At 43.5% G+C, this 116,742-nt stretch overlaps 1 protein-coding gene and 1 non-coding gene across 2 annotated transcripts; one reads left to right on the forward strand and one right to left on the reverse strand.

The window, feature by feature from the left end:
- The first annotated feature begins 41,533 nt into the window (after positions 1 to 41,533).
- Virma (vir like m6A methyltransferase associated) lies at positions 41,534 to 113,564 on the forward strand. Its single transcript, XM_041657198.1, has 24 exons — positions 41,534 to 41,616; positions 51,486 to 51,601; positions 57,089 to 57,175; positions 67,692 to 67,740; positions 70,080 to 70,248; positions 71,600 to 71,722; positions 72,695 to 72,967; positions 77,729 to 78,869; positions 84,055 to 84,543; positions 86,305 to 86,459; positions 87,860 to 87,942; positions 91,504 to 91,597; positions 91,740 to 92,284; positions 92,774 to 93,009; positions 93,629 to 93,881; positions 96,358 to 96,575; positions 98,708 to 98,840; positions 102,121 to 102,273; positions 102,739 to 102,899; positions 104,302 to 104,398; positions 107,470 to 107,636; positions 108,221 to 108,552; positions 111,037 to 111,180; positions 113,236 to 113,564. The coding sequence occupies exons 1-24, from the start codon at positions 41,554 to 41,556 to the stop codon at positions 113,385 to 113,387; spliced, it is 5,433 nt and encodes a 1,810-aa protein (XP_041513132.1). The 5' UTR covers positions 41,534 to 41,553; the 3' UTR covers positions 113,388 to 113,564.
- Positions 95,754 to 95,878, reverse strand: LOC121452025. Its single transcript, XR_005974767.1, has one exon. It is a non-coding gene; the product is annotated as a U6atac minor spliceosomal RNA (small nuclear RNA).
- Positions 113,565 to 116,742: the final 3,178 nt, after the last annotated feature.

Genomic DNA, 116,742 nt, shown 5'->3' on the forward strand with positions numbered 1-116,742 from the left:
AACACAAAATGTTTGTTTTCTAATATCAGGCGATCTGATTTTGTGACAGCTTCCCCTTTCCTTGCGACTATTTCAAATCACCTCTTTCCATACCTTTGCTGGACGCACGAAAAGAACCACTCTCCTTTTTCAGCAAGGTTCTGCCAGATCCCTCCTTCCCTCCTGACTCTGCCCAATCTTGATTAGCCAGCTCCACTCTCGCTGTTGATCACGGGTCGTGCACGCTTCTGATTACACTGGGCTGTACAGACTTGAGTTCATAGCACATGCTTCCCCAGAAAAATACACATCTTTCAGGAAGGGTCTGAATGAAGTGGAACTCCAGGTTCTGTTCTGTTTTTAACCCAGATTACCCAGGATTACAGCGTTCTTTGCTAGGAAGTCACGTTTTCTTAGACTCAGACAAAACCAAAAGTGACTTCAGACAGAATCATGGCTCTTCTTATGTAGGTGAGTGCTGTGGGCTGTCCACCAGAGCAGACTGCTGGGATGTGGGTTTAAGCCAATTAAAAGTCTTTATCAGCTGGCCAGCAACTGCACTGAGTGTTCAGGAATCTAACTGTTGTTTTTTTTTTTTTTTTTTGTTTTTTGTTTTTTTTTTTTTGTTTTTCGAGACAGGGTTTCTCTGTGGTTTTGGAGCCTGTCCTGGAACTAGCTCTTGTAGACCAGGCTGGTCTCAAACTCACAGAGATCCGCCTGCCTCTGCCTCCCGAGTGCTGGGATTAAAGGCGTGCGCCACCACCGCCCGGCTCTAACTGTTGTTTTAATTCAGAAAAGGAAACTTTTTTTTTTTTTTTGGAGACATGGTTTCTCTGTATAGCCCTGGTTATCCTGGAACTCACTCTGTAGACCAGGCTGGCCTCAATTAGAGATTTGCCTGCTTTTGCCTCTCAAGTGCTGGGATTAAGGCGTGCACCACTACCGCCCAGCTAAAAACAGAAACTTTAATACCTCCAGGTCCTGATCAAACTATCTACTTAGTTTGGAAAGCATCAGAAGAGGCGCATTTAGTCAAACTATTGGTTAATGCCCAGGTAGTCTCAGGGGCTCAGTAATATTACTATTATCCAGATGAACTAACTCATAGGTAGAATAGCAGACAAAAGAAAAGGAATAAAGGAAGCACCAAGGTTAAAGGTTTTAGATATTAGACAAGTTTTAGCCCCTTATAAGCCCTCTAAAGTTAATTTGGATCGTTCCTAGTAATAATCAGATTTGTCAGTCAATGGGCTGACAATATTAGTTCCTAGCCCTTTATAGTACAGGGGCCAGGTGTCCAAGCATAGCCAGCAGTCCTGGCTGATTTTTGGGTGGGAATGATTAACTCTCTCCCCAGGGTCCCTTCCTGTGGCATAGTTTCTGATTCCCTGGGTTTTCCCTGTTTCCCAAAGGACAGAATCCTTTAAAAGAAATTTTCAGGAAACCGCAGTTTTACAACCCCAGCTATTCCAATGAAAACTTCCCTTCTTTCTGGTTTCTTTCTGGTAACTAGGGTCCCCAGCCACAGGGCATGCATAGAGTTGTAAACTCTATTCCTATCTCAAAAGATAAACTCTAATACAACCAGACACTTAAAGTGGGCATCAGTGAGCAGAGGTCAAGATGAATATGGGTTTGGTCTGTAGTCACATTAGCTAATAACTTCCCCACATCTGTCTCCTTAGCTCCCACGTCCCACTGAGGCAATAGGGGTTGGACCATAGCCCTGTATTTGTACCAAACACAAGTCTCAGGATAGGGTAGAGAAGCAGAGAGGGAAGGGGTCTGTGGGTCCAAAGGAACCTTCATTTCAATAGCTCATAGTTTGGAGACGGCCCATTTGACAGCTTCTGTGGCTTCCCACTTTCTTTACCTTGGTATGGTAGACACTACCTTCACAGCTACAGAATGGAGATGATTAGCATGTAGAGTCCTTTCCAAGTTGGTTTTAGTGCCCCTGTGGCCCACTGGACTGGAACAAGGGGAAACTGCCGGGGTACTCAGGTCTGCTGGGTCTCTCGGACAGCCCAATGAACAGCCTGTATGGAGGACATGAGGGCCCATAGTGACTGCAGAAAGGAATGGAGAGAGAGCTCTGCCAACTGCTGCTCTCTGAGCCTGGGAAGCAGTGGGGGAGGGCATCCAAACAACATCACATAGGGAGAAAAATCCCTCCTGATGTGGAGTGCAGCTGGCCTGAAATGACGCCAAAGGAAGGGGGTCCAACACCCTTGGCTGGACTCTTTAGTGAGCGTTTTGGTGGTTTCCTCTGAAGTCCTGTTCATTCTTTCTGCCTGCCCAGAACTCTGAGGTCTCTTTGCAAAATGCAGTTTTCAATCTATATCTAAAGCTTTTGCTGTTAATTGGGATATTTTGGCTAATGAAAGCCAGGCCACTGTTGGACCCTGTCTTAGGGTTTCTGTCACTGTGAAGAAACACCATGACCGTGGCAACTCTTTAAGGAAAACATTTAATTGGATGCCTTATGGCGCAAAGGTTCAGTCCATTATCATCATGGTGGGACATGACTGTATGCAGGCAGACATGGTGCTGGAGAGGTCGCTGAGAGTTCTACATCCTGTGACAGGAAGTGGTCTAAACACTGGGCATAGCTTGAGCATATATGAGATTTCAAAGCTCGCCTCCACAGTGACACACTTCCTCCAACAAGCCCATGCCCACTCTAATAGAAGTCACACCTGCTGAGAGTGCCCTTCCTTTGGAGTCTGTTTTCTTTCAAACCACCACAGACCCCATTGCGAGCAGAAGGCCAAACCAGGGAACCAGTTCCTGAAGGAGCTTTTTAGCTACAATTCGAGGGTTTCAGTCAGGGTACGGAAACTTCTACCCACCTGGGAAAGGTATCTATAACAACTAAAAGATACTTTTAACCTTCCTTAGCAGGCTGGATCTCAGTGAAGTCCATTTTCCCAGAGTTTGCCAGGGCATTGATCTCTCATTTGAACCCCTTCCTGGGTGAGGGCTCTCTTACCCAGATTCACTTGAATACAAACCTGGCATCTGGCTGAGACATCCTGCACTAGGCTGCCCAGTCTAGGTATAAGATACCTTGGTCTGACTAACTTAGAAGGTTTGTGGACCCCAGATGAAGGTCAGTTACCAGGGCCCAGCGTCTCAAGGTCGGGTCTCTGGGATCTCAGGACTTCCAGAAGTGTTGTGGGGTATTCATCAGAGAAGACTGCTCAGAAATGGGTTTAAGCCGATAGAAAGTCTTTATTAGCTAGCCAGCAACTACACTGGGTGTTCAGGATCTCAGTGTAGCCCCGAGCCTTTCTCAAGATAAGTTTTTAAACACAAAAAACCATGTTTTGGGTTGACATACTTCAGTAAACAAGAGTGGTTAGCCAGAAGCAGAACTGCAGAAGCCAAAAAGCAAAGTTAGTCCATCTCAAGACTTTCTTAGAACTGTGGACATTGATGGTTAGGTCTTTATTTTAGTTTTGGCAGGCAGTGTGGTCTATTGCTGAGTTTTACAGCTTGAACGCATTTCCATCATGGAGTCAGTCAGGCTAACGTCTGAATAGCTTGGCTGTCTCGGAACTCACTCTGTAGACCAGGCTGATCTAAAACTCGGAGACCTGCTTGCCTCTGCCTCTAAAGTGCCGGGATTAAAGTGTGCACCACCACCGTCTAGCTGTTTTTCCTCTTTTCTTACTTAAAAAAAAATTAAAATAACAAAAAAAGAGTTCTTGCCTCTGTGTGTGTGTGTGTGTGTGTGTGTGTGCGTGTGTGTGCGCGCGCTGTCTTCAGAGTCCAGAAGAGGGAGCTGCAGGCTGTTGTGAGCAGACCAGTGTAGGTGCTGGGAACTGAACCTGCCTGGCTCCTCTGTTATGCAGCCAGTGCTCTTAACCTCTGAGCCACCTCTCTCTCCTGCTCCTATCTCAATACTGTCCCCAGTCAATATGTGAGCACAGGAGTCATGGAAAACGCAGAGAGGATGCGTCAGAATAGCTGACTCAGGCATGTGAAAATGTTGCCATGTTCAGTGGAGTTTAGGTCATCCTGGCTTTCAAGATGGGAGCATTTTTGGAACTTTTTCTGGGTAATAAATTGTCTTTAATTATATCTCCTAGGATAAGACTTAGACATGCCCACTTTCCAGCCTGCCCAGAATACGTGAGTCAGTATGGGGGTTGTAAAGTTCAGATCCTATCGTCCTCTGTCACACTCAGAGGTGACACATAATGCAGCCTGCAAGACCCAGGCGCCAGGGACACAACCTGACTCGTTCATTATTTTAATGGAAGTTTTTATTGAGATAATTATGGATTCGTGCAAAGTTCTCAGCAATTACACTGAGAAATTCTTTGCATCCTTCATCTAGTTTTCCCAAACAGTAGCATTTTCATAACCAGGTTACTGGGAAGATGCACTATTCAAAGCTACCCAGGTTTTTTTTGTTATGTTTTTTTATTTTTTGAGACAGGGTTTCTCCATGTAGCCCTGGCTGTCCTGAAACTCACTCTGTAGACCAAGCTGGCCTTGAACTCTTTGGGATCTCCTGCTTCTGCCTCCTGAGTGCTAGGACTAAAGGCGTGCACCACCACTGCCCCGCTGAAAGTTCCCCAGTTTTACTTGTGTGAGTGTTTAGATCTGCACACTATGGTCCCATGGGAAGGTCCGTGAACTCTAGATACCGAACAGTTCCATCAGCATCCTTCACACTGTCCTAAAGTAAACACACCACATCCCCTGCATCACCTCTTCCCGTGGTACCCAGCCCTTGACAACCACTGTTGCCAGTTCTAAAATGTAGATTTTTTTTTTCTTCCTGAGACAGGGTTTTTCCATGTATCCCTGGCTGTCCTCGAACTTGCTCTATAGATCAGACTAAACTCGAACTCAGAGATTCACCTATCTCTGACTCCCAAATGCTGGAATTAAAGGTGAGCCTCACCACTGCCTGACTAGAGTATGTAGACTTTTTGGCACAGGTACTCAGCTCCCTGGAGAATCATCCAAACTGCTCGCTCCCTGCTGTGGCAGAGTTCAGTTGTCAACATCTGTGCTTTCCCATGTGAAGAAATGGCTCTCATAACCCACCCAAGCCTCCATTTGTGAATCTGTATTTTATTTAACTAGTATTAAATGGTAGGAAGTGGATAATAGCATTGTTTCAGCGATGATATAAAAATCGAGTGAGCCGGGTGTGGTGCTGCATGCCTACCTGTCTGTAACGCCACCGAACTCAGGAGACCAAGGCAAGAGCATGGAGAATTCTAGTCCAACTACTTAGAGAGATTGTTTGCAAGGAGCGACAACAAAACTCTCTGCGATAGTTCACACCTATGATCCCAGTACTCGGGAAACTGAGATAAAAGGATTGCTGACTGCCACAAGGTTGAGGTCAGCCTGGGCTACAAAGAGTTCCAGACCAGCCTGGGCTACAAAGTGAGTACTAGTTTAAAACACGAAACAGCCAATCACAAGAACAAAAACCATAACAGACCAGATCAAATGAGATAAGCCCGCCCAGCGTGCTAACGAGGGTGTTACTTCAAACACTCAAGGGACCTGTCTTTCCTGTTCTCCTCTCCCAGGTCTGTCAAACTGCTCCTCTTCGGGAATAGTTTTCTGATCTCAAGAGGGAATGAGACTCTTGGGCCTCCTTTGAGGAAATGGCTTTCCTGAGCATGGAGTCAGGAGACAGGATAAAATGTGGTGAAAATATGAAGGCTCTTTCTGGTTATTCTCCAAACTGTCGTGGTGCAGAGTCCTGACAGTGTCTGTGCAATGTGCACGGACAGCAAAACTTTACGACCAGCCAGTTTCTCAGTTCAGTAAAGAAAATGCCCCCTAATTGTGGGCACGGTGCCTCTGCACTGCCACAAACCACACGAGAGTGAGAAAGGAAAGAGTTAATTGAGGGCAAGCTGGTTCTGAGTTTTCCTTGAAACACTGAGTTCGGCTTCTGTAGAGCTCATTGGAGACCAGTGATTGCCAGACCTAAAGGTTGAAGAAAACATTTGGGGAGACCAACCTAAAATCTGAGTCTTCTACCTACGTACTTCTCCCCATCACAGCAGAGGGGCGGGGCTGCAGTGGGAATCCTCCTGCCCAGCATTCTGCTCTATTTAGCTAAATTACAGCTGTCTCGGGATTCCAGTACAGATGCAAATGTTCTCTCTTATTCAACAGAAAGGGATGGGACTAAAACGTGTGCTTGTGATGTGTGTGATATGTGTATTTGTGTGTGCATATGTGTGATGTGTGTGACATGTTTTCTATGTGGGTGTATTGTGCAATATGTGTATGTATGTGATATGTATGCATATGCGATATGTGTGTGATATGTGTAAGTGCATAATGCATATGATATGTGTGTTGTACATGTGTGATATGTGCCTATGTATGTAATGTGTGTGATGATATGTATATGTGTGTGCATGTGTGCAGTATGTGTACGTGTGTGATGTGTGCATGTGTGTGCATGTGTGTAATATGTATGCATGTGTGTGTGATGTGTGTGTGCATGTGTCCTTTTACTTTTATTACATTTATTTATTATTTGGGTGTTGGGGCTGTGTGGAAGTCTGAGGACAACTTGAAGGACATAGTTCTCCTTTTCTACCTGGTCCTGAGGATCGAAGGAACTCAAGTGATCAGGATTGCCCCTGGGCACCCTTTCACCCACCCAATGTGATTTTCGTTTTGTTTAACTTCCTTGAAAGATTATGGTAGTCAACCAAGTTGGGACTCTCTCCTACTTAGGATATGTCTCCGGTTCTTGGATTGGTTTGGTCTGACATCTCTTGAGTAGTCCCCTCTTGAGAGCTCCTGTAAGCTCTCTTTCACAAAAGCGTTCCTCTTAGGGTTGGGATGTAATCAGAACACCCCCAGGTCATTGTAATGCCCTTGCCAAGGGAAGCTCCCCATTCTGTAACATGTATGAGAACCTCAGTTTGTTCCCAGTACCAGGAAAAAACTAGTTTTGTTCTTTGAGACAGGGTTTCTCTGTGTAGCCTTGGCTGTTCTGGAACTCACTCTGTAGAACAGGCTAGCCTTGAACTCAGGGATCTGCCTGCCTCTGCCTTCCGAGTGCTGGGACTAAAGGCGTGCGCCACCACTGCCAGCTTGTTTCTTCTCTTGTGAGCAGTGCTGGGGATGGAAGGCAGAGGCTCGTGGATGGCACACAAGCCCTCTATCACTGAGCCACACTTCAGCCCTGAAAAGAATCTGCAGGTTGCAGGGAGCTCAGCTTCCTCACACTCTGTGGAATTATGTTTGTTCCTGGTCACTGTCACATTCTCGTTCTGACAGTTTTGAAGTCATTGACCGACAGAATCATTTGGTACAGTGGGCCACTCTTCTTGGCCTGAGATATTCCAAATGCCCTTTCTTTGAGGGTAGTGTCTTGGAATGCTCAAATTATTCTTTCTCTGGCTCTCCTCCCTCCTTCCCCCCCTGAGTCCTTTGTCCAGAATCTCTGGTTGGACGCTTTTTTGTTTGTTTTCAATTTAAAGGGAGTGTGGGTCATGCTGGTGTCATGACATGCATGTGGAGGTCAAAGGTCAAATTTGGGGAGTTGTTTCTCTCTTTGTGCAACATGGGTCCTGAGGGCTAAACCAGGAATCATCTCTCCATTTCTAGGCGCTCCCCCCCTCCCCCCTCCCCCCCCTTCCCCCCCCCCCCCCTGCCTTGTCTACACTCTGTCCTTAGGTAAATTCCACTGAAGTATTTGACTTTAAATAAGTGGTAGTCTCCAGAGTTGCCTGCGTGGGTTTTACTAGGTGTGCAGAACTCTCTCCCCACCCCACCTCAGCCACAGCAGCAGCCTGACTTTGCCATCTCTTCTCATCTAACACAGTCAGCTGTAACACCCTCTGTGCAGCTGGAGAAACTTCTAGCAATCTTCTGCACTCAGTCTTATTTCCCCACCCACTTGTCAGACTTTTCCCTGTCTGTCTGCTTCTTCCCTAATCCCTGGTGACAGCAGCTTGCGTTCACTCTGGTCACTGCTCCTAAGTAGTCACTGCCTCCATAGTTCAACTCAGACCTAGAAATGGAGCCCAAAGCCACCTGCCCCTGCCAGGCAAGTGCTCTGTTGCTGAGTCTCACCCATTCTGCCTCTGTTCTTGTCGTCTTCTTCTCCCCATCCCCCTCCCTCCTGCCCCATTTCTTTGAAACAGGGACTCTCTAGGTGGCCCTGGCTGTCCTGGAACTCTCTTATGCAGCCCAGGCTGGCCTTGAACTAACAGAGAACAGCCTACCTCTGCCTCCCTAATGCTGGGATTAAAGGTATGCGCCACTATGCCCAGCTTCCATTCTTGTCTCCTTAGAGTTAATATTTCACTGATCACTATTGGTTGTTATTTACTAAGTTATTGTGTATGTGTATATATGTGTGTGTGTGTGCCTGTGTGTGTTTGTGTGTGTATGTGTATGTGTGTATGTGTGTGTGCTTGTGTGTGTGTTTGTGTGTGTTTGTGTGTGTATGTGTATGTGCATGTGTGTTTGTGTGTATGTGTATGTATGTATATGTGTGTATATGTGTATGTCGGTGTGTGTGTCTCTGTGTATGTATGTATGTGTGGCTGTATATATGTGTGTGTAAAGGTCAGAGGAAAATCTGTGGGGGTCAGTTATCTTTCACCATCTGGATCCCAGTATTGAACTCAGATCATCAAACTTGGCAGCAAGGACCCTCACCCACGGAGCCATCTCACCAGTCCTGCTTTGTATTTTTACACAGGTTGCTTTATATAGCCTTGGCTGGCCTGGAACTTGCCATGGTCCTCCTGCCTCGGCTTCCTGAGTGCTGGGATCACAGGCATGAGACACCATACATACCAGGTCCACTGAACTCTATTACAAATGTGGGGGGGGGGGAGAATTTAGGCGTCAGGGATTAATTCTTGCCTATGTTTGAGACTGAATTTGATCCCAATACTAAATAAAAGAAAGGTAAATTTAAACCAATGTCCTGATTAAAATCCTCTACTGATTTTGTTTTGTGATAAGAATAAAACCCAGCCCCTTATTTCAGAGCCTACAATGTCTAATAGTAAATAATAAAGCCCTAAATATGCACAGAGATTTTCTGCAAGGTTTTCCCCACACGTCTTTGCACCTTGAGCTCCTTAGCATTTAGCCTTGGCTCAAACGTTATACTGGAGAGATGGATGCCTTTGCCACCACGTGTTCCGAGGGACTCCCCAACCTGCACAGCCTTCCTTACTCCTTTCTGCTCTCTCTCCATATACTTGTCCACTGTTTATGATCCAGATAACCTAAATGGTACTCTAGCTCCATAAGTCATGAGCTCAATTAACCTTTCATCCCACCCCCAAAGTGACGGAACTCACTTTGAGACACGGGATCAGGTCAGGTAGTCTAGGCTGACCTCAAATGCTGACATAGCCTAGAAGGACCTGAAGTCTTTTACCAAGAGCTAGAATTACAGGTTTAAACTGGCATACTTACCTGGCTAAAAGTCCTTCCTTTTTTTTTTTTTTTTTAATGGTGCTGGGGCTCAATCCTCCACATGCTAGCCAAGTATTCTACCACAAAGCTACATTCTCTGCCCCTTTTAAAATTTTTCATTTTGAGACTGGATCTCAGTAAGTTTCGAAGGCTGGCTTTCAACTCACACTATAGACCATGTAAACCTTGAACTAATGACCCTCCTGCCTCAGTTTTCTGACTAGCTGGGGATTCCTGTCCTATGCAATCAGGCTTGGTTTCAATTAAGATTTCTTTTTCTAAATTAAAACCTTTTTGCACTGTATGTGTTCTTTGCGCACGATAGTGCCAATTAATGTTTCTTTTTGAGGGGGTTTCGAGATAGGGTTTCTCTGTGATTAATGTTTCTTAATTAGTAATCCACACCGTATATTAGATGACTGGCAGGTACTCAGGGGACTCTGTCTTTTTGGGGCATTGATTTGGAACTCAGGTCAGAGGTCTAAGATCAGCAGGCTGGTGAGATTTTAATTACCAGCTTACCGACTGAGGAGAATCTCTTCACTCCCCAGAAAAGTCATCCCTTGCGTTTTACAGGCCACCCCCACACTCTGTCTGTACTTGCTTCTGGATCCCCTCCAACTTTCCTGGGAGTTTCCCTCGGAAAACTTTCTTCCCTAGGAGGACTCCCCACCCCCACCCCCACCTCTGAACAGAAGTCTGAGTTTCCAGGCTCAGAGATGTCTCCTTTGTGGCAGCCACACCTTCGACAGTCTCATTTGAGGTGATGCCAGGACCCGGGGGTCACCCTCTGTTCCATCAGCAGTTGTTAGATGCCACCTCAGCAGTGCGTTCCTGGTCCGGCCACACCCCGGTCCCACCCACCCAGGGCTCTGCTCTGCCCTTGTTTCCTGTACCTTTTCTGGCTTGCACCTTGCCTTTTTTAAAGCTGGGTTTGTGTCTAGTTTGGCTTCCAGCTTCTTCGGGGCCGGGACCATTTCGCCATTACCAGTGCTGCAATTCTGCCCTCTAGTAGCTGAAATTGGAAGCACACGCGTGTCCCTGGAAAGACTGTCCTCCCTTCCTCAAACTGCCCTCCTGGTGGGCTATCCTTTGAAGAAGGTGAAAGGCGCTCTACTGTCTCTCTGCTTAAAGGGTCCGACCCCGCTCTCTCTGTGGCACCATGAAGGCCATTTCACACTGTCTCCTGTCTCCTGGCTACGTCCCCCACGCTTGTATTCTCCACAGCCCCTAGGGCGGGGCTGGGAATGGTACTTCTAATGGTAGAGTTTACACGGAATCCATTCCACAGAAACTGGGATGTATAATATAAACCTGTGGGAACGGCTGCTTCACCTTTTTCATAATAAAAACTTTGTATCCGCTGGACAGTGGTGGTGCACGCCTTTGATCCCAGCACTTGGGAGGCAGAGGCAGGCGGATCTCTGTGAGTTCGAGACCAGCCTGGTCTACAGAGTGAGTTCCAGGAGAGTCAGGGCTACAGAAAAACCCAGGATAGTCAGAGCTACAGAAAAACCGTGTCTGGAAAAAACAACCAACCAATCAACCAACCAAACAAACAAACAAGAACTTTGTATCATTTATTGTTCCGTTCATAAGCAAGACATTATGAAGCTACCCAGTAACTACATGTGCTGGGCAATCTTCGCTGTCAACTTGACTGGATTTAGAATCAATTAGGAGATACACTTTCCTCCGTGTGAGCATTTAACTGAGGATGAAATATCAACCTTGCATGTAGCTGCCTTTATCCCGTAAACTCTCCTCTTAACACTGCTTTCATTGTGTCCCATAAATTTGGGTATGTGGTCATTTTCATTATTGGTGATCCAGGTGAGCATTGTTTGATTCCTATGTGTTTGTGGACTTACTGAAATCAGTGTTGCTATTGAATTCTAGTTTTAAGTCATAGAGATCCGATAAGATGCATGGGGTTATTCCAATTTTTTTTTGTATCCGTTGAGGTTTGCTTTGTTACTTAGTGTGTAGTTAATTCTTGAGAAGTTTCCACCAGGTGCTGAGAAGAAGGTATATTCTTTTATGTTTGGATGGAATGTTCTATAGATGTCTGTTAAGACCATTGGAGTCATAACATCAATTACTTCCCTTATTTCTCTGTCTGGCAGACATGCCCAGTGGTGAGAGTTGGGTGTTGACGTTCCCCCACTAGTAGTCTGTGGGGTTTAGATTTTTGGTTGTAGCCGGGCGATGGTGGCGCACGCCTTTAATCCCAGCACTTGGGAGGCAGAGGCAGGTGGATCTCTGTGAATTCGAGACCAGCCTGGTCTACAGAGCTAGTTCCAGGACAGGCTCCAAAGCCACAGAGAAACCCTGTCTCGAAAAACCAAAAAAAAAAAAAAAAATAGATTTTTGGTTGTGAGCCTAGCCTTTAACGGCTGAGCCATCACTCTTGCCCATGTCTGTGGGGTTTAATGTGTGAATTAAGCTTTAGAAGTATTTCTTTTACATGTGAGGGTGCCCTTGTATTTGGGGCAGAGATGTTTGGTATTTAGGTGAAAATCAAAATCTATGTTTCTGGCTTGGTTTGATGGCCCAGCCGGTAAGGACATCGGTGCTGAGCCTGACAACTTGAGCTGGAACCTGAGACCCATCGGTAGAAGAGGAGAATGGGCTATAAGTTGCCCTTTGACCTCTGCATGTGCATGGCGGCCTGTGCACTCCCTCAAATAAATGTATAAAAGTTAAAAACAAAGCCAGCCATGGTGTCACACGCCTTTCATTCCAGCACTTGGGAGGCAGAGGCAGTCAGATCTCCATGAGGTCAGCCTGGTCTACAGAGCGAGTTCCAGGCCAGAAGGCTATAGAGCAGTGTTCTCAACCTTTCTAATGCTGTGACCTTTTAATACAGTTCCTTAAAACTGTTTTTGTTGCTACCTCATAACTGTAATTTTGCTAGTGTTATGAATCATAATATAAACATCTGGTTTTTCTTATGGGTCTTAGGCAACCGCTCTGCAAGGGTTTCTCAAGCCCCAAAGGGGCCACAACCCAAAGGTTGAGAGATGTTGCTATATAGTGAGACCTCGTCTCAGAATACTAAGTAAAAACAAAAATTATGTTCCTAATTTTAAAAGAGTTTGAACAGAGATACAATGTGTGGGTGAATAATGATCCCAGAAGTCATTTTTTTTTTTTTTTTGGTTTTGGCTTTTTATTTTATTTTGTTATTTTGAGACAGGGTTTCTCTGTATAGCCATGGCTGTCCTGGAACTTGCTCTGTAGACCAGGCTGGTCTAAAACTCAGAGATCCACCTGCCTCGGCCTCCTGACTGCTGGAATTAAAGATGTGTGCCACCATGCCCAGCAAAGCCATGGGCTATTAAACAAAAATCCGAGTGTCAGGTATGGTACACCTCTTTAATAGTTGATACCCAAGAAGACCCCAGAGGTTTCCCCCAAAACACTGCCCTTGGCTGGATGCTAAGACTCCATAGATGAAGCCTCCATGCACCTGCTTGTTGAGCACAGAGGAATCACATTGGAACTGAGCTGCAAGCTTCTTCCTAGCTGACTAGCCTTCATAGGAGTTGCTGGAGAAGGAACATATGCAATGGTCTTTCTTAACTTTGGATCTTGCATGCTGCAATCCCAGCTTGCTAGGTAAGAGGTGTGTTCTGGTATAATAGTGGTATGATTATTATGGGTGTGGCCAACTGATTTTTGATTGAATCTGAGGCCCCATCTTCAGGAGGGGGTTATGCCCAGTAGTTCTGTGGATCTGTAGGTTAAAAGGTCCAGGGGTGAGCCTACCTTTTCATTTTACAAAATGGGCATATTGCCCAAAAGTAGACTGGTGTCCTCAGACTTGGTCAAAGATGCTTCTCTCTGTGTCGAATGGCAGGTCAGTGCTGAGAGAGGTGGATGGCCGTTGTGCTGAGAACAGTGACTGACTATTGAGGGCCTGCATTGTGGCACCCGTATCACCCAATCCAAGGCTGAGGGAGCCTCTTAGAAAAGACGGTGAAAAACAGTGTATGATTAGGAGGATGGGGAGGAGGTTTGTGAAATGCTTTTTCATGGGCACAACAAGGCCATGTTCCTCATGAACTTGCAGTAGCTGGTGTTGCATGCATAGTGCCTGCCCAAGGCTGAACCTGTAAACATTCAGTCATGGACGGGAACAGTTCATGCTGCCCAGTCTCATCCAGAGGAGCTACTGGCTTCTGAGGGCTGCTGGGAAAGAAAGCAATTGTCTTCAGTGATGTGATTATCCATGAGGGGTCGAGCTCCACACCCATCCTCGCTGGAGAGGCCCTGGTTAAACCCAGTTGGTCACAAAACAAAAGTGTAAAGATAAGAACAAGGGTGGGGCTGGAGAGATGGCTCAGTGGTTAAGAACACTTGCTGCTCTTCCAGAAGACCCGGGTTCAGTTCCCAGCACCCACATGGCAGTTCACAACTGTCTGTCACTCCAGTTTCATGGCATAACACCAATGGGGGGGGGGGGAAAGAAAATGGTCTGGGACTTGAGGGGATGGTGGTATGTAGTGGGGATAGGGAGAAGGTAAAAGAACGGGTGTGTGTGGCCTGAATCTATCACATACTTGTACAAAATTGCTAAAGAATAAATAGATTCTTTAAAAGCTCCATGTTTCTAAGAACCTTGAACCTCTGAGGTCCAAATGGTCCTGTCCTTTCACCAGGCTTCACTGTTCGAGAGCGTGCACGCGGGGTACAGCGGCCATCGAGAGCGTGCACGCGGGGTACAGCGGCCATCGAGAGCGTGCACGCGGGGTACAGCGGCCGTCGAGAGCGTGCACGCGGGGTACAGCGGTCGTCGAGAGCGTGCACGCGGGGTACAGCGGCCGTCGAGAGCGTGCACGCGGGGTACAGCGGTCGTCGAGAGCGTGCACGCGGGGTACAGCGGTCGTCGAGAGCGTGCACGCGGGGTACAGCGGCCATCGAGAGCGTGCACGCGGGGTACAGCGGCCGTCGAGAGCGAGCACGCGGGGTACAGCGGCCATCGAGAGTGTGCACGCGGGGTACAGCGGCCATCGAGAGCGTGCACGCGGGGTACAGCGGCCATCGAGAGTGTGCACGCGGGATACAGAGGTCATCGAGAGCGTGCACGCGGGGTACAGCGGCCATCGAGAGCATGCACACTGGCTGTTTACAGGGGAAATGACATGCAAAGCCTCCCCTTCCATGAATGACTCTACTAAGCACCCACACCTCAGCTGCCCCAGAACCCAATTCTTCCCGCCAGCCCATATTTTAATTTTCATAGATACTCAAACTGTATCATCTTAAAAAATATTTTTGTTTGCATATGAAGGATTTGCCTACATGTGTGTATGTGTGCATCTCATGCATGCCTGGTGCCCCTGGATGCCAGCAAAGGGCATTAGATCCCCAGGAACTGGAGATATTTGGTTGTGAGCCAACATGTGTGGCTCGGTCCTCTGGAGAGCAACATGTACTCATAATGTCTGCACCAGCTTTCAGCCTCGCAAACCACATGCTTTTAAGTATACAATTTATTTATTTATTTATTATGTATACAATATTCTGTCTGTGTGTATGCCTGCAGTCCAGAAGACCCCATTACAGATGGTTATGAGCCACCATGTGGTTGCTGGGATTTGAACTCAGGACCTTTGGAAGAGCAGGCAATGCTCTTAACCGCTGAGCCATCTCTCCAGCTCCCCAATTTGGTTTGTTTTCAAATGTGGGTGGTCTTCTGTAGTCAAAACCACTTCGGCCCTGATGTGAGGTGAGAGGCACAGGCTCTGAACTGTGAGACTGGCCACACTAGTCTCCTCCTCGTCTGCATTCTCTCGAGGTTTCACCTCCGGCCAGACCTGTCATTACTGGGCACGGTGACTCTGAAGTACAAGCTCCTGAGCGTATTCTGAAGGTACCACATTATCTTTCCCAGCCCTGATCCTTGCCCGCCTGCCTTATCATCGTCATTACCAATCCCCTAGTGATTTCTGACCGTAGAGCATGCTACTGTCTCCTCAGTTCTCACAGCCAGTGGGTCCTAAGCCTGTGATTATCTTTTAATATCTCTGGAATCAGTCTTCCCCTTTCTGTGTTGATAGTTATGGTTTCTCATCTAAGGGGAGTGTGTGTGTGTGTGTATGAGTGTGTGTGTGTAAAACTCAGGACTTGCACATGCTAGATAAACAATCTACTACAGAGGTATTTCCTCAGGCATGATGATGATGAAGCCATCCTAGCACAAGGGAGGCTGAGGCAGAAAGATCACTATGAGCTGGAAGTCAGCAAAATCTATATTTAGCAAAAAAAAAAAAAATCACTTTCAAAATGAAAAAAGGAGGGAGGACGAGAAGAATATGAAATTTTAACATTTGGGACTGGGCATGGTGGCACATTCTTTTAATCCTAGCACTCAGGAGGCAGAGGCAGGCAGACCTTTGTGAGTCTGAGGACAGCCTGGGCTACATAGCAAGTTCTAGGCCAGTCAGGGCTTACATGTTAAGGCCCTGTCTAAAAAGAAAATAAGAAAATCTAGTATTTGGGTGCAGAGTTACTGGGGTGATCGGTCAACGGGTAAAGTGCTGGTGACACAAACCTGAAGGACCACGTGGAAAAAGGCCGGTGTCGTGGTCTGTGCATGTGGTCCTAGTGCCAGGCTCAGGGTCAGACACAGTTCCAGGGCTCACTGACCGACCAGCCCAGTCTACTTGATCAAATTGAGGATCGAGAGAGACCCTGTCTCAAAAAAACTCTAGGTAGACAGTCCCTGTGCAATGGCACCCAAAGTTACCCTCTGGGCTCCACAGGCAACTGCATGAGCACATCACACACACACACACACACACACACACACACACACACACACTAAAAAATCAAACCTAACAATTCTAACAAAAGGAAAGGAAAAAGGAAATAGAAATGGAAAGGGTTTTTTTTTTACTTAAAAAGTGAAAGTGTGCTGCTATTCCATGAAAGGCCTTCTGGGTAGGCTAACACTTGAGACACACTCCCTGGCATCCCCTGCTTATGCACACCCAGACAAGCATTTTCAGAAGCTGGTGCAAGACCTTCACTGTGGATACCTGGATGGTTTATGCATGTGTTATGCTTATAAAGATTTCAGAAATTACTTACAGCAGAGTAGGCATTAGCAGAGTAATAAAACAAACAAACAAAAATGAAAACAAGAAAGTCCAAACTGTGAAAGGGTTCCTCCCAGATATGTTTGCAATGTTCAAATCAAAGGCTTGAGGTTGCTCCTCTACACTCCTAAGCCACCAAACTGGCTTTTCTGGTGGCTTTGTTTGGGTGAGTGACAGTTGTTGATCCATCGGGTTAGGCAGACTCTGCTTTTGGGTTTTTGGGATCTAGGCTCTATTCTTTAACTCTTTAACCACCCAGCCAGGCTTAGCTCAGTGTCCTCCGGGCTCTATGCCCTGCAGGGTCTCTCTGGTATCTCTCTCTGCCCTCACCTGCCATGTTTTCCCAGCAGAATTCTGTGCCCGTTTCCGTAGGTGGGATATTAATGAGTGTAACAATTTTTTTTTTTTTTTTGAGGCAGTGTTTCTCTGTGTAGCCCTGGCTGTCCTGGAACTCACTCTGTAGACCAGGCTGGCCTCAAATCCACAGATTCACCTGCCTTTGCTGCCTCCCAAGGGTTGGGATTAAAGGTGTGCGCCACTACTGCCCTGCTTGAGTGTGACAAATCTTAATACATAAGTGTAATTGTTCGTTGACAATTTACTTTTTAAGGATACACAGGACACAGAAAATATTCCTGATAGTCATATGGTAGAAACAGTCTATTTCTAAAAGACTTACTTATTATTCATTCTCTATTTGTGTGTGTGCATGTGGCTGTGTTGTGCATGTGTGTTGTGCCTCTGCCTCCCAAGTGCTGGGATTAAAAACACCGCCAATGCTGCCTGGCATCAGAAGTCAGTTCTTTCCTTCCACTTTTAGGCACCGTCTCTCTCTGGTTGCTGAGCAGGACACTCCAGGCTACCGGGCCCTCACGCTTCGCCCTAGGAGTTATGGCACCATATCTATAGCTGTATATAGGTTCTGGGCAATCAAACACAGGTCCTGAGGCTTGCATGGCAAATGCTTCCACCCCGAGTTGTTTACTCAGTCTCCAGTATGTTTACGTACAGAGGACTGGATGGATGAAAGGTGAAGTATACACAGACTACAGGACTATCCATCTTAAAAGGAATGCGGTCCTGATGCAACGTTACAATGTGGATGAACATGAAGAACATTATGTTAAAATGAGTACAGTGGGTCGCGTCTTTGTCCCAGCCGAGGAGGCAGGATTGCAAATCCAGTCAGCCTGTGCTACCAAACAAGAAGTGTGAGTGAATCTGCACTCCCCAGTGAGATCTTGTCTCAAAATAAACAAAAACTAGGGCATAGGCCAGCTGCCAAACCTGATCAGAATTTGATCCCTGGGACCCACGTGGTGGAAAGACAGAACCCACTCTTGCAAGATGTTCTCCTGCCTCCACGTACGCCTTGGTGTGCACACCCATAGCGCACACACGCACACAAATACATAAAAGTACTTTTTAACCGAGAGAGTGGGGTGTGGCGGTGCAAGGCTGCAGTACACCAGGGCTGCAAGTGTGAGGCCAGCCTGGTCTACACAGACTCAACCAGGACTACAGAGAGAGCCTGTCCCCAAAACAAGCAACAAACAAAACAAAATGACACCAACAGTGTCCTATGGTATTTTGTTTGTGTTCTGACAAAGCCTGCCTGGAGATGAGAGGGCGGAGCTAGCTACTAGTTAACTATGTAAGCCAGGCAGTGGTAGAACAGGCCTTTAATCCCAGCACTCATGGCTTCTGCCTTTAATCCTAGCATGAGAGGAAGAGAGAGGAAGGTGGAGACAGGAAGTCATAAGGTGGGGTGCAGACAGAATCTCATGCATTTTTGGACAGGAAGAGGAAGGAGACAGGAAGCAAGTGGCAATGGCTCCCAGTTATCTGATCTTCCAGGTTTTTATTGATTAAGAATTATTTAGACTAACACTTCATCTGGCTGCAAATGTGGGGCACAAATTCATGAAACAGCCGCTTGCCTGTGGCTGTCACCGGTACCCACTGGAGCAGCGTATCGAGGGAACTGCACCGGGTGGAGTGGCAGAGTCACCATATGCTGATTGATAAGTCATATGTGAGTGACGTATGACCCTGCTATCAGAAGTACTTGGAGTAATCAAATTCACTGGACAGAAAGCAGAGCACTGGCTGCCAGGAGAAGAAACAGGCAGCTGTTTAATGAACTATAAAAAATTCTGGTAGATGTCAGCTGTGGTTGTACAGCCTTATGTACTCTTAGCTGAGCGAAATAATCGCAAGCAGTTGAAACTGTCATTTAAGTTATATGTTATAGTTTGTCACACTATGTAACAAACGTCACAGGAGAGAAACAAAATAGTGGCTACCTCTGACTGGCCGCAGCGACTACGGTGGGCCGGGGAGGAGCGGGCTTTTTTTTTTTTTTTTTTAAATAGCGTCTTTGGAGCATGCGCAGTGAGCTAGTGGAAAGGTACAGCTGGAAGTGCTGCCTCTGAAGCCCAGGCTGTCCTAGAACTCACTATGTATCCCAGGCTATCCTAGAACTCATTATGTAGACCAGGCTGTCCTAGAACTCACTATGTAACCAGGCTGTCCTAGAACTCACTATGTAACCAGGCTGTCCTAGAACTCACTATGTAGACCAGGCTGGCCATGAACTCACTATGTAGACCAGGCTGGCCATGAACTCACAGAGATCCACGTGCCTCTGTTTCCCCAGTACTGGGATTAAAGACATGTGTCACCATGCCCAAAACCTTTTCTTAAGAGTTAAGAATTTATCTTTCTGTGCACGAGTGTTTTGCCTGCATGCATTTCTGTGCACATGCAGTGCCCTGGAAGCCAGAACTGGAGTTACAGATGCATTGTTGGCTGTCACGTGGGAGCCCGTTCCTCTGCAGGAACAGCCAATGCTCTTCATCTTGGAACCATTTGTCCTTTCCCCTGCTGTTGTGTGACAGAACTTTTCCTGGGGAGACGTCACCCCAACAGAAGCCCATGACAGAACAGAGTACAGACGCCATCAAAGTTCAGTTTACTGATTTACTTAGAGGAGTGTGGGTGAAGGGTTACTTACAGGAGCAGAAATGACTCCAAGACAGATGTATCATCACAGTGCACCCCACATGGGACAGCTCACAAAGCTGGGAACCAGGAGCACGCTGCACAGCCTGCAGGCAGGTCACCAGGCTGGAGTGTGCCCTCTCCTGGTGTCTCGTTGGTTTCAACATCCAGGCAAATGGCTGGTTGGTTTCCTGCACGCAGCTGACCTTTCTCCCCAGCTTTGCTCAGTTAGTCTGAGAGGGCTTGATTTTTATTGCTAATCTAGGCAGGAAGGGCCTTGAAAATCTGCTCAGTTTCAGGGACTTTTTGAAGCTATTTTGAGTTGATTGCCTTCCTGTTTAAGGAGCTTCCTGCAGGATGGAGTGTTTAATCTCAGAGGAAACCGCTACATAAAAACCAGCCTCCCAGCCACACCCCCTCTCTGTTAGGATCCTGCATATATTGGGGGATCATCCTACCCCTGAGTTACACTCAAAGCCGGTTAGTTGTGGGTGGGTTGATTGACTGATTGAGATTGAGCCACCTCTCCAGCCCCCATTTCATTTCATTTATAGGTGTATAACAATGGCATTTTTCTATATTGCCTAGGCTTGTCTGTAATCCTCTGTCTCAGCCTCCTGATTAGCTGCTGCTACAGTTTTCACCACTGTACTGTGCTTAAATTTTTTATTTTGGAAGCTTTGATTTACAGGAGAGGACTGGCAATGTCGCCAAGTTGGTAGGGAAGTGTGTCTAGCACGCATGATACCCGCACTGTTCCAAAGCTATGGTGGCGCATGTCTGTAATACCAACACTCAGAAGGTAGGGGCAGGACAGTCAGAAGTTCAAAATCACCCTTGACAGAGTTTGAGACCCAGGCTAGAGACCTTGTCGTAGCCCTTCAACACACAAAGAGAGAGCGAGAACACCAGGCAGAAAACAAAAGGAGAGTTGTCCAGCCTGCAGCCCCTGGACTTCAGGTGCCCCAGGACAACTATGAACATGACTCAATATAAAACTGTAATTTTACTCAAAACATCATGAGAGTCTCTTTTAGTGTCTCGTTGCATGCACTTTGTGAATGACAGCCCTGTGGTGCCAAAGGCCGGGTGTGCTTGGAAGGACACTTGTGTCCTTGTGCCCAGCTTCCCCTAATGTATTGTTTTACGGTACTGTGACACATTTGTGAAGAGGAAGAAAATCAGGGGTCGGGGAGATGGCTCAGTCAATGAAGTCCACCAGTGTGGGGACCTGAGCTTGATCTCCAGCATCCACACACCCTCCGCAGAACGCTCCTAACCCCTAACTGAATTTCTCATCTTTGTCTGTTTTAGGGCCAGTGATCCAATTTGGAATTCCACAGAGCACTCAAGACAAATTTGGTTTTGCCTTTATTTTACCACCTAGAGCTTTTGGGATATTGTAGAGAATGCATGGACAGAGAAGTTCTGGGCCAGCGAGATGGCTCAGCAGATAAGACAGTTATCACTAAGCCCGATGACCTGAATGGGATCCCTGGGATCCACACACTGGAAGGAGAAAGCTGACCCCTGAAAGCTGTCCTCTGACCTCTGCACGTAAACTCTGGCATTAGTGTTCCTTCCTGCATGCTAAGAAAATATATAAATAAATGCAATGAGCAAATTATATAGAAACAAACAAAAAGACAAACCAAGGTCCTTGGTTCACTCTCTCATCTCCGGTTTATTTTTATTTTGTTTTGTTGAGATAGGGACTCGTTATGAAGCTCCGTGTGACGTGGTCCATGTATCCAGGCTGGTCTTGAACTTGTGAGAATTCCTGTGTAGTAGCCCTTGAAGTGCACCACCACACCTGGCTTAATATTTATTTACTCTGAGGCAGGGTTTCGCTATTTAACTTGAACTTTTTGTCTTCCTGCCTCAACTTCCCAGTTCTGATATTTCTGTGCAGAACTGCTGCTGTGCCTGACTCTCCCTTTAGTTTCATGTGATCCCTCCCAAGCGCATTGACTGTAAATAGATGGAGGGACATGGGACAAACATATAATTGTTTTACTTATACAAATGTGAAGATAAAATGCATTGAATCATGTATTTTGATATAAATATTAAATACCATTGGATATAGCATATATTTTGTGGTGCTTGCTTCTGGTATCTGCTTCAGATGAGACTCTGGAATTAATTTTATGATAGATTTTCAGTTCTAAGCATGCTTTATTAGAGATGTTCCCATTTGTTGTCCATGGGAGGGCCTTCTCTATGGTCTATGTTTCCTATCGAATTAAGACTGTAACAGATATACTACAAACCTTTAGTAATGTTTCCTGAACGAATGAATGAGTGAGTTAATGAAACCAAAAGCAACGCTTTAGGAAAGGCAGGGCACCGAAGGGAGATGGTGTTCCTAAGCTGAGAAAGAAAGTCAATAACGAAATGCATGAAGATGCACACAGTTTGATCCCTGTGAGAAAGGGTCAGCAGGATGGAAGGACGGGAGAGCCTTTGGACAGTCTTGCACAGAAGGCAACTATACTGACCAGGCAGTGGTAGCACACACCTTTAATCCCAGCACTTAGGGGACAGAGGCAGGCAGATCTGAGTTTGAGGTTAGTCTGGTCTACAGAGTGACTTCTAGGACAGCCAGGGCTACACAGAGAAACCCTGTCTTGAAAGAACAAACAAACAGAAAACAAAAAACAAGTCCGGCGGTGGTGGCGCACGCCTTAATCCCAGCACTTGGAGGCAGAGGCAGGCGGATCTCTGTGAGTTCGAGGCCAGACTGGTCTACAAGAGCTAGTTCCAGGACAGGAACCAAAAGCTACGGAGAAACCCTGTCTCGAAAAAATCCAAAAAAAAAAAAACCCCCAAAAAACAAAACAAAACAAAAAAAAAAAACAAAGCAAACAAGCAACAATATTGTGGTGGTTTGAATGGGATTGACCCCGCCTCCCATAGACTCACGTCTTTGAATGTTTGGCCCATAGGGAGTGACATTGTTAGGAGGTGTGGCCTTGCTGGAGTAGGTGTGGCTTTTTTGAAGGAAGTGTGTCACTGTGGGGGCGGGTTTCGAGGTCTCCTATGCTCAAGCTATGCTCAGTGTGACAGTTCACTTCCGGTTGCCTGATGATCAAGATGTAGAACTCTCAGCTCCTTCCCTAGCACCATGTCTACCTGCACCCTGTCAACATGATGATAATGGACTGAACTTCTGAAACTACAAGCTATTATCCCCAAAGAAATGCTTTCCTTTAAGAGTTGCTATGGTCATGGTGTCTCTTCACATCAACAGAAACTCTAACAAAGACATTATATTAAATTAAATTACTCAGTCAATAAATTCTGTTATAATTATTATTATTATTATTTGTGGTTTTACGAGCCAGTGTTTCTCATTGTAGCCCTGTCTTTCCTGCAACTCACTCTGTAGACCAGGCTGGTGGTGAACTCACAGAGATCCATCTAGATCTGTCTCCTAAGTGCTGGGATTAAAGGCATGCACCACCATTGCCAGGCATTATAATCTTTAGAGATTTAATTTTATTTTATGTGCATTTTTTTAAGATTTTATTTATTTATTGTGTATACAACATTCTTCCTCCCTGTATGCCTACAGGCCAGAAGAGGGCGCCAGATCTCATTACAGATGGTTGTGAGCCACCATGTGGTTGCTGGGAATTGAACTCCGGTCCTCTGAAAGAACAGTCAATGCTCTTAACCACTGAGCCATCTCTCCAGTCCTGTGCATTGTTATTTTGCTGGTGTTTTGCATGTATGCATGTCTGTGTGAGGGTGCCAGATTCCCTGGAATTGGAGTTACAGAAGAAGTTGTGTTCCACCATGTAGGTGCTGGAATTGAACCTGGGTCCTCTGGAAAAGCAGCCATTGCTCTTAACCAATTAGCCATATTTCCAATCCAACTCTGTTATTTTTTTTAAATACGATTTATTTATTATATATACAATATTCTGTCTGTGTGTATGTCTGCAGACCAGAAGAGGGCACCAGACTTCATTTATAGATGGCTGTGAGCCACCATGTGGTTGCTGGGAATTGAACTCAGGACCTTTGGAAGAACAGGCAATGCTCTTAACCACTGAGCCATCTCTCCAGCCCCCCAACTCTGTTATTTTTATGCAATGAAAAAATAATTGTTTCTCTGAGCCAGAAATACTATAAGCACTATATGAAAATCCAGAAGACACAGTTAAAAATAAAAGTAGACTGGTATTGCAGCATGTGCCTATAAACCGAGGGCTTGGAAGACAGAGGCAGGAGGATCACACATTTACAACCAGTTGCATAGTGAATTCTAGGCTGGCCTGGAGTACACAGTAGACTTGGGGTTTTGTTTTGTTTGTTTGTTTTTTAAAGAAAGGGCTATGCAATTGTGCCACAAGGTCATGTGCTCAACTATGTTCATAACAGCATTGTTTGTCATAACCAGAACCTGGAAACAACCAAAGAATGGATAAGGAAAACGTGGTACATTTACACAATGGAGTACTACATAGCAGCAAAAAATGACATCTTAAATTTTGCAGGCAAATGGATGGAGCTAGAAAACAACATTTTGATGAGGTAACCCAGACCCAGAAAGGCAATTATCACATGTACTCACTTGTAAGTGTTTTTTAAACATAAAGCAAAGAAATCCAGCCCACAAATCACAATCCCAGAGAACCTAGACAACAATGAGGACCCTAAGAGAGACATACATAGATCTAATCTACACGGGAAGTAGAAAAAGATAAGATCTCCTGAGTAAATTGGGAGCATGGGGACCTTGGGAGAGGGTTGAAGGGGAGAGGAGAGGCAGGGAGGGGAGCAGAGAAAAATGTAGAGCTCAATAAAAATCCATTTTAAAAAAACCTAGTAGGAAATATTTAAAAAATAAAAAAAATAAAGGAGCTAAAATTATAGTTTGGGGATAGAATGTGTACTTATAGTTCCAGGACAGGCTCCAAAGCCACAGAGAAACCCTGTCTTGAAAAAGTAAAAAAAAGAAAAGAAAAAAAAGAGAAAAGAAAAAAAAAAGAACGTGTACTTGGTAAGTATAAAAAAAAAAAAAAGCCTTAGGCTCTATTCCCAGCACCCTAAATAAAAAGAAAAAAAAAAACCTAGAGAATTTAAATCACTCCAGGCTCATTCCTTTCAGTAGATGCAGCAGCAGCAGCACCATGAAGTGGGGTCACATTCCCACGGACTCGAATGCTCATCATGAAATAACCAGGGCCTTCTCTGTCGTTACATAGTTATTAATATAAATGCTGGAACAGTCCCTGTGGCCCACTAGTTATCAGGTGACTGCATCGGTCACTGGAACTCCCACGTGTGAGATTATCCTCGCAATTCTACCTCTGTGAAACCGGTGGGTGGGGCCCATAGTCTGTTGGGCGTCGCCCTTTGTGGTTTTAATGCTACTTACAACCTGGCAGAAGCCACGGTGTCTTTTCAGGGTGCAGGGTTCCTACACTCTCTTTTTGGCACCTTGGAGAATGTTCTATTCGAACTGTAATAAAAGAGGAGAGCATTCGTGAAAAGCTTAGCTTGCTTGGGGTTTTCACCGGAGCATCTGCATCTACGGGGGCTGCTTTGCACTCGGTAGCGGCTAGAACTCGAATCCTAAGAGCTCTGTTTATTTTCTTTTTTATTTTATTTTATTTTTTATTTATTTATTTTTTTTTTGGTTTTTCGAGACAGGGTTTCTCTTTGGTTTTGGAGCCTGTCCTGGAACTAGCTCTTGTAGACCAGGCTAGGCTGGTCTCGAACTCACAGAGATCCGCCTGCCTCTGCCTCCCGAGTGCTGGGATTAAAGACGTGCACCACCACCGCCCGGCCTAAGAGTTCTGTTTAGAAGACGCACTTCATCATCCTGACATCTCAAACACTTGGGTGAAAAGACCTGGAAAGTCTGTGGACACTATAGTATCCGAGGGAAGCAAATCTGGATTGCGGGGCTGGGGGCACATGTCAGTAAAGCGTTTCCCATGCAAACCGGAGGACCTGAGTTCAGTCTCTGGCAACCACATCTGTTTGTAGTCCTGGTGCAGAGGAGGTAGAGATCCCTGGGGCTCTTGGGGTGGGGGGGAGAATAGAAGGGAGGCAGAGACGGAAAAACAGACAGAGTGAGAGAGTCATGGATAGAGACAGAGAGGCAGCCGCAATCCAATTTAGACTCATATCTGGGCTTCAAAGGCAAAGATAATACCTAAGGCTGGCTCAGGGCCGTTGGTAAAATAGTCTTACAGTGTGCCTCCCTCTGGTGGCCACATCAAGTCACTACACTGCAGCGATCCACACACTGACTTCCTTCCTTTGTGGCCTTCCGTTGGCCTCCTTTGAAGAAGGTCTTTACATGCCAGGGAGTTAGTTTAGAGACTGTTTTGTTTGTTTATTAAATCAAGCATTCTGTCCTAAAAATAGAATACAAAGTCTAGGTGATTGAAACGTGGTTAGCAGTGAGACGCATAGGGATGTGCCAATGTCAGCCCGCGGACCCGCAAATAGAAACCCAGGAGAAAGGCGAGCTCTAAGAGATAAGAGATGCCGGTACCGCTATTTTCAAATACTTGAGGAATAGCTAAAGTCCTGTGTCTAATTTGTATTTAGTTAAAGGATAGCTGCTTCGTTCCGTGATTATAAAGGCTGTGAGAACGTGAGTTTGCTCATTTGAGACAGGCCCTCCCTAAATAGCCCAGGCTGGTATCAAGTTCATGATCCTCCCACCGTTGAGAGTACGGGTGTGTGCCACCGTGCCTGGGTAGTCTGGTAGATTTAAAATAACATAAATATAAATAACATTAATATTCTCATTAGGGGACAAAATCATCTTAAGGCAGGAAGGGTTTGTTCCGGCTCGCAGTCTGTCGTGGCTGGGAAGGCATCGTGGTGTGAACATGGAGAACATTCCTCTGCAGTCAGGAAGCACAGATAAGGTGATGCTCAACTCACTCTTCAGTTTGACCCAGGACACCTGCCTGCGGCCGGTGCTTCCCACACGCAGGGTGAAGCTTTCCACCCCAGGGGACCCAGTCTAGAAACTCCCTCAACAGACATGCCCAGAGCTTTGACTCCTAGACTCTGTCAGCATGACGTCATCCACGGCTCCATCACACCGGTGATGTTAGATACTGGTCACCTAACTCTGGAACCTGATTTTTCTTTCCTACAGAAAAGCAGTCTGTTGCAAGACCTTGACCAAACTCCCAGCAGTGAGGAGGCAGGAACTGGGGCAAAGACTTCTTTGCTGATGTAGCTGGTCAAGGGGAGGGACTTGGGTAGTGGCCAATCTGAGACAGGAAGGAACCGGCCATAGGTGAATGAACCCTCAAAATGACAAGCCTTGTAAGGAAGAGAGTATTCTTTCTTCATAGAACCTGTGCCCAGCCGACACATCAAAGGGTTGATGTGTGTCACATTCCCCCGTGGCCCTGTACAGGCAGGGTTGCTACCTGAATATGCTTGGTCCAGCCCATAAGCTTTCCTGCAGGTAGGGCCTCTGCCAAATTCTCTCCTTGGCCTACACAGCACTCGATCCTAGTCCTGCAAATCTCTTATTACGTGTAACCGTTTTCTGCAGGTCCGTCTTCGCCACCCTACTGATTCTCCCTCAGGACTCTGTTTGCTTCCTTCTTTGCAGCTTTTAATTACTGATTTAATTTATTGATTTTCACATTGGTCTGTTTGAGCTTCTGTAACAAAATATCATAAACTTGTTAGGTTATAAACAATAAAATTTTATAGCTCGCCGTTCTGGAGCCTAGAAGTCTAAGCGCAGGATGCCGGCAACATCAGCGCGTGATGAAGGTTCACAATGAGTTCTTGCTGTTTCCTCGTGAGGCAGAAGAGCGAAAACTGGAATTAGCACTCAGTAAACACCTGCTAGCCAAGAGGAACGCTGGAAGCCATTTCTCCCTAGGCCAGCTTGCAGCAGATAGATCTCGCGTAGGAGAGCCGGTGCTAAGAGGATGACCTTTCCCGCAGCTGGAGAGAGAGAGCTTGCTGCTCTGCTCCATTGCCGGTACCCACGTGGTAGCTCACACCTGGAGCACATAAACACATGTTGGCATACTCTTAAAATACAAGTAATATTATATAGGCCAGGTTATATTAGGGAATATATATGAATCTACACATACATATATGCATGTAACAACAATTAATGAAAAAAGAGGCCATGGATTTGAAAGAGAGTAAGGGGGACTTGAGGAAGTTAGAAGGAAGAAAGGGCAGGGGGAAATGATTTAATTATATTATACCTAAAAAAAAAAAAGAAATACCAGGTGGTGGTGGTGGCAAATGCCTTTAATCTCAGCACTTGGGAGGTAGAGACAGACTAATTTCCAGAGTGAGCTCCAGGACAGCCAGGGCTACACAGTGAAACCCTGTCTCAAAAAAAATAAAAATAAAAATAAACAAAATAAATTAAAAAAGAAAGAAAGAACAAAAGAGAGAGAGAGAGAGAGCTCTGCCTTACCCCATGTGCTATATACTTCTACCCTTCTGTCCTTGGAGGTGGTTTCTTTCTTTCTTTCTTTCTTTCTCTCTTTTTTGAGACAGGGTTTCTCTGTAGCTTTGGAGTCTGGAGTCTGTCCCAGAACTTGCTTTGTATGCCATGCTGTCCTTAAATTCACAGAGATCCACCTGCCTCTGCCTCCCTGAGTGCTGGAATTTAAGGCGTGCTCCACCATGCCCGGCTAGCATATTATTTCTTAATGAACTGTCTCTCTGCTTTCTGTTTTTCTCTATGACTGTGTCTTGCCCTGCTCAATTCTTTGTTCCTGGACATAGAATACAGAAATCCTGGTGGGTGCTCACAGATCCCAGATCCATTCATATTGCTCAGATGGCAGAAGATGCTGGCTAACTCTTCAGGTCTTTTTTGACAAGGGCACTAACCACTTCCTAAAGACATTACTTCCCAATACCATTACCTAGGGAATTAGGCATTAATTCAGCCTATAAACTTGGGGATTGGCGTTCTGTTCATGACTGTATTTGCTTACTCAATGTCTTCCTTCCTGCACTAAACTCTGAACTTCAGAGCAGGGTCTGTGTCCACAGTCTTCAATATTTGTCCAGCGGTGCACATAACTCTTTCTAGATGCCTCTAAGTGAGAGAATACTTTTAGCATTGGGTCAGATTATTGGGCAAGCAGGTTTTGTTTAAGCTAGGCAATTTCTCTACCACTCAGCTGTTGCAAGGGCCAGCTCAGCACTGGGTCTGTTGATGTGACACACTCATGTTGGGGATGGTTGTGAGTCCCGGTGCTTTCTTTGTTATAGCTGTAATACTGGGCATTATAGTAGACTGAATATTGATCCCTGTTTCCAATTCCACATCTCAGTCTTCAGAACCTGTCACTATAGTGCTGTGGGATAAGCTTTTTGTACCCTGTGAAGGCATGTTGCTCTCATTGTTAACAAAAAACTGAATGGCCGATGGCTAGGCAGGATTTTGGGGGCAGAGAGAATGCTGGGAAGAAGGATCAAATAGAGGAGACATCACAAGAGGCAGAGCAAGCAGGCAGGATGGGAAGTACATTGTAAGCAGAGGTGAGGTTTCCCTGCCTTGACTGCCTAACCCCAAATAAACTCACAGAAGCTTATATATTTATTTATGTATTTATTTTTGTTTTTTTGAGGCAGGGTTTCAATGTGTAGCTTTGGAGCCTGTCCTGAAACTAGCTCTGTACACCAGGCTGGCCTTGAACTCACAGAGATCCACCAGCCTCTGCCTTCCAAGTGCTGGGATTAAAGAAGTGCACCACCACTGCCCAGTCTAGAAGTTTATATTAATTGTAAAATGCTTGGTCAATAGCTCAGGCTTATTACTAACTAGCTCTTACATTTAAATGAAACCATTTCTAATATTCTATGTATTCACGTAACTAGTGGCTTTATCTGTTCTCTAGCATCTTGCTTCTTGGGTAGCATTGCATCTCCCCCTGACTCCACCCTTCTTCATCTGAGTCCTCAGTTTGATTGTCCCACCTAACTTTATCCAGTCTTGCTATATAGGCCAATCAGCTTTATTATTAACCAGCGAGAGTAATACATATTCACAGCGTACAGAAGGATTATCGCACAGCAGTACATCCATGAGGCAAACGAGTCTCAGGGCAACAGATAGATTAACAGAAATGTGTTAATTTAATAAGAGTTAGCTAAGAACAACTATCAGCTACGCATTTATAATTAATATTAAGTCTCTGTGGTTATTTGGGAACCAGTTGGTGGGACAGAAAAGTCCACGTACACTATATTATTTTAAGTGGCCCAAGGGCTTTGATGATGTGATTAATGATTTAGATATGGAGAGACTGTCCTGGCTTTTTTTGTTTGTTTGTTTGTTTTTTGTTTTTGTTTTTTTTTTTTTTTGGTTTTTCGAGACAGGGTTTCTCTGTGGCTTTGGAGCCTGTCCTGGAACTAGCTCTGTAGACCAGGCTGGTCTCGAACTCACAGAGATCCGCCTGCCTCTGCCTCCCGAGTGCTGGGATTAAAGGCGTGCACCACCATCGCCCGGCTCTGTCCTGGCTTGTTAAAGTGGACCCCTTGCAACCATGAGGGTCCTTTAAGCAAAGAGTATAATGGAAGCATAGATGAGAAAGAGCATTGAATGTGAGATACTTCTTGTTTTTGTTTGTTTGTTTGTTTGTTTTGTTTTGTTTTTCGAGACGGGGTTTCTCTGTAGCTTTGGAGCCTGTCCTGGAACTAGCTCTTGTAGACCAGGCTGGCCTAGAACTCACAGAGATCTGCCCGCCTCTGCCTCCCAAGTGCTGGGATTAAAGGCGTGCGCCACCACAGCCCGGCTTGAGATACTTCTGACTCTGAACATGAGGGAAGAGGGACCCTCTAAGGAATTCAGAGTGACCCCTAGGAGCAGCAACAGGCCACAAAGCAGATTTTCCCAAAGAGCTTCCAAAACAAACTTTGGTGACTGGTTTTTAGATTGCTGGCTTCTAGAACTGTCAGAAAAAGAAACCTGTGGCTCTTCCCCCAGTGCTGAAGATTGCACCAGGGCGTTGCATGCCAGGCAAACACCACTGCCAGCCGAATCTGTTTATGCCAGTGTGTTCCAGTAGACAGGAAGCCAATGTAATCAGCATAATCACAGAGTATTGCTGCATCCCTTATGTAATAAGCCTGTGAACTAGTTCAAGTTCAAGATGACTCAATGCACCCTAGCAACTACATTAAGAACGACCAATGATTAGCAGTATCCCAGCATGGTTGTATGTACCTATGATCTCAGCATCCAGGAGGCAGAGTCAGGAGGATTTCCCACAAGCTTGAGGCCAGCCAGGGCTACATAGTGACATCTTGCTTCACGAAAATGAAGAGGGAAGGGAAATGTTTGATTTTGGCATACTTAAAAAAGTTTCATGCCTAGTGGTGCACGCCTTTAATCTCAGCACTCGGGAGGCAGAGGCAGGCGGATCTCTGTGAGTTCGAAACCAGCCTGGTCTACAAGAGCTAGTTCCAGGACAGGCTCCAAAGCCACAGAGAAACCCTGTCTCGAAAAAACAAAAAACAAAACAAACAAACAAAACCAAAACAAACAAACAAAAACCTGAAACTTTCTCAGGCTGGAGAGATGGCTCAGTGGTCAAGAGCACTGCCTGCCTTTCCAAAGGTCCTGAGTTTAATTCCCAGCAACCACATGGTGGCTCACAACCACCTGTAATGAGATCTGGTGCCCTCTTCTGGTCTGAAGGCAGACCACTATATACTTAATAAATTAATAAATCTTTTTAAAAAAAGTTCCAGGACTGGAGAGATGGATCAGAGATTGAGAGTGCTGGCTGCTCTTTCAGGTCCTGAGTTCTATCCCAGCAACCGCATGGGAGCTCACAATCATCTGTAATGAGATCTGGTGCCCTCTTCTGGTGTGCGGACATACATAGAGGCAGAGTATTGTATACATAATAAATAAATAAATCTTTAAAAAAGGTTTCTGAGTTCAATTCCCAGCAACCACATGGTGGGTCACAACCATCTGTAATGGGGTCTGGTGCCCTCTTCTGGACTGCAGGCATACACACAGACAGAATGTTGTATACATAATAAATAAATTTAAAAAAAAGTTTCTGATTTTGGTGTTGGATAGCTATATAAAATAGATTAGCTACTGAAAGTGTCAAATTCAATGTGGAGCTTTGTGTTTCAATGCCAATTCTAACTGTATGGAGGTTCATCAAGTTGTGTAGACTTTAGATTAGGTTCATTTTGGTATGTGATGTTTTTACTGATTTGCAAGTTTTAAAATAATGTTTATCTTTTAAAAAGTTTTTTATTTATACTAGCCAGGTGTGGTGGTATATGTTAAGCTGCAATATTTGTTAAATATAGTTAACTTTTACTTTTAAATTATAAATTTGGATGAGGGGCTTATGAACTGCTAGAGTTGATAAAGTTCTGCCACATTATTTCTTATAGCTTGTATCTTGTAACATGCTTTCTTAAAATATTTTGTGTGTTAGAGGGTTCTCATCTGTGCTGCTGGGGACTGGGGGGGGGAAATGGAAACGAAGTGACTATCTTTTAATCAAAAAAGAAAGAAAGAAACGGAGAGTCAGGAGTTTCCAAAGGCAGTCTCATGTCACTGGGACCCTTGTGCCCACCAAAGGTAACTTTTTGTCTGCAAGCAGCCTCCTGGCAAAAGAGTGTGTTCGGTCTTCACTCAAGAAGTAGCTGGCCTTGAACTCACAGAGATTCTTCTGCCTTTGTGCATTCTGGGATTAAAGGCAATAACCTGGCAATATAGATTTTAATTTAAAGGACTGTTTCAATGATCATGGCAAGAAAAAGACCAAAGCCAGACAGCCCTGTCGATTAAGTAGTGCAGAGAATAAGCCAACTTGGGGCTGCCATTGCTGCCAAGGGGCACATAAGTCCTCATGGAAGGGTCTGCTTTTGAAATGTTTTCAAGTCTCTAAAACCATAGTGTAATGTGAAATTGGAGTTTTATATGAAAGTATAATCCAAATCCAAGGTGGCAAGATGGAGAGAATGAGGGAAGCATGGGGAGAAAGGCAGGGAGAGATGACCACAGGAAGGCCGAGAGCCGGCACGACTATTAACTACCATTGCACTGGTGTCTGATACCATTCAACCATCACACTGTGAATTCTGCCTTTCTCCGGGCGCTGAGTGTGAAGCAGACCTGTAGTTTACTCTGTAGCTCAAGCTGGGCGTGCAATGACCTTTCTACCTCCACTACCTGAGCGGCAGAATTGCAGGTATGAACTGTCATGACTGGATTTTTGTTTGTTTTTCTGTTTTGTAGTGGAGAATGATGGCTTTTGTATTTTGATTTTGTATTACTTGTGTTTGGACTTTGATTTCCTTGTTGCCTTTATGTCGGTTAACCTGTGGGAAGAAACATTCAAAGAAATTGACGTATTACACACAATTGAAAGGGAAGTCTGTACACATTCTGCACAAAGACACACGTGGGTGCTCTTCATTTTGTGACAGTGGTGGAAGGGATACAGTCTGGTATGGTTGTGATTTCAGAGCTCCTCAGCCAGCCGTTCACCAAGGAAACTCTCAAGTTATAAGCAAGAGATATGCACACTTGTATGACAATCCTTGACAGACAAAATTCTCATGAAATTATGAAATGATTTCTCTTATTGCTAAAAGTTATAAAAGGATATCATTATATAAATTATAAATTGCTCCTGGCTCTGTAATTGATGATTTGACACCTAAGTACAAATTATTATCAATATATCTCGTAGTTAAAACCACAAAAAATGGGCTGGAGAGATGGTTCAGAGGTTAAGAGCACTGACTGCTCTTCCAGAGGTCCTGAGTTCAATTTCCAGCAACCACATGGTGGCTCACAACTGTCTATAATGAGATCTGGCGCCCTCTTCTAGCATACGGGTAAATATACAAACAAACACTATGTACATAATAAATACAGAAAAATCTTTTAAAAAACCCACAAAAACAAATAACCAGATTAAGCCTGGGGATGTAGAGCATTTGACAGAACGCTCACCTAATAAAGCCCTGAATTTGATCCCAGGACAGCATAGAGCAGGTGTGCCCGGTAGTGCACACCTGTGATCCTGCACTTGAGAAATATCACGAGTTAGTGGCTAGCCTGAGCTACGAAGTCAGACCTGTCTATACGGAGAAGAAAAGCTCTTGCTTTGAGTCCATCCAATGGGCAGGGTTAGGACTCAGTGTGATAAGCAGGAGTCAGAGCACACACGTCAGTCTGTCCTCCTCTTCCCAGTGACTGCAGTCTCAGGTTAAAACTTGCTGAATAATGTTACTCAGAACTGTAGAAAAGTCAGGACGTGATGGTGCACGCCTTTAATCTTAGCACTCGGGAGCAGAGTTAGGCAGATCTCTGAGTTTGAATCCAGCCTGGTCTACAGAGGACAACCAGGCTACACAGAGAGACCCTGCCTCAAAAAACTAAAAAGGAAAAGAAAAAACTGTACAAAAATAGAACCTGGGAGCATTATGAACAGTGAACAACATTTCTATTTTTTAAAAAAATTTATTTATTTATTAGGTGTACCTTGTTCTACTGCATGCATACCTGCAGGTCAGTAGAGGGCACCAGAGCTCTTTATAGATGGTTGTGAGCCACTACATGGTTGCTAGGAATTGAACTCAGGACCTCTGGAAGAGCAGTCAGTGTGCTCTTGACCGCTGAGCCATCTCTCCAGCTCCAACATTTCTATATTTAACTTGAAAAATTATTACTAATGTGCTTGTGTATGAATGATGTGTTTGTTGTCAAGCACATGTCCCAACTGAATGTGGACGTCAGAGGATAACTTTCTGGAACCAGTTCTCCCCTTTTACCTTTGCACAGGTTCCAGGAATCGAACTTAGGTCTTTAGGCTTGCGTGCAAATGCCTTGATCCTCTAAACCATCTCATTAGCCCATTGCTCCTATTTTAATTGAATGGTTATTTTTCTGTTGCTGAATTGTAAGACTCTTTATATGTTTTGCAGAGCACATCTTTATCCCATGTAGGATTCACCAGTGTTTTCTTCCCTTGGTGGGGCTGCCTTTTCACTGTCTTGATGATGCCCCTTGGTTTCCAGCCATGGGAGCTGTCATTTAGCAAGACCACCTTAACCACTCACCTTGGACTGCCTTCTTTATTTTAGGCTCATGTTTCAGGCTTTCACTCCCCCTCCCAAGACTGCATTCTCTCTCCCTTACTCTGGGAAGGAGAAGAACGAGTATCCACGGCCGATATTTGCTGCAGTCCAGCAACACCGCCTACCATCCGCTCAGTGCGCACGACACTCTGTCCTAGCCCCGCTGGCCGCCAGTTCCTTTATCTTACTTGGTAACATACATTATATAGAGCATTATTTTTCTATCACATGTGCTTTCCTTATGATACTAGTCTTAATGTGTAATTCTATATTTAAAACCTGCCTGTTGGCTAGGGAGATAGCTCAGCTAGTAGAACGCTTGCCCTGGGTTGGTCCTCCTGTGACTGGTAACTTGGACACCTACGACTACACCTCTAATCCCACCACTCGGGAGGTGGTAGCAGGAGGCTCAGTAGCTCAAGGTCATCCAGGGCTACAGAACGTATTTGAGGCCAGTGCTCTAAGAAGCCAGTAGTCCATTATCTTTCTGGACATGTTGTCCTGCCTGGAAGGCCCAATACATCTCCTACCATCAGGTAAGAAAATGGTTCTGGAATGTTATTTGAACAAGCCCATGAAACTTGAAGCAACATATTTTTTTTATCAAACTAGTAAATCCAAGACTATCAGCCTAATTGACATGCCACATGTCTCTGAATATAAAAACTCTCTGGTCTGGGAAAAACGTGAAGTGGTCTTAGAATATGTACGCTGCTGTGAGCCTCTCCTACCTGCTGGGGAATATCTAGCTTAGACGTGTTGTAACAAGCCAACATACAGCCCCCTGGGAAAAGTGATTTTTTTATTTTTTCTGATGTGTTATTACTTGGAAAGACCAAAATAGTAAGATCTTAATCTTCACTGTAATTTCTGGAAAAAGTCCACACAGACAGACCTTGTATTAATGTCTTAGTAGAAGTTGGGAGGGAAGTCTGACACAAACCTTCGCTGAGGAAACTGACCAGAGTGTCTATTCCCAGGAGGGACCGTGGAGCTTATATTCTTGCATTAAATGTCTTTCTCAGTTTCTAGTGAGATGGCTTTCTTGAAAGTGAAGTGCTATGCTTGTCTTTTGAAAAGTTAAATCCAAACAAATCCCATAACTTTTTTTTATATTTATTTATTTATTTATTATGTATACAATATTCTGTGTGCATGTCTGCAGGCCAGAAGAGGGCACCAGACCTCTTTACAGATGGTTGTGAGCCACCATGTGGTTGCCGGGAATTGAACTCGGGACCTTTGTAAGAGCAGGCAATGCTCTTAACCACTGAGCCATCTCTCCAGCCCCCAAATCCCATAACTTATCCACAAAAACCAAGAACCATCCCAAAGCTTGAGTAGTGTTTTAGTGACTTCTCATGTTGATGTGATCAAATTTAAAATTTGAGAGAGAGAGAGAGAGAGAGAGAGAGAGCGCAAGAGAGAGAGAGAGAGCGAGCATATAGGAGACCTTTTAGAGAGTTGATTTTTCTCCTATACTGTGTATCTCAGGGATTGAATATTGAGTATGGGTCATCAGGCTTGGCATCAAGTGACCTTACTCACTAAACCACCTTGAGCGAATATTTGGTTTGGCTTACAGTTTAAGGGTATAGTCCACCCTTAAAGGAAGGAATGGCATGACATCAATCATATCATATCTGCAGTCAGAGAGCAGAGAGATGAATTCAGTGCTTTGGCTTGACTTCTTATTCAATCTGAGACTCCCACATCCAGGATGGGTCTTCTTTTCCCTATTAAACCTTTCTATAAATGCCACCACTGACATACCCAGAGGTGTGTTTCCATAGTGATTCTAAATCCAGGCAAATGGACCAGATTAACCATCACCAGCAGTGATGCCAATAGGCTGCATATTTCAGAGTTAAGTCAGAAGTTGCTGCTATTAAGTGAAAAGAACAAGGCAGTTAACTTAGTTAGGAAAGAAAAAAGTTGCTGATGTTGCAAAGATCTATGCTATGCTGGTTTCAATGAGAACGGCACCCACAGGCTCATATGTTTGTTTTTGTTTTTTCCAAGGCAGGATTTCCTAGTAGCTATGGACTCAGTCCTGGAACTCACTCTGTAGACCAGACCAGGCTGGCCTCGAACTCACAGAGATCCGCTTGCCTCTGCATCCCAAGTGCTGGGATTAAAGGCGTGCGCCACCACTGCCCAGCTTTTGTTTTGTTTTATCTTTTAGGCTCATATGTTTGAATGTTTGATCACCAGTTAGTGGAACTGTTAGGGGACGATTAGGAGATTGGAGGAAGTGTGTCACCAAGGTTGAACGTTGAGGTTTCAAAGGCCCACGCCAGATCCAGTTTTTCTCTCTACCTGCTCACTGCAGATCAGGACGTAAAGCTCTTAGCTACTGTTCCAGCGCCATGCCTGTCTGTTTCCCGCTATGATGATAGTGGAGAAACCCGCTGAGCCGGTAAGCAAGCCTCACCCACGGTTCTTCACAGCCGCAGAACTGTGACTAAGACACGGGAAGAACAAACCTTCTAGTCATCCAATGGAAAAGAAGAGCAAAAAATCTGTGTTGGTTTTGCATGGCAACTTCAGTGACAAGAGACGCAGCGTCACGTAAGAACAGTGTAATGTGGTTATGATGGAAAAGACGTTACGTTCGTGTGTGTACATTTGGGAAATCACATTGCATGTAGAGGATGTCTTGGGAAGCTTGGAACGTTTTCTATGAATCAGAGAGCCTATTCTATGTCTATTCTGATGTCATTGCCACACAGTAATTACATTTTTTATTGTTTATTTTGTGTATGGATGTTTTGTCTGCACGTTTGTGCATCATGTGCAAGTCTGGTGCCTGAGAAGGACAGAAGAAGACGTCACATCCCCCTGGGACAGGAGTTAGAGATGTCTGTAAGCCACCATGTGGGTACTGTGAGTTGAACTCATGTCCTCTGGAAGAGTGTCCAACACTCTTTACTGCTGAGCCAGCTCTCCAACTCCTGCCTCATCATTTTGACCCCGGCAGTGTATGCAGTAAGTTTTGAAATCAGTAACTTTGAGTCCTCCGAAACTGTTCTTAGTTCTCAACCTTGTACTGTACGTTTGGGGGCCTAAGAAATTCCTTGTGAATTTGATTGTGTGTTTAGCTTTTCTATTTCTTCAGGAAAAGATTACTGGAAGTGTTCTGTTCTGTTTGGTTTGGCTCGATTGCTGTGGTTTTTGTTCGTTTGTTTGAGAAAGGATTTTCCTATGTAGCCAAGGCAGCCATCAAATTCAAGACCCTCCTTCCCCATGTGCTGAGATTTTGAGTGTGTAGCACCATGTATTGACTGACCTCTAGCATTTTGGAAGCTGGTGAGATGAACCTGAAAATAAGTTTGATTGGTATTGCCATATTAACAAGACCTCCAACATTTCCTCCAACATTCTTCCAACCAGGATATAGCTCCTGTGCCGTCTCAGTTTCACTGACGGGGGACCATGTGTTCAAATACATGAGCCTATCAGGCCATTCTTGTTCAAACTGCCACAGGACCTGCCCTTCTCCTTATTATTATTATTTTTAAAACATGTTCTCATTGTATAGCTGTAGCTGGCCTGGAACTCCTTATTTAGGTTATGTAGACCAGGCTGGCCTTGAATGAGCAAAAACCTGACTGCCTCTGCTCTGCTCTGAATGTGTCCACTGCTGTGCTAAGATGTCGGCTTCACCACAGGCCCAAAGGGATAGGGCCAAGTGATCTTTGTTCCTTTTGTAGTAAGTTGACTCTCTCAGCTATTTTATCTTAATTTTGTCTCAGAAATGAAAGCTGACACAGGTAGGTTGTTCTTTCGGATATTACATAACTGTGTATAAATTTTTACTCCCCCCATCATGTGTGTGTGTGTGTGTGTGCACGCGTGTATGTATGTGTGATGTGTTGTGTGTATGAGTGTGTGCAATGCTCATGTACATGTTCATGTAATGAGCAGAGGTCAGTCTCTGGGGTTAGTTCCTCAGGGACTGTCCACCTTGCTTGTAGTTTACCAACCAGGACAGGTTGACTGGCCAGTGAGCTCCGGGGATTCTGTGTCTGCCTTCCCAGTACTGGGATTACAAAACCATACCATTGTGGCTGGCTGTTTATGTGGGTGCTGGAGATTGAATGTAGGACCCCATTCATACTTGCAAGGCAATTGCTTTACCAGCTGAGTTATCTCCCCGGATCTAAAAGTGGATTTTAAAAGCCACAGTGAAGACGTCTTGGTCAAGGAAAAGAGCATGGTGTACGCAAAGGAATGGGCTTATGAAATACCTCTGCATCAAGGATCCAATCTATCAGAGAATGGCTGAAACACTTAGGTGGTGAGAACCTGTTTCAGAAAAATAAAAGCAAAGAAACTCAAATCCAAACCCAACCAAAACAAACAAATTCAAATAAAAACAAGCAAGCAAGCGAACATGGGGGTGCAAAGCTTTAACCCCAGTATTTGGGAGACAGAAGCAGGTGAATTTCTGTGAGCTTGAGGCCTGTCTGATCTACATAGTAAGTTTCAGAGCAATCAGGATGACAGGGTCTACAAACAAACCAACAGATATGTCTCTTAGGAAAAAGAGTGAAATAAAAGGTTTCCAAATTATTCTGTAAGTGATTGTGGCAGTGGCTACGTAGCATTATATATTTGTCCAAACTGTATAACACTACATAATAACAATTTATCAATATTGGCTGATCAGTTGTAATACATGCACAATGTTAACACAAGTTATTGATGGACGGAGACTCTGAGTTGGGAAAGAGAAACTATGGATCTCTCTATACTGTCTGGGCGATTTCTTGTAAAACTGCTCAGAAACAAGGCACCCAGGTCTGGCGCATCTCTGTAACCCGAGAGGTGGAGGTAGAAGGGCTGCATTTTTTTTACAGCCCTTTGCACTACTTAAGAGTCTTTAAAGCCTGGGGGTTAGGGATTTAGTTCTTGCCAAACCTTCTCAAGGTCTAAGGTTTGAGTCCTAGAACTGAAGAAAAGCAAAAGTGTGTGTGGACATTTTGAATTGGTGTTTCTGGACATACATGCAGGCTTTTTTTAGGTGAGGTTTTCCTTGCTATTTCCTGCATATCTTGTTAGGGGGATGCTGGACACGAGCAAGGGTGTGGGAGAAGGAACTCCCACACACAGCTTGAGTTCTGGTTCTTGTTTACCCTGGCTTCAGCCTTCAGTGTGAAACCTCAGTTTTAAAAAGAAGAAAATGTTCTAAGAGAAGCCCATGAGATCAAATATAAGACCTTGAACAAATCTAAAAAATGAGTAGACAGTCTGTAGTTGAAAGCAATTCTGGCAAACATACTAGAGAGAGGCAACATTTCAAGCCTGCTTATCAGAGGACGAGAAGCAGACCCTGTGAGCTGATCCGCCTCACTCTCTCCCACCGCCTGTTCCTGCTTTTACATAACTGCTTTTGCTTACTTGCTACCACACTTTGTGTCTTGATCAATGGTTCCAGAGAGTTCTAGAATTGAGGGAAGCTCCCCAACACTCTCCCTAGGACTATATATAATTGCTGGTATCCAACTGAAAGACCCAGATAAATCCAGACCCATCTAGATGGAAGAGAAGAGCCAAAAATCTAAGTTAGCCGCGTTCAGTGACTCTGTTTCAGAAACTAGCTGAAGATAAAGTTAGATTATAATCTTGAGAAACAGGGAGTTACCCCCTTGTGATTATCACTGGTATTTTCGGAATTTTCCAATGACGCCCTCCCTCCCCACTTTGGATTACTGGGTTGTAGTTTCTTTCCTTAAATACCCCTTCTCCCGGGGAGGGGGGGGGGGCTCACAACCATCTGTAATGAGGTCTGGTGCCCTCTTCTGGCCTGCGGACATACGCACAGACAGAATATTGTATAAATAATAAAATAAATAAAAAAAAAATACCCCTTTTCCCAGCTACTCGGGGTCGAACTCTCTACCCCTGCATGGGAAATGAGTTTCGGCCCAGTGCACTGGTTTCTGTCCTGTCAATAAACCTCGGTGTGATTGCAGCAAGGACAGTCTCTCATGAGTTCCTGGGGGGTCGTGTTATCCCGAGACTTGAGTGAGAGTCTACCCGCTCAGGAGGTCTTTCACAACATTCGGCAGAATTAAAACAAACTTTTGATTTTGAGACAGGGTCTCACTGAGTAGTACAGGCTGGCCTCAAGCTCAAACTCCCCCTTTGTCCTTGGTGTGCTGGAACTGACAGAACTCACATCAGTCAGAGGGGACATTCACTGTGTCTCTTTTGTACTCTTCGTGACATTTCGTTTATATACTTTTTTTTTTAACGTCATTACAAGCTAATCCTCACAATCAGTCCCTGGGTTAGGAATTCATCGTTTTTTACATTTTAAAAATGAGAAAGTATTCCTTTCGTTTACTCAGACAAGTATTTTTTTTCTCTTTCCCCCTTTTTTTTTCTTTGAGACAGGGTCTCATGTAGCCAAAGCTGGCCTCCAACTCACAATACAGTCAAGGCTGATCTTAAATCCTTAATTCTCCTGCTTCTACCTCCAGAAAACTGGCTAGCAGATGAGCCCTTTTTTAAAAAGAAAGAAAGGAAACCAAACACTGTCTTTCCAGATTGACTCATTGAACATTTCTGCTTGGAAACGATGCTTCGTGGGAGGTGTACGGTGTTGTGCGTGTCGACTTGGCAGTCTCCTCCTATCCTCCCAACGTCGTGAACAGCAGCGCAGGAGAACGACGGGGTTTGGACCGCTGCGGACGCCGTAGTCCCCGCCCCTCTTTCCTCGGCCCCGTCCGCCGCGCTGGGGAAGGCGGGGCCTGCGACTGAAGGCCGGAGAAGCGACGCGATAGGCCGAGGCTGGAGGCGACGGCGGCCAGCTTGCCGGAAGTGCCGCCGTTTTTCCCTCCCCCGAGCCTCAGCCCGGGAGGTTGGGGAGCTGCCCCGGAAGTCATCTCCCCGTCCCCCGCCCGCGGCAAACATGGCGGTGGACTCGTCCATGGAGCTGCTATTTTTAGATACTTTTAAACATCCGAGCGCTGAGGTAAGGCTTCGCGACCCGACCTGGACACGGTCCGTCAGCTCGGGTACCCCTGCTGTGGAGGCGGGGGTCGTCCGGACTGCGTCCTCCCGCCGTGGCGCTGGGAAGTCCTCCGGTCCACACCCCCTCCCCCAGCCCGGTGCGAGCCCCGTGGCCCTGGGCGGCGGCCCGGCCTTGCCCGGCTTTGCTCGGGGGCCCCGCGTCTTCGCTCGAGTCCACCCTGCTGCCGGCGGTGCGTTGAGTCCCGAGGAGGCTCCCGGGGCTCAGGAGGATGCAGGCACGAGCTGGGGCTTCTGGCGTTTGACAGCCCTGCCGGGTTCTGATGCCCTCAGGGTACCCGAGTGGCCGCGATTCCAGGTCCTTCTCTTCGCTCTCCTAACGGCAGTCTTGCCGCTCAGTCGATCGTGACACTTGAATGCTGTAGGCAGGAATTCGCCTCTTAGGATGTGACATGCCTGCGAGAGTCTCCTTTGCACGGGAAATCCTTCCGAAGCCTGCAGAATTGAAGGATCATAATAAAGGCTGTCATCAGAAAGCAAGTCTGCTGTTTTCAGGGGTCGCGAGGGGGTGTTGAGTAGTCTCGTGTGCAGACTTTCTTGAGCGTCTCCGAATGGCCATCAGATACTGACAGTGAATATACTGAATATGGCTTATTAACGAGAGTTCCCAAAAGGCAACAAAAATGAACTTTAACGAAGTCCACAGAGAATGTCGGGTGGGAGGAAGAGCGGATGAGCATATCTCATATCTCTTTGTCTTCCTGCAGACTCGGTAGTTTAGAGAAGCATTCTATGGGGATTGTTTTGTCTTTATGAAGAGTGTGCTGTTATGTGACGGACTTACCATGAAACTAGGGTAGAGTGTCTCATGTTCTTCCTCAGTTGTATACAGTGTTTAGGACAGTGTCTAGGGAAAGACAGACTTCATCAATATCTGAATCAAAATGTTTAAAATATTCTCCTATGAAATAATGAACTGGGTTGGAGGTCAGTTTTCTTTAATGAATGGTTTGTAGACCTGTGAAAGTGAAGAGTTGGTGCTTTGAGTTATCGTATTTTACTAACAACGGACCTATTTGTGTCCCCACATTTCAAGTGGGTCACACAGTGCTTGCAGTGACTGTTAGGCTATAGTTCAGCTAGACTTGAGAAAGCTCTAAATGGCAAGCTGTCGTTACCAGAGCAGATGTCTTTATAGAAGAGGAGAGCCACAGAATTTGAAGGAAAAAGTAGGCATGGTGTTGATCTATTTCCTGTTTTCTTTTTTCTCTACCTCTTTTTTTCTTTTCTTTTTCTTTTTTTTAGACAGGGTTTCGCTATGTGGCCCTGGCTGTCCTGGAACTCACTCTGTAGACCAGACTGGTCTTGAACTCACAGAGACCCACCTGCCTCTGCCTCTGCCTCCTGAGTGCTCAGGCTAAAGGTGTACACCACTATGCCAGGCTCTGCTGTGAATGTTTTTAAGCCCAGTACTTAGGAAACAGGCAGATGAAAATCTGTGAGTTCGAGGCCGCTGTGGTCTCTGCCAGTTCCAGGACAGCCAGGGCTGCACAGAGAAACTTGTCTTTAGAAAGAATGGTTTTTGAAGAAATAAGTGTACATGTGGAGTACGCATCTAATTTAGGAGGATTGCTGTTCCTTCATCTCTGGTTTCTCTCCTCAGTCTTAGACATTAAGCATCCTAGGAGACTTTCTGGGAGGGATTGAAGGAGCTTTAGAAGAAATCACAGTTGAACTTCTCTTGAAGGAGTAAGGGTGCGTGGGAGATAAGTACCGACGTGTTTGGGTTAGAGCTAGAATTTGGTGTGTAAAGAGGCTTCAGAATTCCTTAAGTTTGCCCTCTTGTCTCCAAATGCCTAATCATTGGAGTGTAGTCCTTAAAAGAGTGATAATTCAAATTACAATTCAAAGTCTACGAAACAGAGGCCTTGAAACGAAGCAATTTTTTTTTTGATTTTTTTTTGAGACAGAGTTCCTTTGTGTTACCCTGACTGTTCTAGAACTTACTCAGTTTACCAGGCTGGCCTTGAACTCACAGAGATCCAACTGCCTCTGCCTCTCAAGCGCAGGGACTAAAGATGTGTGCCACCACCGAAAACCAGCAAGCTCAAACACAGTTCTTAATCAGAATCTGATGTAGACTGCTCCAGCTGATATTTATTTAGCTGTCTCTGTGAACATAAAGGGTACAAGATTTTAGAGAGAGGTTACTTTTTTGTGACTATCAAGGCATTTGGCACATATGTTGGTCTTGGTAAAATGGGAACTGTTACTTAGTTGTGAGACAAGGGGACTATTGCAGTCAGTCTTCTGGTAGGTTACACAGAGTAGCTGTGTGGACTGCCACCATATCATGGCTCTCTTTAAATATTCTAGAGTAGTATAGACTCTTCGTTGGAAGCCTATAGCTCTTGAGCAGGGAAATTATATGATTAGGAAACTCCATTGGGTAGACGAGTTGGTCAGTCGTATTCAGAACAGTTCAGAGAGAACGGGTAGCAAACTCAGGAAGCCTAAGTGAGATGTAGTGGGAGATGGTCAGTACGTGCAGTTGACATGTGGGGTGTTTAGTGATGGCTTTGCGCCAGGAACAGTGCTTTGATTATTTAATTTTTTTTTCTGCTCTTCTGTTAGTTTTGAAAGTTGTTTTCATATTATAGTTGCGAAAACTATGGTAGAAGGTTAGGTGGTTTCCTTAAACTGACAAGGCTACATTAAGGTGAAATGACATTCTGTGTGCTGGCTCTGCATGTCTGCTTTCCTAATATCCAGCAAACTGTAGGCTCAAGGCCACCTGGACCACATGGGAGACAAACAAAAACAAGGTATGTTGATGGTTCCCTGTTCTGGGACCCACTTTCTCAAAGGAGAGAACTGACTGCAGACAGTTGTCCTCGGACTCCCCCACTTTCTCAAAGGAGAGAACTGACCGCAGACAGTTGTCCTCGGACTCTACACAAGCACTGTGACCCCCCCCCCCCCCCATGGAATAAGTCAATAAAATCAACTAAACAGAAACCATTTAGGGCTTTCCCCCTAATAACTATTAAGAGTAACAAATACACAAACATTCATTTCTCCTGACTCTAAAGCGGTGCTGTTTCGTTTTGCAGTGGGACTGAGTAGAAAGAAATACGTGTAGGCCACATTATGCAGGAGGGGCAGTGCAAGTAAAAATGAAAGTTAAAAAAAAAAAGAGTCGTTGCTTTGCTTTTAAAGAAATTCGTAATCTAACGGGGAAGTTAACCTCTGAGTAAAGAGTAAACTTCCACAGAAGAAGGTTGCGAAGAGTTCTAAATGAGTTACAAATGGCGGTTTGAACAGGCTGGAGAGATGGCTCAGTAGTTAAGAGCATTTGCTGCTCTTACAAGAGGGTCAGGTTCTCCGAGCTGTATAACTGTAGTTCAGGGGATGACTCTTTGGAAACCAGCACGTGTGTGATGCTTCACATGTAATGCACATACACATATGCAGGCAAATACTCCTATACATAAAATAAATATTTAAAGAAAAAAACAAAATCCTGGTTTGTATTACTCCTCCTTTATAAATAGGGTTGAGCTGGGCAGTGGTGGCGCACGCCTTTAATCCCAGCATTGGGTGGCAGAGGCAGGCGGATCTCTGTGGATTCGAGGCCAGCCTTGTCTACAGAGAGAGTTCCAGGACAGGCTCCAAAGCTACAAAAAGAAACCCTGTATCGAAAAACCAAATAAATAAATGAACAAACAAATAAATAAAAACAAAAATGGGGCTGGAGAGAAGGCCGAGTGGTTAAGCACACATATTGTTTGTGTAGGGACCTGCGTTTGGTTCCTAGTTTCCATGTCAGGAGGAGCAGAGCTGTGACTCCAGCTCCATGGGATACAACATATTCTCCTGTATACAAATATACATGGTTAAAACTAAAATAAACCTTGAAAAAGTATATACTGTTCTTCCACAGATCTGGGTTCAGTTCTGGGTGCTTATAGTCACCTGCCCATAACTCCCCTCAGCACACACCAGTGCATGTGATTTTATTTTTTTATTTTATTTATTTATTTATTTGGATTTTTCGAGACAGGGTTTCTCCATAGTTTTTTTTTGGTTCCTGTCCTGGAACTACCTCTTGTAGAACGGGCTGGCCTCGAACTCACAGAGATCCGCCTGCCTCTGCCTCCCGAGTGCTGGGATTAAAGGCGTGCGCCACCACCACCCGGCTAGTGCACCCGATTTTAAATCATAAAAGTGAGCCGGGTGGTGGTGGTGGTGCACGCCTTTAATGCCAGCAAATCGGGAGGCAGAGGCAGATGGATCTCTGTGAGTTCAAGGCCAGCCTGGCCTACATAAAACGAGTTTTAGGACAGTCTGGGCTACCCAGAGAAACCCTGTCTCAAGAAAAAAAAATCCTTTGGGCCTGCAGATGGCTGTGATTAAGAATACTTGTTTGCTGAGGGACCTAAGATGTGTGGTTCTCACCCACATCAGCCTGTGACTCTAGCTCCGAGGTGCCCAGTGTCTTCCTCTGGCCTCCATTCTTGCCAACAGTCGCTTCCTCGCTTAGGTAGTTTTAAGTCCAGTTTTCTGTTTCAGACTAACTGCCATTGGATATTCCAATAAAAGAACAAAACAGTATTGCAAATCAAACTACAAAGTCCCCTGGGCATGGTGGCCTGTGCCTGTGAGCCCAGCACTCAGGAGGTGGAGGCATTAGGATCAGGAAATTATATTTGGCTACATAGAAAGGTTGAGACCAGCCTAAGCTGTATGACACACAGATGCAGACAGACAGACAAATACAAACAAAAGCAAGATAAAACTCTAGTATGCACGTATGTATTTCAGAAAAGTAAGATTTACATGGATATTTGGTAAATTAGCTAATATATTTTGATATATTAATTTCTTTCATCTGTGCCCCAAACATTATATTAGAATGTACTTTATAGTTTGTAGCTGAATAGCAGATTTCTTTATGTTAATATTTTCCAGATCTCCCAGTATATATGCTTAGCCTGAATGTGTATACCCTTCTATATTAGCGTCCTAGTACTGGTTTGTGGTTTCTCTTTCCACTTAACAGCATATTACAGTAAATGTGCGTGAAGGTGAGTGTCGTGTAAAGAAAACTTCCTTTTGTGCTTTGACTAGGTAGCACTGTGTGAGTTACACATTTAAGAGGTACAAAGGGTGTCCAGTAAAAAGTGTCTCATCACTGTCAGCTGACATCTGTGGCTTTAAGTGGTGATAGTATTTATTATCCGTGTACTAAACGTGTGATTTATGCTTCTGACTTTTTATAGAAACCCCAAAGAGGTTAGATAATGCACTTTTTATTCCTTTAATATTGTCTGGGTGGATTTGCTGGGTTCAGATACACTGTGAAGGGAGTGGGTGATCTAGAAGGGCTTTTGCTTTAGAGCAGTGGGTCTCAGCTTCCCTAACATGAGACCTTTAACACAGTGGTTCCCAGCCTCCCTAACGTGAGACCCTTTAACACAGTGGTCCTCAGCCTCCCTAACACTGAGACCTTTAACACAGTGGTCCTCAGCATCCCTAACACTGAGACCCTTTAACACAGTGGTCCCCAGCCTCCCTAACGTGAGACCCTTTAACACAGTGGTCCTCAGCCTCCCTAACACTGAGACCTTTAACACAGTGGTCCTCAGCATCCCTAACACTGAGACCCTTTTTTTTCTTCGAGACAGGGTTTCTCTGTAGCTTTGGTGCCTGTCCCGGAACTAGTTCTTGTAGACCAGGCTGGCCTCGAACTCACAGAGATCCGCCTGCCTCTGCTTCCCGAGTGCTGGGATTAAAGGCGTGCGCCACCACCGCCCGGCCAACACTGAGACCTTTAACATAGTGGTCCTCAGCCTCCCTAACACTGAGACCCTTTAACACAGTGGTCCCCAGCCTCCCTAACACTGAGACCTTTAACACAGTGGTCTCCAGCCTCCCTAATACTGAGACCTTTAACACAGTGGTCTCCAGCCTCCCTAACACTGAGACCTTTAACACAGTGGGTCTCAGCCTCCCTAATGCTGAGATCCTTTAATGCAGTTCCTCATGTTGTGGTGACCCCAACCATAAAATTATTTTCATAGCTACTTTATAACTGAAGTTTTGCTACTGTGATGGATCACCATGTAAATAACCGTGTTTTCTTATGGTCTTAGGCGACCTCTGTGAAGGGGGTTGAGAACCACTGCTTTAGAATTTAGTTTTGAAACAATATACATCATGTATGCACAAGGGACAGCATAAGTGACAGTAGATGAACAAGGTCAGGGAGAGGGTAGAGAGAGAAGGCAGTTAGAGATAGACTGACTAAGACAGGCAGGCAGATAGCACAGTGTATTCTGAGTGACTCCTACGGATGAATGTGGAAAAATAAGGTCATGAAATCTGACCATTAGTCGGGCCGTGGTGGCACACGCCTTTAATCCCAGCACTCGGGAGGCAGAGGCAGGCGGATCTCTGTGAGTTAGAGGCCAGCCTGGTCTACAAGAGCTAGTTCCAGGACAGGAACCAAAAAACTACGGAGAAACCCTGTCCTGAAAATCAAAAAAAAAAAAAAAGAAAAGAAAAGAAAAGAAAAGAAATCTGACCGTTGTGTTCATATTTACACTACTTTATGATCTTAACCCTTCCCAGAGTTCTCAGTCTCAACCTGTCGTGAGTTTATTTTAGTTCTTGAGACAGAATCTTACGTAGCTAGCAGGCTAGCAGATGAGTTTTAAACTCTTGATCCTTCTTGCCAGTTTACATGGTCCTGGGGACCAGACTTAGGACTTCCATGCATGTTAGACAAGCATTCGAATGCATTGTCTTCCCAGCCCAGGGTTTTATCTTTAACTCTTTAAAACAAGTTACTTTAACACCTACTAACAGGTCTTTTGTTAAATGAATATGCCAGATACTGAATTTACAGTAAATCTCGAAACATATGCTCTAATGGGCTAGGTAAAAAAGAGTGATAAATGAGTTCGAGAAGGAACTTTGGGCACACCTAACCTGCCTTGTTTTAGGTTTGAGAGAGAGTTGACATCTACAGAGAGTTGGGGTGAGGGAGTCTGATCAGAGAGAGCAGCAGAACTGAGGTTGTGCAGGTGAAAAAGAGCATGGCATGTCAGGGAAATTCACACATACAGTATTTTGGTTTGGAGTATAAAGAGGTCAGGTTTCTTAGACCTGGGAATTTGGCTTTGCTGAAGGAAGAAAGCAGGAAGGACTTCCTAGATGTCTATATTCTTTTTTTTAAATATTTATTTATTCATTTATTATGTATACAGTATTCTTTCTGCATGTATGCCTGAAGGCCAGAAGAGGGCACCAGATCTCATTTCAGATGGTTGTGAGCCACCATGTGGTTGCTGGGAATTGAACTCAGGACCTTTGGAAGAGCAGGCAATGCTCTTAACCACTGAGCCATCTCTCCAGCCCTAGATGTCTATATTCTAAAAAGACCACATCACTTTTTCAGTTGTAAAGTGGGGTGAAGCCGAGTAAGAATCACAAAGCCAGTTTGGGTCCTACTCATGTGTGAGATTAGAGTTGTCCAGCGTGCAGATCTGGGGAGCAGCAGGAATGACAGGGCTGCCGAGACTTTACTGTTCAGACATTCAGTCCAACGGTTTGGAAATGAAAAGATGGGTGAGAGGATGGGAGCCAAATATGACAATGTAATGGGTATTTTGTGGCAGTGATTGGCAGGGTGAAGGACAGAGTCAGTTTGAACTGGCCAGGTCTGAAGTATCTGAAGACATTCAAAAGGAGACATCCCGTCTCGAAAAACCAAAAAAAATAAATAAATAAATAAATAAATAAAGCCGGGCGGTGGTGGCGCACGCCTTTAATCCCAGCACTCGGGAGGCAGAGGCAGGTGGATCTCTGTGAGTTCGAGACCAGCCTGGTCTACAAGAGCTAGTTCCAGGACAGGCTCCAAAACCACAGAGAAACCCTGTCTCGAAAAACCAAAAAAAAATAAATAAATAAATAAAAGGAGACATCCCTGGACCTTAGTAGAAGGATCTTAGGTGGAGATCTGTTTCTGTAACCTGTTGCTTGTGCTCTGCTCAGCCCCGGCCCTCTTCTTCCCTCATCTGCCCTCTAGGCCTAGTGAACTGTGCTCCTAGTTTTTTGAAACTTGAAGTTGTTTGCTTTCCTCTGATGCAGTCCCTTTCCCTTTGACCAGAAAGCTCTTCTCCCTCATTCACTGGTCTCCCCAAACCCTTTCTTCCCAGGCGGATCTCAGTGCGTAGCCCTGGTTGACCTTGAGCCCATTAGGCAGTCTAGGCTAGCCTTGAGTTTACAAAAATACGTAATATATTTTAATAGAATTGATAACAATAAGCCAGGTGGTGGTTGTTCTAATCCCAGCACTCGGGAGGCAGAGGAAGGTGGATTTCTGAGTTGGAGGTCAGCCAGTGTACAGAGTGAGTTCCCAGAACAGCCAGGATACAGAGAAACCTGTCTTGGGGTGGACTTGTAAAGCTAATAGAGAAGATTTCCGCTTTGTTTGTTTGTTTGTTTGTTTTTTTTGATATTTTTTCGAGACAGGGTTTCTCTGTAGCTTTGGAGTCTGTCCTGGAACTAGCTCTTGTAGACCAGGTTGGCCTCAAATTCACAAAGATCCACCTGCCTTTGCCTTCCGAGTGCTGGGATTAAAGGCGTGCGCCACCACTGCCTGGTTATAGATTTCCTGTTTATAAGTAGTACATTTTAGGGCTGGAGGTGTGGGTTTTGGTACAGTGCTTGCCTAGCGTGCTTGAAGCCCACATAAAACTAGACTTGGTGTCTCCTGCCTGTAATTGCAGCACTCAGGAAGCAGAGGCAGGAAGGTCAAAAGTTCAAGGTTATTCTGATTTAAAGTTGTTCTTTGAGGGCTCTGCTGTAGCTCAAGTGTGCAAAAATAACTATAAAAAAGTGTTTGTTTTATTTTGTTTTGTTTGGCCTTACATGGGATAGGATTTTCTTCTTAAATAATCTTGGAAAGAATTGAAAATCCTAGGAATAACATGGCAGTTTTATAGTATTGGGGTTCAGGTTATGTCAGTATTGTTTCTCTGCCATCCTTAGAGTGTTGCTTATACTGTCATGGTAGCTCATCATAACACTTATGCTCTAGGATAACAAAGATATTGAAAGAATATAAAGTAACAGAATATTGGAAGAAAGGGTGGAAAGAATGTCAGTCTGAACCTTCCTTTTAAGAGCATGACCCAGACTTGCCTGCTTCATTTCCATTTCCGTCATCAATGGATGTCTGTTTTGTTCATAGAGCCTTAAAAATATCTTGAGTATCCGGAGTCATGATATAAAATGTTTGAGAACCCTTGATCTAAGCAAAACGTCAGTGGGGAAGTAAATGTGCTGCAGAAAATTTATCTATACTAATTGAAAGATAATTAGGTACATTATCATCACAATAAATCATCAGCTATTTAAAAATATTTATCATTTACATGTATATGTGTGTATCTCTCTGTGTGTAGCATTATGTGGGTGCTCTTGGAGGTCAGAGAGGACACTGGAATTGTGACTTATTGGAGGTAGATGCTGGGAACTGAACTCTGGTCCTTTTGGAGAAACAGCAACCCTTCTCAGCTGCTGAGTTTTCTCTGTGGTCCCATCATCAACTATTTTTTAGAAAGTGATTCATACAGCATTTAATTAGTATAAATGATAGATTTACTGATACGGATTTGTTAATTTTTAGTAATGGGGATTCAACCCAGGGTCTTGAACATGTGAGGCATGTTGTTTAACTGAGTTACATACTCATCCCTGGATTTTAAGATTGTTGGTGTTATTTTAAGCTGAAAAAAAAAAGTGTATTTTGAACTAAAAAAGAATTGTTTTACTTACAGATGTTTTCATCCTCTTTTTTTATAGCAAAGTTCCCATATAGATGTGGTTCGTTTTCCATGTGTGGTTTATATTAATGAAGTCCGAGTTATACCCCCAGGAGTACGAGCCCATAGTGGCTTGCCTGACAACAGAGCGTATGGGTAAGTCAACTCTGTCGGTGTTGAGTGAGTGTCTGAGAAGACTTAACTGACTTGAACATACTATGTAGACGAGGCTGGTCTGTCTGTCTCTCTCTCCTGAGTGCTGTTAGTAAATGCATGTACCTCCATAATCTTGCCATATGTGTTTTTTTAAAAAATATCTTTGGTGGTGCCTCCATTCCCAGCCTTAGTGAACTGATTTGATGGGACTTTTCCTTTTATGATAAAAGAGAATTCATTTTATATCTGTTACGTATATGTATGTATATACATATATAAGGATTTTGTCTGCATGTATGTATGTGTACTACATGCATGCCTGGTGCCTGCAGAAGTCAAAAGAGTTGTCGGATCCCCTGGAATTGGACTTAGGGATGATCATGAGCCACTGGGTCCTCTTCAAAAATAACAAGTGCTCTTAATTGCTGAACCATCTCTCCAGCCCCTAGTTTGAATATTTTAAAGTATGTATTTTTGTTTGTTTTGGGGTAGTGGGGGCTGACTCAGGACCACTGACCTCCTCTCCAGTGTTGTTTCCTCACTTCCTGTTTCCTAATTTATTTTGAGACAGTCTCACTAAGTTGTCCAGCTCAACCCTTTATGTAGGCTTCTACTTCAGTCTCCCGAGCAACTGAGACTATCGGCATACACTACTGTGCCTAGCTTACACTGTACATGTGATTTTGTGCATTTGTGCAGAAGCCAGAGGTCAGTGTCTCCCTCACCTTAGTTTTTAAGATAGTTCCTCTCACTGAACTGCTGGGCTAGAGTGGACGACGAGCAAGCTCCTGGGATTCTCGCACCTCTGCCCTGCACCCAGCATGGTTATAGACACGTCTGGCTTCTATGAGGGCGCTGGGAGAGTGAACACAGGTCCCCAAGTTTCTGTAGCAGGCATTTTATCTATTGACCCACTCTCCGGACCTTATACATATGGCGTTTTCTACACTTGTAGTTTCAAATGAGCCCTTGGTTGAATTAGCAAGTGATTATTGTTAACTTTCTCTTTCTTGGTTTAGGTAGGAAATAAAATATAAGAACTTTAATCCTGACATGAGATGACTTTAATAACTGACATAAAAGAGGTTTGATTTTTGTATAATGTGAATAATCATTATTTTCCAATTTTAGTACTATAGGCTGGAGATAGAAGCCAAAGTTTGGCCATGAAACGTAAATACATATGATGAATGTTTTTTTTTTTTTTTTTTTTTGGTTTTTCGAGACAGGGTTTCTCTGTGGTTTTGGAGCCTGTCCTGGAACTAGCTCTCGTAGACCCGGCTGGTCTCGAACTCACAGAGATCCGCCTGCCTCTGCCTCCCGAGTGCTGGGATTAAAGGCGTGCGCCACCACCGCCCGGCGATGAATGTGTTTTTAAAAGAACTTTTAGCTCATAGCACAGGCGCTGGGTTTATATATTGATTTATTTCGTTTTATTGATACTATTTGTAACTCCATGGTTCAATCAGCTACTTCATGGTGAATATTATGGCCCAGATTCAAAGTTTATTTCTTCCTAATTGTGAAAAATGGCTGGTTATTTATAGAAGTAGATATAGCTGCAGTGATGGTGCACACCTTTAATCTTGACACTCAGGAGACAGAGGCAGGCCGATCTCTGAGTTTGAGGCCAGCCTGGTCTACAGAGTGAGTTCCAGGACAGCTGGGGCTACACAGAGAAACGCTGTCTTGGAAAACCAGACAAGAAAATGAGGAGGAATGAAGTTAGCTTAGTTGGTAGAATGCCTGCCTAGCATGCCTGGAGCCCCGGGTTTGCTGCCCAGGCAGAGCATAAAGTACGTGTGGCGTGCCTCTAGCACTGTGAGGTGGGACCTGGAGGACTGCAGGTTTTAAGAACAGCCAGAGCTATGCAAGATGCCATTTGGAAAAGCAGCAATAAAAACTAAACTAAAGTTTAAACTGTGCATGGTGGACATGTGTGTATTTCTAGCAACTGGGAGAATCAGCTCCATAGCAATTCGAAGGCCAAACTGGGCTACATGATATGTGAGTGTGACACCTGCCCCCCCACAAAAAAGAGGGGGGATAGTATGGCTCAATTGGTAAAGTGCTTGATGCACAAGCTTGAGGACCTGAGTTCAGCCCTTAGCAACCATGTTAAAAAGAGAAGTAAGATAGCATGAACTGTGATCCCAGCACCGAGAAAGCAGGGACATTATTCCTGGGGCTTGCTGACCAGTCTGTCTAGGTGTAACGGCAAGCTCCAGGTTCATAAGAGACTGTCTTAAGAACAAAAATAAGGAGAAAAGCTAATTGAAAGCATCTAACATTTACCTTCTGCCTTTATGCATGGGTGTGGAGAGCACAAACACACACACACACACACACACACAGAGAGAGAGAGAGAGAGAGAGAGAGAGAGAGAGAAAGAGAGAGAGAGGTGCAAGTGCACCTCACTTTTTCTGAACACTTCCTCCTTGTTTTTTGAGAAAGGAAGATATATGTAGAATGGGAAAGATCTGGTAATGAAATGTATCCTTAGTCTTCTGTAATTATATCACTCTTGGTTAAGAAGGGGTGGTGGTTGTACTTGTCTTTAATCCCAGCATTCCTGGAGGCAGAGGCAGGCGGATTTCTGTGAATTCAAGGCCAGCATGGTCTACAGAGCAAGTTCCAGGACAGCCAGAGTTACATGAGATCCTGTCTTGAAAAACAAAAGAACAAGCTATTATCTTTCTGTAACAAGCGACTGCAGGTTTGGCAGTTGTAAGCAGTAACTATTGGAAAGGAACATCGCTCAGTGGTAGAGCTCTTGTTTAGCATGCTTGAGCCTCAGTCCCCAGCATCGCAGCACAGAACAGTAAGTTCTTCTTCTCTCGTTGTTTCTCAGGGCCAGGAGTCTGCCAATGGCTAAGCTGCTTCAGTTCCTTCATTTTTGTACTCTAGATGCAGTTGGCATGGCTCTCTGGGGGTGGGGCTGGAGAGTTTGCTTGTACGCTCACTTACATGGCTGCTGGTGAGAAGTTGTAGTTCCTTGGTAGCAGATACTCTCCTTGGAGATTCACCCCGCTTATATCGTGACAGAGCTTTCTCTGGAATGAGTGCTGTGCAAGCGAGTGTCCCTTGGAAGAAGGTTCAGTTAGTGTGCTGTGCAATTTGCTTGACGTGACCCACCGTTAGTTTTTCTGGAGTCTCAGCTGTGTGTGTTAGTATAGTGTAGGAGGGGACTCTCTTAGGTTGAGAATAACAGGAAGCATGGGCCACTGGAGACATCTTGGAGGCTGGCCATCACAGCAGTAAAAGTAGATCTCGGGCACTTGCTACGATGTGTAGAATATAATTTTTCTCTATTCTTCCTGTTTTCTTAGCTGGGAGTGAGTGAATGGCTCCTTATGTTGTAGTAACTCCAGATACAAAAGTACCGGAAACATTTACACATGCTTAACATGTAGAACGATAAAATTAAGGATTAATGGAATAGTACAGATATAAAAAGAAATCTATAGGGAATCCTTTACAAATTTTTTTTAATATTTATTTATTATGTATACAATATTCTGTCTGTGTATATGCCTGCAGGCCAGAAGAGGGCACCAGACCCCATTACAGATGGTTGTGAGCCACCATGTGGTTGCTGGGAATTGAACTCAGGACCTTTGGAAGAGCAGGCAATGCTCTTAACCACTGAGCCATCTCTCCAGCCCTCCTTTACAAATTTTTATTGCATACTTTGTGTGTGTGTGTGTGTTTGTGTAGTTCTTCATGTGTCATGGGTGGAGATCAGAGGACATCTTCTGGGAATCAGTTCTCTCCTTCCACTGTGTGAGTCTCAGCAGCAGTCTTACCTGCCCTGAAACCTGGAATATTAAGCTCAAAAGTAATGCTAAGAATGTAACATACTTATAATGTTTTTTTTCTTCCCGTAAAACTCAGAAATTACAGGTAAACACAAAATTCCTGTAATATCTCTATCCTGAGAGGAGAATCCTAAATTTTATTTTATTTATTTGTTTTGTTTTTGTTTTGGCTTTTCTTTTTTTTCTTCTGTTTTTGTTTTTTGAGACAAAGTTTCTCAGTAGTTTTTTGGTGCCTGTCCTGGAACTAGCTCTTGCAGACCAGGCTGGCCTTGAACTCACAGAGATCTGTCTTGCCTCTGCCTCCTGAGTGCTGGGGTTAAAGGCATGCGCCACCACCGCCCAGCTGGTTTTGGCTTTTCAAAGCAGAATTTCTTCATGTAGCTTTGGATGTCCTAGAACTAACTTTATAGACCAGGCTGGTCTCCAACTCAGAGATCCACCTGTCTCTGCCTCCCAACTGCTCTCCTTAAAGGTATGCACTACCACCACCTAGCTTGATGTATTTTTAAAAAGATTTATTTTTAGTTTTAATTGTATCTATATGTATCTCTCTGTTTCTCTGTGTATGTGTGTTTGTTCATGCTTGTGTGCATGTAGGTGCCCATGGAAGCCAGAAGAAGAAGTTGGAACCCCTGGAACTAGAGTTACCAGAAGCTGTGAGCTGCCCAGGGTGGTGGTTTCTAGGAACCAAATTTGGGTCCTCTGCAGAAGCAGTACTTGCTTTTAACTACTGAACCGTCTCTCTAGCCCATTTTGTTCTTTACTTACTGGCCTATTTTTCGTTGTATAGCCTAGGTTAGCCTTGAATTTGCAGCTCACCTTTCTACAGGCACACACTCAAATCTGGCTTTGGATAACAGCGTCTGTCTGTCTGTCTGTCTGTCTGTCTACCTATATGGAGAGGATGTGTGGATGTGTGGATGCCACAGTGTGTTTATGAAGTTGGAGGAAAACATTCAGGAGACAGTTTTCTCTTTCCACTGCATGTGTGGGTCCTGGGGATTGAATTGTGGTTATTGGACTTGGTGGCAGGGCCCTTTGTCATGTGAGCCATTTTGCTGGTGCTGTTACTTTTATAAATGTGCCATCTTACATAAAGTTATGTTTTTAAGTCATTAAATTGTAAAAGTCTAATATAGTCAGATTACCTTTTGATTGTTTTGTTGTGTTGGAGATAAGACTCAGAGCCTTCTGCATCCTAGGCAGGAGCTCAGCTGTATCCCTGATACAAATGCTTAAGGTAGATACCGAGCAGCAGGCAGAAGGACTACATTTATCTTCCTATCTTTCTAATTTTCATGATTAAAGTCATTTTTTTAAAAAATTTTTTTGGCTGTTTTGGTGTTTTGGTTTTTTTAGACAGGGTTTCATCTGTGTAGTCTTGGCTGTCCTGAAACTAGCTCTATAGACTAGGCTGGCCTCGAACCACCTGTCTTTTCCTCCTTAGTGCTGGGATAAAAGTTCATTTTTAATAATACTTTTATGACTTACTTGAGTATTGGATAGAATTTTGTTAAAATATGTAAGTCATTTGCTCTTTTATTTAAATCTGAGGAATATTTTTTCCAGGTCTTAAAATTACTCAGGACTTTGTACTTACTGTGGTTTTGGGTTACTATAGGAACGTATTGTTAGAAAGGCTGATGGTTTGTCTTTGTTTGATTTACAGGGAGACATCTCCGCACACATTTCAACTAGACTTATTCTTCAATAATGTGAGCAAACCCAGTGCTCCAGTGTTCGATAGGTTGGGAAGGTATGTATGTACTAATAACTATCAGAAACCTCACTGAGTCGTGTTACGTAGATAGAAGTGTTCAATAGGTTGGGAAGGTATGTATGTACTAATAACTTTATCAGAAACCTCACTGAGTTGTGTTACGTAGATAGAAGGAAGTGTCTGGTGGTAGATACAAGAATGCAGGGTTTAATTTTCTCTGTGGGCATTATGAAAGAAATGCTGAACTGAGAGATTTTCATAAAAGCTCAAGTGTGTGAAATAATAGCCATCTTTTGTTTCTTGTTACTTGTGCGTATGTGCATTATAAACACGTCACTGTTGTGATTTACTACCAGCCTGGTCTGGGAAAGGCAGCCTTTTGATTATTAAAACTTCTGTTAGCAGCAAGAACTAGAACTTGGTGGCTTTCTTTTACACCACTCTGCTGCTTAGCTTGCTTCATAGCCAGACTGTCAGATTAGATTTAGCAGTAGATACGCCCTTTTTAGATTACCTAATATGTGGTAGATGCTAAAACTGCATGTTTGCTGCCAGTGTAACCATTGAATGAGTTTAGTAAGAACTCATTACAACATGAAAAAAATTAAAGGCAGTTTAAAGATGAAAAAATATGCCTTTAGTAGGAATTAGCAACTTTACTTATTCTTTCCTGATTCTCGTGATTTCATGGGTGATTGCATTGACAATTTAAAAATTTTAAAGCCCAGGACTTTAGACAACTAGGCAGATGCTCTACGCTGAGGTGTAACCCCAACTGTAGAGTATTTCCTCAAATTTTGGTCCTAGTGTGCTTTTTGGGGATCAATGCTAGGATTAAATTTAGGTCTTTGTGCACACCAGGCAAACAGTCTTATCACAGAATGACATCCTTAGCCCAAAGAGTATAATGTGGTTCTCTGTCTGTCTGTACATTAAATTTATGTGGAGGTACTTTTTTTTTTTTTTTTTTTTTTTTTTTTTTTTTTATAATTTTTTTATTAAGAAAAGAAGAAAAAAAACATAAACAAAAAACAAGTTTCCACCTCCTCCCAGCCTCCCATCTCCCTCCCCCTCCTCCCACCCTTCTCCCCCTCCTCCCACCCTTCTACCCCTCCCCCCACTCCTCTCCCCCTCCCTCTCCAGTCCACAGAGCAGTCCAGGTTCCCTGCCCTGTGGCAAGTCCTAGGTCCTCCCCCCTCCGTCCATATCTAGGAAGGTGAACATTCAAACTGGCTAGGCTTCCACAAAGCCAGCACATTAAGTAGGATCAAAACCCCGTGCCATTGTCCTTGGCGTCTCATCAGCCCTCATTGTTCGCCATGTTCAGAGAGTCTGGCTTTATCCCATGCTTTTTCAGTCACAGTCCAGCTGGCCTTGGTGAGCTCCCAGTAGATCAGCTCCACTGTCTCAGTGGGTGGGTGCACGCCTCGTGGTCCCGACTTCTTTGCTCATGTTCTCCCTCCTTCTGCTCCTCATTGGGACCTTGGGAGCTCAGTCCAGTGCTCCAGTGTGGGTCTCTGTCTCTGTCTCCATCCATCACCAGATGAAGGTTCTATGATGATATGCAAGATATTCGTCAGTATTGCTCTCGGATAGGGTCATTTCAGGTTCCCAATCCTCAGCTACCCAAGGAACTAACTGGGAACCTCATGTTGGGCACTTGGGAGCCCCTCTAGGGTCAAATCTCTTGCTCACCCTAAAGTGGTTCCCTTAACTAAGAATTGTGGTTCCGTGCTCCCCTATCCACCTTTCCTTTATCCCAATTCTCCTGATTCCCCAAGTCCCCCCTCCTTCCCTTCTACCTTTTCTCTCCCCATCTCCCCTTACCCCCATCCCACCCCACCCCCAAGATCCTAATTTTCTCCCCGGCAATTGGGTCTACTTCCCTTAGCCAAGAGGATAACTATATGTTTTTCCTTGGGTTCACCTTCTTACTTAGCTTCTTTAGGTTCACCTATTGTAGTCTCCGTGGCCCTAATTTATGGCTAGAAACCAATTATGAGCGAGTACATCCCATGTTCATCTTTTTGGGTCTGGGACACCTCACTCAGGATAGTGTTTTCTATTTCCATCCATTTGCCTGCAAAATTCGAGAAGTCATTGTTTTTTACCGCAGCGTAGTACTCTAGCGTGTATATATTCCATACTTTCTTCATCCATTCTTCCATTGAAGGGCATCTAGGTTGTTTCCAGGTTCTGGCTATTACAAATAATACTGCTATGAACATAGTTGAACAAATGCTTTTGTCATATGATAGAGCATCTCTTGGGTATATTCCCAGGAGTGGTATTGCTGGGTCCAGGGGTAAGTTGATCCCGAATTTCCTGAGAAACCGAAACACTGACTTCCACAGTGGTTGCACAAGATGGCATTCCCACCAGCAATGGATGAGGGTACCCGTTCCTCCACAGCCTCTCCAGCAAAGGTTATCCTTGGTGTTTTTGACTTTAGCCATTCTGACAGGTGTAAGATGATATCTCAAAGTTGTTTTGATTTGCATTTCCCTGATTGCTAAGGAAGTTGAGCACGACTTTAAGTGTCTTTTGGCCATTTGAACTTCCTCTGCTGAGAATTCTCTGTTCAGTTCAGTGCCCCATTTTTTAATTGGGTTAATTAGCATTTTAAAGTCTAGTTTCTTGAGTTCTCTATATATTTTGGAGATCAGACCTTTGTCTGTTGTGGGGTTGGTGAAGATCTTCTCCCAATCAGTAGGTTGCCTTTGTGTCTTATTGACTATGTCCTTTGCTTTACAGAAGCTTCTCAGTTTAAGTAGGTCCCATTTATTCAATGTTGCCCTTAATGTCTGTGCTTCTGGGGTTATACATAGGAAGCGATCTCCTGTGCCCAGCTCCTGTAGGGTACTTCCCACTTTCTCTTCTATCAGGTTCAGTGTGTTCGGGCTGATATTGAGGTCTTTAATCCATTTGGACTTGAGTTTTGTGCACGGTGATAGATAAGGGTCTATTTTCATTCTTCTACAAGATGACATCCAGTTGTGCCAGCACCATTTGTTGAAGATGCTTTCTTTCTTCCATTTTATACTTTTAGCTCCTTTATCGAAAATCAGGTGATCATAGGTTTGTGGGATAAAATTCGGGTCTTCTATACGATTCCATTGGTCGACTTCTCTGTTTTTATGCCAGTACCACACTGTTTTCATTACTGTGGCTCTGTAATAGAGTTTGAAGTCAGGGATGGTAATGCCTCCAGAAGATCCTTTACTGTATAGGATTGTTTTGGCTATCCTGGGTTTTTTGTTTTTCCATATAAAGTTGATTATTGTCCTCTCCAGATCTGTGAAGAATTTTGATGGGATCTTGATGGGGATTGCATTGAATCTATAAATAGCCTTTGGTAGAATTGCCATTTTTACTATGTTGATCCTCCCAATCCAAGAGCAAGGGAGGTCCATCCATTTTTTGGTATCCTCTTCAATTTCTTTCTTCAATGCCTTAAAGTTCTTGTCAAATAGATCTTTCACTTCCTTGGTTAGATGTACCCCAAGATATTTTATGCTGTTTTTGGCTATTGTGAATGGTGAAGCTTCTCTGATTTCCCTCTCTGCTTCCATATCCTTTGTGTATAAGAGGGCGACTGATTTTTTGGAGTTGATCTTGTATCCTGCCACATTACTAAAGCTGTTTATCAGCTGTAGGAGTTCTTTGGTGGAGTTTTTGGGGTCGCTTATGTACACTATCATATCATCTGCAAATAACGAAAGTTTAACTTCTTCCTTTCCAATTCGAATCCCCTTGATTCCATTATGTTGTCTTATTGCTATTGCTAGAACTTCAAGCACTATATTGAAGAGGTATGGGGAGAGTGGACAGCCTTGTCGTGTTCCTGAGTTAAGTGGGATGGCTTTGAGTTTCTCTCCGTTTAATTTGATGTTAGCTGTCGGCTTGCTGTATATAGCTTTTATTATATTTAGGTATGACCCTTGTATCCCTAATCTCTCCAAGACTTTTAACATAAATGGATGTTGAATTTTGTCAAATGCTTTTTCAGCATCTAATGAAATGATCATATGGTTTTTTTCTTTCAGTTTATTTATATGCTGGATTACATTGATAGATTTTCGTATGTTGAACCAGCCCTGCATCTCAGGAATGAAGCCTACTTGATCATAATGGATAATTTTTCGGATGTGTTCTTGGATTCGATTTGCCAGTATTTTGTTGAGGATTTTTGCGTCGATATTCATGAGTGAGATTGGCCTGTAGTTCTCTTTCCTGGTTGAGTCTTTGAGTGGTTTTGGTATCAGAGTAATTGTGGCTTCATAAAAGGAGTTTGGTAATGACCCTTCTGTTTCTATCTTGTGGAATACATTAAGGAGTATAGGTATTAGATCTTCTTGGAAGATCTGGTAGAATTCCGCATTGAAACCATCTGGTCCTGGGCTTTTTTTGGTAGGGAGGTTTTTGATAACCTCTTCTAATTCTTCGCGACTAACAGGTCTATTTAGATTGTTCACCAGGTCCTGATTTAACTTTGGTATATGATATTTATCTAAAAAAGTATCCATTTCCTTTACATTTTCCAATTTTGTGGCATATAGGCTTTTGTAGTAAGATCTAATGATTCTCTGAATTTCCTCTGTGTCTGTGGTTATGTCCCCCTTTTCATTTCTGATCTTATTAATTTGCAAATTCTCTCTCTGCCGTTTGATTAGCTTGGATAGTGGTTTGTCAATCTTGTTGATTTTCTCCAGGAACCAGCTTTTTGTTTCATTGATTTTTTGTATTGTTTTCTGTGTTTCTATTTTGTTGATTTCAGCCCTCATTTTGATTATTTCCAGTCTTCTACTCCTCCTAGGTGAGTCTGCTTCTTTTTTTTCTAGAGCTTTCAGGTGGGCTGTTAAGTCTCCAATGTGAGCTTTCTCTGTTTTCTTTAAGTGGGCACTTAGTGCTATGAACTTTCCTCTTAGGACTGCTTTCATAGTGTCCCATAAGTTTGAGTATGTTGTTTCTTTATTTTCATTGAATTCCAGGAAGACTTTAATTTCTTTCTTTATTTCTTCCTTAATCCAGCTATGGTTCAATAGTTGACTGTTCAGTTTCCATGACTTTGTATGCTTTCTGGGGGTAGCATTATTGTTGAATTCTAACTTTAATCCATGGTGATCTGATAAGACACAGGTGGTTACTAATATTTTTTTGTAACTGTGGATGTTTGCTTTGTTACCGACTATGTGGTCGATTTTCGAGAAGGTTCCATGAGCTGCAGAGAAGAAGGTATATTCTTTCCTATTTGGATGGAATGTTCTATAGATGTCTGTTAAGTCCATTTGATTCATTACCTCCACTAGTTCTCTTATTTCTCTGTTAGGTTCCTGTCTGATTGACCTGTCCATTGGTGAGAGAGGAGTGTTGAAGTCTCCTACTATTAGTGTGTGCGGTTTGATGGCTGCCTTGAATTTTAGCAATGTTTCTTTTATGTACGTGGGTGCTTTTATATTAGGGGCATAGATGTTCAGGATTGAGACTTCATCCTGATGAACTGTTCCTGATATGAGTATAAAATGCCCCTCTCCATCTCTTCTGATTGATTTAAGTTTAAAGTCAACTTTGTTAGAGATTAGTATGGCCACACCTGCCTGTTTCTTAGGACCATTTGCTTGATAGGCCTTTTCCCAGCCCTTTACTCTGAGTAGGTGCCTGTCTTTGTGGTTGAGGTGTGTTTCTTGTAAACAGCAGAATGTTGGATCCTGTTTTCTTATCCAATCTCTTAGCCTGTGCCTTTTTATAGGTGAGTTGAGTCCATTGACATTAAGTGATATTAATGACCAGTGGTTGTTAACTCCGGTCATTTTTTTTTTAGTCGTAGAGTTTGTGAGTTTCCCTTCTTTGTTTTGTGTTGGTGAAGGGTCTCTAGATGTCTGAGGTATTGTGGTCATTGTTGGACTCCTTGGTTAGTGATTTTCCTTCAATTACTTTCTGTAAGGCTGGATTTGTGGCTGCGTATTGTTTAAATTTGTTTTTATCCTGGAAAATTTTATTTTCTCCATTTATAGTGAATGAAAGCTTGGCTGGGTATAGTAATCTGGGCTTGCACCCATGGTCTCTCAGTTTCTGCAGTACATCTAACCAGGACCTTCTGGCTTTCATGGTTTCCATGGAGAAGTCAGGTGTAAGTCTGATAGGTTTACCTTTATAAGTAATTTGGCCTTTTTCCTTTGCAGCTCTTAATATTCTTTCCTTATTTTGTATGCTTTGTGTTTTGATAATTATATGGCGAGGGGATGTTTTTTTTTGATCCAGCCTATTCGGTGTTCTGTATGCTTCTTGCACCTTCATAGGAAAATCTTTCCTTAGGTTGGGAAAGTTTTCTTCTATAATTTTATTAAATAGATTTTCTGGACCATTGAGCTGCCCTTCTTCTCCTTCTTCTACTCCTATTATTCTTAGGTTTGGTCTTTTTATTGTGTCCCATATTTCCTGAATGTTTTGTGATGAGAGTTTGTTGGACTTGCTGTTTTCTTTGATCAGTGTGTTTATTTTCTCTATGGTATCTTCAGAATCCGAGAGTCTTTCTTCTATCTCTTGTATTCTGCTGGTTATGCTTGTTTCTGTAGTCTCTATTCGTTTACCTAGATTTTCCATGTCCAGACGGCCCTCTGTTTGTGTTTTCTTCTTTGCCTCCATTTCAGTTTTCAGGTCTTGAACTGTTTCCATTATCTGTTTGATTGTTTTTCCTTGGTTTTCTAGGGTATCATTCACTGATTTATTCAATTCTTCAAACTTTCTGTTATATTTCTCATCCATTTCTATAAGGGCGTTTTTTACATGCTGTTTAAGGGTGTCAATCACTTTCATGAAGTCAATCTTTTCTCCTTCCTCTTGATTAAGGGGATCTTGTCCTCCCGTTGTGAGGTCGCTTGTTTCTGGTAGCTTCATGTTGCTTTTCAGCTTGTTGGGCGAATTCTTGCCTTGATGTCGGCCCATCTCTTCTTCCAAATGCTCCCTATGGATCTTCTTTTACCGGATTAGGTCTCCTTGCCTACCAAACGCTGTCTCTCCCCAATGTTGGCTCTCCCAATGCTGGGTCTCCCCAATGCTGGGTCTCCTGGCGCCGAAAGATCAGGCCTCCGTGCTGGTTGGGCAGCTCGCAGACAAAGCGCCTACCCCGCTTGGTGCAGGCAGGCCACAGAAACAAAGGAACTGCTGCCCCCCGGGAGCCCCGGCTACTCGGACTCAGCGCCCAGATAGGCTGGGCTGGGCGATGCCACGTGCCAAAAGAGGGCAGTGGGGGCGAAGTGGGGAGGGGTCTGGACGGAAGCTGGGTGGGCCAGGAAGAAAGAGGCAGCAGAGAGCCCAAGCAGGACAGGGGGCCAAGAAACCCCCGAGCTCCCCGTCCCAGGCTGGCGCCGTGGGCCAGAAACTCACCCCAATGCTGGGTCTCCTGGCGCCGAAAGATCAGGCCTCCGTGCTGGTTGGGCAGCCCGCAGACAAAGCGCCTACCCCGCTTGGTGCAGGCAGGCCACAGAAACAAAGGAACTGCTGCCCGCCCGGGAGCCCCGGGTACTCGGACCCAGCGCCCAGATAGGCTGCGCTGGGCGATGCTACGCGCCAGAAGAGGGCAGTGGGGGCGAAGTGGGGAGGGGTCTGGACGGAAGCTGGGTGGGCCAGGAAGAAAGAGGCAGCAGAGAGCCCAAGCAGGACAGGGGGCCAAGAAACCCCCGAGCTCCCCGTCCCAGGCTGGCGCCGTGGGCCAGAAACTCACCCCAATGCTGGGTCTCCTGGCGCCGAAAGATCAGGCCTCCGTGCTGGTTGGGCAGCCCGCAGACAAAGCGCCTACCCCGCTTGGTGCAGGCAGGCCACAGAAACAAAGGAACTGCTGCCCGCCCGGGAGCCCCGGGTACTCGGACCCAGCGCCCAGATAGGCTGCGCTGGGCGATGCTACGCGCCAAAAGAGGGCAGTGGGGGCGAAGTGGGGAGGGGTCTGGACGGAAGCTGGGTGGGCCAGGAAGAAAGAGGCAGCAGAGAGCCCAAGCAGGACAGGGGGCCAAGAAACCCCCGAGCTCCCCGTCCCAGGCTGGCGCCGTGGGCCAGAAACTCACCCCAATGCTGGGTCTCCTGGCGCCGAAAGATCAGGCCTCCGTGCTGGTTGGGCAGCCCGCAGACAAAGCGCCTACCCCGCTTGGTGCAGGCAGGCCACAGAAACAAAGGAACTGCTGCCCGCCCGGGAGCCCCGGGTACTCGGACCCAGCGCCCAGATAGGCTGCGCTGGGCGATGCTACGCGCCAAAAGAGGGCAGTGGGGGCGAAGTGGGGAGGGGTCTGGACGGAAGCTGGGTGGGCCAGGAAGAAAGAGGCAGCAGAGAGCCCAAGCAGGACAGGGGGCCAAGAAACCCCCGAGCTCCCCGTCCCAGGCTGGCGCCGTGGGCCAGAAACTCACCCCAATGCTGGGTCTCCTGGCGCCGAAAGATCAGGCCTCCGTGCTGGTTGGGCAGCCCGCAGACAAAGCGCCTACCCCGCTTGGTGCAGGCAGGCCACAGAAACAAAGGAACTGCTGCCCGCCCGGGAGCCCCGGGTACTCGGACCCAGCGCCCAGATAGGCTGCGCTGGGCGATGCTACGCGCCAAAAGAGGGCAGTGGGGGCGAAGTGGGGAGGGGTCTGGACGGAAGCTGGGTGGGCCAGGAAGAAAGAGGCAGCAGAGAGCCCAAGCAGGACAGGGGGCCAAGAAACCCCCGAGCTCCCCGTCCCAGGCTGGCGCCGTGGGCCAGAAACTCACCCCAATGCTGGGTCTCCTGGCGCCGAAAGATCAGGCCTCCGTGCTGGTTGGGCAGCCCGCAGACAAAGCGCCTACCCCGCTTGGTGCAGGCAGGCCACAGAAACAAAGGAACTGCTGCCCGCCCGGGAGCCCCGGGTACTCGGACCCAGCGCCCAGATAGGCTGCGCTGGGCGATGCTACGCGCCAAAAGAGGGCAGTGGGGGCGAAGTGGGGAGGGGTCTGGACGGAAGCTGGGTGGGCCAGGAAGAAAGAGGCAGCAGAGAGCCCAAGCAGGACAGGGGGCCAAGAAACCCCCGAGCTCCCCGTCCCAGGCTGGCGCCGTGGGCCAGAAACTCACCCCAATGCTGGGTCTCCTGGCGCCGAAAGATCAGGCCTCCGTGCTGGTTGGGCAGCCCGCAGACAAAGCGCCTACCCCGCTTGGTGCAGGCAGGCCACAGAAACAAAGGAACTGCTGCCCGCCCGGGAGCCCCGGGTACTCGGACCCAGCGCCCAGATAGGCTGCGCTGGGCGATGCTACGCGCCAAAAGAGGGCAGTCTGGAGGTACTTTTAAAATCTTAGTGTGTGTGCTTATCCCAAACCAGTTACATCAAAGTCTTTTGTGGCTTGAAAGTATTTGATATTTGACTACATTGAAATATTCGAAAGTAGAAAAACTTTTAGAAGTATTTATTTATTTTTGTTTTTAATACTACTTCATTCCAACCTAGGCAGTGCTGGTGAAAACTGTTTTCCTTGCTGATTTTGAGTTACTGAAAAAATGAACAAGTTCTGTCAACAGATCAACACTTAAAGAGGTTAAAGTGCCTGACACGTGGTAGATTTCAGACAGTGAGAATGTCCAAAATAATCAGTGTGCCGGACTGACGAGAGTGGGCTCTGGGAGCCAAGGCTGTAGGGTTATCCCTGATACCTTTGTAACACTCGGTGTGTAGATTACAGCAAATTGTGTACTCTAATGTCAGCCATGCAGGAGCAACAGAAGTTCCTCCTGTTCTTGGGAGGAAAAGAATTTATTAGCTGTTCTAGTAACCTACGTTTTGTGTACTTTTTAAAAAATATTTATTTATTTATTATTTATACAATATTCTGTCTGTGTGTATGCCTGCAGGCCAGAAGTGGGCACCAGACCCCATTATAGATGGTTGTGAGCCACCATGTGGTTGCTGGGAATTGAACTCAGGACCTTTGGAAGAGGAGGCAATGCTCATAACCTCTGAGCCATCTCTCCAGCCCCCGTTTTGTGTACTTTTAATCAGTTCTTAAGTATTATGGAAGATAAAAACATAGGACACTGCGCACATGTGCTGTAGGCCCAGGTCTATGTCGGGAACCCAAGGTTCAATCCCAGGCCCAGCCCTGAGGCCGCCCTTCAGCACTCTCAACAGCTTGGCTGGTCTGGGGCTGAGACCCCAGGACTTACCACAGCGCCATCTTTGTTAGTTTTTTTTGGTTTTTCGAGACAGGGTTTCTCTGTGGCTTTGGAGCCTGTCCTGGAACTAGCTCTGTAGACCAGGCTGGTCTCGAACTCATAGAGATCTGCCTGCCTCTGCCTCCCGAGTGCTGGGATTAAAGGCGTGCGCCACCATCGCCCGGCCCATCTTTGTTAGTTTTATGCTGTGGTGAGGGTATGTCGGTCAGAGCACAGCTTTGTGGAGGGGCTTCCCCTTCCACCCTTATGTAGGATGCAGGGATTGAGTGCAGCCCGTCAGACTCATGTGCTAAGTGTTTTTACCCAGTGAGTCATCTAACAGCCGAAACTTTGTAATATGTAAAATTATTATTTGATCCTTTGTGTCTATTCTTACCCCCTTTTACAGCCTGGAATATGATGAGAATACGTCTATCATCTTTAGACCAAACTCAAAGGTAATTATAGATATTACTGTTTTGCCTTTTTTCTTAAGTTCTTATTTCTGTTCAGGTTTAAATAAGTCAGAGACAGAGCTGGACCCTGTGTTCGGATGTTACCTCCTGTCAGCATCTTGCAGCCTTTGCATCTGTCTAGGTGGTTGATGACTGCTTTTGTCCTGTAGTGCCTGCAGAGGGCTTTAGTGACTCCTGCCGCTTCACCTTCAGCCAGGAAGGCCACTGGGAAGGGAGTTTAGAAGACAGGGGCTTTGGTTTCTAGGACAAGTTTTTCCTTTTTTTAAAATTTTTCAATTATTTATTTATTTATTTGGGTCCTTTTTTTTAAAATGTAAAAACAAAAATTTTATTATTAAAAAAGTCGGAGCCAGGCAGTGGTGGTGAACACCTTTAATCCCAGCATTCAGGAGGCAGAAGCAGGTGGATCTTTGTGAGTTTGAGGCCAGCCTGGTCTACAGAGTGAGTTTCAGAACAACTAGGGCTACACAGAGAAATCCTGTCTCAAAACAGACAGACAGACAGACAGACAGACAGACAGAAAGAAAGAAAGAAAAGGAAATGAACAAAACATCACACACCCAAATTAAATAGACTAAAAGTCTGAATATCCCCATGAGCTTCTACAGTTAGAACAGGAACTATGAAGCTCCACATTAAATTTTATGCTTTCAGTATCAAATATCTTTGTGTAGTAATCCACCACTGAAACATACAAAAAAAATCCATGACAGAATCGGAACTTAACAGTTATCTTTATTTACCTCTTCTTCATAATTGGCGTCCATTGCCTTCATTCAGCTCTTGTTAGTTTTTACTGTGTGTGAGGCAAGCTCGCAGCAGCCGTCAGCCTTGCTGCCCAAGCGCTGGGATAGGAGGCATGCACTGCCGTGCCTGGTGCAGTGCCGGCTGTTCACACGCTCACGTTTTGTTACGGGAAGGATTGAGACTACCCTTCACAGTTAATGTGTGGAGCCACGGATTCAGTTCTGAAAAAAGTGCAATTTGTCATATCTGTTTAGTTTATAATAAATATTGAAGGCTAATGGTATTGTCTTTGGTCTTTTGGGAAAAAAAATTGTTTTAAGAAAGACAAGTTTGTCGTGCAGTGGTGGCGCACACCTTTAATCCCATCACTTGGTAAGGCAGAAGGAGATGGATCTCTGTGAATTCAAGGCCAGCCTGGTCTACAGAGTGAGTTCCAGGACAGCCAGGACTACACAGAAAAACCCTGTCTTGAAGAAGGGACAAGTTTATTAAATACTGCAAGGGGTAGGGTGGGGTCAGTGGGCTGGACAGCAACCCGGGTATCACCTGCAAGTCTCCTGTGAGAATGACTCATTTCCTGGCCAGCGTTTGTTAGCGTCTCACCTGCCCAGTTCTGGTGGGAGAAGTGCTACAACTTTAGGACCTTTATCATTCTGGAGACCGCACATGCTGTGGGCATTGTATTTCCCTGACTCTCAACTAGTTCACTCTCAGTTTTCTTCCTTGCTTGGGAGCTTATCCATGCACTTTGAACAAAGTCCACATGAACTATAGACAGGAAGATTTGGTCTTAGCATGGGTTAGGTGTAGAAATCTGGAGAACCGTATAAAATCTGTGCCTCTGAGTGACTTTCACCAATATTTGCCTTTTCCATTTTCTAGAATGCTTGTATTTATTTTTGCTTATTTTAATTAAAAAACTTATTTTTTAGTCAGGTGATGGTGGTGTACACCTTAATGCCAGCACTTGGGTGGGTGGCAGAGGCAGGCGGGTCTCTGTGAGTTCGAGACCAGCCTGGTCTACAGAGCTAGTTCCAGGACAGGCTCCAAAGCCACAGAGAAACCCTATCTCCTTTTAGAAGCCCTAAGTTGAGTTACCACCACTCATGTTAGGGGACTCACAACTAACTCTAGCTTCTGGGGGGGTCTGGTGCTCCTTCTGGTCTCCGGAGGCACTGTACTTAAGCTTTAAATGCACATATCCATATACTGATACACACATATACACATAATTAAAAGTAAAATCTTTTTTAAAAAATAAAAAGAGGCTTAAGAGATGGCTCAGCAGTGAAGACTGTAATTGTATTTCCAGCACACAGTCATGTCACGACCATCTGTAACTCCAGTTCCAGGCAATCTCATATACTCCTCTGGCCTTCATGGACACTGAGTGCTTGGATTAAAGGCGTGCGCCACCATCGCCCGGCAGCTGCAAACACTTTTAACTACTGAGCTAAACCTCCAGTTCCTTCAGCAGTGCTTTAAAGACTTTAGCTGAACCATAAACTAATATCACTTTACATTTGGCATATTAAAACATTAATTTGAGATCTTTCACTGTCCCTAAAAATCAGGTAAATACTGATGGTCTGGTGTTAAGAGGCTGGTACAACTGTCTGACCCTGGCGATCTATGGATCAGTAGATAGAGTGATAAGCCATGACAGAGACTCGCCACCACCTCCTCCTCCACCTCCACCTCCTCCCCAGCCACAGACGACTTTGAAAAGGAATCCAAAGCATGGTGAGAAATCAGTTTGCTTTCCCTGGTGAAACTGTTTGGTTCTGTTCTAGCCAGAAAAACCGATGCAAAGGCCTTTGCTACCTTTTCGCTCATCTTGTATGAGATCTCACATGGTATTTGTCAGTCTCCTGTTCTTATCAGTAAGATTTTACTTTTAGTTCTTCTTCCTCTGTTTTTCCGAAGAGCTAGTTTGCTTGCCTGCTTTTCAGTCAGGGTCTTAGTATATAGTGCAGACTATTTTAGAACTCACAAAAATCTGCCTGCTTGAGGCTGAAACTAAAGGTGTGTGCCACCACACCTGGTCCTGGAGCACATTCTAGATAGTCCCAAGGCTGGCTCCCTCTCTCCCTCCCTGCTTCCTTTCCTTCCTTCCTGTATTTCTTATTGGCTCCATTTAAAATAATGCAATCCCAGTATTAGCCCTCCTCCCCTGTGTGTGTGTGGGTGTGTGGGTGTGTGGGTGTGTGTGTGTGTGTGTGTATGTTAAAGGCAGGGCCTCAATCTGTAGCCCAGGCTGGCCTCTAACTTACTGTCTTTCTGCCCGTGTTCCTGATCTCTGTGATTATAGATAGGTAGGCGTCACAATGTCTAGTTTATTAATTTTTTTCTTTATTTAAGTAAGATCTCTGAAAGAATTGAAGAATAGTTAGGAAGTTTGGTATGTATTCCTGGAATATTTATGTATATTTTTTAGGAGTAGATTTCAAATTTATTTGAATGGATTTCTCTCTTTTTTAACACCTTATTCTTTTGTACTGGTAAAATATTTTTATTTTTTAATTATGAGTTGTGTCAGATTTTATGCGTGTGAGAAAGTGAATGTGCGTGTATTGCGCTTGCTCTTTATGAGGTGCTGGGGTTCAGAACTGGAACCCGTGCTGGCTGAGCACGTGCTTTGTGTCTAACCTCACCCCAGTTCATGCCACAGCTCATTAACCTGTCAGCCAGGCAGTGGTGGCGCACACCTTTAGTACCAGCACTCGGGAGGCAGAGGCAGGAGGACATCTGTGAGTTCAGGTCTGGCCTGGTCCATAGAGTGAGTTCCAGGACAGGCTTCAAAACTACACAGAGTAACCCTTTATCTAAAAACAAACAAAACAAACAAATAATTCTTCATATTTCCAGGGTGTTACCTAGAAATATAGTTCCTTAGACTATATTGTGTTTTTGTTTGTGGACAGTTAGAAATTCTAGATTTTTAGATCAGTTAGCAAAATTTTTATTAAATCTCTAGGCAGGAAAAGTTTGTATTATCGTTCAGTTTTGAGGATAAGTTCAGATGATAAAAATTTTTTTTCATGAATTCATTTCAGTGTACTTTAACAATTTGAACACATTGTTTCCCATATAGCTGACGGAGAGAAAGAAGATCAGTTTAATGGAAGCCCTCCAAGACCCCAGCCACGTGGACCAAGAACTCCTCCAGGACCTCCTCCCCCTGATGATGATGAGGATGATCCTCTATCTTTGCCAGGTGTAGAATCTCTGCTAGGTTTTCCACTACTCGTGATATGTGGTGCTTCTGTTTGTTTTGTTCAGTTGTTTGTTTGTTTTTTGAGATAGGGTTTCTCTGTGTAACAGCCCTGGAGCTTACACTGTAGACCAGGCTGGCCTCAATCTCACAGAGATCCCTGTTTTTCTCTTCCTCCCAATTTTGGGGATTAAAGGTGTGTGTCAAAACCCATCTGGCTTGTTTTGTTTAATTTTTTTTGAGACAGGGTTTCTGGCTGTTCAGGAACTCATTTTGTAGAGTAGGATGGCCTGAAACTCGTACATCCACCTGTCTCTGCCTCCCAAGTTCTGGGATTAAAGATGTGTGCCACTATGCCCAGCTCAGGTGCTTATTGATTACAGAAAAGCATGAGGTGATCAAATCTTGTTGATTGCCCCTTCTCCCTAGACTCCTCATCCTGTCAGGTATTCTTTTTGTTTTTCCCATTGGCAGAGCAACTTGTTAAAAAAAATCAGTTAATGTGAAGCTATACCAACAGTGCTTTGAGGATAGAGTATTAATGTAACATGATAGTATATAGCACTTAGAAATAAGTAGTATGTATTGGTCTAAAAAACAAACCAACTTACTAATTTAAAAACTAAAAGAGTTTCATATTGCTGCAGAGCATAAAATACTATAAAATAGTATATTTTATTAATTGTAAATGAAGTTATATAGTATATACTGTGAGTGAGACTTGTTTTTATTTTGAGTCAGGATTTCACTTATTCAGTCTAGGCTAGTCTCACTATGGAGGTGAGAAACTCCTTTTCCAAGTGCTAGGATTAGAAGCATATGTTACCATAACAGTCTTAATAATAATCTACCATCTTTTAAAAGAGCATTAGTGATCTAAATCATCCAACACGCATTATGTGGCTGTAGGCTCCAGTCCTGATGCCTTATGATATCTAAACCATTGAATAATCTGCTTTCAATCTCATTTTCCAGTGTCTGGTGACAAGGAAGAGGATGTCCCCCATAGAGAAGATTATTTTGAGCCCATTTCTCCTGATCGGAATTCTGTCCCCCAGGAAGGTCAGTATTCTGATGAAGGGGAAGTAGAAGAAGAGCAGCAAGAAGAAGGAGAGGATGATGAAGATGATGTGGATGTAGAGGAAGAAGAGGATGACGATGAGGATGACTGCCATACAGTAGACAGTATCCCTGATGAGGAGGAGGAAGAGGAAGAGGAAGAAGGTGAAGAGGATGAAGATGGTGAAGGTGGGAAATGCTAACTAGGACTTCTCCATGTTGGTTTGAGCATTGCAGAAGTTCACAGTCGCAGTAAATGCATTGGAAGAGCTCTGTCAGTCGTATAGTTTGGCCTTAAGACATGATCGCAAATGAAGTTTCTGTCTCTTACTCTCTGTCAACTAACTTATTTATGCGACAGTGTTACCCTCCTCTTTAACTAGCTCAAAGTGTTGACTCTGTCATTTCCCTGGGGAGAGGTTTTATTTGGCTCATGCATGAGTTGCTACTTGGTTCATCAGGGTTAGCCAGAGAAGCAGAATTTAAAAGTAGGCTGTTTTTAGAATAAGCAATGAGGTATCGTAAGCTGGGCCAACTTTCTAAAGATAGATGGCACAGAGATACTTTGACAAAATGCTATGATATTTTTAGAAATTTGTCTGCCTGTGTAGCTCAGTTATAAGTACATGTGGCTGAAGTTGCAGTCTTTTAATTAGGTTTGAGTTTTCTTTTAAAGACAAAATGAAATATTTGAGTTAATTGGTCATTAATTTAGTTAATTGGTTAATTTGAGTTATAGGTGGTTGTGAGCCCCTGATATGGGTGCTGGGAACTGAACTCTGGTTCTCTGGAGAAGATGTATGAGCATCAGTTCATATAACTTTTTTTCCCCTGAGAATACTTTATCTTGTTATTACATTGCTCTTTTCTTTTTTATCTTTGCACATGTATCTATTTATATGTTGTGTGTGTGAGACTAGACACATGTAATTGATCAGTTAACTCAAATATCTTAAATTCTTAATTTCCCAAGAAACAACATGCAATACTAAACATTTATACAAAGTAACAGTCTGCCTTGGCCTTAAAAAAATAGTGAGGGTTGTTTTAGCGTTACAGGGGTGTGTGTGGGCTAATATGCTACAGTCATTTGTGAGCTCACAAATGCCTCTGTAACTCTAAAACAACTCTCACTCTCATGATTTTGTATGATATACACATAATTAAATACTAAGTGATACTTTTTTTTTTTTTTTAGCTTTCTCCATTCCCAGATTGCCAAATAGTCATATTTAGATTTCTTGTGTATGACTGGCAGATGGCTATGTTTTCTTAGGCAGGACAACTTTGCAGAGATAGCAAGAATGAACAGGTTAATTTGACTTAGAACGTATCCAGCTTGTTGGAGAGTCACATCCCAGAGACCCATCTTTTCAAAAAGCCTTGTTGCTAAGGACTGTCGAGAGGACTGGAGCAGTTGTCTAGAGATATTTACTTTTTGGGGCCATTTTTGCACACTTTTAATTTTTTTGTTGTTTTTATTTTTCAAGACAGATTTTCTTCTCTGGGTATCTCTGGCTGTCCTTGAACTAGTTCTGTGGACCAGATTGGCCTCTAACTCACAGAGAGATCCACCTGCCTCTGCCTCCTGAGTACTGAAATAAAAGGCACGTGCCACCACCACCCAGCGCGTTTTTACCTTTTTATAGGGTAGGCTGTAGTATTGTTAGGAAATAAGATGTACCTATGTCTTTGCTTTAAATCTGTTTTGATACAGAGGGAAAAAAAAAAACCTGGTTATTTGTGATTAACAAAAGAGACTTTCTTTTTCTTTTCTTTTCATTTCTTTTGATTTTTCAAGACAGGGTTTCTCTCTGTAGCTCTGGCTATCCTGAAACTTGTTTTGTAGACCAGGCTAGCTTTGAACTCACAAAGATCCTCCTGTCTGCCTCCCGAGTGCTGGGATTAAAGGTATACGCCACCACCGTCCAACTAAGAGGCTTTATTTTTAAGCTGGGTGGTGTTTCTTAGGCCGGGGCAGAAAGGTCGTGAATGGAGGCTGCTTGGATCACACAGCAGTTTGAAATGTAAAAGACTGGGGGGGGGGGGGGGTGTGGGTCAGGGGTAGAACATTGGCACAGTGTAGTGATGAGGTGAGCGGGCCGTGTCCCACTGCCCGGCTAGCTTTACCCGAAATAATTACACAGAAACTGTATTCATTGAAAACACTGCCTAGCCCATTATCTCTAGCCTCTTCTTGGCCAACTCTCACATCTTAATTAACCCATTTCTAATAAATCTGTGTATCATCACATGACTGTGGCTTACTGGAGAGATTCTAGCCTACATCCGTCTCTGGCCAGAGAGCCATGGCATCTGCCACACTGCCTTCTACCCAGCATCCTGTTCTGTCTACTCCGCCTACCTAATTTTCTGTCCTATCAAAAGGTCAAGACAGTTTCTTTATTTAACCAATGAAATCAACACAAAACAGAAGACCCTCCTACATCAGCACAGCATTTATGAGGCTCTGGGTTCACTCTCAACACACACACACACATATAAGTAAACAACTACAAAAATAATAAGAGAAAGCTTTATTTAGGCAAAACTTAGCTTTTCTGCTTATGTTGTTTTCCATAGGGCATTTGACTCAGACAAGAAAATATGCATGGGCCGGGCGGTGGTGGCGCACGCCTTTAATCCCAGCACTCGGGAGGCAGAGGCAGGCGGATCTCTGGGAGTTCGAGGCCAGCCTGGTCTACAAGAGCTAGTTCCGGGACGGGCACCAAAGCTACAGAGAAACCCTGTCTCGAAAAACCAAAAAAAAAAAAAAAAAAAAAAAAAAAAGAAAATATGCATGGAACAGTCTAGCTTTTGGGTTTTTATTTTTTAAATAGGCTTTCACTGTGTAGCCCTGGCTGTTGTGAAACTGAGTATGTAGGCCAGGCTGGTCTCTGATAAATAGAGATCTACCTGCCTCTGCATCCTGAGTGTTGGGGTCAAAGGACTGTGCCACCATGCCCAGCTAGATATTTATTTTATTTTTAATTCTGTGTATTGTGTTTGTGTGTCTGTGTATGGGTAAGTTTACGTGAGTACAGGCTCTTGAAGAAGCCAGAAGAGGTCATTGGATCCCCTGGAGCTGGAGTTATAGGTGGTTGTGAGCCCCCTGATATGGGTGCTAGGAATAAACTCTGATCCTCTGGAAAATATGTATGAGCATCAGCCCTTATAGCAATTTTTTCTTGAAAATACTTCATCTTGTAATTTCAGTGTTCTCTTTCCTTTATCTTGGCGTGTATGTGTGTATGTTGTGTGTTTGAGTAAGACGTGTGTGGTTGTCACAGGACAAGTTTAGATGTCAGTTCTTGTCTTCCACTTTGAGACAGGGCTCTTGTTGACAGCTTTGTATATTCCAGGCCAACTGGCCCATACATTTCAGCATTTAGAGTCTTGTGCTTGAGTGGCAGGTGCTTTACCAACTGAGTCATCTCCTCAGTCTCCCTCTCCCTTTTTTTTGGATACAGTCTTTTTTTGTTTTATTTATTTATTTATTTATTTATTATATATACAATATTCTTTCAGCGTGTATGCCTGAAGGCCAGAAGAGGGCACCAGACCTCATTACAGATGGTTGTGAGCCACCATGTGGTTGCTGGGAATTGAACTCAGGACCTTTGGAAGAGCAGGCAATGCTCTTAACCGCTGAGCCATCTCTCCAGCCCCCTGGATACAGTCTTTTTAAAAAAGTATTTTTATTTTGTATGTATAGGCAATTTGCCTGCATGTATATCTCTGTACCACATGCATACAGTGTTCACAGAGGACAGAAGGCATAAGATTCCTTGGAACTGGATGGTTGGCAGCTACCGTGTGGGCACTGGAAATGGGATTTGGGCACTCTGGCAGAGCACCAAGTACTCAACCTCTGAGTCGTAGCTCAGCCCTCAGAGAGTGTTGATATATAGCCCAGGCTGGCCTGGCACTCACAGAAGTCCTCTTGTCTTCTCAGTACTGGGATTACAGTTACTGAGTACCATGCCTGACTTGTAATATTCTTACTTAATTTTAGCACTTATTATTATTATTTTTTTAATCTTAAAAATAACCTCAGGCTGGGCATGGTGGCACACATCTTTAATCCCAGTACCCAGAAGGCAGAGGCAGACAGAGCTCTGTGAATTCCAGGTCATAAATAGTGAATATTTATTATCAAGAATAAGTTATTATTTATCTCAAATAAATAAATATAAATAAGTAATTGAATAGAATTAAAGTAAAGGCGCTTCCTGTCGACCCTGTTGACCTGAGTCATCTCCCCGAGAGGAAGGAGAGAAATGCCTTGTGCCAGTGCCCTCATCTGCACACGTGCTGTGACACGTGCTCCCAGCTCCAGTAAAGAAGTGCGTAGTGTGTTTCAAACCCTCTAAAGCGGCTGGAGAGATGGCTCAGTGGTTAAGAGCATGAACTGTTCTTGCAGGAGACCCAAGTTCGTTCCCAGAACCCCCGTGGGTAGCTGAGAACTGCCTGTAACTCCAGCCCTGGGGTGTCTGACTCCTGTGGCCTCCTTGGGCACTTGTGCACATACCCATACACAGATACATGCAAAATTAAACATAATTTTAAAAAATTTTGATATTTCAGAAGTTAAGCTTCATTTCCTCCCTTCTAAGAGAGGTGTTTTTGTTATTTTCAGTTTCTCATTTCTGTTAGGAAAAGGGGTCATCTCAGAGTCATATATAGAGCTTAGCAGGCATAATAGAAGAATTTGTTAATAAGCTTATTAATAATTATCCTAGTATAGATTAATAAGTTTACCAATAATTATCCTATTAAAGTTGTCAATTCTTGTTATGAGTAGAAGCAAAAGTTGATTTTTTTTTTTTTTTGAGGAAATCAGTCATTTAGAATGCTTGGTTTACCACCCAAAAGGTTATTGATCAATCAGAGTTTACGTAGTGAATAAGAATGATGCAGTACTTAAATGCTGTTTAAACTTATTTTTAGGGGATGATGGTTACGAACAGATCTCTAGTGATGAAGATGGAATTGCCGACTTGGAACGTGAAACTTTTAAGTATCCAAACTTCGATGTTGAGTACACTCCAGAAGACCTGGCGTCTGTTCCTCCCATGACGTACGACCCGTATGACAGAGAGCTGGTGCCACTCTTGTATTTCAGCTGCCCATACAAGACTACTTTTGAGATTGAAATCAGTAGAATGAAAGATCAGGGTCCAGATAAGGAAAATTCAGGAGCAATAGAAGCCTCGGTGAAGTTAACTGAACTGCTGGATCTCTATCGCGAAGATAGGGGCGCAAAATGGGTGACGGCTCTTGAGGAAATTCCCAGTTTAATTATAAAAGGATTAAGCTATTTGCAACTGAAAAACACAAAACAAGACTCCCTTGGTCAGTTGGTAGACTGGACAATGCAAGCTTTAAATTTACAGGTAGCCTTTCGCCAGCCCATAGCCTTAAATGTCCGACAGCTCAAAGCTGGGACCAAGCTCGTGTCTTCGCTGGCAGAGTGTGGGGCTCCAGGAGTCACAGAACTGCTGCAAGCAGGAGTGATCGGTGTATTGTTTGATCTCCTGTTTGCTGATCACGTCTCATCTTCCCTTAAGTTAAATGCTTTCAAGGCTTTGGACAGTGTCATTAGCATGACAGAAGGAATGGAGGCTTTTTTAAGAGGCACCCAGAGTGAGAAAAGTGGCTATCAAAAGCTTCTAGAACTCATCCTTCTAGATCAGACTGTGAGGGTTGTCACTGCAGGCTCAGCTATTCTTCAAAAATGCCATTTCTATGAAATCTTGTCAGAGATTAAAAGACTTGGTGACCATATAGCAGAGAAGACTTCATCTGTCCCTAACCACAGCGAACCTGATCATGAGACAGATGCTGGGCTTGAGCGAGCAAACCCGGACTATGAGAATGAAGTGGAGGCCTCTATGGACATGGACCTGTTGGAGTCCTCAAACATAAGTGAAGGCGAGATAGAGAAGCTTATTAGTCTCTTAGAGGAGGTTTTTCATTTAATGGAAACTGCACCCCATACAATGGTCCAGCCGCCTGTGAAGTCTTTCCCAACAATAGCACGGATTACTGGACCTCCGGAGAGGGATGACCCATACCCTGTTCTCTTTAGGTAAGATACTTCACAAATATCCGGAGGTAGTTGTATGTGGTGATGTTGGTCTTTCATGTGCAGTACATAAGGACTTTGGTATTTCAGAATAGGTGTTCAGTAGCAAACCCAGAAGTCCACTGGTTGGAATGAGCCTGCGTGGTGTTGGTTAAAGCCACACTAGGAGCACAGATGCTTGTGAATGAGAGCAGTGCTTGTGTAAGCGTGTCTGTAAGCAGTGTAAATGAAAGCTGCTGCCTCCGGGGACGTGGTAGAGAAGGACAGCCTGGGAAGGAGAGAGCCCTTTTCACTTTACTACAAAACTGGATGTTGCCAATGTAATTTTGTCATCCTGATAATGTATCTTTGGCGTTTATCATCTGCTTCTGTAATCTGTCTTTCAAGTTAGGTGGTAATATAATTTTGCCACTGTTAGTACCTCCTACAGTGATACAACCCCATGAGGATTTTACTAATCATAGTACATTTTTACTTTACTTTGTTTTAATGTTTGAAATGCTGTCTTCTGGTATTTTGCTTATAAGTTTTGAACTAACAACAAATGGAAAGATAAACCTTTTATGATTTCTGTAACTGGTTTTTGTCTTGCTTTGGAACAAGTGCATTGTTAGTAAGTAGATACTTGTCTGCTCTAGCATCTGTACATGGCCATTCCTGGTTTAGCTGAAGTTGTCCAGACCTATTTTACTTTTCCTAGAACAAAACCCAGAGTCTTGTGTGGGGGCTCTAGTCTGAGAGCTTGTCTTGGAAGAGTAAGATGCGGGGGGAAGGCTAATAAAGGAAGTGTTAGGATACGTTTTATTGTGCATAAATGGGGCTCATTTTCCTGTGGTTTCTCTGAGGACCTGGCTACAATATGTCCCTCCTTATCCCACTGAATGATTCGCATGGGGCCCTTGTTCACCAATCCTTTCCCTCTTAGGTTGAAGATTGGCCACTAGGCACTCCTCTCTGCTTCTGAGCTTCTCTTCCTTGTGGTCTGAGCAATCTCACGGCTTTCAAGAAAGCTCTGAGAAAGGTAACAGAACCAAGCAGACCCATAAGGCCAGACCTAATTGTAAGAGGTCAGTGATGGAACACTGGGGAGCACCGATCTCTTAGCTGAGAGCAGAATCGGTGATGGAGCACTGGGGAGCATGAATCTCTTAGCTGAGAGCAGGGTTGGTGATGGAGCACTGGGGAGCACGAATCTGTTAACTGAGAGCAGGGTTGGTGATGGAGCACTGGGGAGCACGGATCTGTTAGCCGAGAGCAGGGTTGGTGATGGAGCACTGCGGAGCACAAATCTGTTAACTGAGAGCAGGGTTGGTGATGGAGCACTGCGGAGCACAAATCTGTTAGCCGAGAGCAGGGTCTGTGATGGAGCACTGGGGAGCACAAATCTGTTAGCCGAGAGCAGGGTCGGTGATGGAGCACTGCGGAGCACAAATCTGTTAGCCGAGAGCAGGGTCTGTGATGGAGCACTGGGGAGCACGGATCTGTTAGCCGAGAGCAGAGTCAGTGCTGAAAAGGAAACCAGCAAGAATGAGAAGCAGGGATGGTGGCAGCACAGTTAGCACAGCAAGAAATTAGAGCAGAAACTAGGATCAGGAAGCAGTGAATGGTCTTTTTAGCCAAGTATACGCGAGACGTTGCAAAAGTGAGGGCGGGAGTCATGTAGTGAGTGTTTGGTGTGTGGATTGCGGTTAGAACTCTGGGAGAGTAGTTTTACCTGTAACAGTAGGCGATGAAGTGTGGACGGGCTTAGAAGGGGGATGTGGAAGTTGTGTGGGTGACTCTTCTCAGATACTTGATCACAAAGCCAAGATGAGGGGCAGGCTCTGGGGGTGTAACTCAGTTGGTAGGTCCTTGCCTCGCTTGAGGAAGCCCTGGGTCACATCCTCAGAATGTATTTCCTGCATTTGGGAGGTGAGGGCAGGAAGATCACGAATATCATGTCATCTTTGTCTGTGCATTCAGTTTGAGGCCAGCCTGGACTATGTGAGAACCTGTCTCTTAGAAAATGAAGAGATAAGGGAACAGCCAGAAAGGTGTGTTTGTAAACTGGGAGGATGACAGGGTTTGAAGCTCAGTAAGGAGGGACATAGGTGTGACGTGGGAAGTAAAGATCAGTTACTGGAACAGGGTTTGCTAGGAGATGAGGGCCAGAGAAGTATGCTGGGAGGCAGAGGCATTTGAATCTCCAGAGTTCAAGGCTAGCTTGCTGTACTAGCAAGTTCCAGGCCAGCCTTTTGAGACCCTGTCTAAAAAGAAGCCCAGCTTTAAAAAGGAAGACTTTGGCTATGGCAGGAGTGTAGAAACCATGTGACTGCAAATCCAGGTACTTTTGTAATATGGAGAGAGACAAAGAAACTGAGGCTTTGCTGCTGGTCACTTGATTGGGGGCGGGAGGTGGAAAGTTGTGGTTGTTGGTTTTTTTATGGTTTTTTTTTTTTCCGAAACAGGTTTTCTCTGTAGCTTTGGAGCCTGTCCTGGAACTAGCTCTTGTAGACCAGGCTGGCCTCAAACTCACAGAGATCTGCCTGCCTCTGCTTCCCGAGTGCCGTGATTAAAGACATGTGCCACCACTGCTGGGCTATAAAGTTGTATCTTGTTGGTGGCTGAAGGTACTGAGTGAAGGAAAGAAAGAGCTGCTTTCAGTTGCTGAGGAGAAAGTAGTAATCAGCTGCTCATTAGATGCCGGCCCTCCCCGCTCCAGGTGAGAGGAGGAAATGAGGGGCGTGGACGCTGTGCTGAGGAATTAGGAAGACACTGACTGTTTGGAGTAGCAGATCTGCTTAAAGTAATGTTGTGAAATTTTACACTGCAGGATAACTGTGAGGGAAAAGTCACCGGAGTCGCTGGGTAAATGAGCAGATCTAAAATTAGAGTACTGGATGCTAAATACTCTGCTAGTTACAGTGGTATGTAAGGGGAGACCAAATGCTGTGCTGTCGTGGAGAGTCTAGGAGGAGGTAATTTCTAGCATTGGGACTTCATAGGTAAGAGGTTGTGAGAAGGAGCTAACAGCATTTGGAGCTTTCTGGTCAAGGCAAGAGTTGGAACTATGATTTTATTGATGGGAACTTGTACATTAGGAGTCAGACATCTTGGAAAAAGAAATCATTACATTTTGGAAAGATTTCTTTGATGTGACAGAAAGGCTCTAACCATACATTTGAGGGTCCACAGCATCAACCCCAGTATTTTTAACAGGTTCAAACTCAGTGTGCAGCTGTAGTCAGCAAGGGCTCAGGCATGCTAGCAAAGGGAGGCACCTTAGCAGCCTTCCAGAGCTCGTGACTTGTGCGGAACCCGCTGACTCCCCCAGGAGCAGCCTGTGTCAGTGGAAGTGTTACTACTCGAGTTAGAGACTTGACGCTGAGGCTTTAACAAAGAAGATGCTGTTTCCATGTGTCTGTGCGATGTGGAATGAATATATCAAACTAGTTGGCACCAGGATTCTGTTCACTACCTATAGTGTTCCAGGATTCTCTACATCCAGAAAGGAAGCAGATATTTTACATAAACTATTTTGTTTGCACAAATAACTTAGACATGGTGAGCCATCCTTAACTTTTGGGGGAGTAGGACTCTGTGAAATCCAGGTTCACAGGTTTTAGCCAAGAGCCAACCTTACAAACTGGGTCTATGTGAGGCTTGCTGTGTTAACTACTTCCAGACAGTCTAAGGAAGGTAAGGATGTCCTTAGAGCAATTTTGTCAGTTTTACCTTCTCTCCTCCTAACATTGTGTATTGGGGGGATAGGGGGAGTGGCTCAAGAGCACAGCCCTTTGGGAGGAGAGCTTGGTTCCCAGCTCCCAGCTGCTGGTAACTCCCTCTCCCAGGGAATCGGCTGGCTCTGACCACCTCAGGTCTCCTCGTACACCCCTAGCCACGTTATATAGTCACGCACAGACACATGATGAAAAATAAAGGTAAATCTTTAAAAAGCTGTTAGACATACTAAGAAGAGTTCTGCGTCTGACAGGGTGACTCAGTAGGAAAAGGCATTGCCCCCGAGACTGGAGACTTGAGTTTCATCCCCAGAACCCACATAATGGAAGGAGAGAATCCACTTCCTCAGGCAGTCCTCTAACTTCAGTCGTGCGCGCGCGCACACACACACACACACACACACACACACACACACAATTTTAAAAAGAAATAGTTCTGAAGCCAGAGCCTGATGACTAACATCAGTGATCGTACCACTTGGTTGGGCAGAAGTATTGCCATGAATTTGAAGTTATCTGGCACTGCATAGTGTCTTTGAGGCCAACCTGAGAACCTGACTCAAAATAAAAAAGGAGGGCTGGAGAGATGGCTCAGTGGTTAAGAGCACTGGCTGCTCTTCCAAAGGTCCCGAGTTCAATTCCCAGCAACCACATGGTGGCTCACAACCATCTGTAATGAGGTCTGGTGCCCTCTTCTGGCCTGCAGACATAAACACAGACAGAATATTGTATACATAATAAATACATAAATTAAAAAAATAAAAAAAAAAGGAATAGTTTGGGGCTGGAGAGATGGCTCAGCGGTTAAGAGCATTGCCTGCTCTTCCAAAGGTCCTGAGTTCAATTTCCAGCAACCACATGGTGGCTCACAACCATCTGTAATGGTGCCCTCTTCTGGCCTTCAGGCATACACACAGAAAGAATATTGCATACATAAATAAATAAAAAATATTTTAAAAACAAAAACAAAAAAGGAATAGTTCTTAGATTTGATGTAGAAAACAAAACCAAAAGTTTGTGTTTAGTAGTCACTACTTACATTTTGTAGTTGTAGTGTCTCTCCCTGGTGATACTAACTCTTATCTATAGTAAATTTAAATCCACGAGATGTTTTTGCCGTGTATAGACAGTATATTTCCTGGATACACTAATTCATACAGACTGGCATTTTATGAAGTAGAGTGAGACCATAGTGAAAAAGGAGCGAGAACCGGAATCAGTGATGCTCAAGTAAAAAGAGAAGCCTGTCACCTGTCATGTCTTGACGTCCGTTGATGATGCAGAACTTTCATTGACCCCCACAGAGGAGAGTTGTACTCACATTGTAATAATTATTTCCATTTATGGGGAAAACTATTTCTGAAGATGAGAATTAAAGCCATTGAGATGTTTACTTTATCCAGTCTTGTGATTTTGAGTTAATGAAGAATGCTTTGCTCCACCTGAAGTGTCTGCTTTGCCTTCCACAGGTATCTTCACAGCCATCACTTCTTGGAGTTGGTTACGCTGCTTCTGTCAATTCCAATAACAAGTGCCCACCCTGGTGTCCTGCAAGCCACAAAGGATGTTCTAAAGTTTCTCGCACAGTCACAAAAGGGCCTTCTCTTTTTCATGTCAGAATATGAAGCGACAAACTTACTGATCCGAGCTCTGTGCCACCTCTATGATCAGGATGAAGAGGAAGGTCTTCAGTCTGATGGAGCTGATGATGCCTTTGCCTTGTGGCTGCAGGACTCCACCCAGACTCTGCAGTGCATTACAGAGCTGTTCAGCCACTTCCAGCGGTGCACAGCCAGTGAGGAAACTGACCACTCGGATCTCCTGGGCACCCTCCACAATCTTTACTTGATTACTTTTAATCCTGTGGGAAGATCAGCTGTTGGTCATGTTTTCAGCCTTGACAAAAACCTTCAAAGTCTCATTACTCTAATGGAGTATTATTCCAAAGAAGCCCTAGGGTAATTTCCTGCTTCCTCCTTACAATCTCAATTACAGTAGAGAACTAGATCACTAATGGGATAGCTTCTTTACAAAAGAAGTCTCTGCGTGTGTGTGTGTGTACACACTTACATATATATGCTTATCTAAAGATAGATATGTGTCTTTTGTCATAACATTGTGGTAATTAAGAATCAGGCTAACAAGAACCCTTGTAATGTGACTAGTAAGCAATGTTGTGGACTTTTCCAGCTGCTCTCCGTTACCTCTTAAAAGGGCTACTTACAGTATCCCTTTGCCCTGTGTAGAAGGGAATCCTAAAGCCCAGAAATATTTGCCTTAAGTATGATGCATTCACTCTCTTACTGTTTTCTAAACCATTCGTGGTGCTCTGCTGAAATTTCTTTGGTTAAATGGTGGAATTGAGGAAATTATTGATATAAAGAACTGTTCAATAGGGCAGAGGATTTTAGCATATGAGAAGAGAGATCTGCTCTCTTCCTAACTTATGTCATGGAAAAACAGACAAGATGGGACATGTTCAGGGTCATCAAAACAGTAGCGTATAACTAAGTAGCGTATAACTATCCCATTGCCCTGTCAGTGGGGATTTGATTCAACTCACTGTAATTATGAAAGCCAAACTCTAGTGGCTTCTCTGCCTAGCTGTAGTGAGTCTTTGTGATGCTGCACTGGAAGGCTGAGTCAGTATGGCAGGTGATCACATTTGTTCTGATTTTTTAAGGTTAGGTGAAGATTTTTTTTTTCTTTCTTTCTTTCTTTCTTTTTTTTCTTTTTTTTTTTTTTTTTTTGATTTTCGAGACAGGGTTTCTCTTTGGCTTTGGAGCCTGTCCTGGAACTAGCTCTGTAGACCAGGCTGGTCTCGAACTCACAGAGATCCGCCTGCCTCTGCCTCCCAAGTGCTGGGATTAAAGGCGTGCGCCACCACCGCCCAGCTTTAGGTGAAGATTTTAAAGGAGACAGTGAAGCATATTTCCTAACAGTCATTGTTAATGAAATATGCTCGTTAGTGTTTTATTGTTCATTTGTTCTTATTAATTTTATTTCCCACTGTAATGTTTTTGAGTTTGTTTTTATATCCAGTTGTCTCTCTTTACCTTTGGGTTCTGTTTATATATTCAACTATCAGTGAATCAAAATATTTAGATTGGGCATGTTGGAGCACACCTGTAAATTTGAGGGCAGCTTGGTCAACAGAATGAGACCCTATCTCAAGAAAAAATAGGCTTGGAAGAAATGCTTCTGAGCTTGGCGTGGTAGTGCTTGTCTGTAATCCCAGTATGTGAGGCTGAGGAAAGGATTGGGAATTCGGGCCATCATGGATCCTATAGTGAGATTGTTTGCCCTGAGTATGTACAAGCTTTTTTCTGTCTTTATTCTGTAAACAATGCAGTTGCTATTCACATAGAAGTATCCCAAGTGGTCTAGAGTTGATGTAAAACAGATGGGAAGATGTGCACATAATATGTGATACTGTGTCATCTTATACAAGGGACTGGTGGCGCCATGGATTTTGGTGTCTGTGGGGTCCTGCAACCGGTATTCCATAGATACCGAGGGACAACTGTTAATACTTTTTTCAGGTGACTTGAAAGTGAAGTGTAAAATCTGATTGTTGTTTTTCAGGAAGTTAGGTGATGTTGATAATGTTGGATTGTGAATTCCTTGATCTCTTTAAAAAAGCATACCAAAAAAGTATTGTTATTATTCCTGAAAAAGTATTTTCATACCCCACACTTAAAACCCTTGTTTTATTTCAGTGATTCCAAGTCTAAGAAGTCAGTAGCTTATAACTATGCATGCATACTTATTTTGGTGGTGGTTCAGTCTTCCAGTGATGTCCAGATGCTGGAACAGCATGCAGCGTCTCTCTTGAAGCTTTGTAAAGCAGATGAAAATAATGCTAAATTGCAAGGTATGGTACCTGGAACTGTTTTAAACACTTGTGATACATGAAGAGAAAAGGCTGAATTCTTGTTATCATTGCCTTTTCATATTTGTGTGTGTGTTATGTGTGTGTGGGTGTGTATGCATGTGTGCATAGATAGGCCTTGAATCTATAAGGTGACATCAGATGTCTTCCTTAACTGCTGTCCACTGCATTTTTTTGAGACAAGGTTTCTCACTGAACCTGAAGCTTGTCATTTTAACTAGACTGACTGGCTACCAAGCCCCTGAGATCCATGTGTCTGCCACACCAGTGCTGGTGTTCTAGGTGTGTGGCATCTGTTTATACCATGCCTGGCTTTGCATGAGTGTCAGAGATCTGAACTGAGAGCCTCGTGCTTTGCACAGCAGGCGCCTTGCTCACTGAGCCATTTCTCCAATCCATTTTTAATTTCTTGAGTTGCCTTTTAGGGAAAGAGTTTATAAAACTTACGGTTTCATTAAGGTTTTAGAATATAAATGAAAAGTTTTGAAAGTGCCTAGTAATGGTTTAGCTAACCAGGATAGACGAGTTTTTGCTCTAGTTTTGTTTCTGCATATTTTGCTACACTGAGATGTTTGTGTTGTTCTGAGTTAACTTACAAGACTTCTTATAAGTTAATAGCACATTGTACTATTAAAAGTAGTTCATTTTAAAATGTCAAGTTAAGAAGTTGACAGAATTAGGCCAGTGATACAGCTCAATGTACAGCTACTTCTCTAGCATGCATGGCAGCCCAGGTTTAATCTAACCCAGGAGCACACAAAAGAGACAAAAGAAAATTTTTCTCCTAAAAGAACAAGGGTTACTCAACTAAATGTCTCTTTATATTAGAAAAAATATATATTTCTATAATATGTATGTTTCTAATATATATTTAAGTATATATGTCTTTTTGGGGAGGTTGGAGGCAAAGTAAAGATAGATAAATAAATGCTGCATTATATTAGTTTATAATCATATTTCTAAATCTTGTTTTAGTGTTTTCATTTACTACTGCAATAAATTTATTTTGATTAGGCAGACTGGATAAGCACTTAGATAGGTAATAGTAATTACTAAGTTTTGAGTTAGCATAGCAGGGCTCCATTTTTATTTTATTAAGTACATGTAAAGAATTATATGGAGAAAGCGGTATAGTGGCATACACCTGTAATCCTAGAAGTTGGGAGGTTGAAACAGAAAGATAATGAGTTTAAGGCCAATTTGGGGTATAGCGTGAGACCTAGCTTAAAAAAAACAAAAGTGAACTAGACACCAGAGTTCATCCTTTCGTAAAGTCTAGATGATTCAAATGATTGCAGATGTGATGTTTTCCTTTGGGGAAAAAGTTTTGTTATAAAGACTTACATTTAAAAATATTATAGATTATTCTTTTTGTTTCTAAGAACTTGGCAAGTGGCTTGAACCTCTGAAAAACCTCAGATTTGAAATTAACTGCATCCCAAATCTAATTGAATATGTTAAACAGGTGAGTAAAAGTTAAAGAGGCTTTGATTGTTGTGAAACTGTGATGATACGTAGTGATAATATTGCAGTTACTTTCTAAATAATGTAGAAGTCATGGCCTTGATTGACCCCTTTAGCTTTGTAGTACAGTATTGGATTCGTGGCTGTAGATAATCATGTACGTGAACACACAGGCATATGATAGATACTCCGTGTATGAAGGTCAGAAGGCAGCTTGTGGAGTCCAGGGCTGGAGCTCAAGTCAGCAAGCTTCTTGGAAGGCACTTTTACCTGCTGGACTGTCCTAGGCTCTAAAAACATTTAAAGTTAACAATATGGGAGCCTAACTTTAATTAGTGAAATAATTTAACTCAGAATATTTAGGTGAAAATTGATATAGCCAGTTCCAAATAATTCCAGTGTGACCAGTTTTCTCTGTTACTAATTTTGAATAGTGACAACTGTAGTTGAAATAAAAATTGAAATCTGTAAAATCTATGCTTCATAATAGTAATACTGAAAAATCCATGGATGTTTCATAATGACAATCAGTACATTCATCATTAATCTTGAAAGTTTTTTCTTCTTTTTCTTTTTCTTCTTATTTGACCCAGTGTACAGCATAGCAAGATGGACTGAAGGCACACACTTGTGAACATTTCAAACTGCATCAGTATAGACTGAATTATCTTCTACTGTCTATCTGATGAGCGCTGTGTGTTTGTGTATGTGAGAGGGAAAGCCTCTTTGATTTTGCAGTTGTAGTATAGTATTAAAGTAATTTATATATATTGGCCAACTTGTTGCTATTTTGAAGTAATAAGATACTATTTAGAGTTATTTGTCACAGGTCTTGCTGTTTTGGTGATTCTTATCTTTTTGTTTTGTGTCTCTTAAGAATATTTTTGTTTGTTTGGGTGTTTATTTATTTATTATTGACAAGGTCTCACAGTGGACTATAACTTGCTGGCCTATAACTCACAGTGTAGACCAAGTCATCCCAGAATGTACAGAAATTGACCTGTCCCTGCCCCCCTGAGTGCTAGGATTAAGGTGTATACCACCGTGCCTGGCTCTTAGGAATACTTTTATCTCCTTTGATGCTGTTGTGGTCTTAACAGTGCTGCAAATGACATGTGAAACTTGTCTGTGTTTTTTTCTTTCATTGGTAGTTAGTTAATGCTCTGTAAACTCAGATTGGTTGTGTATTCTCTTAATGTGGACATGGTAGAGTGATCTTTGATGATGTGTGCAGTAAATGTATAGTGATTTGAGTTAAAGTATTAACTAATAAGAAATTTAGTTTTAGAAGTTGAGTTACATGAGCCTGTTGTACATGCCTGTAACCCCAGCCCTCCAGAAGTGAGGGCAGAAGGCTCAGGAGTTGAGGTCATACTCTGCTGCATACCAGTCCAAGGCAGCCTGAGCTACCTGAGACTCTAACTCAAAGATCCAAAACAGCAAGAACAAAATTCTGATTTTTATATTACCTTATATTTATTTATCTCTATTTGGGATTTGGTTTGAGATGGGATCTGGTTCTGGAATGTAGGCTGGCCTCTCCCCAAGTCCCAAGGTTATAGTTGTGTGCGCCGCATCCTTCTCAGACAGCTGTCCTATTAACTTTGATGCTGTCAGTGACTCTGTCCTAAGATACACTAAACACAGTGGATCCGGTGTGAAACCTAGGATTTCTTGTCACAGTAATCTGTAGAACTGCGAGAAAAGGGTGAAGGGAAAGGGCAAAGAGAAATGGACGTCGTTTGTTTTTAAAGCTTATACCTGAGATTTAGAAGTCTTTGGAATACTTAAGGCCTCTAATGTAATTTTTTCAAGTTATGAATTTATTTATAATGTTAGTCTGTGAAAGCTAAAACTGTTAAAAAAACTATTTGGTGTTTGCAAATAGAACATTTTCATCTACTACAGAAAATAAGTTACATTTCTTGTCCTCTTTCTTCTCTTCGGTGTCTGCATTTTAGAAGATGAATGCTGTTTAGTTTACAAATGTTCCGAGGTTTCCCCCTAAGTCTTGAAAAAGGTTTAGTAACCAAGGGGTTTTTAGAATACGTCTGGCCCAATGGTGTATACTTGTAATTCTAGCCACTGAGGAGGCAGAGGGAGTAGAATTAATGGCTAGTCTAGACATTTAGTGAGATCTGGACTCAAAACAAAAACAAAACAACACAACAAAACCCCCCAAAACACAAAAGCTCAGTTGTCAGTATAGTCAGCGCTTCATTTTTGAGAGAAGGTAATATAAAATGGGTATATAGAAGGAAAGAGGTATATTAAATTCTTTGTTTTGTTTTGTGATTTTGTTTTTTGAGACAGACTTTATGTGCATAACAGCCTTACTGTCTCAGAACTCACTCTGTAGACTAGGCTTTCTGGAACTCACAGAGATCTGTCTGTCTCTGCCTGCTAGGTGCTGGGATTAAAGGTCTGCACCACCACTGCCTGCTTATTTTATTTTATTTAATTAATTAATTTATTTTTTGAGACAGGGATTCTCTGTAGCTTTTGAGCCTGTCCTAGAACTTGCTCTGTAGACCAGGCTGGCCTCAAACTCAGAGAACTCTGCCTGTCTCTGCCTCCTGAGTGCTGGGATTAAAAGGCGTGTACCACTATCACCTGATTTATTTTAAATTCTTAATACAAAGAATCATTGGTTTTTATTTACTGGCTTTGTTTTAGTACTAGAAATATGCAAATATATTAAATTTTATTTTCTCTACATAATATTATACAGTACAAAATGTACCCATAATGGGACTGGAGATCTGGATCAGTGATTAAGAACACTGGCTACTCTTCCAGAAGACCCAGGTTTAATTCCCAGCACCTGAAAGCTATGAATGTAAACAAAACTATTTATTGCTTGCAAACAAAATGTAGTCATCTGTTAAATACAGAAAACAATTACATTTTTTGTCCCTTGGTGTCTGCATTTTAAAAAAATGAATGCCGTTTAGTCTATAAATATCCAAAGTTTCCCCCTAAGTCTTGAAAAAGTTTTAGTAATTAAGGGGTTCTTAAGATACAGTCTGGCAGGATGCATACCTGTAATTCTAGCCACTTATGAGACAGAGGGAACACACAACTGTCTGTAAGTCCAGTTCCAGGGGATCTGACACTCACACACACATACAGGCAAGCAAAACCCAAATGCCCATGAAATAAAAATAAATCATTTAAAAAAATTAAAAAACATGAAAATCTTATAAGAAAAAAAGCATATCCAAGGTGATATAATTTACACGAATTTCTTTAGTACTAGGATTTTTCTTATATACTGTCTCTTTTTTGTTCATGTATTTTTTTTTTGAGACGGTATTTTGTCTAACGGTGGCTGCCTTGGACTGCACTGTCGTCCTTGTGTCAGCCTCCTGAGTGCTGCTGTTGCAGTTTGCACCACCGCAGCCAGCTTCCTCCTGTGTAAAACATGGGAAAGTGTCATGGTGTGTGCTTACGGCCTCTACTGAGGATCAAACCTGGGGCCTTGCCCGTGCAAGTACATAGTCTACCTCTAGAAGCTCCTAGTTTTCACTAACTTAAACTTGTCCGCTTTCATTTTTTAAAGAATATTGATAACTTGATGACTGCAGAAGGAGTTGGCCTTACCACTGCCTTGCGTGTTCTCTGTAATGTGGCGTGCCCACCACCTCCTGTCGAAGGTAATATAGTTCGTATACTTTGAAAACTGCCATACTTTCAGCCTAGTGTAAATATCATTTACTAAATATTCAAAATATTCTTGATTGATTATTAGCATGTAAGTAATTAGTTTTTTCCTATTTCTTCCTATCTTATATAAAGGTCAGCAGAAAGACCTGAAATGGAACCTTGCTGTCATTCAGCTTTTTTCTGCTGAAGGAATGGACACCTTTATTCGGGTTCTGCAAAAATTGAACACTATTTTGACGCAGCCTTGGAGGCTCCATGTGAACATGGGGACTACCCTGCACAGAGTTACTACTATTTCCATGGCTCGCTGCACGCTCACTCTCCTTAAAACTATGCTGACGGAGCTCCTGAGAGGTGGATCCTTTGAGTTTAAGGACATGCGTGTCCCTTCAGCACTTGTTACTTTACACATGCTCCTGTGCTCTATCCCTCTCTCAGGTCGTTTGGATAGTGATGAGCAGAAAATTCAGAACGATATCATTGATATCTTACTGACTTTTACACAAGGAGTTAATGAAAAGCTCACGATCTCTGAAGAGACCCTGGCCAATAATACTTGGTCTTTAATGTTAAAGGAAGTGCTCTCTTCTATCTTGAAGGTTCCGGAAGGCTTCTTCTCTGGACTCATACTCCTTTCAGAGCTGCTGCCTCTTCCCTTGCCCATGCAGACCACGCAGGTATCACTTCCATATCACATGCATCTTGTCATGACTGCGGTAGCTCCTTAGATAAAGCAGGGATGCTGGTCAAACCCAAGCAAGTCTGCATCCTCCTTCCCAAAGACAGAGTAACTGAGTTGAGGGCGAGATGAAACTGACGCCAGTTGGAAATGTGGGGTAACATTTTAATGCCTTTGTCAAAGTGAGTCTTACGATGTCATGTACGCTTGTACTTGCGTTTTTCTGTTATCTCACGTCTTTCTCTCCCTTTATCATGATTTAGAATTTGCCAATTAGATTGCTTCGCCAATGGACTCTGCTCAACTGACTGCCAACCTGAGAACAATGTTTTTAGCCCTGATGAATTCAAACAGTGTTTAATTGTGCAATAGTGAATTATGTTTAAGCATGCAGTAAAGGTGTTTTTATAACAGTCTTCCTGAACAGTTTTGCGACTATAATAAATATTAAAAATCTATGTACACACACGTTATACTTTTTTAACAGGTTATTGAGCCACATGATATTTCAGTGGCACTCAACACCCGAAAGTTGTGGAGCATGCACCTTCATGTTCAAGCAAAGTTGCTCCAAGACATAGTTCGTTCTTTCTCTGGCACAACCTGCCAGCCCATCCAGCATATGTTACGGCGTGTTTGTGTTCAGTTGTGTGACCTTGCATCTCCAACCGCTCTTCTGATCATGAGAACTGTGTTGGATTTGATTGTAGAAGACGTGCAAAGGTATTTTTATTACACCTTAAGAAGTTTTCCTCACGTTGCTCTTGATACAGATACCCTCCTGTACATAGTTTGGAAACTAGGGTTTAGTAAGCTCAGATAACATATGGATGTGTAAACACACACATGTACACATGTATGCATAAATTAATTGTATGTAAATTATTTTCTTCAGAAGACTATCTTGTTTCATATGCAAGTCATGTGAAGGTCTTGATTTGGGGCTTTTGTTTAACTTAACTGTGTAATGTGTACACGTGTGCATATATATGCTGGCGTGTGTGGTCAGGGCAACTTGATACAGTTGCTTTTTTTCCTTCTTTACATGGGTGCTAGGGTTGAACTCACGTTAGGGCTGCCCTGCAGGCTGCCTTTACTTACTGAGTCACCTTCCGCCCTAGTTGTGCAGTTTCAAAAGGCGAGGTCTAAAGAACTCCTCCGACATGAGGTGTTTGTTCAAGACCTGAATTTATAAAACAATTCCAGAAAAAACCACCATTATATCAAAGGAATGAGATGTATGTTTTATGCAAAATTTGTATGAATCGATAGTATAGACAATATTAAATAATGTCTTTATCATCAAGAAGCTTGTTTACTGAATATATTGATTTTATTTCAGCACTTCAGAAGATAAAGAGAAACAGTATACTAGCCAAACCACCAGGTTGCTTGCTCTTCTCGATGCTCTGGCTTCACATAAAGCTTGTAAATTAGCTATTTTGCATCTAATTAACGGAACTATTAAAGGCGATGAAAGATATGCAGAGATATTCCAGGATCTTTTAGCTTTGGTACGGTCTCCTGGGGACAGTGTTGTTCGCCAGCAGTGTGTGGAATATGTCACGTCCATTTTGCAGTCTCTCTGTGACCAGGTATTGAGTTTTTTATTGTCAGTGTGTGTGTGTTGGTGTGTGCCTGAGTGCTTGTCTTAATGTAAATCTTGGCTGGGAGCAGAGCTTACCTATGTTCTATGACTCCTGGATTTAGAAAGCTTGTTTGATATGTGGAAGAAAAGCAAGCTGGTTTTAGTGCATTCTAGTTCTCTTTGGCTTAGCTTTGGGTCTCTGAGGAGATTTATGTCCTTTTGTAATAGTATTGCCATCCTGGGTAGTTGCTTTTGTACTAATTTCCAATGCTTTTTATGGCTAATTAGTATTTACTGTATTGCTTTCCTTCCTAATTATATTAACATGTGCCAAGGCGTTCTTTAGTTTTATAACATTGATATTAGTTGATTAATGTGAGGATAACTTCTTTGTGTGGTTACTCTTTGGAGAGTAAGTCTTTTGTAGCCCCAACTGCCCTCAGACTCGCTCTGTAGCCAAGTCTGACCTTGAATCGCTGATTTCCCTCCTCTGTCTCCCAAGTGCTGGATTACCATGTGTGCCACTTGTCTGCTTCTTGTGGACAACTGGTGCAGCAGCGAGAGTCACCGCTGTCTGTGCATTCTGACCGATGCATGCAGCTGCTCCTGAGCAGTTGTGCTTTCCTCTCTTGCCGTCAGTTCTTTCTGTAACATTTCCATGTGTCAGTGCGATCCTGCCAGTCAGAATGCTCGTGCCCCCAGTCAGCAGATGGCTTTTCTTTTTCCAGACAGAGTATAGTTAGGGAAAGCCTGTGCTAGAGGATTGAAGTGCAGTTTTGTTACATTGAAGACCTCGGACTGTATGGGACTTGTTTTCAGAAGTGGTAGACTGTAGTAGTGGGCCTGTGATCGGTGCTTATAAAGTGCTCACACTGTGTCATGTGACTGCTGACCAAGGCTAGGGCCCCTTTCTTCCCTTCCCTCAGACTTCATTAAGAGCTACCCTGATGCCGCTTTTCTTTCTGATGCAGATTGTGTTTGCAGAACCCTGAAAGCCCAGTTGACTCCCATAATGAGTAGTGGATGTTTCTTTAGGTGTGATTAACTTGACTTGCTTGAATTTTAAAAGTATAAAAAGTAGAAGGACACATTTAATTGAAGATTGTGCCTAATGTTTGTTCTATCCATCCCTTTTTATGAAGCTTTAAATTCCACTATTGATAAGTTTACTAAAAGTTCAGCCAAAAATTTTATTTCTAGAAGCCTCTGTAATCTAAAAGAAGTCTAAATTCATGAATAATAGATTGATTTAAGGTATTTTACTATCAAAGCTTTTTAAGCATTTTAAAATTGAAACTATGCCACGTTTACTTCCTTCCAAGGCCATCATCTCTATTTTGCCGTAAAGTATGAATATGTCTGAGAGTTCCATGCACTCATATAATCTGTTTTGATCAAGTCCACCCCTCACCTTCATTCCCTCCTTCCTCTCCAGTACACCCCAGTTCTTCCTCTCTTCTCACCAATTTCATGTGCTTGTTTTCTCTAACCCACTGAATCCACATAGTGTCCCCAGCATATACATGGGTATCGGGCCATCTACCAGGGCACGGGCAGCCTATCAAAGGTTACATCCCTAAAAAGAACTGACTTTCGCAGGAGAAGATGGCATTTCATATGTACTGTGTTTTGGCCAGTCAGTCCTCTTCCTCTGTTCCTCTCCCATCCACACTCCTCCCTGCCTGTGCCCTTTGCCTGCTCTAGTCTGCGTTCCGTCGTCGTATCTCATGGAGCAGTATACTCTCATTCCTGAGAACCTCTTTCCCCTTATACATTCATGATCTATATCACACTCAGCCCCACACAAGTAATATGAAAATGAGGAGCTGGGATCCATGTATGAGAGAGAACAATGGTATTTGTGTTTCTGAGTCTGAGAATAAAAAATTAGTTAGATGGCAGAAAGTAGCTGATAATGCCTTATCTATCTTATGTTGTTTGGCCCAGGTGACCCTTCTGTCCTTTTCAGAGTCAATGCCAAACTCTCTTCCTCTCGTGTAAATGGAAGATAAATTTTAAAAGTTTTTTTAAAGGTAGAAAGTAGTATAAAGGAAAACACTATGTCTATTTTCTTATGTATTCTCACATTAACTTTTAGAAAAGAGGATTTGTTTATCTGTTTGAATCTGTTTGGGATGGGACCATAACAATAATGTTCGGAATTTTTATTTATTTGTATGGTTGTTTTGTCTACATGCATGTTTGTGTACTACATGCATGCCCACTCCCTGGAGAGGCCAGAGCATGGCATCAGAGGCTCTGGGACTGAGTGTCATATGGTGGTGACCCACCTTGGGGGTACTAATAATCGAACCCTGGTCCTCCTGAAGAGCAGCCAGTGCTCTTGACCGCTGAGTCATCCCCAGCCCCCAGCAGTAATATTTTAATGGGATTGTTACTAAGTGTGAATTGCGTGTGTTTAGAAATAGCAGTCAGGAGTGATGGTGATAATCGTTTTGAAATGTTTCTCCCTGCCCCCCCAGGACATTGCACTCATTTTGCCAAGCCCTTCTGAAGGTCCTGCCTCTGAGCTTGAGCAGCTCTCCAATTCCCTCCCGAGTAAAGAACTGATGACGGCCATCTGTGACTGTCTGCTGGCGACTCTGGCTAATTCCGAAAGCAGTTACAACTGCCTGCTGACGTGTGTCCGCACAATGATGTTCCTTGCAGAGCATGACTATGGACTGTTTCACTTGAAAAGGTGGGCTGTGCAGGATTTAGTGTGCTGTGCCCTGTCGTTTAGTTAGTTTGTACTCATGGAAGGTTGAAAGTGTGATGTCTTTTGTAGGAAAAGTTTTATATATAGCAGAGTTTCATTGATAATTTAGTAATGGATTTAAAATCTTTTCTAACTGTCTGGGTTGATTCTACTTTCTAGTATGTATGAATGACAGTTATAAGTCTTTATAAGCCTGGCTTCTGTGGGTACTTGTATTTCTTTTGGCTAGGTACCTCTGTGGAGTGCCTAGGTCATGTGACAGGCAGCTGCTTAACCCCATCAAGCACTGCTGCACTGTTTCCCAAAGTGATCTCTGTTTGCTTTCCATTCCCTCTGCATTAGAGCCCTTAGCCTCACCGCGACTTCCTACCATGGGGTTGTTCTGTTTGTTGACATGGAGCAGCCAGTGTTGCTCAGGTTGGCCTCAGCCTCCTGGGCGCGGGGTGAGGAGGAGAGACATGCACGTCATGCCCTGGCTTTGCCAGAATATGTTGCTGTGCTTTTCCTAAAAGACATTCTAGTAGATATATTAGCTGTAGATTTTTTTTGTTCTTGTTTTGGGTTGTTTGTTTGAGACAGGACCTTGTTCTGTAGCCTAGGGTGACCTGGACCATGTAATCCTCCTGCCTCAGCCCCTGGAATGCTAGGAGTATAGCCATGAACGAATGCTTAAAACAGACCCTAGTTTTTGATAGAGAATGCACAAGTATAACTCATTTGCTTAAGATTTTATGTAGCAATTGTGAAGGTCTAGTTTTGAGCCTATTATTTTTCCATTATTATCTTTTTCTTTAGGTGTGATTTTGTCCCTGTTTATCTGTGTTTAAAAGGTTCTTCAGAATAGGAGGGGCTGATCTTCTCCTCTTTATTGCTTTACCATGGTCAATGGGATCTCACAACCTGACCATTTGGTAGCTGGAGCCCTGCTTGTCAATGTGCTTATTTCCATCTGGCTGGCAGTGTTGGAGCTTTAGAGACAACTGAGTATTGGAGTGGCTCGCCTTGAAATTCTGTTGAAACTGGGAACAGTGTTAAGTGCAGAGTATGATCAGGACTTTAGACATACACCAACGGGGGTTTGTCATGCAAGTTTGGCAAACTGGACTGTGAGCGGAGTCCAGTTTTCTGTGGGTACAGCATATAGGGCATTGCTGTGGCACAGGCATCATCTGCATTGCCCAGCACTTGCCACTGCGCTAGCAGCTGCAGCGGGAAATCTGAGCTGTGCAGCACGCAAAGCCGAAACAGTTACCAGCTGGGTCTTAAGCAGTTCTTTGAGCTCTGCGCTAGACCCTTGTTTCCCTGTTGTTTGTAACTCTTCAGTTAGGGTTCCCTATGGTCTCTGAGATAATGCCAGCCCTCTGATGCTAGGGGATCGCTCACATCATGAGTAGAAGTTTAAATAGGGAGCTAGCAAGTGGGCTATGATAGCTTTGGAAAATGTACTGTATTCATACCTGTAATCATAGCATTTGGGAAACTGAGGCAAGAGGATTGTGAGTTTGAGGTTAGTCTGTCCTATATAGTAAGAGTTTGTAAAAGAAAAAAAAATCAATAAATATTGAAATGAGCTGATTTTTTTGTTGTTGTTACATTGTGAACAGAGACATGTATATGTCTTTATGTTTTTTAAATGGTGAAATAAATTGTATTCTGAAGTTAGTTATTTCTCATACTACTCTTATATACTTAACATTTTGACACAATCTCTCTTTCTCTCTCTCTCTCTCTTTTTTTTTTTTTTGCTTTGTCTTGTTTCCTTTCAAGACAAGCCTCATCATGAAGCCCTACTTGGCCTAGAACAGTGGTTCTCAGACTGTGGGTCGCGACCCCTTTGGCCATCGAATGACCTTTTTACAGGGCTCAAATATCAGATATCCTGCATACCATTTACATTATAATTCATAATGGTAGCAAAATTATAGTTATGAAATAGCAACAAAATATTTTTCTGGTTGGAGGGTCACAACATTAGGGAGGTGGAGTATCACCAGCCTAGGGCTTTTCTCCTTCCTGTTCCCTCTGAGATCTGGCCATCCAGGTGCACACCATGTCTACCTGTCCTCTTCATTCTCTTTTGGCTCTGACTGTCTGTGCTCTTGCCTTTATTTCAGCTCTCTAAGGAAGAACAGTAGTGCTCTGCACAGCTTGCTGAAGCGAGTGGTCAGCACGTTCAGTAAGGACACAGGGGAGCTCGCCTCCTCGTTTCTGGAGTTCATGAGACAGATCCTCAGCTCTGATGCCATGGTGAGAGTGCATTAGTGTTTCTGTTTGCTGTCTGTAAACACTGCAAATACCACAGGCTAAAATAATTATTTCAAAATGTATTGGAACGCATAGTAATGCCTTTTCCATCGCTCTGTAAAGTGAGGGCTGTGCAAAAGACAGAACGGTTGTTTGCTCGTATTTGTTCAAATGATTCAGAGTCTTCTGTAGTGAATGTTCCAGAAGCCTCTGCCTTAGTTTTAAATAGTTTGGCAGTGTTTCCTGCTGTGGAAATTCATTATATATATTAATATATTGTTAAAAACTCTTGAGTTCCTGCATGTTTTTGTTGCACCATAATCTAGCTTTGCATAAAAATACTGACTAGGGTGTGTGTGTGTGTGTGTAACACATCTTATGGGTTATTGCATACTTTCCAATATTTAAGAAATTCAGCACACACTTAGGGTTACTGTTTAGAAAAAATGTAAAGTATCTTTTATTGCATGGTTACAAAATAAAAGATTCCATGAGAAAAATATGAGTTCCCTAGCTAGTGTGTTTCCCTTATCATGTGATCTGTCTAAGGCTCTTCAGTGACCTTGTCTAGACATGATCCTTCAGTTTTGTTTGCAAAGTTCTTGCTGTTCTTGGTGGTTCGTGCTCTGACCCTGGCACTCAGAGGCAGAGGAAGGAGAAACGGCGTTAGTTCAAGGCTGTCCTGCTCTGTCGCTAGCCAGGCTACGTTCATATCGTGTACAGTTGTTGAGTTTTGCCAGTGCTTCTTATGATTTTGTTGTAATGAGCACAAGGGCTTTCTACATATTATTTTGAATGGGTTGGCTTTTTTGATTGTTGAACCAGCATTGTTTTCCTAGGATTATTCCAGTTTGATCCATTCTGTGTGTTCTATTTAATGAGGATTTTATGTTTGTATTCATAAAGGATCTTGGTCTGTAGCTGTCTTTTCTGGTGATGTTTTTAGGTTCGTTGAGTAAGCTGAGCAGGTTTCATTCTTAGGAATGGAAGTTTGTGAAGGATTACTAATTCTTTAATTATTTGATACACTTCAGTAATGAAGCTATTTGGAGTCTGGGCTTTTCTTTTTGGGGAAACTATTTTGTGTAAAGTGGGAATGCTTCACAGATTAGTGTGTTGTTGGTCTGGGGCCTTGCTTATCTTCTCTGTTCTTCCAGTTTTAGAGAATGTTCTGCTGACATGAGCCCCTTTTTTCTTAAAAATGCTAATTCAATTAAGTACTAATTAATTTAAGTCTATTCAGATTTTTTTAAGCCTAGGCCTTTTCATACTTTTAAGAATGTATTTCTCCGTGTTATCTTCAGTATCTGATGGCATATAATTGTCTTTAGTATTTTCTTATAAACCCAAAATTTTCTGGTAAGCTGTCTGCCTTTTTGTTCCTTGTTTTATAATTGGAGTCTTCCTCTTGGTGTGGTACTTGACATTGAACCTGGGGCCTCATGTGCAAGATGCGCTCTGCATCCCTTACTTGCTTTTCTTTTTTCTTCTAAGTCTGGCTAAATGTTTGTTAGTTTTGTTGATCTTGACAGTTGTGTTTTCTAAAGATTTAGGCTGAATTTGACCCTCCATGTTTTTCTTGCTTTTTGTTTTTTTTTGGTTGTTGTTTTGTTTTTCGAGACGGGGTTTTTCTGTGTAGCCCTGGTTGTCCTGGAACTCACTCTGCAGACCAGGTTAGCCTTGAACTCAGATATCTGACTGCCTCTGCCTCCTGAATGTTGGGATTAAAGGGGTGTGCCCACTATTTTCTAAGACTACTTTTAATTAGAAGCAGGTGGGTTGTATTTTATGAGTAGTATTTTGTTTATAAACTTTGTAGTGACTGAGAGTATGACACATGCTGGAGCCCTTGCCGAGCATGTGGGAGCCCTGGGCCTGACCCCACTGCGAATAAACCAGCAAGCAGACTACTGCTCGGGTTGGGCTCTTAAGGGCTGGTGTCCGGAATTCCCTGTTTATGAAGGGCGCCTTTAGAGGGTGGTCTAGGTAGAGCCTTCACCTCCTCCAGTCACCCCGTCTCACTTATCTAACCTTTCCCTGATGATGCACGAAGTAGCCGGCTCTCCATTTCCCAGCAGAGAGTAGGGCTGTGGAGCCAGTGTCCTCCTGCACAGTAAGTCCCTTCCTCACTCTAGTGTTCTCTGAAAAGAGCTAGTACTCCTCCGGGCTCATTTTCAGACCAGGTAGGCTTTTTTAAAAATACTTTCTCACTCGACAGCCCATTTTGGTGGCACATTACTTGTAAGCCCAGCAACTGGGAAATGGACCCGGGAAGACCAGTGCAGGGGCATCAGTGGCTACATAGTGAGTTTGAGGCCAAACTGTGCTACAGGAGACCTTGTCAGAAAAAAAAAAGTAACAACAACGATCATTTAGCTTTTGATATTTGAACATTTATAGGACAAATGTTATTAACTCCAAACAAAATTTTGAATTTTTATACAAACTAAAAATACTAAATCTTCAGGATTGGAGAGATGGTTCAGTGTTAAGAGTGTATACTACTCTGCAGAGGACCTGGCTCCCAGCATGCACCTCAAGCAGCTCACAACTGCTTGTGACTCCAATTTCAAGGAATCTGATACCATCTTCTGGCCCTCATGGGTTCCTGCACGCACGTGGTATACATAAACTTAGGAAAACTCACACGAAAAAGTATTAAATCCTGCATCAGGATTAGTGGGGACACATTTATTTTGGAACTTTACTCCTGGTAGAGCATAATTCATTTTGTGTCATTTAAAATAAAGGACGTTAGACAGACTAGCAGCTACTGCTTGGCATGTACATAGAGATCTAACGTATATCTTTTTGTGTGTATAGTGATATGTATGATTTTAAAGTAGAAAATGCTTGTTTTTCTGTCCAATAGGTCTTATATATGATAGTTGCTGTTTTTATTGCCTGTATTGTCTTGAGAGATATAATTCAATTTCCTTCAGTTGTCTGTTCTTGTAGGAGTCTTCCTAGCTCTTGAACATACATCAGTTAACTGTCTTATCAAGTGCCAGTATAAATATACCAATACTGATGGCTATAAAATAGTTTTTGAGAAAACTGTGTCAGTAATTTAAATATGTTTACCTATTTATTTTACTAATCTTACTCAAAACATTTCCACTTTCAGTAAACTAAGTCCTTTTTAAAGCTAGCCATTTATTGAGCTGTAAAAGTTTTAACATGAAGGGGCACATAATAACAGATGGCTGAAATAGATGAATAAATTTAGAAGCATCTTTGTAGATTTCCCGTTGTCAATGTAACTTGTGTGTGACCTTTACAGGGCTGTTGTGGAGACGATAATGGTCTCATGGAGGTGGAGGGCGCTCACCCACCCCGGACGATGAGCATTAATGCTGCAGAGCTCAAACAGCTGCTACAGAGCAAAGAAGAGGGTCCAGAGAGTTTGTTCCTTGAACTAGAGAAGCTTGTTTTGGTAAAAAGAAAACCAGAAAAAAATAGTAATAAATCAGCATTCCTTCTCAGTGTGACTAGTACAAGCTTTCCGTGGTGCCTTTTTCAATATTATAACCCTTAGCTGGGTGTTTATACCCTCCAGGTAGCTCCTTGGATTAATAATCTGGAATATACTTTTCCATCATGTTATGAGTCTCATGAGCAAGCAAAGGAAGTGTTGTTTGGATTGTTTGTTTTTCAATGCAGGATGCCTCTGCTGCCATTGTTTAGGAATAAAATGACAAGTATTTTCATGTTTGTTTTATTTTAATATGCTTAATGTTAAGTTGCTGACTTCTGGATGGTGTTCCAAATGTGCAGGGTCTCAGCGGAGCAGGGAACTGCCCGGCTAGCTCAGTCGGTAGAACATGGGACTCAGCGGAGCAGGGCTCAAGTGCTCTTGCTTTATTTGCTGGCATCTTCTCATTCTTCTGTCTGTGTCTAGGAGCATTCCAAAGATGATGACAATCTGGATTCTTTACTGGACAATGTAGTTGGACTGAAGCAGATGCTGGAGTCGTCTGGTGACCCTTTGCCTCTCAGTGACCAGGATGTAGAGCCTGTATTGTCGGCTCCAGAATCTCTGCAGAATCTGTTCAACAATAGGTGAGTCAGTAGGGATTTGAGGTTTAGATGATTTAAATAATGGCTGCAGGAATCTTGGTTGGGGCAACAAACTTTTTATAAAGAGTGAGATAGCAAAAATTCCAGTGTTTGTAGGCCACTTACAGCCTCTTGCATATTTTATAGTTTTTATTGTTTGTTTGCCTTTTAAAAAAGAAAAAATATGCATACTATGCCGGACGTACAGACTGTGTAAAAACAGGCTGGCAGAACAAGGTTGACTGACCCCGAGCTCTGAGAATGTAGAACTTTTTTTTTGTGGTTGTTCGTTTGGAAACAGGATCTCCTATAGCTTAGGCCTTCTGACTACTGGGATGAAAGCTGCGAACCACTGTACTCAGAGGAAGATGTCCACCTCTTAACTTTGGGAGCACTGAAGCCTTATTGAGCATCCTATGTGACATATTCTCTGTATAGAAATTATAAGAATTAGCAGTTTCTATTAAAACTGGTACAGTGCTATCAGCCTGCACTTTCGGAAATTAAAACCAGGCTATTTGGTTTACTGAAATCCCCAAGCCTATTATAGTGGGCCTTTTTATTTAGTTTTATTATTCTCCATACAGTACATCTTGACTGAAGCTTCCCCTCCCTCCATTCCTCCCAGTTCCCCTCCCGCAACCTCTTCTGTCCCCCAGACTCATCCCTCCCATCTCCCCAAAAAAGAGCAGGCCTCTCAGGGATATCACTGAACACAGCACAAGAAGATGAAATAAGACCAGGCACAAACCTCACATCAAGACTGGGCAAGGCAACCCAGTAGGAGGAAAGGGTCCCAAGAACAGCAAAGAGTCATCCTCACTCCCACTGTCAGGATGCCCCCCACCCATACCAAGCTAGCAGCCATAGCGTACCTGCAGAGGTCTTAGCACAGACACATGCAGCCTCCTCCGTGATTTCTGCTTCAGTCTCTGTGAGCCCCTATGAGCTCTGCTTAGTTGACTCCTTGGGCCATGTCCTCATGGTGCCCTGGGATTCATCTGGCTCCCACAATTACTCTTCCTCCTCTTCCGCAGGATTCCCTGACTTCACAGGGGTGGGACTGGATAGAGACCTCCAACCTGGGCTCTCTCTCTCTGTCCAATGTTTGACTGTATCTCTACCTGCTTTTATCAGCTACTGCAGGAAGCCTCTCTGACAGCTGGACTAGGCACCGATGTGGGAATCATTTCATTGCCCCCCACAACTGTAGGATTATTTTGAAGCTTTGGTTTTTAAGGATACTTTATTCTTGAATAGGTTTTGGATGGATTAAGGGCGAATCTTATTAGTCATCTGGAGAGTAATCATTTTAGTTATGTCTTCTATAGATTTTACTTAGGTAAAGCTAAAATATTTTGTTTTGGGATTCTGCTTTTATTCACATCCCTTTTTTATATTCTAGGACTGCATATGTGCTAGCTGATGTCATGGATGATCAGTTGAAGTCTATGTGGTTTACTCCATTTCAGGCTGAAGAAATCGATACTGATCTAGATTTGGTATGAAGGATTTGATTACTAAGTTTTGGAAGAAGATGTTCTGTTTGTTGCTTTGTGTGTTGTTAGCATTCCAGTAGTTTATATGATACACTCTTTTTTTTTTTTGGTTTTTTCGAGACAGGGTTTCTTTGTGGCTTTGGAGCCTGTCCTGGAACTAGCTCTGTAGACCAGGCTGGCCTCGAACTCACAGAGATCCGCCTGCCTCTGCCTCCCGAGTGCTGGGATTAAAGGCGTGCGCCAGCACCGCCCGGCTCTATGATATACTCTTCATGTCCATTGGAGGCGTTATCTTTATGACAGTCACATTCTGACTGAAATCTAGAGCTCATTACTTTCATTCTGTTGGTTTTGCTTCAGTCTTGTAGTGATTTGTATTTGAGACTGTGATGAGGTAAGGCATTCTGTGTGCACACATCCTCTGAAGCACGTGCTCTCTATGCTGCTGGGCACACAGTAATGTACCTGACACAGCGCTGTTTGGTCTTCACTGGGTTCAGGGATGGAATGGTGCGGTCTCTTCCCTGGGAACTCGTACAGTGTATTATGGTATCAGTGTAATTGATGTTCGTAAGCATAGTGCTGAAGGTTCAGGATTGTAAAGACCGACTGTTTGATGCTTCTAAGAGGGGTATTTCTGTAGAATTTTATCCATAGCTTACTGAACTTATATATTGATTTTTTCTTTTCTTTTTTTTCTTTTAAAGCTGAGAATTATTTTTTTTAAAGATTTATTTATTATGTATCCTGCAGGCCAGAAGAGAGCATTAGATCTCATTATAAATGGTTGTGAGCCACCATGTGGTTGCTGGGAATTGAACTCAGGAACTCTGGAAGAGCAATCAGTGCTCTTAACCTCTGAGCCATCTCTCCAGCCAGAAATCTACTTAGGTATTTCCTTGTCCAAAATATATTAGTGTTCATCATGAGTAATGGGCCTGAAAGAATGAAATAATTTGGATTTAAGATAACATTTAGTGTATTGATAGCTGCTTTTCCTTTAAGGAAAAAAATACACATAGCTAAAATTACATTAAAGAATTTATTTTTGGTCTGAATTTTTTAATGAATTCATTAGAACCGTGCTGTCCAGTAAACTCTGTTTAGGGGTAGAAATTTCCTTACGCCGGGCGGTGGTGGCGCACGCCTTTAATCCCAGCACTCGGGAGGCAGAGGCAGGCGGATCTCTGTGAGTTCGAGGCCAGCCTGGTCTACAAGAGCTAGTTCCAGGACAGGAACCAAAAGCTACGGAGAAACCCTGTCTCGAAAAATAAAATAAAAAAAAATAAAAATTAAAAAAAAAAAGAAATGTTCCTCACTTTTCTGGCTTTGGTATTATAGCCAGTAGCTTTGTGTGACTGTTGGAAAATTAAAATTTAGGTAGTGTGACTGAAACACTGACTTTTAGTCAGGCATGGTGTCTTAACACCTGTGATCTCAGTCTTAGGAAAGGCAGAGGCAGAGCATCTGAGCTCAAGGCCAGTCTCTCTACACAGTGAGCTCCAAGCACACATGTTAAGAAGCTGTCTCTTCACAAAAAGCACTGAATTTTACTGTGATTGAGTTCTAATTCTTATTTAGATACTCACATATGGGAGCTGGAGAGGATGCACAAGAGTTGAGAGTACTCGCTACTCTTGTGGAGGAATCCCTCTAGTTCTCACCTACATAGTCCCTCACAGTTACCTGTAACTTCAGTTCTGGGGATCTGATGTCCCTTCTGATCCCTGTGGGCACGTGCAGGCAAAACACTCATAAACATAATGTAAATAAATAGCCTTTAAAAGAAAACCAAACCTCACATGTAGTTGAGGGCTGAGTTTCTATATTAGGCGATAGAATTTTAAAATATTTTTAATAATTTTTAATATTTTAATAATATTAAATATTTTAATATTTTTAAAAAATAATTTAAAATATTTATGTGAGAAGTTGTTCTTTTTCATCTGGGAGTGGTGGTTCACACCTGAAACTCCAGCACTAAGGTGACAGAGTCTGGAGAATCGCTCAAACTTGAAGGCCACAGAATCTTTCCAGGCCAGACTGAGCTGCAGAAAGAAAACAAGACTAAACCTAGTGTCCGTGTGTGTCCGTGTGTGTCCGTTTGTGTGTGTGTGTGTGTGTGTGCATACATACTGGAACTGGCCTTGAGATCCACCTGCCTCTGCCTTCTGAGCGCTGAGAGATTGAAGGTGTACACCACCACTGCCAGCTAAACTACTCCCCCTGCCCTGTTTTTTCAAGACAGCGTTTCTCTGTGTAACAGCCCTGGCTGTCTGTAACTAGCTCTGAACTCACAGAGATCCACCTGCCTCTGCCTCCTAAGTGTTGGGATTGTAGGCATGCGCCACCACCTCCTGGCTAAGCCTTCCATTTTTAACCTAAAGCGGAGCCACACTGTTTCCCAGTGATCACTGTGACCACAGTTTAGAGAAATTTTACATCTTGTAAGCAGCTTTAATTCTTGTTTCTCTGACATTAAGCCTAGGTTTGAATATCATGAGATGCATCAGGCTTTTGGGAGTCTGCAGCACGCAACCCTTTCCTGACAGGTGTGGGTAGTGCATTAGGTGGCCCAGTGCATTATTTCCATAGTGATTGGAAATGTTCGTTAGGTATTCTAGTGTTAATTTATTTAGAGTAATCCTGAGTTCAAGGTCGAACACAGTCTTCTAGATTTACAGACCTGCAGCTTTGAGGAGGAATGCTGCAAAATAATTAGTTGAATTCCTAGGGCTTTCTTTTTTGCTAATACCAATGATGCTACTTTCTGAAAACATAGAGAAGTAGATTTATAACTAATTTACCATGAGAGTAAAATAGAATTGGTTGGTAATGGCAATTTCTGTAGTGGAAGCTACACAAGCTTAAATTTAATGTATTTAATTTTTTTTTTTTTTTTTGGTTTTTCGAGACAGGGTTTCTCTGTGGTTTTGGAGCCTGTCCTGGAACTAGCTCTTGTAGTCCAGGCTGGTCTCGAACTCACAGAGATCCGCCTGCCTCTGCCTCCCGAGTGCTGGGATTAAAGGCGTGCGCTACCACCGATGTATTTAATTTTATGTTTTTGACTACAGGTGAAGGTTGACCTGATTGAGCTCTCTGAAAAGTGCTGTAGTGATTTCGATTTGCACTCGGAATTAGAGCGTTCATTTTTATCAGAACCGTCATCTCCAGGAAGAACCAAGACTACTAAGGGATTTAAACTTGGGAAGCATAAACATGAGACGTTCATAACTTCAAGGTAATGTTTATTCCATAGAAGAGTTCAGAGTACTTGCTGCTCTTGTGGAGATAGACACATATCTGCCCCCCCCCCCCCCCTTTTCCCCTGAGGTGGGGTTTCTCTGTGTAGCTCTGACCTGGAATTTACTCTGTAGCCCAGGCTGGCCTTAAATTCACAGAGATTCTCCTGCCTCTGTTTCCTGAGTGCTGGGATTAAAGGTGTGAACCACTTTAGTTGGCATAATTGTAATACAAGCTTTTAAAGTGAGTAATTTGTCAGGGTGACCGGTGCATTATGTTCTATTGTTGCTGCTGTTGCTGAGGTTTGAATCCAGGGCATTGTAATTCCTGATCACACTGAGCTATCGTGAGCCCTCATCGTACTGTTTTTCCTTTGAGCAAGAAGCAGACTTACTGGATTGTTAAAAAAACAGTCTTATTAACAAACAAGCATACCTGATAGTTAGTTATTACAGAAAGTAATATTTCTGGGACAGTTCCTGTAAGTAGAAGCAGCAAACAATGAAATTCCACTTTTAGTATTGTAAAGATACTATAACATTTTCACTGGAAATCTGAAGTTTCCCCATGTTGTCTTAACAGTGGAAAATCTGAATACATCGAGCCTGCCAAGCGAGCTCATGTTGTGCCACCACCACGAGGCCGGGGCCGGGGCGGATTTGGGCAGGGCATCCGACCCCATGATATTTTTCGTCAGAGAAAGCAGAACACAAGTAGGCCACCGTCTATGCACGTGGATGACTTTGTTGCAGCTGAAAGTAAAGAAGTGGTCCCTCAGGATGGACTTCCCCAGCCGAAGCGGCCACTCAAAGTGTCACAGAAGATCTCTTCCCGCGGTGGATTTTCAGGCAATCGCGGGGGACGGGGCGCTTTTCACAGTCAGAACAGGTTCTTCACACCTCCTGCCTCGAAAGGTAACTAACATGTGGCCCAGATAGGAGCGGTTCAGAGTCCACTCCTCCTCTGTCAGTGTGCAGAGTGCTATTGCATGGGGTATAAAATAAAACCACAAGTAGCTCTCTTGTTTACTTCCCTGTGATATGTTGTACTTTTAGTTTTAGTGTTTTTTTTCCTTTTCTTTGTTTCTTCCTTCCTTTCTTTTTTTTTTTTTACCCCCTTGAGACAGTAGCCCTGGTTGTCCTGGAACTTGCTGTATTGACCAAGTTGACCTTGAACTCAGAGGTCTGCCAGCCTCTGCCTCCTGAGTGCTGGGATTAAAGGTGTGCGCCATCTACACCTGACTTTTTTTCCCTTTTCTTTTTACTAGTTTCCTTTTTACATTGGATTTTTTTTTTGAGACAGTGTCGCACAGTGTACCCTTGAAAACAATGTTAATATATTTTATTTCAGGGTATTTTGCTTACTTACACGTGTTTCTGTACATCACACGTGTGCCTGTTGCCCAACAAGACCAGAAGAGGGTATTGGATCCTCTCTAACTGGAGCTACACGGTTGCTAACCACCATGCGGGTGCTAGGAATTGAACCCTGTCCTCCAGAAGAGCAGCCAGTGCGTTTAACCCTGAGCTATCTATCTAGCCCTTATAATGAATATTTCATATATCCTTCCTGAGTAATACACATGTATCATTTTTACAGTTATCCCTCTTAACATTTTCTTAAGATTCTCTGTATAGTCCATTTCTTACCTAGTTTCTTGTCTTTTCTGTGTTCCCTGCTGTGTGCTATGTGTGGGGACGTCTGTGGAGGAAGGTAAGGGTATGTAGATGCTAGGCGTTGATATGGGTTGTCTTCCTCCAGTGGTCTCCATCTTATATCCTGACACCGAATCTTTCACTTGACTCCAGGGCTTGTTGGGTCAGCTGGACCAGCTAGCCAGCATCACTGCTTCTCTAGTGCTGGCATTACAAGTGGCCTCCTATGCTTGCCCAGTATTATGTGTGTGTCAGTTACTCATGCCTTTGTAGCCAGCTCTTTTCCCCTCTGGGCCGTCTCCCTGGCTCTCTACATTCTTCATCTGACAGGTGTTATGTAGTTCAGGCTAGCCTGGAACTCATAGTCCTGCTGCCTTCCTTTTCCCAGTGCATATACCGTGCATGTGTATATGTGTCCAGACTAGGTGGGCATTGGATCCCTCGGAACTAGAGTTACAGGTATTTATGAGCTGCCCAACATGGGTCTGGTATTTGAAGTCTGGTCCTCATGATTGAACGTGAAGTGCTTTCACCTGCTGAGCCGTCTCTCCAGCCCTTTATTTTCTTTTAATGTTGTATTTGGTTTACTTTAAATTGTCTTGAGTTTAGAAACTGATTATACTTGGAGCTGTTACTCCTTTTTTGTTACTGTTTTGTTTTTATATAAAGTGTTGCTATTTAGCAAGATTCATCCCAAACTTGTGATCCTCTTGCTTCAGCAAGTATTGGAAACATAAGCATATGCTACTCCACTGGCTTCAGAGACCTGTCCCCTCTCTCCTTCTCCCTCTCTTCCTCTCCCCCCCTTCTGCTCCCTTTCTCTCTTGCTCTCTCATTCTCCCTTCTCCTCACTTCACTCTCTTCTCTCTTTCTCACTTTGAGGCAGGGTCTCATGTATCCTCCATGAATTGTACGTGTGGAGGCTGGCTTCACATTCACTGTGTAGTCAAGGACGTGTCTTCTTTACCTCATGAGTGTTGGGATGACAGGCATGTGCCACCACAAGCCAGCCAGATTCTTTACTGGTGAACTATGGCGTGTTTTCACATCTGCTAAGTTAGGAGGGTATGAATGAGAGGAAAATGTTTGCATTAGTAGCAAACATACGACATCAGGAACTGTTTTCAGAACTTCACCTAGCACCCTGTATCAACCCATGGTGTATTTCTGTTGGCACCCATTTTACAGAAGAGAATATAAGTGGCAGAACTACTATTTGACAGCCTGGGCTGTGCTTACCTGCTCTTTACCACTGTGACATGCTCTTCAGTGTAGAGACTTTCAGCTTCTGTTTCATAGCATTTGAAGATTAAGAAAAGCCTGTGAGCTGGGCAGTAGTGGTGCAAGCCTTTAATCCCAGCACTTGGCATGCCATAGAGGTAGGCAGATCTCTGAGTTCGAGGCTAGCCGGTCTACAAAGTGAGTTCCAGGATAGTCAGAACTGTTACAGAGAAACCCTGTCTAGAAACCTCCCCCCCCCCCCAAAAAAAAAAGAGAGAGAGAGAGAGAGAAAGAAAGAAAGAAAGAAAGAGAGAAGAAGGAAGGAAAAACCTGTGAGATTTTCATTAATTCAGTTGGATGGTAGTGTGTGATGCTGAGCAACCTGTACCCTCCACACTCGGGAGATGGAAGGCAGGAAGACTGCCGGTTTGAGGCTGGTTTGGGCTGTGACATGGCAAGACCCTTTCTCAAAAATCCCCAAGCAAGGGAAATAATCCTTTCTATTACATTGCTTGTGTTTAGGGAACTACAGTCGTCGGGAAGGAACCAGAGGCTCTAGTTGGAGTGCTCAGAATACTCCTCGAGGAAATTATAATGAAAGTCGCGGCGGCCAGAGCAATTTTAACAGGGGTCCTCTTCCACCATTACGACCACTTAGTTCTGCAGGTACATGTTCTTCCCTGCTTGTTCTTGCTGAGATCTCTCTTTCAGCTTACAAAGGTCATTCACTTTTGTATTGGGAGAGACTATTTTAGTATGTTGACTTATTTTAGAGTTAGATTTATATCTGGGAATGAAACTTAACCATTAGTATAAGTAATGAATGTCTCATGATGATAAACTATATTTAAAAAACAAACCAGTTGTTATGGTGCTTCTTAACTGCAAAGTATTAATAGCAAAGGTAGCATCATACGGTAGGTACTGTATTAATAGCAAAGGTAGCATCATACGGTAGATACTGTATTGATAGCAAAGTAGCATCATACATACAGTAGGTGCTGTTGAGTGTGCAGTTTTATAAGCATAGAACCTTTTTCTGCAATACTACCTCAAGTTTAGGATTCTTGTCAGAAGTAGCTTTTGTTTTAAAACAACATTCTAAAAGTGCGTCATTTTTAAAAAGATTATGTATAGGTGTATTTGGGGTATTGTATAGGGGTGGGGGTATTGTTTAAGGGGGTGTGAGTATGCAGATATGGGTATAAATGTGTGTGTTGTTCATTTCCAGCCCCTTAGACCAAAAATAATCACAGAGAAGCTGTATTATTTAAATCACTGCTTGGCCAATCACTTAAGCGTATTGCTAGCTAGCTCTTATATCTTTGGTTAACCCATTTCTATTAATCCGTGTATCACCATGTGGCTGTGGCTTACTGGCAAGGTCCCAGCGCGTCTGTTCCTGATGGCTTCTTGTGACTCCACCTTTTTTCTCCCAGCTTTCGGTTTAGTTTTCCCTGCCTAGCTCTACTCTGCCCTATCACAGGCCAAAGCAGCTTCTTTATTCATTTACCATTAAAGCAACACATGTACAGAAGGACCTACTACACATCTTCCTCTTTCTGTCTAAATAAAATGGAAGGTTTTAACTTTAACATAGTAAAATTATATCTTAACAAAACAAGAATTACACTAGTCTTCAACTCCATCAAAGACTCCAGAAGGATATAATATTACCTAAGTAAACAGGAAGTGCATTATAAGCAATTTCCAAAACTAGAATTGACAGAGACATCTCGTTACCTGGACAGTCACCCAAAGGTCCTTTGTAATGTTTGAGCACCTATCTTCAGCCTACTGGCCCATAGTATCTGGCAGACCTTTCCATGAAGCAGAAAATTTCAAAGACAGTTCTGCCTATATTGGCAGTTTGTCAGTCACTTTCTTCTGTGTCCTGCAGAATGTCTGGCAGACTCTTTCATGAAGCAGGAACCCTGAAGGACTATCTCACCTTTAGGCAAGTTCAGCAGTCATTTTTCTGTGAGTCCTGCATGTCCAGTTCATACAGCATAGCATCAAGCAGTCCAGGCAAGAGCAGTTTCTTGCCCAAATGGCTAACAAACTCCATAAGGAACCTCTTCAATGCCCATCATGCTCTTGAAGTAGATTGGTGCTGCCAGGAGCAGATGTGTCTCATTGTCATAAAAAGTCCTAACTTCTTAAAACATTTTAATTGCCATATTCTGAAGGTCTCTGAAAGATTTGAAGAATACCTATCTAACTGATATATCTCTACATATCTAGAAAACCTAACTAACATGACTATAAGCTTGACTATTATAGATGACTCTCTATTTACCTATATTTCTTAATTATACATTACATTTTTTAAATGAGCTACATAAACACAGTACATTAATCAAGAGCAGAAATATATATATAACAAAATTGACCTTAAATTTGTATCAATAAACCAAGATTCATACCAATGCAAATCTCTCTAGCATGTGTGTGTGCACACGCGTGTGGGTTGGGGTAGGTGGGTTCCTGAAAAGGGCAGAAGGCACTGGATTCCCTGGATCTTGAGTTACCTGACAGATGCTGAGAAGGCGTGGAGCACAGTCCTGAAAGAGCAGCAAATGTTCTTAGCCACTGAACTGTCTCTCCAGCTCTGAAATAAATTCTTTTGGGATATAATCAGCTTACCTATTTAAAAGTCTAAGTGCTTACACCACAGGAAAGGAAGGATGTTGAACTAAATGTGGTCTTTTTCCTCTCTAGGTTACCGCCCGAGTCCTCGGGATAGAGCTTCCAGAGGCCGCGGGGGGCTCGGACCTTCCTGGGCTAGTACCAACAGCAGTGGAGGCTCCAGAGGGAAGTTTGTCAGTGGAGGCAGTGGGAGAGGTCGTCATGTACGGTCTTTTACTCGATAGACTTGGGAACACTCCAAGGAAATGGACATTTCATGAGGACAAAAAAAAAAAAGACATTGAAGGACCAATTTAGACTTAGCAGCTATACCTGAAGACATCTGAGAGAATATTTTTATCTGAAGAAAGCAGATTTTGTTTGATACTTAACGAGATTTCAATAAAAATCCAAACTTTGTATGTATGTTTGTATATTTCCCATTTTTATATGGTATTTATTTAGAAAATTTCTAGATAGAAAGAGAAGAAATGACTTGTTTTGTATTTTTCTTGCTTATACTGCATAAATTCCCAAACTTTCTTAGCCTGTGACACCTTTTAGTGTGTCAGTAGTAATTTCACAGTGTCCCCAGTCAAAAGCAGATGTAATACTTGTGTTTATTAAACAGTTAGGTCCAAGCAGCTGAAGCCTTTCCGCCATCAGCACAGGTCCGTGGACACTGCTCAGTGCCTCAGTCTTGGAGACAGCAGCCTTTCCCCAGGTTTCTCCAGCAGTGCTGTGCATAAACCGCTGACCGTTTGCTACAAGTGTGTGCTGCTATCACCCGTGCTGAAAATGTGAACTACCTCAGGTTAGTAGTCTGTGTGGCGTCCAGCAGATGCTGCGGTTTCCGGAAAGTTCAGACATTGTGTAGCACCCATGCTCTTTTCCTGAGGTGCCCCCCACAGTTTAGGAATCATAGCTGTTGCAGCAGAAGAAAAGCACTTCTGTATGTTAGATGTACAAACGTTGCTTCAGCTTTGGGCCGACTGTTGCTGTTTTATTATATAGTTATTTAAAGCCTAAAATTTGGCGTATTCTAATATGGTTATTTTGGGAATCAGAAGCATCTACTTTATATTCAGAAATAAAACTTATAACTTTGACAAAGGAGCCATATTTCCCCCAAGGTATGTCTTAATTCATTGAGCCTATACAAATGGCATAAAATACAGAGTTCTCTTAAACAAAAATAAGTGTATGAGTCTCATTGCATCTTAACATTCTGTGTTTGGAGGATTAATTGTGAGTGAATTTAATATTTGTTTATTAGAAAAAAGAGCCTTGAAAAGCTCAGCTTTAGAGGTGAGGGTTTAACTTAGTAGTAGAAATGCTTGTTTGACATGTGTGATTAATCACTAGCAGCGTGTGTGTATGTGCGTGTGTGCACGTGCTTGCGTGTCCACATTTGTGCACGTGCATGAAAAGTTCCAGTGTAAAGATTCTGATGCTGAAGTACAAGGTGATGAAAATCTTGAATAATATCCTGGAGCAACCCAAGCTATTAGTCTGCTTGGGCTGCTCTAATAAAATACACTAGACTGGGTGGCTTAAGTAATAGAAACCTCACAGTTCTTGGAAGTCCAAGGTCAGGCCTTTGGTGTAACTGGGTTCTGGTGACTTTTCCACAGCGTGTAGATGAGGCTCTCTTCCATGAATCATAGACAGAGGGTGTTAGCAATTAGCCAGGCAAGCCGGGTGGTGGTGGCGCACGCCTTTAATCCCAGCAAGTGGGAGGCTGAGGCGGGCGGATCTCTGAGTTCGAGGCCAGCCTGGTCTACAGAGCTAGTGCCAGGACAGCCAGGGCCACACAAGAAACACAGGCAAAAAGTGTTGCTGGTAGTAATGAGTGTGTTTCAGGCGGTAGAAGTTTAGTCAGCTTAGTTTTACTGCTTTTCACAACAGCTTGGGAAAACCTACAGAAGATCAAGAGCTAGAACACACCTGGGCATGGCCCGTAGTCCATGGCCCGTAGTTCATGGCCCGTAGTTCAGCCCTTAATAGTACAGCAAGGTATTGTCTTTTTTATGTTTTATGTAGTTATTATTATTGTGTGTCTGTGTGATATGGGGGAGAGGAAGCATGTCTGCCATGCATGTGTGTGTAGGTCAGAGGACAACTTGATAGCGCTCACACTCTCCCTTTCTGATGTGGGTTCTGGGGATCAGGCTTCCGTGTGGCCACTGAGCCGTCTCACCAGTCCTACAGCAGGGCTATCTTCTGCCCTCAGGAAAAGTACAAAACAGTAAAGACAATGATCGTGTAAATAGCGTCCTTAAAAAGAACAATAATGGGGGCTGGAGAGATGGCTCAGAGGTTAAGAGCATTGCTTGCTCTTCCGAAGGTCCTGAGTTCAATTCCCAGCACCCACATGGTGGCTCACAAGCATCTGTAATTCGATCAGGTTCCCTCTTCTGGCCTGCAGACAGAACACTGTATACATAATAAATAAATAAAATTTAAAAAGTAAAAAGCTTTTTAAAAAAAGAACAATATGAAGTTCTAAGTGTATAAGTATGAAATGACCTGGAACTCTTAAATAACCCAACCAGTATATTCCAATCTAATTGTATTGTGAGTGCTCTACAGTAGCTGCTTTCAAATATCTAAACGATAAAGTGGGAGGGATTCTTAATGCCACTTTTATAATGTTAGACTAAGTAACAACTTTTTTGGGAACTATTTTAAATGAAGGCTAAGGTGAAAAATATATGCCAATTTTTAGTTTTATAAATTTAGAAGTAGGTGTGGTGGTATACATTTTTAATCTCAGCACTCGGGAGGCAGAGACAGGCAGATCTCTGTGAGTTCTAGGCTAACTAGAAATACAGTGAGATCCTGTCTCAAACAAAAACAAAAATCTTAAAAAACAACTAAATTACACGGTGGGCGTGATGACAAATAGTTAATTCAATCCTGCATTAAAAAGGCAGAGGCAGATCAGTGTGTTTGAGGCCAGCCTGGTCTATACAGTTAGTTTCAGGCCAGTCCGGATGACTTAGTGGGACCCTGTATCAAATAAAAAAAAAAAAACTCTTTAAAAAGAAATAATGAGGAAGATGTTAAAGGGGAAATAGCCCTCTAATTTAGAGAAATGACACAGACTGGAGTATAACAGAGGCTGAGACGTATTGGGTGAATGGAGGACCAGTGGGGAACCAGGGAATAGCTGACATTGGCCTCAGCACCAGGGCGAAGTGGGTGCTAGTGTCCCTGTAGGGTGCTCCCTATTAAACAGCTCTTGAGCTTCCATTGATTGTGGGAGGACTGAAGCAATTTATGATCTGTTTCTTAGGATTAAAATGTTTTCCCAGTGGTATGGTGCACTTCTTTAATCCCAGCACTTGGGAGGTTAAGGCAATCTCTGTGAGTTCAAGGCTAGCCTGGTCTACAGAGTGAGTTTCAGGTCAGCCTGCTTTAGAGAGTGAGTTCCAGGTCATCCAGGGCTACACAGAGAAATCCTGTCTGAAAAAAAAACAAAACAAAGCATATGTGTGTGTGTGTGTGTGTGTGTGTGTGTACACACACACACACACACACACACACAAGAAAGAAGTTTTTTATGGTAAATAAGATTTGTGGTTGTAACCATTAGAG

Source organism: Microtus oregoni, unplaced genomic scaffold (genome assembly GCF_018167655.1).
Source record: "Microtus oregoni isolate MIOR12 unplaced genomic scaffold, Mior012 000008F_ref0000371, whole genome shotgun sequence".
Lineage (NCBI taxonomy): Eukaryota > Metazoa > Chordata > Mammalia > Rodentia > Cricetidae > Microtus > Microtus oregoni.

Excerpts from the sequence above, each read along its gene's own strand:
- Virma (XM_041657198.1), top strand. The coding sequence starts at position 41,554 with ATGGCGGTGGACTCGTCCATGGAGCTGCTATTTTTAGATACTTTTAAA. Across the intron at positions 71,723-72,694 it reads TGATCCTCTATCTTTGCCAG|TGTCTGGTGACAAGGAAGAG; the intron begins GTGTAGAATCTC and ends CTCATTTTCCAG. Across the intron at positions 104,399-107,469 it reads TCGATACTGATCTAGATTTG|GTGAAGGTTGACCTGATTGA; the intron begins GTATGAAGGATT and ends TTTTGACTACAG.